Genomic DNA, 142,840 nt, shown 5'->3' on the forward strand with positions numbered 1-142,840 from the left:
ACTATCAAGCAACTTCAATTGGTCATTTATCATTCACTTGAATTCATAGCGTTTTCTTTCTTCAAAACCAAATATTTTGTATACCTTGCACTAACATTTAACGGTTTTACATTGGGAACTTGTTCTAACCCGTTTTCAATGTGATGTATGATTTACCCAATAAGGGATTTCTTTTATTTTGTGGAACCTTGCATGGATTTCTCTACTTTGCGTCGTTACTTCCAAATACCCAATTTACTGGAAATTCAATGAAACTTTATAATGGGCTAATTCGATTTCATCGCCGTTATAATGACGAGACTCATTACACAGACTAATTTTGTTTGAAAACATGATCTTGAACCAAATTGACTACTTTCATCTTAATTTGTAAAATCAGGCTATAGAATCACTATTTTCTTGTATTCACACAGTTTCTTCTAAACATGTGAATTGAGTCATAGTAAGACATGAAATGAAAATTCACAACCATGAAATGATTTGTTTCTTTTGAACGAAGAAGGAAGAGCTCTGTACCAGATTCACAAAATTGACGGGGTTTGAAAACATTGTTACATGTAATTTACTATGCATTCCGTCATTGGTAGTAATGACGCAATGATAAGAAACCATAATTACAAGCAATCAACGATCAAAGAGAGAAAGACATTTGATTCGTTCTATTACTTTCAAATTCTTTGGTACTTATGGCAAATTGCAAGTAATTAGACTATTAAGCATCTTAAATTGGTCATTTATCATTCACGAATTCATAGCGTTCTCTTTCTTGAAAACCAAATATTTTGTATACCTTGCACCTAAAATTTAATGCTTTTACATGGGGAACGGGTTCAAACCCGTTTTATATGTAACGTACGATTTACCCATAACGGATTTTTTTATTTTGTCGAACCTTGCACGGATTTCTAGAGTAAGAAAATCGACGAAATTGACCGAACAAATGCATCGAATATACTTGCCCGATGTTTCTTTGTGTCGTTACAGCAAAATACCCAATTACCAAGGAAATTCAGGGAAACTTTCAAAATTCTGCTAATTCGATTTCATCACCTTATATAAAACTCCCTTACGCAAGTATGGCAGCTACAAGTTAATCTGAGAGAAAACGTTTAGACCTGCAAGATAAAGAAGAAATTCACCAACGGCAGACTGTACGAGTTGATGTTATGATGGGCTTCGTCACCGCTGCGCCATGATCTTTACATTTTATTAATTTTGAGAGGAGTTTGGTGTTATTATGGTCTCAGTAGACTTCGTCACCGTTTTGCGATAAAACGTCAATCTTCACATTTTTAAAGATTTTCAGTGGATTAGTTTCCTTGATTGACCTGTATGTAAAAATAACTTTAGAAGTGAACACGTAAAAAATGGAAACTCTTTTGACAAGTTAATGAATTATTTATTTTTGAAGTAGGATAGTTCGATTTCTAATTGTTACGGCAATTTAAAGTAATTTGGAGAAAGTAGGCACAATTTTAAATATTAAGAATGTAAAGACTCATTACACGGACTAATTTCGTTTTGAAACATCGTGGCCCAAACTGTCTACTTTGATCTAAATCTGCAAAAGTTTCTTTTCAATTTGTGAATTCCGCCATGATAAGAAATCAAATCAAAATTCACATTTGAATGATTTGTTTCTTTTGAACAAAATAGCTTTGTAAACGAGCTTGACAAAATTGGCGGTTTGTTACAAATCATTTTCAATACATTGCGTCATTGTTAGTAATGACGCAAGCATAAGAAACCATAGGACACGCAATTAAAGATCAAGAAGAAAAAAGGCATTTCATTCGTTGTATTACTTTCAAATACTTTGGTACTCGTGGCAAATTACAAGTGATATAAGACTATCAAGCATCCTCAATTGATCATTTATCATTCACTTAAATTCATCGCGTTCTTTTTCTTGAAAACCAAATATTTTGTATATCGTGCACTAAAATTTAACGGTTTTACATTGGGAACAGGTTCAAACCCGTTTTCAATGTAATGTACGATTTACCCAATAACGGATTTCTTTTATTTTGTCGAAACTACCCCGGATTTCTAGCGAGTAACAACGTAGAAAAAATGACAGACCGAATCACAGGAATTTTCTCTCCCTTAAGGAACACATCGAAAAATGCTTGCTCGATGTTTCTGTCCGCGTTATTACTGTCAAATACAAAATTTGCAGGAAATTCAGGGAAACTTTCATGCTAATTCGATTTCTTCACCGTTATATCAAATTCCCTTACACAAGTATGGAACGTAGAAGTTTCTGAGGAAAAAGCGTTTAAACCTGTCACATTGAGAAGAAATTCATCGGAGACAGATTGTACGAGTTGGTGTTATTATGGTCTCAGTAGACTTCGTCACCGTTTTACGCTTATTGGCATCTTTTCCGATAAAACGTCAATCTTCACATTTTTGGAGAAGGTAGCACAATTTCGTATATTAAGAATATGTAGACACTCATTACATGGACTAATTCCGTTTTGAAACATCGTGGCCTAAACTCTCTACTTTGATCTAAATCTGTAAAAGTTTCTTTTAAATTTGTGAATTCCGCCAGAATAAGAAATAAAATCAATATTCACAATTGAATGATTTGTTTCTTTGGAACAAAATAGATTTGTAATCAGTTTGACAAAATTGGCGGGATTGTTAGAAACCATTCACAATACATTGCGTCATTGGCAGTAATGACGCAAACATAAGAAACCATAGGACACGGACTTAAAGATTCTATTACTTTGAAATACTATGGAACTTGTGGGAATCTGCAAGTAATAAGACTATCAAACAACTTCAATTGGTCATTTATCATTCACTTGAATTCATAGCGTTTTCTTTCTTCAAAACCAAATATTTTGTATACCTTGCACTAAAATTTAACGGTTTTACATTGGGAACTTGTTCTAACCCGTTTTCAATGTGATGTACGATTTACCCAATAACGGATTTCTTTTATTTTGTGGAACCTTGCATGGATTTCTAGTGAGTAACCAAATCGACGAAATTTAGAGAACAACTCAAAGGATTTTTTTGTCCTTGTAGAACACATCGGAAATACTTGCCGGATGTTTCTTTACTTTGCGTCGTTACTTCCAAATACCCAATTTACTGGAAATTCAATGAAACTTTATAATGGGCTAATTCGATTTCATCGCCGTTATAATGACGAGACTCATTACACAGACTAATTTTGTTTGAAAACATGATCTTGAACCAAATTGACTACTTTCATCTTAATTTGTGAAATCAGGCTATAGAATCACTATTTTCTTGTATTCACACAGTTTCTTTTAAACATGTGAATTGAGTCATAGTAAGACATGAAATGAAAATTCACAACCATTAAATGATTTGTTTCTTTTGAACGAAGAAGGAAGAGCTCTGTACCAGATTCACAAAATTGACGGGGTTTGAAAACATTGTTACATGTAATTTACTATGCATTCCGTCATTGGTAGTAATGACGCAATGATAAGAAACCATAATTACAAGCAATCAACGATCAAAGAGAGAAAGACATTTGATTCGTTCTATTACTTTCAAATTCTTTGGTACTTATGGCAAATTGCAAGTAATTAGACTATTAAGCATCTTAAATTGGTCATTTATCATTCACGAATTCATAGCGTTCTCTTTCTTGAAAACCACATATTTTGTATACCTTGCACCTAAAATTTAACGCTTTTACATTGGGAACGGGTTCAAACCCGTTTTATATGGAACGTACGATTTACTAATAACGGATTTCTTTATTTTGTCGAACCTTCCACGGATTTCTAGAGTAAGAAAATCGACGAAATTGACCGAACAAATGCATCGAATATACTTGCCCGATGTTTCTTTGTGTCGTTACAGCAAAATACCCAATTACCAAGGAAATTCAGGGAAACTTTCAAAATTCTGCTAATTCGATTTCATCACCTTATATAAAACTCCCTTACGCAAGTATGGCAGCTACAAGTTAATCTGAGAGAAAACGTTTAGACCTGCAAGATAAAGAAGAAATTCACCAACGGCAGACTGTACGAGTTGATGTTATGATGGGCTTCGTCACCGCTGCGCCATGATCTTTACATTTTATTAATTTTGAGAGGAGTTTGGTGTTATTATGGTCTCAGTAGACTTCGTCACCGTTTTGCGATAAAACGTCAATCTTCACATTTTTAAAGATTTTCAGTGGATTAGTTTCCTTGATTGACCTGTATGTAAAAATAACTTTAGAAGTGAACACGTAAAAAATGGAAACTCTTTTGACAAGTTAATGAATTATTTATTTTTGAAGTAGGATAGTTCGATTTCTAATTGTTACGGCAATTTAAAGTAATTTGGAGAAAGTAGGCACAATTTTAAATATTAAGAATGTAAAGACTCATTACACGGACTAATTTCGTTTTGAAACATCGTGGCCCAAACTGTCTACTTTGATCTAAATCTGCAAAAGTTTCTTTTCAATTTGTGAATTCCGCCATGATAAGAAATCAAATCAAAATTCACATTTGAATGATTTGTTTCTTTTGAACAAAATAGCTTTGTAAACGAGCTTGACAAAATTGGCGGTTTGTTACAAATCATTTTCAATACATTGCGTCATTGTTAGTAATGACGCAAGCATAAGAAACCATAGGACACGCAATTAAAGATCAAGAAGAAAAAAGGCATTTCATTCGTTGTATTACTTTCAAATACTTTGGTACTCGTGGCAAATTACAAGTGATATAAGACTATCAAGCATCCTCAATTGATCATTTATCATTCACTTAAATTCATCGCGTTCTTTTTCTTGAAAACCAAATATTTTGTATATCGTGCACTAAAATTTAACGGTTTTACATTGGGAACAGGTTCAAACCCGTTTTCAATGTAATGTACGATTTACCCAATAACGGATTTCTTTTATTTTGTCGAAACTACCCCGGATTTCTAGCGAGTAACAACGTAGAAAAAATGACAGACCGAATCACAGGAATTTTCTCTCCCTTAAGGAACACATCGAAAAATGCTTGCTCGATGTTTCTGTCCGCGTTATTACTGTCAAATACAAAATTTGCAGGAAATTCAGGGAAACTTTCATGCTAATTCGATTTCTTCACCGTTATATCAAATTCCCTTACACAAGTATGGAACGTAGAAGTTTCTGAGGAAAAAGCGTTTAAACCTGTCACATTGAGAAGAAATTCATCGGAGACAGATTGTACGAGTTGGTGTTATTATGGTCTCAGTAGACTTCGTCACCGTTTTACGCTTATTGGCATCTTTTCCGATAAAACGTCAATCTTCACATTTTTGGAGAAGGTAGCACAATTTCGTATATTAAGAATATGTAGACACTCATTACATGGACTAATTCCGTTTTGAAACATCGTGGCCTAAACTCTCTACTTTGATCTAAATCTGTAAAAGTTTCTTTTAAATTTGTGAATTCCGCCAGAATAAGAAATAAAATCAATATTCACAATTGAATGATTTGTTTCTTTGGAACAAAATAGATTTGTAATCAGTTTGACAAAATTGGCGGGATTGTTAGAAACCATTCACAATACATTGCGTCATTGGCAGTAATGACGCAAACATAAGAAACCATAGGACACGGACTTAAAGATTCTATTACTTTGAAATACTATGGAACTTGTGGGAATCTGCAAGTAATAAGACTATCAAACAACTTCAATTGGTCATTTATCATTCACTTGAATTCATAGCGTTTTCTTTCTTCAAAACCAAATATTTTGTATACCTTGCACTAAAATTTAACGGTTTTACATTGGGAACTTGTTCTAACCCGTTTTCAATGTGATGTACGATTTACCCAATAACGGATTTCTTTTATTTTGTGGAACCTTGCATGGATTTCTAGTGAGTAACCAAATCGACGAAATTTAGAGAACAACTCAAAGGATTTTTTTGTCCTTGTAGAACACATCGGAAATACTTGCCGGATGTTTCTTTACTTTGCGTCGTTACTTCCAAATACCCAATTTACTGGAAATTCAATGAAACTTTATAATGGGCTAATTCGATTTCATCGCCGTTATAATGACGAGACTCATTACACAGACTAATTTTGTTTGAAAACATGATCTTGAACCAAATTGACTACTTTCATCTTAATTTGTGAAATCAGGCTATAGAATCACTATTTTCTTGTATTCACACAGTTTCTTTTAAACATGTGAATTGAGTCATAGTAAGACATGAAATGAAAATTCACAACCATTAAATGATTTGTTTCTTTTGAACGAAGAAGGAAGAGCTCTGTACCAGATTCACAAAATTGACGGGGTTTGAAAACATTGTTACATGTAATTTACTATGCATTCCGTCATTGGTAGTAATGACGCAATGATAAGAAACCATAATTACAAGCAATCAACGATCAAAGAGAGAAAGACATTTGATTCGTTCTATTACTTTCAAATTCTTTGGTACTTATGGCAAATTGCAAGTAATTAGACTATTAAGCATCTTAAATTGGTCATTTATCATTCACGAATTCATAGCGTTCTCTTTCTTGAAAACCACATATTTTGTATACCTTGCACCTAAAATTTAACGCTTTTACATTGGGAACGGGTTCAAACCCGTTTTATATGGAACGTACGATTTACTAATAACGGATTTCTTTATTTTGTCGAACCTTCCACGGATTTCTAGAGTAAGAAAATCGACGAAATTGACCGAACAAATGCATCCAATATACTTGCCCGATGTTTCCTTGTGTCGTTGCAGCAAAATACCCTATTACCAAGGAAATTCAGGGAAACTTTCAAAATTCTGCTAATTCGATTTCATCACCGTTATATAAAACTCCCTTACGCAAGTATTGCAGCTACAAGTTAATCTGAGACAAAACGTTTAGACCTGCAAGATAAAGAAGAAATTCACCAACGGCAGACTGTACGAGTTGATGTTATGATGGGCCTCGTCACCGCTGCGCCATGATCTTTACATTTTATTAATTTTGAGAGGAGTTTGGTGTTATTATTTGAGAGGAGTTTGGTGTTATTATGGTCTCAGTAGACTTCGTCACCGTTTTGCGATAAAACGTCAATCTTCACATTTTTAAAGATTTTCAGTGGATTAGTTTCCTTGATTGACCTGTATGTAAAAATAACTTTAGAAGTGAACACGTAAAAAATGGAAACTGGTTTGACAAGTTGATGAATTATTTATTCTTGAAGTAGGATAGTTAGATTTCTAATTGTTACGGCAATTTAAAGTAATTTGGAGAAAGTAGCACAATTTTAAATATTATGAATGTAAAGACTCATTACACGGACTAATTTCGTTTTGAAACATCGTGGCCCAAACTGTCTACTTTGATCTAAATCTGCAAAAGTTTCTTTTCAATTTGTGAATTCCGCCATGATAAGAAATCAAATCAAAATTTACATTTGAACGATTTGTTTCTTTTGAATAAAATAGCTTTGTAAACGAGCTTGACAAAATTGGCGGTTTGTTACAAATCATTTTCAATACATTGCGTCATTGTTAGTAATGACGCAAGCATAAGAAACCATAGGACACGCAATTAAAGATCAAGAAGAAAAAAGGCATTTCATTCGTTGTATTACTTTCAAATACTTTGGTACTCGTGCCAAATTGCAAGTGATAAGCATCCTGAATTGATCAGTTATCATTCACTTAAATTCATCGCGTTCTCTTTCTTGAAGACCAAATATTTTGTATACCGTGCACTAAAATTGAACGGTTTTACATTGGGAACGAGTTAATGTAATGTACGATTTACCCAATAACGGATTTCTTTTATTTTGTCAAAACTACCTCGGATTTCTAGCGAGTAACAACGTAGAAGAAATTGACAGTCCGTTCAAAGGAATTTTCTCTCCCTTAAGGAACACATCGAAAAATGCTTGCTCGATGTTTCTGTCCGCGTTATTACTGTCAAATACAAAATTTGCAGGAAATTCAGGGAAACTTTCATAAAACGCTAATTCGATTTCTTCACCGTTATATCAAATTCCCTTACACAAGTATGGAACGTAGAAGTTTCTGAGGAAAAAGCGTTTAAACCTGTCAGATTGAGAAGCAATTCACCGGAGACAGATTGTACGAGTTGGTGTTATTATGGTCTCAGTAGACTTCGTCACCGTTTTAGGCTTATTGGCATCTTTTTCCGATAAAACGTCAATCTTCACATTTTTGGAGAAGGTAGCACAATTTCGTATATCAAGAATGTAGACACTCATTACATGGACTAATTTCGTTTTGAAACATCGTGGCCTAAACTCCCTACTTTGATCTAAATCTGTAAAAGTTTCTTTTAAGTTTGTGAATTCCGCCAGAATAAGAAATAAAATCAATATTCACAATTGAATGATTTGTTTCTTTGGAACAAAATAGATTTGTAATCAGTTTGACAAAATTGGCGGGATTGTTAGAAACCATTCACAATACATTGCGTCATTGGCAGTAATGACGCAAACATAAGAAACCTTAGGACACGGAATTAAAGATTCTATTACTTTGAAATACTATGGAACTTGTGGGAATCTGCAAGTAATAAGACTATCAAGCAACTTCAATTGGTCATTTATCATTCACTTGAATTCATAGCGTTTTCTTTCTTCAAAACCAAATATTTTGTATACCTTGCACTAAAATTTAACGGTTTTACATTGGGAACTTGTTCTAACCCGTTTTCAATGTGATGTATGATTTACCCAATAAGGGATTTCTTTTATTTTGTGGAACCTTGCATGGATTTCTTTACTTTGCGTTGTTACTTCCAAATACCCAATTTACTGGAAATTCAATGAAACTTTATAATGGGCTAATTCGATTTCATCGCCGTTATAATGACGAGACTCATTACACAGACTAATGTCGTTTGAAAACATGATCTTGAACCAAATTGACTACTTTCATCTTAATTTGTAAAATCAGGCTATAGAATCACTATTTTCTTGTATTCACACAGTTTCTTTTAAACATGTGAATTGAGTCATAGTAAGACATGAAATGAAAATTCACAACCATGAAATGATTTGTTTCTTTTGAACGAAGAAAGAAGAGCTCTGTACCAGATTCACAAAATTGACGGGGTTTGAAAACATTGTTACATGTAATTTACTATGCATTCCGTCATTGGTAGTAATGACGCAATGATAAGAAACCATAATTACAAGCAATCAACGATCAAAGAGAGAAAAACATTTGATTCGTTCTATTACTTTCAAATTCTTTGGTACTTATGGCAAATTGCAAGTAATTAGACTATTAAGCGTCTTAAATTGGTCATTTATCATTCACGAATTCATAGCGTTCTCTTTCTTGAAAACCAAATATTTTGTATACCTTGCACCTAAAATTTAACGCTTTTACATTGGGAACGGGTTCAAACCCGTTTTATATGGAACGTACGATTTACCCATAACGGATTTCTTTATTTTGTCGAACCTTGCACGGATTTCTAGAGTAAGAAAATCGACGAAATTGACCGAACAAATGCATCCAATATACTTGCCCGATGTTTCCTTGTGTCGTTACAGCAAAATACCCAATTACCAAGGAAATTCAGGGAAACTTTCAAAATTCTGCTAATTCGATTTCATCACCGTTATATAAAACTCCCTTACGCAAGTATGGCGGCTACAAGTTAATCTGAGAGAAAACGTTTAGACCTGCAAGATAAAGAAGAAATTCACCAACGGCAGACTGTACGAGTTGATGTTATGATGGGCTTCGTCACCGCTGCGCCATGATCTTTACATTTTATTAATTTTGAGAGGAGTTTGGTGTTATTATGGTCTCAGTAGACTTCGTCACCGTTTTGCGATAAAACGTCAATCTTCACATTTTTAAAGATTTTCAGTGGATTAGTTTCCTTGATTGACCTGTATGTAAAAATAACTTTAGAAGTGAACACGTAAAAAATGGAAAATGGTTTGACAAGTTAATGAATTATCTATTCTTGAAGTAGGATACTTAGATTTCTAATTGTTACGGCAATTTAAAGTAATTTGGAGAAAGTAGCACAATTTTCAATATTAAGAATGTAAAGACTCATTACACGGACTAATTTCGTGTTGAAACATCGTGGCCCAAACTGTCTACTTTGATCTAAATCTGCAAAAGTTTCTTTTCAATTTGTGAATTCCGCCATGATAAGAAATCAAATCAAAATTCACATTTGAATGATTTGTTTCTTTTGAACAAAATAGCTTTGTAAACGAGCTTGACAAAATTGGCGGTTTGTTACAAATCATTTTCAATACATTGCGTCATTGTTAGTAATGACGCAAGAAACCATAGGACACGCAATTAAAGATCAAGAAGAAAAAAGGCATTTCATTCGTTGTATTACTTTCAAATACTTTGGTACTCGTGGCAAATTGCAAGTGATAAGCATCCTGAATTGATCATTTATCATTCACTTAAATTCATCGCGTTCTCTTTTTTGAAAACCAAATATTTTGCACTAAAATTTAACGGTTTTACATTGGGAAAGGGTTAATGTAATGTACGATTTACCCAATAACGGATTTCTTTTATTTTGTCGAAACTACCTCGGATTTCTAGCGAGTAACAACGTAGAAGAAATTGACAGACCGAATCAAAGGAATTTTCTCTCCCTTAAGGAACACATCGAAAAATGCTTGCTCGAATGTTTTTGTCCGCGTTATTACTGTCAAATACAAGATTTGCAGGAAATTCAGGGAAACTTTCATAAAACGCTAATTCGATTTCTTCACCGTTATATCAAATTCCCTTACACAAGTATGGAACGTAGAAGTTTCTGAGGAAAAAGCGTTTAAACCTGTCAGATTGAGAAGAAATTCACCGGAGACAGATTGTACGAGTTGGTGTTATTATGGTCTCAGTAGACTTCGTCACCGTTTTACGCTGATAGGCATCTTTTTCTGATAAAACGTCAATCTTCACATTTTTGGAGAAGGTAGCACAATTTCGTATATCAAGAATGTAGACACTCATTACATGGACTAATTTCGTTTTGAAACATCGTGGCCTCAACTCTCTACTTTGATCTAAATCTGTAAAAGTTTCTTTTAAATTTGTGAATTCCGCCAGAATAAGAAATAAAATCAATATTCACAATTGAATGATTTGTTTCTTTGGAACAAAATAGCTTTGTAAACGAGCTTGACAAAATTGGCGGGATTGTTAGAAACCATTCACAATACATTGCGTCATTGGCAGTAATGACGCAAACACAAGAAACCATAGGACACGGAATTAAAGATTCTATTACTTTGAAATACTATGGAACTTGTGGGAATCTGCAAGTAATAAGACTATCAAGCAACTTCAATTGGTCATTTATCATTCACTTGAATTCATAGCGTTTTCTTTCTTCAAAACCAAATATTTTGTATACCTTGCACTAACATTTAACGGTTTTACATTGGGAACTTGTTCTAACCCGTTTTCAATGTGATGTATGATTTACCCAATAAGGGATTTCTTTTATTTTGTGGAACCTTGCATGGATTTCTCTACTTTGCGTCGTTACTTCCAAATACCCAATTTACTGGAAATTCAATGAAACTTTATAATGGGCTAATTCGATTTCATCGCCGTTATAATGACGAGACTCATTACACAGACTAATTTTGTTTGAAAACATGATCTTGAACCAAATTGACTACTTTCATCTTAATTTGTAAAATCAGGCTATAGAATCACTATTTTCTTGTATTCACACAGTTTCTTCTAAACATGTGAATTGAGTCATAGTAAGACATGAAATGAAAATTCACAACCATGAAATGATTTGTTTCTTTTGAACGAAGAAGGAAGAGCTCTGTACCAGATTCACAAAATTGACGGGGTTTGAAAACATTGTTACATGTAATTTACTATGCATTCCGTCATTGGTAGTAATGACGCAATGATAAGAAACCATAATTACAAGCAATCAACGATCAAAGAGAGAAAGACATTTGATTCGTTCTATTACTTTCAAATTCTTTGGTACTTATGGCAAATTGCAAGTAATTAGACTATTAAGCATCTTAAATTGGTCATTTATCATTCACGAATTCATAGCGTTCTCTTTCTTGAAAACCAAATATTTTGTATACCTTGCACCTAAAATTTAATGCTTTTACATGGGGAACGGGTTCAAACCCGTTTTATATGTAACGTACGATTTACCCATAACGGATTTTTTTATTTTGTCGAACCTTGCACGGATTTCTAGAGTAAGAAAATCGACGAAATTGACCGAACAAATGCATCGAATATACTTGCCCGATGTTTCTTTGTGTCGTTACAGCAAAATACCCAATTACCAAGGAAATTCAGGGAAACTTTCAAAATTCTGCTAATTCGATTTCATCACCTTATATAAAACTCCCTTACGCAAGTATGGCAGCTACAAGTTAATCTGAGAGAAAACGTTTAGACCTGCAAGATAAAGAAGAAATTCACCAACGGCAGACTGTACGAGTTGATGTTATGATGGGCTTCGTCACCGCTGCGCCATGATCTTTACATTTTATTAATTTTGAGAGGAGTTTGGTGTTATTATGGTCTCAGTAGACTTCGTCACCGTTTTGCGATAAAACGTCAATCTTCACATTTTTAAAGATTTTCAGTGGATTAGTTTCCTTGATTGACCTGTATGTAAAAATAACTTTAGAAGTGAACACGTAAAAAATGGAAACTCTTTTGACAAGTTAATGAATTATTTATTTTTGAAGTAGGATAGTTCGATTTCTAATTGTTACGGCAATTTAAAGTAATTTGGAGAAAGTAGGCACAATTTTAAATATTAAGAATGTAAAGACTCATTACACGGACTAATTTCGTTTTGAAACATCGTGGCCCAAACTGTCTACTTTGATCTAAATCTGCAAAAGTTTCTTTTCAATTTGTGAATTCCGCCATGATAAGAAATCAAATCAAAATTCACATTTGAATGATTTGTTTCTTTTGAACAAAATAGCTTTGTAAACGAGCTTGACAAAATTGGCGGTTTGTTACAAATCATTTTCAATACATTGCGTCATTGTTAGTAATGACGCAAGCATAAGAAACCATAGGACACGCAATTAAAGATCAAGAAGAAAAAAGGCATTTCATTCGTTGTATTACTTTCAAATACTTTGGTACTCGTGGCAAATTACAAGTGATATAAGACTATCAAGCATCCTCAATTGATCATTTATCATTCACTTAAATTCATCGCGTTCTTTTTCTTGAAAACCAAATATTTTGTATATCGTGCACTAAAATTTAACGGTTTTACATTGGGAACAGGTTCAAACCCGTTTTCAATGTAATGTACGATTTACCCAATAACGGATTTCTTTTATTTTGTCGAAACTACCCCGGATTTCTAGCGAGTAACAACGTAGAAAAAATGACAGACCGAATCACAGGAATTTTCTCTCCCTTAAGGAACACATCGAAAAATGCTTGCTCGATGTTTCTGTCCGCGTTATTACTGTCAAATACAAAATTTGCAGGAAATTCAGGGAAACTTTCATGCTAATTCGATTTCTTCACCGTTATATCAAATTCCCTTACACAAGTATGGAACGTAGAAGTTTCTGAGGAAAAAGCGTTTAAACCTGTCACATTGAGAAGAAATTCATCGGAGACAGATTGTACGAGTTGGTGTTATTATGGTCTCAGTAGACTTCGTCACCGTTTTACGCTTATTGGCATCTTTTCCGATAAAACGTCAATCTTCACATTTTTGGAGAAGGTAGCACAATTTCGTATATTAAGAATATGTAGACACTCATTACATGGACTAATTCCGTTTTGAAACATCGTGGCCTAAACTCTCTACTTTGATCTAAATCTGTAAAAGTTTCTTTTAAATTTGTGAATTCCGCCAGAATAAGAAATAAAATCAATATTCACAATTGAATGATTTGTTTCTTTGGAACAAAATAGATTTGTAATCAGTTTGACAAAATTGGCGGGATTGTTAGAAACCATTCACAATACATTGCGTCATTGGCAGTAATGACGCAAACATAAGAAACCATAGGACACGGACTTAAAGATTCTATTACTTTGAAATACTATGGAACTTGTGGGAATCTGCAAGTAATAAGACTATCAAGCAACTTCAATTGGTCATTTATCATTCACTTGAATTCATAGCGTTTTCTTTCTTCAAAACCAAATATTTTGTATACCTTGCACTAAAATTTAACGGTTTTACATTGGGAACTTGTTCTAACCCGTTTTCAATGTGATGTATGATTAACCCAATAACGGATTTCTTTTATTTTGTGGAACCTTGCATTGATTTCTAGTGAGTAACCAAATCGACGAAATTTAGAGAACAAATCAAAGGATTTTTTTGTCGTTGTAGAACACATCGGAAATACTTGCCCGATGTTTCTTTACTTTGCGTCGTTACTTCCAAATACCCAATTTACTGGAAATTCAATGAAACAATGGGCAAATGAAACAATGGGCTAATTCGATTTCATCGCCGTTATAATGACGAGACTCATTACACAGACTAATTTTGTTTGAAAACATGATCTTGAACCAAATTGTCTACTTTGATCTTAATTTGTAAAATCAGGTTATAGAATCAGTGTTTTCTTGTATTCACGCAATTTCTTTTAAACTTGTGAATTGAGTCATAATAAGAAATGAAGTGAAAATTCATAACCATTAACATGTTTGTTTCCTTTGAACAAAGAAGGAAGAGCTTTGTACCAGATTAACAAATTTGGCGGGGTGAGAAAACATTGTTACATATAGTTTACTATGCATTCCGTCATTGGTAGTAATGACGCAATGATAAGAAACCATAAAGACAAGCAATCAACGATCAAAGAGAGAGAGAGACATTTGATTCGTTCTATTACTTTCAAATTCTTTGGTACTTATGGCAAATTGCAAGTAATTAGACTATCAAGCATCTTAAATTGGTCATGTATCATTCATGAATTTGTAGCGTTCTCTTTCTTGAAAGATATACCTTGCACTAAGATTTAACGGTTTTACATTGAGAACGGGTTCAAACCCGTTTTATATGTACGATTTACCCAATAACGGATTTCTTTATTTTCTCGAACCTTGCACGGATTTCTAGAGTAAGAAATCGACGAAATTGAGAGAACAAATATATCTAATATATTTGCCCGATGTTTCTTTGCGTCGTTACTGCAAAATACCCAATTACCAAGACATTCAGGGAAACTTTCAAAATTAAGCTAATTCGATTTCATCACCGTTATATAAAACTCCCTCACACAAGTATGGCAGCTACAAGTTAATCTGAGATAAAACGTTTAGACCTGTAAGATAAAGAAGAAATTCACCAACGGCAGACTGTACGAGTTGATGTTATGATGGGCTTCGTCACCGTTGTGCCATGATCTTTACATTTTATCAATTTTGTTTAAGATTGTTGTGGGATAGTTCGATTTCTAATTGTTACGGCAATTTAAACTACTTTGGAGAAAATAGCACGATTTCGTCTATTAAGAATGTAGAGACTCATTACACGGACTAATTTCGCTTGGAAACATTACTGTGGACCAAATTGTCTACTTTGATCTTAAATTGTAAGTTTCTTTTAAATTTGTGAATTCCGCCATAATAAGAAATGAAATCAAAATTCACCATTAAATGATTTCTTTCTTTTGAACAAAATAGCTTTGTATCATATTGACAAAATCCGCTGGGTTGTTACAAATCATTTACAATACATTACGTCATTGGTAGTAATGACGCAAAGATAAGAAACCATAGGAGAAGCAACTACAGAGATCAAGAAGACAAAAGGCATTTCATTCGTTCTATTACTTTCAAATTCTTTGGTACGTGTGGCTAATTACGAGTAGACTATTAAGCGTCTCAAATTGGTCATTTATCATTCACTTGAATCCATATTGTTCTCTTTCTTTAAAACCAATTATTTCACTAAAACTTGACGGTTTTGCATTGGGAACGGGTTCAAACCCGTTCTCAATGTAATGTACGATTTACCCAATAACGGATTTCTTTTATTTTGTGGAACCTTGCATGGATTTCTAGCGAGTAACAAAATCGACGAAATTTACAGAACGAATCAAAGGAATTTTTTCTCTTTGTGGAACACATCGAAAATACTTGCCCGATGTTTCTTTACTTTACTACCAAATACCCAATTTACAGGAAATTCAGGGAATGTTTTATAACTGGCTAATTCCATTTCATCACTGTATAATGTAGAAGCTCATTACACAGACTAATTTCGTTTGGAAACATTATCATGAATCAAGTTGTCTTCTTTGATCTTAGTTTGTAAAATCAGGCAATAGAATCTCTTTTAAACTTGTGAATTGCGTCCTAATAAGAAATAAAGACAAAATTCATAACCATTAAATAATTTGCTTCCTTTCAACAAAGAAGAAAGAGCTTTGTTGGTCAGTACCACATTCACAAACTTCGCGGTATGTGGAAACATTATCTACATTCAATACAACTGGCCGCCTGTCTCTAAAAAGTATGCTATTCTTCCGGCTACGCCTAGAATCCCGAGACAGAGAAACCAAAACAAAAACAGTCACTTACCGGACGCACCCTCTGTGCGCCCGTGTAGAGCACACTAATGTCAAAATCGACCAATAATATCAAAACAACCACAAATGTCATAAAACGTCGACGACAAATGTAATAACAACAACTACTGTCATAACACGTCGGCAAATGTCAAAATCGAATAAACCACTAATGTCATAACACGTCGACGACAAATGTCAAAATTTCCAAATTTACTGCAAATGTCATAACGTGTCACAGGGGCGGATCCAGGAATTCCCCAAAGGGGAGTCGCCTTTACAAAATCAAAGGCTGGGGAGACCCTCTCCCTCCCCCATTTTTAAATTTTTATTTCTGTTGCGTTAACAAAATATAGAGAGAGAACAAGACCCTGAAGTAGCATTGAAAAAAAACAATCATATTGGATGTTATCAATGCGAAAATCTTATTGTAATTTTTGTGGGACATACTGCAGTATGTCCCTCAAAAATTACAATCAAATTTTCGAATTGATAACATCCAAAATGATCGACCTGTCTAAGTGCTACTTCGGGGCCTTAAAATGTAACATCTTAGCTCCATTTTGCAGAAAACCTCATTCAATTTGGTTAAGCGGTCACAGAGAAATGTAGATTGTTGTAAAGCATGTCATGAGTCTAATTTTTCCAATTTGAGCAATTCAATGCTCTAGTGCGTGAATAAAAGACAGAACTTGGACAAAAGATATTCCCGACATCCTCTACAAAATTCCTCATTTCTCTTTGACCACTGAAGCAAGTCGAATGGGGTTTTCTGTAAGATGTGGGCAATGAGTTATAGTTTCATACCCTGAATTTGTATTTAGATCGATTCACTATTTTTAAAGATATCATTGCGGGGGGTCCCGTTGTATTTTTTTTTGGGACGTACTGTAGTTGTCTTTAAGCGATGTGCATTTGGTAACTGGCTCAGTTGCAAGATACTATGGAAGTAAGTATGAATTGCTAGGTTGGGCGTTAGCGACTGTGGAAATGCTGTCATATTATTGACAAATTAATTTATTAGTATGCCGGTGGATATTTTATTAGATATGCCCTTCGCAGTATTCAATGTATATAGAGTGTTAAAATCTAAGTAGGCGTATATGTATGTGGGAACGTGCCCCATACTGCTGTATATAATGTATAGCTTTTCGTTTAATCCAGAAAATACGTTGCATGTGAAGGAACTCATGGCTTTTCTTAGTGTACTATATCATGTTATGTAGAGGGTGGCATTAGTTTGTGTGTGTGTGTGTGTGTGTGTGTGTGTGTGTGCGTATGCGTTACCTGTGCCCCGTGTTAGTCACTAGCTTATAGAAGAGGTAGTTGATTTCATGTAGGGTATGACGCTAGTTTCCTGCCTAGGCCCGCTTATATTGTTAAAGTAAGTTTTGTACACAAGGCAGTGGACAGGGTGTGCATTCGTATGTTATAGTACGATAGATAAATGGGGTCTGCACGAGTAGACTATGCCGGCTGACCACGGCTTTTTAAGACCGTACTACGGCGGAGGGCCATGTCAAGTTTCTTTACCTCCGTGGAGGCCGGAAGGATGTGCTGGTAGCTCTTTTGTTTCAATGTCTTATCGGAGAAGTCCCTCCCCATCTCCTTTTCTCTCTAGGCCTGGAAGAGGCGAAAAGAGGAGCTAACTTTTTGTAGTACATGCACAGTGTCCACGCTGGTTAAAGTTTCTTTTGTATACTTTGTTGGCTTTTTATACGCTGGGGAGTCCAGCGTCTTCTCGCCTTAGCTTTTATTTTAATTTGTGAGTTTACAAAGTGCTTAATCCATGGCAGGGCTCTGCATCGGGGCTTTTACCAATGTACAGAATTCTGTTGAGTGTAGTTGAGAGCGTGTGTGTCATGTATATATAGAGAGATAAGCTAAGTCAATGTGTACAGAAATGAAGTTTGAGTTAGTGAGAAATAGTAAATGTAATAGGACATCCGGTGATAGAGTAACATGTAGTTAATAGTACTAAGGGGTAGTTTGGATGTGTTGTATGTAATAATGTCAGTGTACATAGTGCATGTGAAACTTGTGATTGTTGCGTTTTTGTAAATTGAAAGTATCATGTACCATGTTGAATGTGAATAAAGACTTTGCAGAACTGTGTTGATCAAGCAAGATGTGTTCTCCCTCTGCTCTCTATACAGGTGTCATATCTCGCAAGGTTAGGGACCTGTTCTTGCATCGTCATCCCCCCCCCCCCCATTTTGTTGAGTGAACGCCCCCTGCATCCCCTTACCCACAAGCAGGCTACGACTGGAGGGCAAGTGCGCTGTTAGCTGTCGCGCTTGCAACGAAACACGGGCGTTACAGTCATAATGCGTCACAGGGGCGGATCCAGGAGTTTCGTAAAGGGGAGGCGCACTTACAAAATTAGAACTGCCGCACCGCCTATTTTTTTTCTTTTTATTCCTGTTGTTAAAAAAAAAAAAATGTCAGGAGGCACCAGAGCGGGATGCGTCCCCTTTCGATCCGCGATTGCGCCAACCGCAAATGTCGAAATTGAATTAATCACAAATGTCATAACACGTCGACCACAACTGTCGTAACGCGTCACAGGGGTGGAACGAGGAATTCCGTTAAAGGGAGACGCCTTTACAAAGTCAGAGGCTTCTGCCCCTATAATGCAAGCAATGAGTTTTGACATGGTTGACGCAATCACGGATCGAGAGGGGGCGCATCCCTCTCTGGTGAATCCTTTCATTTTTTTTTTTTGTGTGGAATCAACAGAAATGTAAAGAAAAAATAGGGGGTGCGGCAGGTTTTAATTTTGTAAAGGCGTCTCCCATTTACGGAATTCCTGGATCCGCCCCTGTAATGCAAGCAATGAGTTTTGACATTTGTTTTTGAGGCAATCATGGATGGAGAGGGGACTCATGCCTCTCTGGTCCCCCCTTCCTTTTTTTTTTTGGTTGTTGTTGTTAAAATAACTGAAATAAAAAGATAATGGGGGTGGAAGCCTTTACATTTGTAAAGGCACCTCCCCTTTTACGGAATTCCTGGCTCCACCCCTGTAATGCAAACGATGGGTTTCGACATTAACTTGTGGTTGACGCAATCTTAGATCGAGGGGGTCGCATCCCCCTCTATAGTGCAACCTATCTATTTTTTTCTAAACAGTATAAATAAAAAGAAAAAATGGGGTAGGGCAGCCTTAATTTTGTAAAGCCGCCCCTATAATGCAAGCAATGAGTTTTGAGGATCGAGAAGGGGGCACATCCCCGTCTGGTGCCATCCTCTCTTTTTTTCTTTACTTAAAACAATATAAAAAAAATGGGGGTGGGGGTGCAGCAGTTCTTATTTTGTAAAGGCGCCTCCCCTTTACGAAACTCCTGGATCCGCTCCTGTGACGCATTATGACATTTGCAGTACGTTTGAAAATTCTGACATTTGTTGTCGACGTCTTATGACATTTGTGGTTAATCCAATTTTGACATTTGCTGTTGACGCAATCGCGAATCGGGAGGGGGCACATCTCCCTCTGGTGCCCCCTATCTATATTTTATTAACGCAACAGAAATAAAAATAAGAAAATGGGGGGGGGGGGGTTCGCCAGCCTTTGATTTTGTAAAGGCGACTCCCCTTTACGGAATTCCTGGATCCGCTCCTGTGATGCGTTATGACACTTGCAGTAAATTCAGAAATTTTGACATTTGTCGTCGACGTGTTATGACATTAGTGGTCATTATGACATTTGTCGTCGACGTGTTATGATATTAGTGGTTGTTATGACATTTGTTGTCGACGTGTTATGAAATTAGTGGTTGATTGTGACATTGGTGGGCTCTACAGCCCCCCGTGCACGACTAGTAATTTACCTGCCTTAAGGGTAAAATTATCGGTGGTAAATTTCTTTTGGACAGAGAAACCACGGCCTAGGCCCTGGTTTCTCCTTTGGGCAGGACACCTTAGGATACGAGCGTTCTTCCAGTAATTAATTTATTAATCACGCTCAGTCCTCCTGGCGGTTACAATTCTTACGAAAATTGTTAAAGAATATACCGCCGTTTGTTGTTGGTACATGTGCCAAATGCCGTACCTCAGTACAGTGGGTCAGGCCTCAGTACATTTCCACTCAAGCCATTTTCAACCTTACTCCCGTTTGTTTCTACCTCGACGGGATTTAGTAAAAGTTCTTATTCTCCCCTCGGAGCCTTGTTTATACCTATCGGGCTTCCTGAATTACAACTCCAGTAACCGGGTCTTCAAAATTTTGTATTCCGCCCGCGCCCGGGGGGCCGTTTCTCCTTCCCCCTTACCGAGTCCCGCCCTGCCTGATTATCTTTGTTAAAGAAATTCTTAAACAATGTCACAATTCTTCGGGAACGCAACTTTTCTCATACCCTAGATTTCACATACCCGAGTACAATTGTATATATATATATGCATGTATTTCTTCATACATGTACGCATTTAAAGTTGCTTTGCTGTCTTGACTCACTTCCCCTACAGGGTTGCAAGTTTCATGCTCCTTCCCGTTGTTAATTCTCCCCTACAGTCACGCATGAACGATGCCCCGGTGCAACATTTGTTGCCACCCCCTACCCGAGGGCGATCTCCACACACGCTGTCCTCACCACCGATCCTGCTCCCGTACAGCACCGTGCAAAACGTACGCCAGGTGGCCTCAGTCCACATGGACGGCAAGGGAGGCCTGGCTCTCTGCCAGGTCAGCACCGCCGCCCCCCCCCCCCGCCTCCGTCGAGTCCGCGGGAACGCTGGCCCTGCTGCAACCCGACACGCTAACCCCGACTGCTCCACCCAAACAGCTCTCGACTTCAGATACTGAACCCAATGAGCCCTCCTGACCGTGGCTACTTTCCGCGCACTCCAGGAGAGTGCGCAGGAAGGTACCCCCTCGCACCGCGCCCTGCTTTGCCCGACTGCACGCCAGCAGTTCCTCCTCCTCGCTGGTGCCGTCAAATTTTCAAACGCCTGGGTGCACGCCACCGCCCGCGGCGGCAGGCTGCCCTATACCACAACTCTCAGCTGCGCTTGTACAGGCCTGCCCCTCCGCAGGGCAGATTTCCCTGGAGGGCTGGCCTCGACCCCCCACAGGCGAATCCACCTTACCGGAGTCCATGGAGGACTCCGAGCCGGCCCCCCCCCCCCCCGTGGGCCAGGAAGCGCAGACGCTGCGCTCCAGGCTCCCCTCCAACCGTTCCCCCAAGCATTCCTGTCTGTCGGTGACGCGCCATGTGGAGCCTCCCCTAACCTCGAATGCGCTCCTCTCACTAGTGCAGACCTTTGCCAGCCAACGTGGCTGGGCTGTCTCAGACGCCCGTGCCCCCACCCTTGCCCGGCAGCTGCTGGAGCCCCATCCACTCCCTACCGTGGCAGCGTTGCGTGCTAGCCAGGGCACCCAACTGCTCCCGCTCCAGACCAAAGGGATGCCCTGGATGCCATTCCGCTGTCATCGCCTGCCTTCTATCGGGCCCTCGACCCATCCGCATCGGTAGACTCTGACTGGTCACTACTCGACAATCACCCGCTATGAGCAGCCGATCCGCCTCGAGGTCCCCAACCCTCCCACCACCTCCTTGGAGAGGAAGCAGGGGCGCTCCTTCTCCACTACCTAGGAGAGTTCAATACACGGGACACTACCCTAGTGGAGCAAGACCAATCTGCCTCCCTACTGTTCCACTTGCCCCCCTCCCCGGCCTCTGCCATCCCCATTACCGCAGATTTCTGCCACAAGTACAATCACCTAACAGCAGTGAAGCAGTTCCAAGGAGGCCCAGCTGGCCTCCGCTGAGCCTTCCTCTTTTAATCTGACAACTACAAGTGCTACTTCACGCCAGAACACCTCTCAGCCAACGTCTTAGCGCCAGGGGACCACTTTTCAGGGGGCAATCCCCTAGCTGTTCCAAGGAGCAGTTCCAAAGAGACCCAGCTGGCCTCTGCTGTGCCTTCCTCTTTCAATCTGATGACTACAAGTGTGACTTCGCGCAAGAAAACCTCTCAGCCGACGTCTTAGCACTAGGGGACCGCTTTTCAGGGGGCAATCCCCTAGCTGCGCCGCCGCCCCTTTACACAGGACGACTGGCGCTGGGCCTAAATGGCGCTCCTCACATGATCTACCAGGAGCCTAGCGGCCTATACCGGCATGCTGGCCAACCTATCGGTGCAGGCCGATGCGCTAGCGGTCACTCAGGACGGGTCGCTACTGGCCTCCCCACTGATCACCCCCACCGAACTGCTGTGGTAGCACTCGACACAAGCGACTCTGTATATGATGTGCCGCCGTCGCAACCTGACCTTGTGGACACTCCGTTTCTGTGAATGCCACAGTGCCCAGTTGACCAGAAGGGTGCCCTTCAAGTGGCCTCAGCTCTTCTCCAGTCAATTCACCCCTCGGCTGCGTGAAGAGATCGCTGTTCGGCAACAAGCGTGAGAACTCAACTCACAGCTGCACCACCTCCCCTCCCGCGGTCACGACGCCTCTCACGCCCCTCCCCGGCAGGCAGCCCTCCCTGCGCTGGTGGCCCCCACCCCAACCCGATGTCGGATGCGTCCTCCAGACAGCGGCACCGCAACTGTCGTAGCAGAAACTGTGGGCATGGCTCCTCCCGCTCCAGTACCCGCCTCACCGCCAAGCAGTGCTGCGGTTTTTGAAACTCATGCCCGCACGCTGGGACAGGTGGGATCCTTGGGCGGCTGCTTGCTAGCCTTCCTACCTGCCTTGCGCAGCATCATCATACGGAATGGCTATTCCATAGACCTAATACACGACCTTTCCGAAGGGGCCCTCCATCTTCCCTCCCCTCCCCTCGCCAGGCTCTCAACAGGGAGATTTCATCCCTGCTCGTGAAGGGAGTGATCGAGGAGACCCCAGATCACCCGCGTCTGTCCCTCTCCCCCATCTTTCTCGTCCACGAATATCGCATGATTCTCAATCTCAAACGTATCAATCATTTCGTCTTCGCTCCTTCTTTCCGAATGGAAACCCTCACATCGATCCTTTCTGTTCTTCGCCCCAGAGACTGGACGGTATCGATCGACCTGAAAGATGCGTACCTCCATGTACCCATCGCCCCGTGGTCGCGAGACCTGCTAGGCTTCGCGTACGGAGGCAAGACCTACCAGTACAAAGCTCTCTCCTTCGGTCTCAAGTCTTTTCCGCAGCTGTTCACGCGACTAGTTTCCACCATGATAGGCTTTCTTCGGCAACACGGCTTGTGCGTTTGTGCCTACCTTGATGATTGGCTGCTAGTGGCTGTGTCATCACAGCTCCTCAATCACCAGCTGCGTTTCTTTCTTGAGACCATTCAGCACCTTGGCTGGCTCGTAAACTGGGAGAAATCCAAGCTCACCCCCACACAACACCCTACCTTCCTCTTCGCCGTAATCGACATCCCGTGGGGTCTGGCCCGTCCAACCCCGCAGCAGATTGATACCATCGTGACCACCGTTTGGTCGCTCAGTGCCAGGAGCTGCGCCCCAGCCAAACTATGGCTATGGCTGCTGGGCAGGCAGCCTCAGCTAGCCTCAGCTAGCCAGCCTCTTGGATATCCTACCTGACTGCATCCCCTGCAGTTCCACCTACTGCGGCATTAAACCCCGCACCGCGACGCCCTGTCCCAGCCCATCCCTGTCACCCCACACGCCCGTGCCCTACTTCGATTGTGGAGTGCTCCTGCCTCCCTCTCACAGGGCAAGCCCACCTGGACCGCTTCCCTGTCTGTCACTGTGACAACGGATTCCTCCCTACAAGTCTGGGGGCTCACTGCCATGGGCAGACTGCCCACAGCATGTGGCCCCTCCATTTTGCTTGTCAACATATCAACCTGTTGGAAATGAGAGCGGTGTTTGTCGCGCTCTGGTCTTTCCAGCGGCGTGAACAGCTGAATGCCCTAGCTGCTGAGCTCTGGACGTGGTGCCGTGCACGGGCAGTCTTGCCGATTGCCTTGCAAATCCCCGGCGACGAAAACCTCATTTCTGACTTCTTATTACGAGGGCAACATCGCCCCTCTGAGTGGACCCTCCACAGCGAGGTAGTCCACTTGCTCAACCAACTACAAGGGCCGTTCGACATCGATCTATTCGCGTCAGCCCTGAACGTCAGGCTCCCGCAGTACTGCTCGCAGGTACAGGACCTGGCAGCCACAACACATGACGCTTCTTGCTGAGTTGGAGGCATCTATACGCGTACGCCTTTTCCCCCATCCCTCTCCTTCCTGGCGTCCTCCAGAAGATCCGGGAGGATCAAGCAACATTGGTGCTCATCGCACCGATGTGGCCAAAGAGGGTTCGGTACCCAGCCCATCTCAGGAGCCCTACACCCCCGCCTCCAACATCTCCGCCTGACTGCATGGCCCTTATCAGGGGCGCCGGGACGGTGGCCGGCCTCACTGAGTGCACCCGCCTCCCTATTAGCAGCTTCATAGACAATCTACAGCTCAAACCTACAACTCCCGTTTTGCAGGTTTCTTCAATTGGTGCCAGGAGCACGGGATCCAGCCCAGTTCTGCTCCCTTGGAAAAGGTCGCGGACTTCCTTATTCATCTTTTCGATAAAGGCTTAGCGCTAGCCATGATCAGAGGTTATAGATCAGCCATACATGCCAGTTTTGACGACGGCTCGTCCGTCACTAACTCTAGCACTCTGACGCACCTCTCCAAGGCCTTTCTTCTCCAACGTCCTCCCTTGCGCAGACTCCTTCCCTCGTGGAGCCTGCCGAAGGTCCTCAAAGCGCTCTCCAAAAGACCCTTGGAGTCCCTCGGTGAGGCATCTCTCAGAGACCTCACCATTAAGACTGTCTTCCTGTTGGCCATAGCCTCAGGACAGAGAAGATCCATGATCCACGCCCTATCCACTGTGCCTGGCCACATCCGTTGGGAGAGGAGCGCTGTTCACCTTATCCCACGCGTCGACTTCATTGCCAAAAACCAGTTGGCTCCTTTGGGCCCAGTTGAGACCCTCCTTCGTCCTCTCGCCGACCTGTCTTCGGTCCCCGAGAACGAAGTATGGTGCCCAATTCGCATGCTAAAATGGTATCTAGCGCGTACGAAACCTAAGCAGCAAGGCGATCAGCTCTTTGTTAATTACTAAAGAGACTTTCATGCTTGCCTCGCGAGATACCATCTCCATGTGGATTGTGGCGGTAACCAAAGCAGCAGGCCCGGCAGCTCTCATCTCACATGCCACGCCATGCGCCCACAGCATTACTGCATACTGGGCGCTCTTCGACGGTGTCCCCCTTGAGGAGATCCAGTCTGCAGCATACTGGTCCTCCTCTAACACCTTCACATCTTTCTATCTGAAGGACATACCCACCTCCGAAGGCTCATTTCAACGCGGAGCCTTCACGGCGACCACAAAAACCTAAACACCCTCCCTCCCGGCCTCGACAGTCGGCCACCCACATCTGTGCCGGTCTAGCATACTTCTGAGAGACAGGCGGCCATTTGTATTGAATGTAGATCAGAAGAATCAGTGCGAGATACGTACAACTGGCCACCTGTCTCAGGCGGCTGCCCACCGTCCCCCCTTGCCTCACTTCGTACCGGGCTGTCGCTCCTGTCGGAGGGCCCTCTTCTGCGCTACTATAGAGGATGATTCAATGGTGGTCTCCCGCACGCTGGGGCGAGAAAGGAGGGTGCATGCGGTAAGTGACTGTTTTTGTTTTTGTTTCTCTGTACTTATATGGTCTTGGATTTCTCGGCGTAGCCGGAAGAATAGCATATTTTTGAGAGACAGGCGGCCAGTTATATCATGTAGATATGAAACTCAATACTGATTCTTCTGGTTCCATATAATATACTCTACATTGCGTCATTGGTATTAATGACGCAAAGATAAGAAAACATAGGACACGCTAATTCGATTTCATCACGTTATAATGTAGAGACTCATTACACAGACTAATTTCGTTTGAAAACATTATCGTGAACCAAATTGTCTCCTTTGATCTTCATTTGTAAAATCAGGGTATGGAATCACCATTTTCTTGTAGTCACGGAGTTTCTTTTAAACTTGTGAGATCAAGCATCTTCAATTGGTCATTTATCATTCACTTGAATTCATAACGTTCTCTTTCTTCAAAACCGATTATTTCGAATACCTTACACTAAAATTTAGCGGTTTTACATTGGGAACTTGTTCAGACCCGTTTTCAATGTAATGCACGATTTACCCAATAACGGATTTCTTTTATTTTGTCGAACCTTCCACAGATTTCTATGAGTAACCGAATCGACAAAATCTACAGAACAAATCAAAACAATTTTCTCTCCTTGTAGAACACATCGAAAATACTTGCCCGATGTTTCTTTACTTTGCGTTGTTACTGTTAAATACCCAATTTACTGGAAATTCAATGAAACTTTCATAATGGGCTAATTCGATTTCATCACCGTTATAATGTGGAGGCTCAATACACAGACTTTATCGTGAACCAAATTGTCTACTTTGATCTTAATTTGCAAAATCAGGATCTGGAATCACTATTCACGCAGTTTCTTTTAAAGGGACTGCAGTACTGGTTGAGGTAGGATTCATGTTTTGAACATTCCTAAGTGAGATAATGAAAAGCCTCTTGTGAAATATGAAAGAGCATGTAATTTTAAGAAGGATTCAACGTTTATTTGATGAAAATTGGTTTTCAAACGGCAGAGATATCCAAAAAAGTGCTAATAATAAAAGGTGACAAGCCACAACTTTATTAGGATCTCTTTGTTTCACCTTGTTTTTGGATATCTCAGCCACTTCAAAACCGATTTTCATTGAATAAACTTTTGATACCCCTTAGAACTGCATGCTCTTTGACATCTCATAGAGTGGTTTCTGAATACGTTCTCAAAACGTTAAACGCTAAATCCTCACCTCGACCAGAACTGTACACACCCTTTAAACTTGTGAATTGCGTCATAATAAGAAATGACTTCAAAATTCACAACCATGAAATGATTTGTTTCCTATGAACAAAGAAGGAAGACCTTTGCACCAGATTCACAAAATTTACTATGGGCCCTACATTGCGTCATACATCCATACATTGCTTACGGAAGTATGGAACGTGCAAGTTTCTGAGGAAAAAGCGTTTGAAACTGTCAGATTGAGAAGAAATTCACCGAAAACAGATTGTACGAGTTGGTGTTATTGACCTGTATGTAAAAATAACTAAAGAAGTAAACACGTAACAAATGGAAACTGGTTTAACAAGTTAATGAATTATTTCATCTTGAAGTAGGATAGTTCGATTTAATTGTTACGGCAATTTAAAGTAATTTGGAGAAAGTAGCACAATTTCGAATTATTAAGAATGTAGAGACTCACTACACGAACTAATTTCCTTTTGAAACATCGTGGCCCAAACTGTCTACTTTGATCTAAATCTGTAAAAGTTTCTTTTAAATTTGTGAATTCCGCCAAAATGAGAAATCAAATCAAAATTCACAATTGAATGATTTGTTTCTTTTGAGCAAAATAGCTTTGTAATGAGATTGACAAAATTGGCGGGATTGTTAGAAATCATTTACATTACAATTGCGTTATTGTCAGTAATGACGCAATGATAAGAAACCATAAGGATGAGCAATTAAAGACCAAGAAGAAAAAAGGCATTTGATTCGTTCTATTACTTTCAAATTCTTTGGTACTCGTGGCAAATTGCAAGTAATTAGACTATAAAGCAACTTAAAGTGGTCATTTATCATTAACGTGAATTCATAGCGTTCTCTTTCTTGAAAATCAAATATGTTGTGTACCTTGAACGAAAATTTAACGGTTTTACATTGGGAACGGGTTCAAACCCGTTTTCCATGTCATGTCCGATTCATCCAGTAACGGATTTCCTTTATTTTGTCGAACCTTGCACGTATTTCTTAGCGAGTAACAAAAGCCATGAAATTGACAGAACAAATACAAGGAATTTTATTTCCTTGTAGAATATATCGAAAATACTTGCCCGATGTTTCTTTACTCGTCATTACTCGTCGTTACTGCCAAATACTCAATTTACTGGAAATTCAATGAAACTTTCATAATGGGCTAATCCGATTTCATAGCCATTATAATGACAAGACTCATTACACAGACTAATTTCGTTTGAAAACATTATCGTGAACGGAATTGTCTACTTTGATCTTAATTTGTAAAAATCAGGCTATAGAATCACTATTTTCTTGTATTCATGCAGTTTCTTTTAAACTTGTGAATTGCGTCAGAATAAGAAATGAAAACAGAATTCGCAATTAGAATTATTTGTTTCCTTTCAACAATTCGATTTCATCACCGTTATATCAAACTCCCTTACGCAAGTATAGAACGTACAAGTTTCTGAGGAAAAAGCGTTTAAATCTGTCAGATTGAGAAGAAATTCACCAAAGGCAGATTGTACAAGTTTGTGTTATTATGGTCTGAGTAGACATCGTCACCGTTTCGCGCTTATTGGCATCTTTTTGCGAAAAAAGTCAATCTTCTCATTTTTTTTCGATTTTGAGTGGAGGAGTTAGCTTGATTGACCTGTATGTAAAAATAACTAAAGAAGTAAACACGTAACAAATGGAAACTGGTTTAATAAGTTAATGAATTATCTAATCTTGAAGTTCGATTTCTAATTGTTACGGCAATTTAAAGTAATCTTGAAGTTCGATTTCTAATTGTTACGGCAATTTAAAGTAATTTGGAGAAAGTAGCACAATTTCGTATATTAGATACTCACAAATCATTTACAATACATTACGTCATTGTTAGTAATGACGCAAACATGAGAAACCATAGAACACGCAATTAAAGGTCAAGGAGAAAAAAAGGCATTCCATTCATTCTATTACTTTGAAATACTTTGGTACTTGTGGCAGACTGCAAGTAATAAGACTATCAAGCATCTTCAATTCGTCATTTATCACTCACTTGAATTCATAGCGTTCTCTTTCTTGAAAACCAAATTTTTTGTATACCTTGCACTAAAATGTAAAGGTTTTACATTGGGAACGGGTTTAATCCCGTTTTCAATGTGATGTACGGATTTCTTTTATTTTGTCAAACCTCATTACGGATTTCTTTTATTTTGTCAAACCTTCCCCGGATTTCTGGCGAGTAACAAAGTAGAAGAAATTGACAGAACGAAACAAAGGAATTTTCTCTCCTTAAGGAACACATCGAAAATGCTTGCTCGATGTTTCTGTCGGCGTTATTACTGTCAAATACAAAATTTGCAGGAAGGTGAGGGAAACTTTCATAAAACGCTAATTCGATTTCATCACCATTATATCAAACTCCCTAACGCAAATATGGAACGTGGAAAATGGAATGAGGAAAAAGCGTTTAAACCTGTCAGATTGAGAAGAAATTCACCAAAGGCAGATGGTACGAGTTGGTGTTATGGCCGGAGTAGACTTCGTCACTCAGATTGAGAAGAAATTCACAAAAGGCAGATGGTACGAGTTGGTGTTATGGTCTGAGTAGACTTCGTCACCATTGCGCGCTTAAGGAGTTTGCCTGATTGACCTGTATGTAATAATAACCAAAGAAGCAAACACGAAAGAAATGGAAACTAGTTTAACAAAATATTTGACTATCTAATCTTGAAGTAGGATAGTTCGATTTCTAATTGTTAGGGGAATTGGAAGTAATTTGGAGAAAGTAGCACAATTTCGTATATTAAGAATGTAGATACTCATTACACGAACTAATTTCGTTTTGAAACCTCGTGGCCAAAACTGTCTACTTTGATCTAAATCTGTAAAAGTTTCTTTTAAATTTGTGAATCCCGCCATAATAAGAAATCAAATCAAAATTCACAGTTGAATGACCTGTTTCTTTTGAACAAAATAGCTTTGTAATGAGATTTACAAAATTGGCGGGATTGTTACAAATCATTTAGAATACATTGCGTCATTGGTAGTAATGACGCAAACATAAGAAACCATGGGACACGCAATTAAATTAAAGATCAAGAAGAAAAAGCCATTTCATTCGTTCTATTACTCTCAAATACTTTGGTACTCGTGGCAAATTGCAAATAATAAGACTATCAAGCATCTTCAATTCGTCATTTATCATTCACTTGAATTCATAGCGTTCTCTTTCTTGAAAACCAAATTTTTTGTATACCTTGCACTAAAATGTAAAGGTTTTACATTGGGAACGGGTTTAATCCCGTTTTCAATGTGAGGTACGATTTACTTAATAACGGATTTCTTTTATTTTGTCAAACCTTCCCCGGATTTCTGGCGAGTAACAAAGTAGAAGAAATTGACAGAACGAAACAAAGGAATTTTCTCTCCTTAAGGAACACATCAAAAATGCTTGCTCGATGTTTCTGTCGGCGTTATTACTGTCAAATACAAAATTTGCAGGAAGGTGAGGGAAACTTTCATAAAACGCTAATTCGATTTCATCACCATTATATCAAACTCCCTAACGCAAATATGGAACGTGGAAAATGGAATGAGGAAAAAGCGTGTAAACCTGTCAGATTGAGAAGAAATTCACAAAAGGCAGATGGTACGAGTTGGTGTTATGGTCTGAGTAGACTTCGTCACCATTGCGCGCTTAAGGAGTTTGCCTGATTGACCTGTATGTAATAATAACCAAAGAAGCAAACACGAAAGAAATGGAAACTAGTTTAACAAAATATTTGACTATCTAATCTTGAAGTAGGATAGTTCGATTTCTAATTGTTAGGGGAATTGGGAATTTAAAGTAATTTGGAGAAAGTAGCACAATTTCGCATATTAAGAATGTAGATACTCATTACACGTACTAATTTCGTTTTGAAACCTAGTGGCCAAAACTGTCTACTTTGATCTAAATCTGTAAAAGTTTCTTTTAAATTTGTGAATCCCGCCATAATAAGAAATCAAATAAAAATTCACAATTGAATGACTTGTTTCTTTTGAACAAAATAGCTTTGTAATGATATTGACAAAATTGGCGGGATTGTTACAAATCATTTAGAATACATTGCGTCATTGGTAGTAATGACGCAAACATAAGAAACCATGGGACACGCAATTAAATTACAGATCAAGAAGAAAAAAGCCATTTCATTCGTTCTATTACTCTCAAATACTTTGGTACGCTTGGCAAATTGCAAGTAATTAGACTATCAAGCATCTTCAATTGGTCATTTATCATTCACTTGAATTAATAGCGTTCTCTTTCTTGAAAACCAAATATTTTGTATACCTTGCACTAAACTTTAACGGTCTTACATTGGGAACGGGTTCAAACCCGTTTTCTATGTGATGTACGATTTACCCAATAACGGATTTCTTTTATTTTTTCGAACCTTGTATGGATTTCTAGTGAGTGACCAATTTGACGAAATTTACAGAACAAATCAAACGATCTTCTCTTCTTGTAGAACACATCGAAAATACTTGCCCGGTGCTTCTTTACTTTGCGTCGTTACTGCCAAATAACCAATTTACTATGAAACTTTCATAATGGGCTAATTCGATTTCATCGCTGTTATAATGACGAGACTCATTACACAGACTGTACGAGTTGATGTTATGATGGGCTTCGTCACCGTTGCGCCATGATCTTTTACATTTTATCAATTTTAAGAGGAGTTTGCTTGATTAACCAGTATGTAAAAATAATCAAAGAAGTAATCATGTAACAAATGGAAGCTGGTTTAAGAAGTTATTCATTTAAGATTGTTGTGGGATATTTCGATTTCTAATCGTTACGGCAATTTAAACTACTTTGGAGAAAATAGCACAATTTCGTCTATTAAGAATGTAGAGACTCATTACACGGACTAATTTCGCTTGGAAACATTACTGTGGACCAAATTGTCTACTTTGATCTTAAATTGTAAAAGTTTCTTTTAAACTTGTGAATTCCGCCATAATAAGAAATGAAATCAAAATTCACCATTTAATGATTTCTTTCTTTTGAACAAAATAGCTTTGAATCATATTGACAAAATTCGCGGGGTTGTTACGAATCATTTACAATACATTGCGTCATTGGTAGTAATGACGAAAATATAAGAAACCATAGGACAAGCAATTACAGAGATCAAGAAGACGAAAGGAATTTGATTTGTTCTATTACTTTGAAATACCTTGTTAATTGTGGGAAACTGCAAGTAATTAGACTATCAGGCATCTTCAATTGGTCATTTATCATTGACTTGAATTCATAACATTCTCTTTCTTGAAAACCAATTATTTCGTTTACTTTGAACAAAAATATGACGGTTTTACATTGGAAACGGGTTCAAACCCCTTTTCAATGTAGTGTACGATTTACCCAATAACGGATTTCTTTTATTTTGTCTAACCTTCCCCGGATTTCTAGCGTGTAACAAAAGTAGAAGAAATTAACAGAACGAGTCAAAGGAATTTTCTCTCCTTAAGGAACACATCGAAAATGCTTGCTCGATATTTCTGTCCGCGTTATTACTGTCAAATACAAAATTTGCAGGAAATTCAGCGAAACTTTCATAAAACGCCAGTTCGATTTCATCACCGTTATATCAAACTCCCTTGCCCAAGTATGGAACGTACAAGTTTCTGAGGAAAAAGCGTTTAAACCTGCCAGATTGACAAGAAATTCACCGAAGGCAAATTGTACGAGTTGGTGTTATTATGATCTGAGTAGACTTCGTCACCGTTTCGCGCTTATTGGCATCTTTTTGCGAAGAAACGTCAATCTTCACATTTTTTTTTTCCGATTTTGAGTGGAGGAGTTTGCTTGAGTGACTTGTATGTAAAAATAACTAAAGAAGTAAACACGTAACAAATGGAAACTTGTTTAACAAGTTAATGAATTATTTAATCTTGAAGTAGGATAGTTCGATTTCTAATTGTTACGGCAATTTAAAGTAATTTGGAGAAAGTAGCACAATTTCGTATATTAAGAATGTAGAGACTCATTACACGGACTAAATTCGTTTTGAAACATCGTGGCCCACCAAACTGTCTACTTTGATTTAAATCTGTAAAAGTTTCTTTTAATTTGTGAATTCCGCTATAATAAGAAAGCAAATCAAAATTCACAATTGAATGATTGTTTCTTTTGAACAAAATAGCTTTGTAATGATATTGACAAAATTGGCGGGATTGTTACAAATCATTTACACTACATTGCGTCATTGTTAGTAATGACGCAAAAATAAGAAACCATGGGACACGCAATTAAATTAAAGATCAAGAAGAAAAAAGCCATTTCATTCGTACTATTACTCTCAAATACTTTGGTACTCGTGGCAAATTGCAAGTAATAAGATTATCAAGTATCTTCAATTGGTCATTTATCATTCACTTGAATTCATAGCGTTTTCTTTCTTGAAAACCAAATATTTTGTATTACCTTGCACCAAAGTTTAACAGTCTTACATTGGGAACGGGTTCAAACCCGTTTTCTATGTGATGTACGATTTACCCAATAACGGATTTCTTTTATTTTGTCGAACCTTGCATGGATTTCTAGTGAGTAACCAAATCGACGAAATTTACAGAACAAATCAAAGGATTTTCTCTTCTTGTAGAACACATCGAAAATACTTGCCCGATGTTTCCTTACTTTGCGTCGTTACTGCCAAATACCCAATTTACTGGAAATTCAATGAAACTTTCATAATGGGCTAATTCGATTTCATCGCTGTTATAATGACGAGACTCATTACACAGACTAATGTCGTTTGAAAACATGATCTTGAACCGAATTATCTTCTTTAATCTTGATTTGTAAAATCAGGCTATAGAATCACTATTTCATGTATTCACGCAGTTTCTTTTAAACTTGTGAATTGAGTCATAATAAGAAATGGCATGAAAATTCGCAACCATGAAATAATTTGGTTCTTTTGAACGAAGAAGGAAGAGCTTTGTACCAGATTCACAAAATTCGGGGTGTGAAAACATTGTTACAAATAATTTACTATGCATTCCGTCATTGGTAGTAATGACGCAACGACAAACCATAAGGACAAGCAATCAACAATCAATGAGAGAAAGACATTTGATTCGTTCTATTACTTTCAAATTCTTTGGTACTTATGGCAAATTGCAAGTAATTAGACTATCAAGCATCTTAAATTGGTCATTTATCATTCACGAATAATTCATAGCGTTCTTTCTTGAAAACCAAATATTTTGCATACCTTGCACTAATTTAACGGTTTTCCATTGGGAACGGGTTCAAACTCGTTTTATATGTAATGTACGATTTACCCAATAACGGATTTCTTTAGTTTGTGGAACCTTGCACGGATTTCTAGAGTAAGAAAATCGACGATATTGACAGAACAAATACATCGAAAATACTTGCCCGATGTTTCTTTGCGTCGTTACTGCAAAATACCCAACTACCAAGAAATTCAGGGAAACTTTCAAATTCTGCTAATTCGATTTCATCACCGTTATCTAAAACTCGCTTACGCAAGTATGGCAGGTACAAGTTAATCTGAGAGAAAACGTTTAGACCTGTAAGATAAAGAAGAAATTCACCAACGGCACACTGTACGAGTTGGTGTTATGATGGGCTTCGTCACCCTTGCGCCATGATCTTTTACATTTTATCAATTTTAAAAGGAGGAGAAGTAATCACGTAACAAATGGAAACTGGTTTAACAAGTTATTTGATTATTCAAGATTGTTGTGGGATATTTCGATTTCTAATCGTTACGGCAATTTAAACTACTTTGGAGAAAATTTCACATTTCTTTTATTTTGTCAAACCTTCCACGGTTCATGTGGTTTGGAAAGCCCCCCATACTGCATTGCCCCTCACCCGACGAGTAACCAAATCGACGAAATTTACAGAACAAATCAAGGGAATTTTCTCTCCTTGTAGGACACATCGAAAATACTTGCCCGATGTTTCTTTACTTTGCGTCTTTACTGCCAAATACCCAATTTACTGAATATTCAATGAAACTTTCATAATAGGCTAATTCGATTTCATCACCGTTATAATGTAGAGACTCAATACACAGACTTTTTCGTAAACCAAATTGTCTACTTTGATCTTAATTTGTAAAATCAGGATATAGAATCACAACGCAGTTTCTGTTAAACTTGTGAATTGCGTCATAATAAGAAATGAAATAAAAATTCACAACCATTAAATGATTTGTTTCTTTTGAACAAAGAAGGAAGACCTTTATACCAGATTCACAAAATTCGCGCTGTGTGAAAACATTATTACATATAATTTACTATAGGCAATATATTGAGTCATTGGTAGTAATGACGCAAAGATAAGAAACCATAGGACACGCAATTAGAGATCAAGAAGACAAAAGGTATTTGATTCGTTCTATTACTTTCAAATACTTTAGTACTTGTGGCAAACTGGAAGCATCTTAAATTGGTAATTTATCATTCACTTGAATTCATAACATTCTCTTTCTTGAAAACCAATTATTTCGTTTACCTTGCACGAAAATTTGACGGTTTTACATTGGAAACGGGTTCAAACCCGTTTTCAATGTAATGTACGATTTACCCAATAACGGATTTCTTTTATTTTCTCGAACCTTCCCCGGATTTCTAGCGAGTAACAAAGTAGAAGAAATTGACAGAACGAATCAAAGGAATTTTCTCTCCTTAAGGAACACATCGAAAACGCTTGCTCCATATTTCTGTCAGCGTTCGCAGGAAATTCAGAGAAACTTTCATAAAACGCTAATTCGATTTCATCACCGTTATATCAAACTCCCTTACGCAAGTATGGAACGTACAAGTTTCTGAGGAAATAGCGTTTGAACCTGTCAGATTGAGAAGAAATTAAAATCGGCGAAATCGGCGAAATTTACAGAACAAATCAAAGGAATTTTCTCTCCTTGTAGAACACATCGAAAATACTTGCCCGATGTTTCTTTACTTTGCGTTGTTCCTGCTAAATACCCAATTTACTGGAAATTCAATAAAACTTTCATAATGTGCTAACTCGATTTCATCACCGTAATAATGTAGAGACTCATTACACAGACTTAACATTATCGTGAACTAAATTGTCTACTTTGATCTTAATTTGTAAAATGAGGATATGGAATCACTATTTTCTTTTATTCACGCAGTTTCTTTGAAACTTGTGAATTGCGTCATAATAAGAATTGAAATAAAAATTCACAACCATTAAATGATTTGTTTCCTTTGAACAAAGAAGGAAGAGCTTTGTACCAGATTACTATTCATTCCGTCACTGGTAGTAATGACGCAATGATAAGAAACCACAGGACACACAAATCAAGATCAAGGAGAGAAGCTATCACTGTTTTACTTGTGTCAAACTGCAAGTAAATAGACTAATCAAGATCTTAAATTGGTCATTTGACATTCACTTGAATTCATAGCGCTCTGTTTCTTGATAAACAATTATTTTGTATACCTTGCACGAAATTTAACGGTTTTACATTGGGAACGGGATCAAACCCGTTTTCAATGTAATGTCCGATTCACCCTGTAACGGATTTCTTTTATTTTGTCGAACCTTGCACGGAAATCGACAGAACAAATACAAGGAATTTCCTCTCCTTGTAGAACACATTGAATACACTTGTCCGATGTTTCTTTACTTTGCGATGTTACTGCCAAATACCCAATTTACTGGAAATTCAATGAAACTTTCATGATGGTCTAAATGACGAGACTCATTGCACAGACTAATATAGTTTGAAAACATTAATGTGAACCTAATTGTCTCCTTTGATCTTAATTTGTAAAATCAGGCTATAGAATCACTTTTTTCTTGTATTCATGCAGTTTCTTTTAAACTTGTTAATTGCGTCATGATAAGAAATGAAAACAGAATTCACAATTAAAATGTTTTGTTTCCTTTCAACAAAGAAGAGCTTTGTACCAGTTTCACACAATTCGCGGTATGTGATAACATTGTTACATATAATTTACTATACATTCTGTAATTGGTAGTAATGACGCAAAGATAAGAAACCATAGGACACGCAATTCACAATCAAGAAGAAAAAAAGGCATTTGATTCGGTCTGTTACTTTGAAATACTTTGGTACTCGTGGAAATTGCAAGTAATAAGACTATCAAGCATTTTCAATTGGTCATTGAACGCTATGAATTCTTTTGAATTCATAGCGCTCTCTTTCTTGAAATTCAAATATTTTACATTACCTTGCACTAAAATTTAACGGTTTTACACGGAGAACGGGTTCAAACCGGTTTTCAATGTGATGTACAATTTACCCAATAATGGATTTCTTTTATTTTGTCGAACCTTCCACGGATTTCTATTGAGTAACCAAATCGAAGAAATTTACAGAACAAATGAAAGGAATGTTCTCTCCTTCTAGGACACATCGAAAATACTTGCCCGATGTTTCTCTACTTTGCGTCGTTACTGCCAAATACCCAATTTACTGGATATTCAATTAAACTTTCATTAATGGGCTAATTCAATTTCATCACCGTTATAATGTACAGACTCATTACACAGATTGTACGAGTTGGTCTGAGTAGGTCTGAGTAGACTTCGTCACCGTTTCACACTTTTTGGCATCTTTTTGCGATAAAACGTCAAAACTCATATTTTTTTTTCGATTTTGAGTGGAGTTTGCTTGATTGACCTGTATGTAAAAATAACTAAAGAAGTGAAGAATGTAGAGACTCATTACACGGACTAAATTCGTTTTGAAACATCGTGGCCCATACTTTGATCTAAATCTGTAAAAGTTTCTTTTAATTTGTGAATTCCGTTATAATAATAAAGCAAATCAAAATTCACAATTGAATGATTTGTTTCTTTTGAACAAACTAGCTTTGTAATGAGATTGACAAAATTGGCGGGATTGTTACAAATCATTTAGAATACATTGCGTCATTTTTAGTAATGACGCAAACATAAGAAACCATAGGACAAGCAATCAAAGACAAAGAAGAAAAAAGGCATTTGATTCGTTCTATTACTTTCAAATACTTTGGTACTCGTGGCAAATTGCAAGTAATAAGCATCTTCAATTGGTCATTTTTCATTTACTTGAATTCATAGCGCTGTTTCTTGAAAACCAAATATTTTGTATACCTTGCACTAAAATTTAACGGTTTTACATTGGGAACGGGTTCAGACCCGTTTTCAGTGTGATGTACGATTTACCCAATAACGGATTTCTTTTATATGTTGTCGAACCTTGCATGGATTTTTAGTGAGTAACCAAATCGACGAAATTTACAGAACAAATCAAAGGATTTTCTCTTCTTGTTAGAACACATCGATAATACTTGCCCGATGTTTCTTTACTTTGCGTCGTTACTGCCAAAGGGCGGTGAGTTGGCTCAGTCGGTAGCGCGTCTGCCTCACGATCACGCGGCCTGGGTTCGAACCCGAGTCTGGACTGAGCAATGTTGTGTGTAAACATACCGTCCCCTCTAGCAAGAGGCAAAACACTCTGTCCCTCGGATAGGACATAAAATGGAGGTCCCGTGTATGAGAGAGTAAAAGATCACGTAAAAGATCCCGCTTCATTCATTCATCGCAAAGAGCAGGTGAAGTGGTCCCACCCCACATCCAACTGGACCCCATGGAAGACCAGCTTAGTGTAGCTGAATATGGGCTATCCAGCCATCTTCACAGATGGAAAATGAACAACAACAACAAATACCCAATATACTGGAAATTCAATGAAACTTCCATAATGGGCTTAATTCGATTTCATCGCTGTTATAATGACGAGACTCATTACACAGACTAATGTCGTTTGAAAACATGATCTTGAACCACTTTGTCTACTTTGATCTTGATTTGTAAAATTAGGCTATAGAATCACTATATTCTTGTATTCACGCAGTTTCTTTTAAACTTGTGAATTGAGTGATAATAAAAAATGACATGAAAATTCACAACCATGAAATGATTCGTTTCCTTTGAACAAAGAAGGGAGAGCTTTGTACCAGATTCACAAAATTCGCGGGGTGCGAAAACATTGTTACAAATAATTAACTATGCATTCCGTCATTGGTAGTAATGACGCAATGATAAGAAACCATAAGGACAAGCAATCAACGATCAAAGAGAGAAGACATTTGATTCGTTCTATTACTTTCAAATTCTTTGGTACTTATGGCAAATTGCAAGTAATTAGACTATCAAGCATCTTAAATTGGTCATTTATCATTCACGAATTCATAACATTCTCTTCCTTTAAAACCAAATATTTTGTATACCTTGCACGGATTTCTAGAGTAAGAAAATCGACGATATTGACAGAACAAATACATCGAAAATACTTGCCCGATGTTTCTTTGCGTCGTTACTGCAAAATACCCAATTACCAGGAAATTCAGGGAAACTTTCAAAATTCTGCTAATTCGATTTCATCACCGATATCTAAAACGCCCTTACGCAAGTATGGCAGGTACAAGTGAATCTGAGAGAAAACGTTTAGACCCTGTAAGATAAAGAAGAAATTCACCAACGGCAGACTATACGCACCTACAAATCCTACACAGCACATACCATGCAGCATGTGTGAGGACACACACACACACATACGCATAATTTACCAGTTATATCCACCAAATTGAAAAAACAAAACAAAACGTGGAGATCGACGTTTTGTAGCAAAGGTAACAAAGATGGCAACGGTGACGAAGTCTGTTCAACCCATATCATCAACTCGTACAATCTGCCTTAACCCTGTAAAGCCCAAGGGGGGGGGGCACATTGTGCCCCCCTACCAGATTTTCATTCGCCACTCCTTCACCCTTAATTCAATTTTAACCAAATTTGGTGACTTTTCCTAAAATGTTATTCCGAACATTTTGATATATAATTTAGCTATACTTGATATTGCTGGTTGCCATGGCAACGAAATGAATTATCTAAGAATAAATATACATCTTATAAAATACTTTAACAATGATTCTAAGATCTGAAAAGAAAATGTATTACTCTAAGTTATTACTGAGATATAAAGTTTGATATAAAAAGTATTTGGAAGGTTTTTAAACAGGCCATGAATGTTTCAAGTAAGAATTCAGATATGGATAACGTAAAGATGAATGATGAAATAATGAATGATTTTGTTCACATTGCAAATGCTTTTCATTCTTACTTTTCAAAAACAGGTGAAACGTATGCTCAAAATATTCCTGCTACTCAGAACCATTTCACTGAATTCTTAGGTCAGTCTAATCCCAACTTTTTTTTACTCCTACTGTTACGAATGTAAACTGCTGTGCTCTCTTCGCTTTCAGAACTGCTGCCTTAGCGAAATTGCTGCGCTCTCCTCTCTCTTGCAACTCGTCCTTGCCTTGCTTATGTTACGTAACTTTCCTCCTGTCCTTGCTTCTGTCCTCGCTTCATCCTTCACCGACTTACGGCCTTGCTCCGTCCTCGCTCTGTTTGCTTCGACCTTGCGTCTCTGTCCTTTCTTCCGGTGGCCTTGCTTTCGACCTTGCGTCTCTATCCTTTCTTCCGCCCTCGCTCCGCCCTTGCATATCTCCTTACATTGCAACGTCTGCACTTCTGTCTGTCCTTGCTGTCCAAGCGAGCTCTGAAATGAAACACGTGTTTTGCGGCCTTGAAGTGTTTATTGTGGCTTCACTCTCAGCCTTCTGGCATGGTCTGGCAGCGTGCCACTCAGGGTCGTTGCTGTAATGTGCGACCCTGAGTTACGTAAGACCAGGGACGAGTGGATTTAGCCGCCGACCTTATCAAGGTCAACCCACCGTTATAAATACCGCTGGTATCACTAAATCGGGATGATTAGAGGAGAGCAGAGCAGACAGACTACGTGTCCGCGAGTCTAGAGTATAAACTGCGATTTGGGATTCACTTCTGTTTTGAATTGTAACATTGCGAGATGAGATTCTGGTTTGTGACACTGCGAGATTGGACTTCGACAATAAACTTGCTATCATGTCATGCCCGGAAGATATCGTGTCCGTTTTACTTCATACTGCCTGTTTAGCTCTCGACTGGATGTCTACTAAACTGAATGCTGTGTGTGTGTGTACCAAACTTTGCGGTACATCTAGACATAGGCGCCGGAAGTGGGGGGGGGGGGGCAGGGGGGGGGGGGGCGGCCGCCCCCCCCCCCCAATCCAAAAAGTGGGGGGGGGGGGGGGGCAAAACGCATTTTTGCCCCCCCCCCAAAAGCCCCCTCAAAAAAATAATAAAAATAACAATGATAATAAAAGTAAATGAATAAACAAAGAAAATAAAATAAATATGTATAATATGAATAAAAGAAAAAATATGGCTTCAAACGGCAGCTTTTGGACTGTAAAATGTCAACATTTTCAAGCTCGCTCGCTTCGCTCGCTTGCATTCAGCAGTTGAGCCCGGTGCGCCTCCCCCTTAATTTCTAAAGCGAAAAACGTAATAGCTACGACGGCAGTTGTTGGACTCTAGAATGTCAAAATTTTCACGCTCGCTCGCATTGAATTGTTATGCCATTCTCCTAATGTTGCTGACAGTAATTGCCAGTAGTTGCGCCCGATGCCCCCACCCCTTAATTTCCAAAGCGAAAGATAAATATAGCTACAAATGGGAGTTTTGGGACTGTAAATTGTCAAAATTGTCAAGCTCGCTCGCTTCGCTCGCTCGCATTGAATTGTTATGCCACTCTCCTAATGTTGCTGCCAGTAATTGCCAGCAGTTGCGTCCGATGCCCCCCCCTTAATTTCCAAAGCGAAAGATATAGCTACAAACGGGAGTTTTTGCACTGTAAAATGTTAAAATTCTCAAGCTAGCTCGCTCGCTTTGCTCGCTCGCATTGAATCGTTATGCCAGTCTCCTAATGTTGCTGCCAGTAATTGCCAGCAGTTGCGCCCGATGCGCCGCCCCCTTAATTTCCAAAGCGAAAAATAAAGCTACAAACGGCAGTTTGGGGACTGTAGAATGTCAAAATCCCAAGCTCGCTCTCTTCACTCGCTCGCATTTAATCATTATTCCATTCTCCTGATGTTGCTGCCAGTAATTGCCAGCAGTTGCGCCCGATGCGCCGCCCCCTTAATTTCCAAAGCGAAAAATAAAGCTACAAACGGCAGTTTGGGGACTGTAGAATGTCAAAATCCCAAGCTCGCTCTCTTCACTCGCTCGCATTTAATCATTATTCCATTCTCCTGATGTTGCTGCCAGTAATTGCCAGCAGTTTTCGCCCGGTGCGCCCCCCTTAATTTCCAAAGCGAAAAATATAGCTACAAACGGCAGTTTTGGGACTGTAAAATGTTAAAATTCTCAAGCTCGCTCGCTTTGCTCGCTCGCATTGAATCGTTATGCCATTCTCCTAATGTTGCTGCTTCAGTAACTGCCAGCAGTTGCGCCCGATGGCGCCGCCCCATTAATTTCCAAAGTGAAAGATAAAGCTACAAACCCCAGTTTTGGGACTGTAGAATGTCAAAATTTTCAAGCTTGCTCGCTTCGCTCGCTCGCATTGAATCGTTATACCATTCTCCTAATGTTGCTGCCAATAATTGCCAGCAGTTGCGCCCGATGCGCCCCCATTTATTTCAAAGCGAAATATGTAGCTACAATTAAAACCAGTTTTGGAACTGTAGAATATCAAAATTTTCAAGCTCGCTCGCTTCGCTCGCTCGCATTTTATTGTTATGCCATTCACCTTATGATGCCAACAGTATATAATTTGTCGATCGTTTCACACCGTCATTCCATAATCCATGTAAGGAAAACTTACAATGTTCCTCAATGACTGCGTTGTTGAATGTATCACACATTCCGTAATGTATTGTAGTCCCATAGATTGCTCACGCACACACGCACAAGCATACAGACCGTCAAAATTACTTTATGGTTAACCCATGTTTCGACCCACCGTACGCCACTTTACATATATATATATATATATATATATATATATATATATATATATATATATATAATAGATGTGTGTGCGTGTGTGTGTGTGTGTGTGTGTGTGTGTATGTGTATATTGTGTAACATATGCATGGTCTAATCTTGAGCCCCCTCCAATGTTTGCCCCTCCAATCCAAAACTGCTTCCGGCGCGCCTGCCCTATACTACCAATACCAAAGTCATTCACAAAGAAAGGATTAAACTAGTTAATCATATAATTCTATTACTACTATTGCAGCTGCATCTTTTATCAATAGGCCTAAATCTTTCCTTCCATTGTCTTTTGTCATGTAGGGTTGTAATTACGATTGACAGCTTTTGTTTTCACGTTCGTATTTTGCTCATGATCTATACTATTTCACGCTATTTGCAAATATTCACAGAAAATGTTTAATACGATATGATCTTACTATTTCACGCTATTTGCAATCATCACAACCATATCCCATTTTTATGACATTGTCTGTCCGTGTATGATACGATACGAAATATATTCAATGTATAAACGCTGCCATAGGTCTACAATACAGCTTTATCAATACAGTCGCGGCAGAATTCAAACCATACGTTCAAGACTATCACATTACGCGCAAGTACAGACACGCCCGCAAGAGCTCTCGTTGCTGGGTGTGTCGAAGCTGTGTTCAGACACAATGCACAGGTATAAAAACGACAGAGAACAAGCAAGGAGCCTGTCCGTGTATGATACGATACGAAATATATTCAATGTATAAACGCTGTCATAGGTCTACAATACAGCTTTATCAATACAGTCGCGGCAGAATTCAAACCATACGTTCAAGACTACCACATTACGCGCAAGTACAGACACGCCCGCAAGAGCTCTCGTTGCTGGTTGTATCGAAGATGTGTTCAGATACAATGTACAGGTATATAAAAACGACAGAGAACAAACAAGGAGCTTCTCAACTATAAGTGAGTGCATTCGCATTGACGGATGACCAACATTGTCCATTCTCGTTCTTACGCGTAAAGGAATCGGGGGCATCGACAGTTCTCGGGAAATTGCGGAAGGAACGGGTTAAGGTATAGTGTAATATAGACCTATAGATATATATGTTATTGGTATATCTCGGGTTAATTTTTAGTACCTTTGTGATATAAACCTATATCAGGCGCGCCGGAAGCAGTTTTGGATTGGGGGGGGGGGGGGGCAAACATTGGAGGGGGCTCAAGATTAGACCATGCATATGTTACACAATATACACATACACACACACACACACACACACGCACACACATCTATTATATATATATATATATATATGTAAAGTGGCGTACGGTGGGTCGAAACATGGGGGTAACCATAAAGTAATTTTGACGGTCAGTATGCTTGTGCGTGTGTGCGTGAGCAATCTATGGGACTACAATACATTACGGAATGTGTGATACATTCAAAAACGCAGTCATTGAGGAACATTGTAAGTTTTCCTTACATGGATTATGGAATGACGGTGTGAAACGATCGACAAATTATATACTGTTAGCATCATAAGGTGAATGGCATAACAATAAAATGCGAGCGAGCGAAGCGAGCGAGCTTGAAAATTTTGATATTCTACAGTTCCAAAACTGGAGTTTTAATTGTAGCTACATATTTCGCTTTGAAATAAATGGGGGCGCATCGGGCGCGACTGCTGGCAATTATTGGCAGCAACATTAGGAGAATGGAATAACGATTCAATGCGAGCGAGCGAAGCGAGCAAGCTTGAAAATTTTGACATTCTACAGTCCCAAAACTGGGGTTTGTAGCTTTATCTTTCACTTTGGAAATTAATGGGGCGGCGCATCGGGCGCAACTGCTGGCAGTTACTGAAGCAGCAACATCAGGAGAATGGCATAACGATTCAATGCGAGCGAGCAAAGCGAGCGAGCTTGAGAATTTTAACATTTTACAGTCCCAAAACTGCCGTTTGTAGCTATATTTTTCGCTTTGGAAATTAAGGGGGGCGCACCGGGCGAAAACTGCCGGCAATTACTGGCAGCAACATCAGGAGAATGGAATAATGATTAAATGCGAGCTAGTGAAGAGAGCGAGCTTGGGATTTTGACATTCTACAGTCCCCAAACTGCCGTTTGTAGCTTTATTTTTCGCTTTGGAAATTAAGGGGGCGGCGCATCGGGCGCAACTGCTGGCAATTACTGGCAGCAACATTAGGAGACTGGCATAACGATTCAATGCGAGCGAGCTAGCTTGAGAATTTTAACATTTTACAGTGCAAAAACTCCCGTTTGTAGCTATATCTTTCGCTTTGGAAATTAAGGGGGGGGGGCATCGGACGCAACTGCTGGCAATTACTGGCAGCAACATTAGGAGAGTGGCATAACAATTCAATGCGAGCGAGCGAAGCGAGCGAGCTTGACAATTTTGACAATTTACAGTCCCAAAACTCCCATTTGAAGCTATATTTATCTTTCGCTTTGGAAATTAAGGGGTGGGGGCATCGGGCGCAACTACTGGCAATTACTGTCAGCAACATTAGGAGAATGGCATAACAATTCAATGCGAGCGAGCGTGAAAATTTTGACATTCTAGAGTCCAACAACTGCCGTCGTAGCTATTACGTTTTTCGCTTTAGAAATTAAGGGGGAGGCGCACCGGGCTCAACTGCTGAATGCGAGCGAGCGAAGCGAGCGAGCTTGAAAATGTTGACATTTTACAGTCCAAAAGCTGCCGTTTGAAGCCATATTTTTTCTTTTATTCATATTATACATATTTATTTTATTTTCTTTGTTTATTCATTTACTTTTATTATCATTGTTATTATTATTATTTTTTTTTGAGGGGGCTTTTTTTTTTGGGGGGGGGGGGCAAAAATGCGTTTTGCCCCCCCACTTTTTGGATTGGGGGGGGGGGGCGGCCGCCCCCCCTGCCTCCCACTTCCGGGGCCTATGACCTATATATATATGTTATTGCTATATCTCAGATAAATTTTAGTACATTTGTAATACTTATTCTCAAACCAAGTAAATACGTCTCTACCATCTTCCTCGTATATCACTTTTGTTACCAATAAAAGAAGATAAAGAACGGAAATCAACATAACTCGGTCGCTATTTGTTTTATGGACATAGCTCGCTTGTATAACCGATACAGAGGAAAGTGATAAAAAAAATGTCGAGTTCTCGCTGCCTTGTAGCTAAACTGTATATTATGTACTATCTAGTCATTACAAGCATAGAATCATTAAAACTTAATAATTCGATAGATTTATTATCGATGATAATTATATTCTCATTGTGTTTACAATGCTTTCAAACCACACGTTTTACCACACGTATTAACATATGAAGTAGAAAATAAAGAGGAAAATAAATGTAAAAGAACGCCATTCCAAACTGTATTCGCTGTATATATCATACTCCTCATTCATTCAGAAAAAAAAATAAAGAAATACCAACGAACTTCTTTACCTCGATGTTTGATGTATATTCCACGTATGTCCACCATTGAGAAGAAAAAAAAAAGAAGAAAATAAAGAAGAAAACAAAGAAATATGAAAGAGCCCCTTATATCCAACGACTCTTTTCTTCACAACCCTTGTCCTGTACGTGTAACTAATTAGTCTCGTAGTCTTAAAATCAATCGTTTTTTTACGATCAATCACACCACATTCCAATCACTCCCCATCGCACACAAAACAAAAAACACGCCCACATCAACCACACATTACACCACGCACACACGCACACAACGCACACAACGCAACACCAAAACCGGTACTAACACATTCATGTACAATCTTCACACGGTCCTCGCCATCCGAATCCAAACCACATCACACGTTATAACATACAACCGTCACCAAGACATTTTCACCCATTCACGCAACACATCACCAAAAATATTCTAAGTTCCAATATATCTCGGACTTAAAATATCAACATCACATCACACGTTATAACATAGGACCGTAACCGAAAATTTCGGCCAATTTCTTAACTACAGCGTCTATGGAGAAATTCTAAGTCCAACTTTAACACGGCCTATGGAAAATGAACACCCCCGATTAGCCTACAACACGCGATTTCCCATAGGGCGTCACCATTGAGACTGCTATAACTACTTAAAGTTTTGTACAGAGGGTTGAAAATAGAGCAAAATCTGAAACCCAACTGAAACCTAACCTAACCGTGGTCGAGCCCGCCTTCATTTCAGTGTAAACGCGCAACCGGCCAAATGCGGGGCCAAAATTGGCCGTGCATTTGGCCACGCTCTGGAGGTGGTCTCGGCCGTGGCCGAGCCCGGCCTTTTCTCAGTGCAAACTCAAACTGGGCCAAATGCGCGGCCAATTTTAGTCTGGCTTCCAAACCCTCTGCCCGTACTATTTCGTTATTCAGGATATTAACCCCCTCTACGTCGAAAACTAGTATTTTTTTCTTTATCCTCCTTCGAGGGACTTTATAATTGCTAAGTATATATATACAAACGAAAAATCGTATATTGGGCAAAAACTAATACCAAATTCAACAACATCAAAGATTTATCTCTTACATTAAATCCTGTTAATATCATTCGCTTATTAACAGTGATATCAATGTGAAAATAAGCGCATATAAAATTTGATATTTTTTCCCAATATAACTTTGTATCTGGGCAATATAACATAACATGCCAAATAGATTCAGCTTCGCTGCATTTCTTACAAATCATATCAGACGTAATTTGACATTTTACTAAATTTTCTTTAAATGGTAATATTCTATGTAATAACTTAAAACTGTATTGCTTTACTTTATTATAAAATAACTTTCCAAACTTGAAATCAAACAACACTTTCCAATCAAATTTTGGAGGTATATACAATGTTTTTGTCCAAAAATATGTCACACTTAACTCAGATTTCTTTTCATCCAGCAACAACAAATAAAACTGTTTTGTTTTTTAAAACTATCAATTCAATTAATATCCCCAGTATTTATCTGAAACAATTCTTTATTAAACGAAACATCTCGGGTACATTGCCTTTTAAACAAATAATAAAACCACACCTGTGACAGTTCTTTTTTAATTCTTTCATATTGAAACGATATTAATAAAGAATTCAAATTCATTATTTCATATATTTGTTCATGATTTTTCCATGATTCATTTTCTATCAACTTTTAAAGGGATGGTACAGTATTGGTGGAGATGAGAATTGGGCTAACTTTTTGCGAGATACCAAGAAAACACTTATGATGTAGTACAGAGCATACCATTTTAAGAGGAATTCGAAGCTTATTTGATGAAAATCGGGTTTGGAATGACTTAAACATGCAAAAACAAAGTAAAACAAAGTGATTGTAATAAAGTGCGGGTCCCACACTTTATTAGAATCGCTCTTTTTGGACATTTCGGCCATTTCAAAACCAATTTTCGTCAAATAAACGTTGAATTCCTCATAGAATTACATGCTCTTTCATATTTCCTGAGAGGTTTCTCGTTATCTCACCAAAAAGTGTTAGAGACCTGAAATTAGGTCTCAACAAAAACTGTACATCCCTTTAACATGAATAACACCTTTTTCAACCCAATCTTTATTAAATAAAACTTCATTCATATACTTGATGTTCGTATTATTCCAAATAACTTCATTTGATATATAATTTACCTGCAATATATTTGTATAATGCATTTTTGCCCATGTAGAAAGAAGATCAAAATAAATTATAATAACGGTAATTTGTATCTTTTACACAATAACATCATATCTACAGCTGAACAATTATAATGTAAACATAAATAAACCCCTCCAATTTTATATAACCAAAATTTACATATATATTTACAAGATTTATCACTAGCATCTAATAATTTCGGCAACCAAGAAAGCCTAAGTGACTTCATTTTGCATCTAAATCAATCATTCCTAAACCACCTTGTAAAACACAATTCATTACAACCGCTCTTTTAACTTTATCTTTTTTAGAATTACACAAAAATGAAAATAATATCTTATTCAACTCTTTTACATATTTCTGAGGAATTTTATAACAAGTTGAATGATAATCAACTGAGATACAAGTAAAGATTTAATAATAACTACTTTCCCATAATAAGTTAAATTTCTCATCCTCCACATTCTTATCATTCGCTTAATTTTCCCACCTTTAACTAACCAATTTAAGCGATTAAATTCATTTTCTGTATGACACAAAACAACACCAAGGTGTGTATCCGGCTCTTCTGTCCATTTTAAATTTTCTAAACAATTAACTTCATTAATATCAATATTCAATGGTAATATTTTTGTTTTTTTGAAAATTTAACTGTAACCCAGCATATTCATCAATTATACATTGTACCTCTTACATTGCAATATTACCTGACTCTACCGAGTCAACAATTAATGTAGCATCATCAGCTAACTGTGAAATACGTATAACATAAACATCACGGGATGGATCGTTATAAACCGGTATACTAATGCCGTGTATATTCATGTTAGAGCGTATACGTGTTGCCATTACTTCAACTACTACAACAGATAATAAGGCTGATAGGGGGCAACCCTGTCTTCAACCCTTTTAATCTTGAATACATTTGTAAACCATCCATTATTAATAACCTTTGCCACTACATCCGTATATAAAACATCTATCCATTTAATAAATGATTCCATAAAATTCAGTCTTTTTAAAACCTGCAAAAGAAACTTATGACTCACACAATCAAACGCTTTTTGAAAATCAAAAAAAAAAAAAATAAGTATACCTTCCTTTTTGAATACATGACAATAATCAATATCTTGAATCAATCTCAAATTATCTACAGCTGAACGCCCTTTTATATAACCAGTCTGATCTCATGAAACTATTATATGAATCACTCTTTGTAATCGCTGAGACATAACTCGAGCAATTATCTTATAGTCTGTGTTTAATAATGATATCGGTCTCCAATTATCTAGAATTCGTTTATCTCCCTTTTTATATATATATAAGTGTGAGAACCCCTTGCTTTTGACTTTCAGATAACTCACCTTTAACATAAGCTTCATTTAAACTCTCAACCAATAAATCTTTTATATCCATCCAAAATCATTTATAAAATTCAATACCTAACCCACCACACACCCAGGTGTGACATTATTTGACATAGACATAACAGCTTTGTAACATTCCTTTTCTGTAATCATTCCTTCACAACTATTCGCATCCAATTCATCTAACTCACATAACCTTGTTCCTTTCAAATAAATATCTAATTCATTATCATCAACAATATTTGTGTCAGAATATAATTTTTCATAATACTTCACCATACTTTTTAAAATTTCACTTTGACAAAATAACTTTTTACCATCTTCAATAACACAATCAATTTCTTTTTTTAACTCCATTCATTTTTTGTCGCTTTAAAAATATTTGGTTGACTTCTCGCCAAACTCCATCCACTTTTCTCTTGCTCTTACATATGCATCTCTACATTTGTGCGTATATATCTCATCCAGTTCTTTCTGAACATTTTTCATTTCTTGAATATCTTCACTTTTACCATTTTTATCTACCATTTCACTTAAATCTGAAAATTTCTTTTGCAACTGTTTCATTCTCTCATTCTGTAATTTTTGAATATTCAATTGTCAATTCTCTAACTTTGATTTTAAATATTTCCCATCTCAACTGTGCATTTTCATTACAATACTCCATATCAACTGTTTTAATCAAATTTTTAATATAATATATAACTAGTATAGTTTTAAGGTGGTTTTGTCCTGGAAAGGATTTTTCCTTCGGCAAAAGCCTTTGCCCGAACGGCCACTTTGTCGCCACGGAATCCAGTTGGCAAAGGGTCTGAAAACCAGACTATACCAAATTGCGTTTGTTTACAAGCAAAGTGCCACTACGACAAAATATTGAAAGGTTTGAATTAAAAGCGCGGCCGAGCCCGGCAGTGTAAACAGACAAATTTGTGGGGCTCGGCCCAGCCCCGCACTGTAAACGGGGTCTTAATGTTTAATTTCATGAAACTGAATTATGCTGTCATTTTAAAATTGCCTGCAACAAAATTGTACACTATTCAGCCATTGTTCATATTAATGTCAGTGGTATCTGATGTATAGTTTTTGAACTATTCAGGGTCAAAAGTGGGAAATGTTTTTTTGTAACACCTAGTGCTCATAAATTAGGGAGTTAGGTCATCCACATATTTCTGTATGATTGGTATAAAAAAAAAGCTGCTGTTGCAGATTTATTCACAAACAAAAAAGGTGTCTTCCACAACTAAACATTACATTGATTGTATATCTCTAATTTCAACTGAATTGATATAAAACTGAGAGTAGTTTGATCCAGAACATAAAATGTGCCCTTACCATGGCAACGAATCATGCAATACCAGCAAAACAGATATCTTACATGTCTTGCTTTGATAGTGGTCACACATGCCACATTTGGGGTGATTTGCTAAAAAATGAGAGTAGTTTGATTGACAAGTTTTCAGGAAAATTTGCCATTGCCAAGGCAACACATCATTCAATACTATCAAAAAAGGTGTCTTGCACATGCTACCTTTGATGGTGGCCACACATGTTGAATTTGGGGTCAATTGCTCAAAAAATAAAAAAAGAAGTTTGATCCAAAACATTTGGTGGGATTTTTTTTTTTTAAATTTGCCATTACATGTACCATGGCAATGCATTATGCAATACTAACAAAAGAGGTATCTTGCACATTTCACTTTGATAGCAGTCATACATGCCAAATTTTGGGTTAATTACTCAAAAAAAGAGAGTAATTCCATCCACAAGTTTTTGTGGAAATTTGCTGTTGCCATGGCAACGCATTGATACTGACGAAAAAAGGTGTCTTGCACATCTACCATTGATAGCAGTCACACATGCCAAATTTGGGGTCAATCGCTCAAAAAATAAGAGAGTAGTTCGATCCACAAGATTTTTTGTTATGAACTGACCACTTGACCGCCCAATGGACTGACCACCCACCACCAAGTGATTCCTACATACCCCCATATACACTATGTGTGGGTGGGGTATAATTAAAGATAGGCATAACAAAGAAAGGCAGGAAAACAAAACTAGAAATGTCGCTTTGGCGACTGGTATGCCTCCGCCATAATGCATGATTTTCCCAATAGGTCTAGACAGTACATGTGGACACTGTGTGATTACATTTCCACAAAATTGGCAAAATATTGGAACGACAAGTTTGTCACAAATGTGTTGAATGTTCACCTTCCTTGATGTAGGTTTAATTGGATGAATAAGAGAGCATGTATCTAGGGATTTAAGGACTTTAACTTGACTTTGACCCATTCATACATTTAGGCATTGAGTAATTTTCAAGGTACAGGTGTGGAGAAAAAGTGCAATTTCTGAATTGAATAGTAAATTGTTACCATTTTCATCTGGCCCTTGACCCTAAAATTCATAAGATAATTACTTTCAGGTAGAACATGCATAATATGTACTAAGTTTCAAGGTAACTTGAGCCACTTCCGAGATATGGAGGAAAAAGTTAGTTCAGCACTTTCACTTGATCTTTGACCTTTTGACCTTTGTGGCAAAAAGAGAAAAAAAAAAAACTTTCCAGAGAATTTCTATTACGTTACACACGCATACACCAAGTGTAAAAAAATAACCCTGCTGGCATTGCATAAATATGAGGGTAATAGTAAAATTTTGAAGTCTTGCACTTGACCTTTGACCCCTGACCTTTGACCCCATGAACCCTACATTCTCTAGATAATCACTTCCAGTCAGTACATGTATATACTATGTTCCATGAAGATACCTTGAACAATTTTCCAAGGTACGGAGAAAAAAAAGAAGTTTTAATATTTTTACTTGACCTTTTGACCTTTTGAACTTTTGACCTTTGACCTCATGACCCAAACTTTCACCAGAGAATCTTAATTGGGTAATACATGTATAAACTAAGTTTCAAGAAAATCTCTTCAGGCATTCAATAGATATGGTGGAAATAGTGAAATTTTATGTATTTGACCCTGACCTTTTGACCTTTGACCTCATGACCCAAACTTTCACCAGAGAATCTTAATTGGGTAATACATGTATAAACTAAGTTTCAAGAAAATATCTTCAGGCATTCAATAGATATGTTGGAAATAGTGAAATTTTATGTATTTGACCTTGACCTTTTGACCTTTGACCTTGAGCATGTGCACCCAAAAGTTGATAGGCACAACTTCACCCCCTAATACACATACATGCCAAGTTTCATTAGGATACCTCAACAGGTTTCGATAGTTACCTTGTCCACAAAATTCATTACGGACGGACGGAAGGACGGACGGACGGACGGACGGACAACCCGAAAACATAATGCCTCCGGCACCACTTCGTGGCGGAGGCATAAAAACTAGTGGTCTACAATTCATTTTTCAGGAAAAGTCACCAAGGCATAGTAAAAACTTGAAACTCAATGAAAATTTGCCAAACAGTGAAACATAAACTCTTAATATTTAAAAGATTTTTATCCTTTATTCATTTGTTTATCATCATCTACCATTGATAGCAGTCACACATGCCAAATTTGGGGTCAATCGCTCAAAAAATAAGAGAGTAGTTCGATCCACAAGATTTTTTTGTTATGAACTGACCACTTGACCGCCCAATGGACTGACCACCCACCACCAAGTGATTCCTACGTACCCCCATATACACTATGTGTGGGTGGGGTATAATTAAAGATAGGCATAACAAAGAAAGGCAGGAAAACAAAAAAACTAGTGGTCTACAATTCATTTTTCAGGAAAAGTCACCAAGGCATAGTAAAAACTTGAAACTCAATGAAAATTTGCCAAACAGTGAAACATAAACTCTTAATATTTAAAAGATTTTTATCCTTTATTCATTTGTTTATTTTTATAGGGATGACAAATTTTTTTTTGTTAGTTTTGATTTAAAAGGAGGAAAAGTCAAAGCATCTTTTAAAGTGTTGTCAAGGCTGTTCCAGAATCTCGGGCCAGAGAAACAAATGTGTTTCGAACAAATTGTTCGTAATAATGGTAAATGATATTCACTGGAACATTGAGTAGGAAAATTGTGTACACTGCATCATAATGACAAAAGATTTTATACACCATTATTTTGTGGTAGACTTTTTTAAATGTATTTAAACATAAATTGACCCAGCTGAAATATATACAATGTATTAATAATTCATTTTATCAATATCAATCAGTTTGAGCATGCGGTTACCCTTAATGACATTTTTTTTTGCAGTAATATAATTTTTTTCTAAAAAAAGTTGATGCATATTGCCCCACACTAAAATTCCAAAATTCATCTAGAATTATCACTGAAGGTGATTAATACCCCCTCCCCTAGTGTTGCTTTATAGTATGTGATGTCATGAGGGCAATGACATTAATACCAAGTTTGTGCACTTGTCGAATTGGAAACAGAATGATTTTAGTTTTCAATGTATACTGTACAATTACAGAGTTGACACCTAGTTCCACAACTTAGGTTTGGGTAAAAAGTGTGATTACCATGGCAATGTATTGTCTGATACAAACACAAGGGACATTTTGCATAACTACACTTAAAGACCATCATACACACCAAATTTGACCTTCATAGCTTTAATGGTTTATTTTGATACAAAAATAAGTGGTTACCATGGCAACACATTTTCCTTAAACTAACACATTGGTGTCTTGCAAAACTACACTTCTAGATCATGATACATACTAAATTTGACTTTAATTGCTTGAATGATGGAAAAGTTATTCGATCTGTAAGGTTTTGGTAAAATTGTGGTTACCATGGCAACAGTTTGTGTGACAAACACAAAAATTATGTGTTCCACATCTATACCTCAGGGCCATACTGCCTACCAAATTTGGTTTCAATTGCTTGAAAACTGTGAAAGAAGTTCACTCCACAGAATTAAAAACAAACATGCGGTTACCATGGCAATGCATTGTCCGATACAAATACAAAGGACATTTTGCAAAACTACACTTAAAGAGCATCATACACACCAAATTTCACCTTCATAAATTAAATGGTTCAATTTGATACAAAAATGAGTGGTTATCATGGCAACACATTTTTCTTATATTAACACATTGGTGTCTTGCATAACTACACCTCCCGATCATCATACATAATAAATTTGACCTTAAGTGCTTGAATGATGTGGAAGTTATTCAATCCACAAGGTTTTGGTAAAATTATGGTTACCATGGCAACACTTTATCCGACAAACACAAAAATTATGTGTTCTACATCTATGCCTCAAGGCCATAATGCCTACCAAATTTGATTTAAATTGCTTCAAAACTGTGGAAGTTGTTCACTCCACAAGATTTCGAGGAAAACATGCAGTTACCATGGCAATGCTTTGTCAAGTACAAACACAAAGAGTGTCTTGCATAACTACACCTATAGATCATCATAGATACCAATTTTGAAATTGATTGCTTAAATACTATGGAAGTTATTCAATCCACAAGGTTTTGGTAAAATTATGGTTACCATGGCAATGCATTGTCCGACAAACACAAAAAACATGTCTTGCACGTCTATACCTCAATATCATTTAAATTGCTTCAAAACTGTAGGAGGAGTTCGCGACGCAATATTTTGCAACAGAAAAACCGACTGACCGCCCGACCAACATCACAGTGATTCCTATATACCCCTTCACACTACGTGTGGCGGGGGTATAAATATGGTAATATAAAACTGGAGTAAAGCATAATAAATGTGGAAGATGACAAAAATATTTAAATCTATTAATTACACCTTTGTTAAATTTGTGAAGTTGTTTTACAGATAACATTAACATGACCTTTCCATGTGAGTTCGCATCAGGTGCAGACCCTCCTTTTTTTTTGGTTAAATACAAAAAGAAATAAAAAGAACTAGAAATATCGCTATGGCGACTGGTATGCCTCCGCCATAATACATTGTTCTTCTAATAGGTCTATAGTACAATGTCTTGACAATGTGTGACGACAGTTTCACATAACTGGCAAAATATTAAAATGACAAGTTTATCACAAATGTGCTGAGATGTTCACTTTCTTTGAACTAGGTTCAATTGGATGAATGACTAAATTGTCAGAGTGCAGGTATTTGGGGATTTGAGGATTTTTACTTGGCTTTTGATCCTTTTATAAGTTTATGCATTTAGTAATCGTCAAGGTATGGAGAAAAGTGTAATTTCAGTATTGAATGGTAAAATATTAGCATTTAAACCTGGCCTTTGATCCTTGACCTCAAATTTCAAAAGAGAATCACTGTTAGGTAGAACATGCATAAATATGTAATAAGTTTCATGATGATACCTTGAGTTACTTTCGAGATATGGAGGAAGAGGTGAAGTTTAGCACTTTCACTTGACCTTTGACCTTTTGGCAAGAAACTTCCCACAGAATATCTATTGGGTAATACATGCATATATCAAGTTTAAAGAAAAAATCCTGCAGGCATTGCATGAATATGAGCGAAGTAGTGACACTTTGACAGGTTGACCTTGACCTTTGACCTCTGACCTTTGACTCATGACCCCCAACTTCCCTAGATAATCACTGCCCATCAGTACATGCATATATACTAAGTTCCACAAAGATACCTTGAACCATTTGCAAGATATGGAGAAAAATGTGAAATTTCAACCTTTTGACTTGACCTTTGACCCTTGACCTTTGACCTTATGACCCAAGAATCTGTCTGGAGAATCTGCATTTGGTAGTTCATATATAACAAAGTTTCAAGAAAATACCTTCAGGCATTGCATGGATATGGGGGAAATAGTGAAATTTTGAGCATTTGACCCTGACCTTTTGACCTTTGACCTTGAGCATGTGCACCTAAAAGTTGATAGGCACAACTTCGCCCACTCATACATATACATGCAAAGTTTCATTAAGATTCCTCAAACAGTTTTTTTTAGTTATGCTGTCCACAAAATTGATTACGGACGGACAACCTGAAGACATAATGCCTCTGGCACCACTTCGTGGCAGAGGCATAAAAAAATAAAGGGGGAACCCCTTTAATATCTTTTGTTTTTAAAACAAAATTTTAAAATAAAAGTATGCATGAAATCACATAATGACCAAGATTAACATAAAAAGAAAAATATCCCCAAGGAGAGACACCTCTCTTGCAAGCCGATTGTAGTGGCACCAGAAAATTCTGCTTCAGCCTTGTTTGTTTTTTGCTTGTCAGCTGATTGATCAAACCCCGAAGTGGCACTAGAAAAATATACTGCTTTACGCTCCACCTTTACTGAATTCCTGGATCTGTCCCTGCAAAGTAGATTATAAGACTAAAGAAATATGAACAAGCTGATTACCTTGGCAATGCCATTGTTGGATCTAATGAGAAGTACATAGACAGTATCACACAATGCTGACTAAAATGCAAAGTGATCAGTAAAAGTTTATTCAGTTATTGAATGAATGCTCTGATTTCACAGGGTAGCCCTTTCAGTAAGGGCGTCGAGTTATAGAGGGACTGTACATACAAATTACAAACAATATGCAAAGGTTGGATGAAGAAGCCATATAGAGCTACATGTATTTCTGCTATTTTATGTTCATTGAATCTAAAAGCCTGAGTGTAATTTAAACTTTCAGAATCAATCCATTACAAACAATACAGTGCAACCTCGATTATCCAGCCTCCTTCTATCCGGAAATCTCTATTATCCGGACGCATTCACGCAGTGAAGGACTTTTCTTTTCATCCAAAATTGAGAAACAAACAATGACTTTAAACTCAATTAAAATTTCTACAAAGCTCACACGATTTACCTACAATATTCCCGACAGAACTAACAAATTCACACCACATCGTAAAGCAGGCTAGCATAGATTACACCACTGTTGCAGCGTACGCTACCTGCTTAGCTGCCAGTGCACTGGGACGGCAGCTTGGACGGCAGCTATATACATACATTAACATTGTGTCTCCCATATCCAGCCAATTCGTTTATCCGGATGAGTGCCGGTCCCGACATGACCGGATAATTGAGGTCGAACTGTATGTGATAAAATCGAAGATATTTCTTCTTCTTTTTTTAAAATCATTATTTTCTTCAATTTGACATATTCGGCAACAATGCTTGTTTCACTAAAATGTTACATTAGATAATCTTCCAATGGGCAAGAAATGTTATCAAATGCTAATTACACCTGGAATGTTCAAATTCCTACCAGTCTACTGAAAGACAAAAAGAAAATAACACAAAAGAGAACCAATGAGTCCTATTGTAGGGAATTTGGATGATAAAACTGACTGACATGAAGAAAGGCTGGAATTTTTTAACAACTTTTGCTGCAACATTCATCTGTCAAAATCAGAATGATTCCATACAGTAATCAGTGTTTCATGCATCTCAATGGGAGAAAAGAATTCACATGTCCGGGAGATTCCTGTATATATTTTGGGATGAATATTTGATTTTTTAGGAAGCCTACTGGCAGAATCACAAAGACCTAGCAGCTCTCTTCTACATTAAGTCATCTAAATTAATCAGTGCAAAGAAATTGCAAAGAAACATATCATCATTCTTCTTTTAGTACATGTCATGTATGTGTATTTCTACAGACTTCAGAACAATAATATTAGCAATACATTGTTATGGTCTCTGCAGATTAATCACCATGAAACAAATTCAACATTTTGTCTTACAATCCTGAGGCACCTAAAATCATGGGCTTAAGTTTTACAGTGCAGTGCGTATATACTGTACATCAATAGCTTACATCCATTATAGACATCTACGTCACAGTGTTTCACTCAAAACTCGACTCATGTATGACATGTTAAACAACATACGCCAGTTAATAAAATGGTTGAATTACGACATCATACATTACTTTGAGAAATGAAGGCACAGATCACAAGCTTAAAGTCTGAAAATATCAGCATAAAAGGCTCTCTAGAAAACTGAGACCAAACATGAATGGCATTTTAAAATCACTCATCACGATACATGTACACACTTCCTGAATCAATGCCATTCAAACAATGCAGATGAAATATAGGAATGTGGCTCTATGATTTTAATGGATCCACAAAATCTGCAATTATACAGGATTACATAATAAAAAAAAGAAACAAACAATGACTTTCATATCCTTTACACGGATAAAGTAATGATACATGAATATACTTCATGTACTTGTGTATTTACCACAAATTTAACATACAAGCGCAAGTTAGTTTGTAGTTGGCAGTGATAGCCACTTAGCTCACCTTAGTGTCTGTCAAACTTGTTACATCAAACAAGTCAAATGAGAATTTGCCAGGTGTAAAATTAATGCAAATTGTCTTTATTCATACATGTACTAGAGTAAAGGTCACTGGTTGAAACAAAATAAAATTTGGCCATTTAAGCTACATGTAAATGCACAGTCAAATTGTTCGAACTATCCAAAACTGATGTGTGAAGGGGGTGCGACACATCCACATAAAACTAGAGAGAACTGATTCCACTCATTAAAACAGGTTGCATTAAGTACATTCTCCACAATCAGCAGCTTTGTTGTTACTTCCTGAAATCTTCTAACTGACCCACCCAACAATGAGCAAACATCAAATGCACCAATATAAATCAGAAGCTACATACAGAGAAGCACCAAGAAAGCAAAATGAAGACACTTGCCCAGTGTGCCATTGCCACATTTTGTGTTGCTACAATCACATCAGTAATCTTTTACTGAATATTAATGTCTAAGGTAAAACATACATGTAGTTTCCATAAGACTGCAGAAACTTGTTGATTTTTGCTCCGAACTGGAGACCTGTATGAAATAAATGTGTGAAATAATACAGTGAAAACACGATTCCAGATAGGTAATGGCAAAAATGTGAAACACATGTACCATCCAAACAGGCATGCCAGAAGTAGTGCACTCTAAAAAGCATTCCTGATCATGGTTACTTTATGATCCCTTATCATTCACACTGATGACAATACATCGGGCTAAAGTAGTATCCATTGCATGAAAGTGAATCACAGCACTGCTAGGGCATGTTTTGATCATCACATACTTCACGTAGTAATTTCTTGTACCAAGGAGGTATGTTCTCTCATACCTCCTTGCTTGTACCAACACACTAATGAACGGGGCAGGTGCTTCAGGGACACCAGCTTTCTGACCTCACTTTTTAAATCTCAAAATACTCCAAATATCTCATTATCCTGGCATATCACATCAGCCAGTCAAGTTTATTGGTAGAGCCTTTTGACAAATGGCAAACAAATTCCAAATGGTGTTAGATGGATTTTGCGCCCTTGTGAGAACTACGTTTTACCTTAAAAAGAACCAGATTGTCAAACTATAAGCATTTTAGTAAAATTTCCTAAAATCTATACAGACAAGTTTCTTGGTAGAGTCTTTTGACATATGACAAACAAATTCTGAATGGTGGTAGATGGATTTTGAGGCCTTCTGATAACTATGTTTTATCTTAAAAAGAACTTGATTGTCAAAATATAAGCATTTTGGTAAAATTTCCTAAAATCTATACAGACAAGTTTCTTGGTAGAGCCTTTTGACATTTGGCAAACAGATTTTGAATGGTGGTACATGGATTTTGAGCCCTTCTGAGAACTATGTTTTATCTAAAAAAGAACCGGACTGTCAAAATATAAGCATTCTGGTAAAATTTCCTAAAATCTATACAAAAAGCAAATAAGCTCTTACTATGGTCTCTTGACTGAAACAGATAATCAAGGTCCAAATTCAGAATACCCTGACAAAGTGACATGTATAAGTCAAGAAGTGAGAAATACAACCACAACACTGCTTAATCCATTGCACTAGATCTTGGTTAAACAATCTAGTCTACAATATAAAACACACAAACCATGTTACCATTAATAACAGTGGATAGGTTTTAATGCAGACATCAAACACTGTACATTTCATGCTTCCATGCATGTATGTACATAGGGTGATCATAGGAAGATCACGGGCTTCATTTTTTCTCTACTTCCCTCCTGATTCTCCATTAAACACTCTATAGCATGTAATCTCATTAAATGAAATCTGTTAAAAAATTGTGTGACCAACATTATACAGTAAACCTCGCCTAAGTCGACATTGCAAAATTTGACAACTCGCTTAAGTCGACTCGATAAAAAAGTCCTCATTTTTGCCTTTATTATTCCTTGAAAATTTTCTTGTCTTAGTCGACATTCATAAGTCGACAACTCTCATAAGTTGACCTGATTTTCAGTTCCAACTGAGTTGAAATACGTGTTAATTCCCTCGTCTAAGTTGACATCATTTTTCACTCAAAATCTTATCGCCATTCTCTGAAAAGAATCCTTTTCCCGCTCTGATTCACAGCATTTCTACTCGGTAATTCGCTAGCGTACGGCGTGGTAGCGTTTGCGCCATGCGTCCATTGTCTTGTACGCCAGAATAGAAATGGCATACACTCATTTACACTGGAGTATAACATGTAGTACCCAAGGCAGTTCACTCTCCCCCTTTTCTCCCTCTTGTTATTCTCAAAACGCACAAATTTTGTACTAGTAGAGATTCATTATCCGAACATGAAATTGGTGTTTTCGTTACTCCAAATATTCTAACGTTAATTATTCCGAAGCGGTATTAGAAACCTGGGCCCGTTTCTAGAAAATTAATTAAAATGCACTACATTGTCATTAAATGCAAATAAAAAAAAGGGCAGGTGTATGAAATCACATGCAACTTTGCATTTAGACGCAAGTGCGTTGCAGAAAAGACTTGCGTTCGATAATCGTATAAAACTAGAAAATAATTGTACGAACCTGAAACTCAATTGCGATTAAACGCATCTCTAAAAATCAAATGCAAGTACATCAAATCACACGCAACGCTGTATTCAAACGCACGAGCATTGCAGAGAAGACTTGCGGCTTTCGTACAAAACTAGAAAATGAGTTTAAAAGCATCTCTAAACATCTACAGAAGTGCATTATTGTTGAAAAGACTTGCATTATTTTTTATTTCGTACGCAAAATCAAAAATTCAACGCAACTCTGAAAATCAAATGCATGTCCATCAAATTACACGGAACGCTGAAAAGACTTTCGTTTGATAATTATACGATACTAGAAAATTGTAGGGAACTTTTTTTTTTAACTCAATGGCGTTTAAACGCAACTCCAGAAATCAAATGCAAGTCCATCATATCACACGCAATGCTATATTTAAAAGCAAGAGCGTTGCAGAGAAGACTTGCAGTTTTTGTACGAAACCATAAGAAACTACATTTAAAAGCATCTCTAAACATCTACAGAAGTGCGTTATTGTTGAAAAGACTTGCATTATTTTGTTATTTCGTACGCAAAATTTGAAATTAAACACACTGGCTCTGAAAATCAAATGCAAGTCCATCAAATCACACGGAAAGCTGAAAAGACTTGCGTTTCATAATCATACGAAACTAGAAAATTGTAGGGAACTGTTTTTTTAAAAACTCAATTGTGTTTAAACGCAACTCTAGAAATCAAATGCAAGTCCATCAAATCACACGCAATGCTATATTTAAACGCAAGAGCGTTGCAGAGAAGACTTGCGGTTTTTGTACGAAACTATAAGAAACTGCGTTTAAAAGTATCTCTAAACATCTATGGAAATGCGTTATTGTTGAAAAGACTTGCATTATTTTGTTATTTTGTACGCGAAAATTAGAAATTAAATGCACTGGCTCTGAAAATCAAATGCAAGTCCATCAAATCACACGGAAAGCTGAAAAGACTTGCGTTTCATAATCATAAGAAATTAGAAAATTGTAGGAAACTTAAACTCAATTGCGTTTAAATGCAACTCTAAAAATCAAATGCAAGTCCATCAAATCACAAGCACCGCTGTATTAAAAAATGCAAGAGCGTTGCAGAAAAGACTTGCAGTTTTTGTATGAAACTAGAAACTGCGTTTAAACGCTTAAAAATCTTTACGGAAGTGCGTTATTGTTGAAAAGACTTGCATTATTTTGTATTTCATTAGGGAACTTTCACCGTGACCGAACTTAGTCTGCACTAGCAGGAGAAAGACATCGCAACATTTACACGTTTCAAACTACCGAAATGCATGCTGCTTCACGAAATGTCAATGAAAACATGGTAGAAAATTATTGTTATAGTTCGCTATGCCGAAGGTTTGAATCTCGGTCCAAAGTTAAATCAGTCCGACAATGGAGAGAGGTTTGTTTTTACGAAGGTTAGTAATCCCAAAGATGTCATTTTCGGATTAACAATCTTTTCTTCTTCTTTTTATTTCAGACGGGCCCGCGCCGTACAAAGCGGTAATGTTGCGAATCGGAGTGTGAGAACAATTCATTTTCAGAGTATGGCAATAGAAATTTAAGCAAAACGCTTTAGGCAACATAGGGAAGGAAAATCACACATATTTCAACTCAGACGGCACTGAAAAATTATCTCGACAGAATCATACGAATTCACACGCATATCTTCGCAGCAACGCACTTGAATTTAAATTGCAAAGTTGCATGCAATTTGGGGAATTTGCGTTTGATGTTTTAAATCAAGTTTAAAACGTAAAGTGTCTAGAAACGGGCCCAGGTTTCCGATCCCGCTTTCTCAAAATTTCTCTAGAGATTTGGGAATTTTGCTTTGTCGTTACTAATCTGCGCGAGATTTATGCATGAACTACAACATTATTGTTGCTAATGTCAGTAGGCATGTTTTAGTGGCAAAATTAGTAAGATTTGGGTAGCGATCCGCATTGTGATCCAAATCTTACTCTGTACAGGGGAAATTAGTTTGCATTTATAAGTCGACAAAATGTCGACTTACGCGTAAGTCGACGTGTTTTGCTCAGTCCCAATTATGTCGACTTACGCGAGGCTGACTGTACTACCCATCATACAACAGATAGCAATAGCAATCCATCTCTCAAGAACAGTACAGAAGCAAGACTACATCTAGCCACAAAAAAAAGTTCCCTTCATTGTGTGATGCCTGTTGTTATGCAGCTTTAAGTCATGTATGTTGAATGTAACATCACAGCAGTCACACAATACTTACAAATTGGGCATGATTTGCCTCTTTTAAGCTGAACATTGCATTGGTCAGCCAGGGCACAATGACCAACCTGCTGTTGCTTTGTAAAAAAGTTGCACAAGACTTGAAAGAAAAAAGTCAAGAAACGTCATGACGAGGTCTTCTGTGTTGCAGAAGTATTACACGAAACGTCGAAGAGGGCAGTTTTTGCAACCCCCTGCCCTTTTAGGGTTAAAATGTTTTGGATGAAATATATGTGACCCTGCACCACAAAACCAACAAAAAGTTGCCAGACAAGGATTTTTAGTTTAAGGTAGATTCTCAAAGAGCAGACTTTAAGCATTAAAATGATGTATAACTCAGGTCCTTACTTTTCTAAATATTGAAAAGAAAACACATAATCTGGAAAAGTGTTTAATTTAGAAAAGAGCCTCTAAAATATACATTGTAGGGTCTATTCAAGTGCTAAATTCCGTCCGCCAAGGGAGAAGGTTATGTTTTCGTTACCGTTTGTTTGTTAGTTTGTTAGTTAGTTAGTTAGTTAGTTTGTCCGTGTGCAAAATAACTCAAAAAGTAATCAACGGATTGGTATGAAACTTGCAGGAAAGGTTGAGAATGACACAAGTTACAAACAATTTTTGGAAGTAATCTGAGAATTTTGGGGGAATTTATGAAGGATTTTTGATATTTTGGCAGGTAGGGTCAATGAACTTGGGTGTTCAGGCTGCGCGTACTTGAGGTTTGCATACACGCACTAAAGTGCGTGCTCTAGTTTCTGCTGGGGCGAGGCGCGCCATGCAGCTGATGGGTTTATGACGTAACAAAGGCTTCTATACTGGGAAATCAGGCGACTTTCAGCACACAATGTTGTAAGTACGTATGGGTGGAGATCACTGATATCTCTATGGAAGAACAAGATCAGTGGTGGAAATGAGCTGCATGCTTGGCAGAGGTCTGCACTGTCAGAGTGCTTCTCTAGTCTTATTTAAGCTGTGCTACCTGTGTAATGAATGGGACAAAAAAAACGGGATGTGAAACTCCCCAGCATAAACAGTAAAGAGATAGTCAGAAAGCTGAAATTGATCGTGCTCTATCAACATATTCTATCCATGACTGATCAATGCAGTAGCATTATCCTTTCAAACGTTATTAAAGTTGAAAGTGAAGAGAGTATAAAGGGTTTTTAAGAAATGAAAAGGGGACTCTGAGACACACCTAATCACACTATTCTACAATAAAGTGTTCTAGAAAAACTGCTAAAAACAGAATTTCCAATTTGTTTTAAGATCCTAACACTGTACCATAATGTAGATGAAGTTTTGCTCTTTCAGAAAGTATGAAAAATCTCAGATTGCCTAGGTTGACTCATCTCACCTATTTTGAGTCCCGACACAAAATCAGCGTGTGCAACTTTTTGTTGGTTTCGTGACACACGGTCACATTCATGTAATGCAGTTTATTGCTTTATCAATGAGATCAAATTTTAATGTGGGGAAGCATTCCGGTGAATACATACAAGTTGTAATTAACATTCTTGTATTTGTGGCATCATTTTTCACACACACCGCCTCCCTTCCATTTGTATAGAGGTCAGTAATTGGCACAGTGACAACCAGCAGGTCAAAGGTCAGTGCAGTCTGACATCAACAGCAGCACATGGCTACCTGCACCACTACCCCACCAAGGTAGTCTAGGCAGTCTACACAAATTCCTTTGCACACTGATGATTTTCACGTACAGTTGAACCTCTCGTATCCGGACAAGTCAGGACCAGGGCTCATCCGGAGAAGGGATTTGGCCGGATACGGGAGACTCAATGCTTTATACATGTACATATACATACACATAATACTGATGTAGCCCATTGTAGTACCACATGTAGTAATGTGTATACTGCAACCTTTTCATTGTTACATTTGGGGATGTTTGGGGATGTTGAAATGTCTGGAGGTAAGCAATTTGGAAGGAAATTTGATGTAATGTATGTTAATCATGTTGGAAGTAATATGTAATTCATGTGTGTTTGGGTAGGAGTTGTCAAGGAGTTGGGAATCCCCCTTTCCTCCCGTAATTATTTAAAAAAAAAATCACGGCGAGATTGCGTCCGTATAATAGAGAGATCCGGATAAAGGGAGGCCGGATAAGAGAGGTTCAACTGTACTGTAGAAATTTAAAGAATAGCAGGAAATGTAAAAATGCTGCACAATTTTACTTCCTCCTGAATACCAGAGAATTTTGTAGCATAGTTCATACACAGTGCATTTTTATAGGCAGGCCATGATGATGGAATGCACGATATCTCTCATAACAGTACATAAGACACTTTTCAGCATGTGAGTTTACACACACAGATAGAGATAATAATATGCATAGAAATGCCTGAACATCTCAGTCTTTAGCACCACGCTAAGATTCACTGATTGTCAGTGCACATGGACACAATAAAACCTTGCACGACAGAGTGTACTTAACTGACATATTTCACAGACCACAGGGGAGGAACACATCAGTAGGTCAGGGCAGCCTAGACTGCTGATAACTAGTGTCCTAGCATTCTAGTGTGTATGTTTATAGGCTCTCGTAGCATCTTCTTGTGTCTACAAATGGGAGTCCACGATTGATCAAAGCAGACTTTTCTTTAAATAGTTGGAGCAGTGATGGCATTAAACTGGTGCTGTTCATATTCCTGCTGATGGTCATATGTAGCCTATAGGGTCCAGCATGCCTTCCCAGTTTGGTTTACAGTAACATCGCACTTGATCTGATGATCCTGAGTCATGGCTGTCACAAAGAAAATGAGAAACAATATGTGCAAATTGAATCCATTAATGATCTAGGCAATTAAATTAGCGTGCTAGACATTTTGTCTAAAGCCAAGGAGAAACACAGGCATTGCATCACTACAATTTGAGCAGGAAGGGACAAATAACACTTTGGACACAAAACAACTGGATTTCTAATGCTAGCAAGTCATATTCACTATTAAAATTAGCACTTCTTTGAACATGAACAAACAATACAGAATGCAGATTAGATTCACTTGGACTAATTGGATGTACTGTGAAATCCGTTTTTCACTGTACACCCTACTGTACGCCCCGGCTGATCCTTGGGACCATCTATATTACATCATTATAACCATAACCCCCCCCCCCCCCCAACCAAAAAAAAGAAGAAGAAGAAGAAGAAGAAGAAAAACATAATCACTAAGTCATTTACAAATTAATCAAACTTATGAGCAGCCTTAAAGGGATAGTACAGTATTGCTGGAGGCGGAGGATTAGGCTTTTAACTTTTTGTGAGATACCAAGAAACCACTTATGAAATAGTACAGCGCATACCATTCTAAGACGAATTCGAAGATTATATTATGAAAATCAGTTTTGGAATGGCTGAGACATCCAAAAACAAAGTAAAAGAAAGCGATCATAATAAAAGGTGGGTTCCACCTTTTATTGGGATTGCCCTATTTTGCGTATCTTGTCCGTTTCAAAACCAATTTTCAGCAAATATCATAAATACTGAATTCCTCTAGAAATACATGCTCTTTCATATTTCTCACCCAAAAATGTTAGAAACCTTTGTTAATTAATTTGTGAAATACAGTATAAAACAATAATGAACAAAATCACATCATATTAAATGCATAGTTGAAAATAACACACACACAAATCATTCAGTACAGCTGCAGAACAGTAGAAGACTGATGGATAGTGTGAATTCATTTCTTTTATGTTTTGTTTATCGTGTGTTTGAATTTGAAAGTGGAAGGTCAAGAAATGGAACCTAGTGGTATCTGATCAAATTGCATATGGTTTATGCTTTTTTATCATGATGAACAGAAAATGTTCTTGTTATAAACTGGAATCTTGTCGTAACCAAGTTGTACCATACTGTATAACATGATATTTTCGGGAATTGAGCCAACAGCCTTTTTTGCGAGTTGCCTCAAACATTCAATGCATATATAGTGTAGACAAGAACTTTCGTGTGCATTTTTATTTCACGAATCTTAGCTCTAGCGAAATTCGCAAAATTAAAATGTACGCGAACATTTTTTGTTTTACATTCCACTGTAGGTTCACACAAGTAGGAAAATCACCTTGCTATTACCCTAGGGAGATAAGACCATACAGGTGCCCGCCAGTCCATTTCTTTCTTTGTTGCTTGTTCTAATCTTTTGATATAGTGGTTTTGAGCAGGTACACATACAATGTATTCTTTCTCCACTTTCCTCTTACTGCAGGACATGAGATTGAGAAGCCTCACTTTAATTGACTAATCGAATGTGTACTATCAAAAGTCATTAACATACTTTGAGTTGTGCTTGAGTTATCTCATTGACAAGATCATTTTGTGACTCATGCATCCCTACATATTTGAAGCATAAAAATGAACTAAAAATGTCGCTATGCCATATGGCGACTGGTATGCCTCTGCCACAATGCATAGTTCTCCTAAGAGGTCTATAGTACAATGTCTCGACAGTTTGTGATAACAGTTTCACATAATTGGCAAAATATCAAAATGACAGGTTTGTCACAAATGTGCTGAATGTCCACTTTCCTTGAACTAGGTTTGCTACAATTTTTGTATTACTGTTTAAGAGTGCACGTACAATGTACATGTATTTGGGGATTTGAGGATTTTTACTTGACTTCTGACCCTTTTATAAGTTTAAGCATTGAGTAATTTTCAAGGTATGGAGAAAAAAAAAGTAATTTCAGTATTGAATAATGAAATATTTGCATTTTAGCCTGGCCTATGACCCTTGCCCTTTGACCCTAAAATTCCCAAGAGAATCACCATCAGGTAGAACATGCATAGATATGTACTAAGTTTCATGATGATACCTTGAGTCACTTTCGAGATATGGAGGAAGAAGTGAAATATAGCACCGTCACTTGAGCTTTGACCTTTGACCTTTTGCAAGAAACCTCCAAGAGAATCTCTATTGGGTAATACATTTATATCTTAAGTTTCAAGAAAAATCCTGCAGGCATTGCATGGATAAGGGAAATAGTGACATTTCGAGGAGTTGACCTTGACCTTTGACCATGACCCCCAAATTCCCTAGATAATCACTGCCAGTCAGTACATGCATATGATGTACGTTTCATGAAGACACCTCGAACCATTTGCGAGATATGAAAAAAAAAGTGAAATTTTAAGAATTTCAATTGACCTTTGAATTCATGACTGAAACTCTCTCTGAAGAATCTTTATTTGGTAGTACATGTATACACTAAGTTTCAAGAAAATATCTTCAGGCATTGCATAGATATGGGGAAGATAGTGAAATTTTGAGCCATCGACCTTGACCTTTTGACCTCAAGCATGCACATCAAAAATTTATGATACATGCCAAGTTTCATTAGGATATCTCAAATGGTTTGATAGTTACGCTTTCCACAAAATTGATAAGGATGGAAGGACGGACGGATGGACGGACAACCTGAAAACATAATGCCTCTGGTAACACTTCGTGGCAGAGGCACAAAAACATAATGCGTGGAATAGTCTCTTGGCAAGGTAATTAATACTAAGTATGATGTCATTTATTCTTAACTCTTTATGTGCCATGTTGGAAACCACGTGCCACATTATTCTGAGACATCAATGTAGTCATGCGTTGAGAAAACTTTTGATTTTCAAATCCATGTAACTTCTATAGTTTTCTGTTAAGCTGGGCAAGTAATGAGAAAAATGCCAAGCTTTGCTTTGATGAAATCTGCATGACAAATCCATTCCTGTTTTTCTTTGAAATAACCAGTAGGTACATTACTGTAAAGGCATGACTTTTGCGCACAAAACAGTAACAGAAATTTTGAATTTACAGGCAAATCTATTAGGGAACACCGTTTGATAGTCAATCACCACATAAAATGCAAGCTATGTGTGAGACGAACAGAAGGGTGAATAAAGCTTTCATTGTACTGTGGCATTTTGAAATTTATCGATCGGTTTGGGCGGGTTTGTGGGTTTGAACAGAATATGCCAAGTTGGCATGCCATCGACTGAGTAGGACATGCAAACGTGGCACATTAAGAGTAAAGAGAATGGCCCAAACTCAATTCATAGTACATGTACAGAAACCTTGAACTCACCCTGCTAAAGGTACTGGTATATCACTGCAATAATACTGATAGGGGTCTGGAACATAGTCTGTTTCCATGGCGATGCGTGCCTGCTCCAATTCATCTTCCATCCTGAGATGATTCTCCTGAGGAAGAGCCCAGTAGTCATTGCTCTCAACCTCCATGGACTGTGAATTACAATAGCATGCAGAGATGAAGTCCTTGTAATAACACTGCTGTTTGAAGTCTCACTTCAAGGCACATGTCATGATGACAACAGAGAAAGTGACAACTCTCTATTCTTAGGTGCTGATTGAGGTATACACCTCTCATTGGATGAATTAAGATACAATCCCCTATTAGTGTTTTGTGCAAGTGTGTGTGTGATTGAACTACAGTTAAACTCGCATAAGTCGATCTTCACGGGACTGAGCAAAACACACCGACTTAGGCGATTTTCGAGTTGTGCGTAAGTCGAAAAAAAATCGACTTAATACACCACACACATACATTATGTATAAATGTACACGATGTTGTCTACTCTGGAGCCGAGAGCTGGAGAGGTGTGCCACAGCACGGGTCGCCCGGCAGGGCCGCGGCTAACTTTGCATGGACATTGCATTAGTATTGGCACAGGTCCGATTACTTTACACCCTTGTTAAACCTTGGGGAAGTGAATATGAACGATATTTGAGCAGTGATTGATTCCAGTTTACCATACCGTGGCTTGAAATACGTGTATAGGTGTACTTCTGATTTACCCGTGCCCGTAACTTTCCCCATACTTTCCGCTTTGAAAACTCAGCAGCTTCATCCATCCACTGCACAGCGCAGACTGCAAACATACACAGACTATACACAGCCCAGTTGCTGTACGCACAAACTATACACAGCCCAGTCGCTGTACGTACGTAGTGCGACAGGGCTGTACCAGCGGACCTCCAAACACGAAGAGAGTTCAACAATCGCATGCGATCGCTTTGAATTTTGATACTTTAGATAATTTTTTGTCACCTGTCTGGTCGGGCTAGGTCTTATGTAAACAAAAACTGGCGTCTCGTGATTTTGACAGTGATTTATTGCACAATAAAATCTTATTCGACTTAGGCACAGTGAATTTAATGGTTTTTCCGTGAAAGTGTTCTTGGAATTTCATCGACTTAGGCGAGTATTCGACTTACAAAATTCGACTTGTGAGTGAATTAATACACGTAAGTCAATGGGGAAAAATCGGGACTTTTTAAAATCATCGACTTGCGCGATTATTCGACATATGCGATGTCGACTTAGGCGAGTTTAACTGTATGTCAAAACTACCACTAGAGGGCTCGTGAGCAATTACTTTTCATTTAAATACCTATAATGGGCATCTTCACACAATACATAATGTACATCTTACAACGTACCTGTAGTGGGCAATTCCGCAGTTAGGTGGACATGACATGGATAAAAGAAATGTGCCTCTTTATCTTACCCTTTAATTTAGGTATCAACTAATGCCATGGATGCCACCAATCATTAGGGTCTTTCAAATTCAGTAGATTTTATTTTTCGTATTCATTGATTTTGTGAGATCTAAAACCATCATTTAAAATGTACATGTGGGACTGGGGATGCTGAAATTCACTTAAATGCAAATTACAGTGGGTTCCTTTGAAATTTTTTCCTCAAAGTTTTGCTAAAGGGTAAAAGATGAATACATTTAAATACTCCAAAAGTCATGTGACATTTTGTCAATTACAAAAGGGTGAAATGACCTGCGGAATTACTCCGGACAAATGTAACGTTACTAACCGTAACATTACTAACCATGCTTTTGGGGGTCTAGCTAAAAAATTATTGGTCGAACTGCTAGAACATTTGTCATGATTCAATAATTGAAATTAATGCAATACTTTGTTTGAAGTAACTTGAATTTTTGCACACTTTTTATTACAAGACATTGATTTTTTTGTCATGTCCTTTTTTCGTAACATTACTAACCAGCCCTTTAAGTTGCTATAGCAATTCTAATATTTCTTGGATTGTGTTCATTCTTTTCTGTATCATAAACCTGGGAAGGATGAACATGTTTTTGACATAATTTTGACTTGAAGTGAATAAATGGTAATTTAGTGGTAAAAACAAATATCTAAATTTGTTCAAATGTAACGTTACTAACCGTGGAATTGCCCTAGTACTGATTAAAGAGACAATGTAAATGAATTAACGTTTTGGCCCTCACGAGCTTTGCCCAAGGACCCTACAGACACCAAAAATACTTTGTGAATAAGTCTTTATTTCCTTCCACCATGTAAGGATGGCTTTTAAACAAAGATGGGGCTTACTACATAAAAGTTTGATATCTAATCATGTGCGACTCAAATCAAGTGCAAATATCAAACAAAATTTTTAATTTGATTGCAAGGTCTGTTGGATTGAGAAGTTGTGAGTGAATGCTATTTGCAATTGCTTTTTTCTTTCTCTTTACCCGATTAAAGGAAAAAAAAGTGGATGAGGCTTAATCTACAAATAGATAAAATCAACTGGGATAGTGTGTCATCTGCATATTGTGCTCGTATACTATGCTTCGTAAATATACCAGGCCCGAGAGATTCTGGTTGAAACTACATGCATGAGGTGACTTTAACAGAACTGAATTATTTTTTGAGGGGCACAGCCCTAGAAAAATAGTGTTACTGAAGTCATTGAATGCACATAATTCAACTGGTGCCTCGAACAATGGCCTGGCATATTTGTTTTCTATCCCCCTTAATGAATTTAAGATAAATTGGCTGCCAGTATTCTGTAATTTACCCTTCAGGGCACCCTCCTTGATTCACTCTTTTTGACAGGATTCACAGTGAATCATGCTTGGGAAAGCAGGAGGGCAGTGTGTACGATCAAGGGACAACTGCCTGCTGAGCCGCTAAGTACTGTGCACCATACACTAGTAAACACGCACTACCACTGAGCATGTATGCAGTACATACACAATGCATGCAGTAAGCCTATAATAGTCTGATATGTGAGCAGCTATTGCGACAGTGCAACAGTGCAAAGCTGTAGCTAGCATCAGCAATCTAAAGATTGTTTTCTATAGTCTCACCTAAATTTCTACATTTTTTAGAGCTCTGTCTGTACATGAATATGTACCACGATTCCCTGCTAAAAATGTGAGTATACATCGTAAACTTGGGTAAACTGGTCTAAATTCCAACGCCAACGGCAAGTGTAGACCAACATTGTAAGGATCTAGATAGTTAGTTCCAGAATAAAATTAGTTTAGCAGGCCTGGATCTATCTTAAAATCTACATTATTGTCAACATCATCTTGGTATATATACTGTCGCTTCAGATGATGAACCCTTGCAGTTCCTCCTCTGTTACGAGATCAAATGTAGGCTGAACCTGATCTGTGTTTCCAACCATGCTCTCTCGGAGACTGGAGGCATCCATGTTTGTTTAGATTCTATACTTTGTGGTTGACTGAACACCGAAGCATCGAACTCCCAAAGATTACAGATAGCCTGTGTCTAGGCTTATCTCGAATCAAGCATAGCATGGGGGGGGGGGGGATTGTGCTTTCTCATACGTACATGGGCCCAAAACAGAAGAATCAGTAGTGATTCTCTTATCTACGAAATACAACTGGCCGCCTGTCTCTCAAAAGTAGGCCTATGCTATTCTTCCGGCTACGCCAAGTAACCCCAGAGCATATAAGCACAGAGAAACCAAAACAAAAACAGTCACTTAAAGTGCGCACCCTCCGTGCGCCCGTTGCGCATGCAGGCGGCATGCGGGAGACTGCCATTGTTCATCCTCTGTAGTAGCGCAGAAAGGGCCCTCCGACAGGAGCGAAAGCCCGGTGCGAAGCGAGGAGAGGGGACGGTGGGCGGGCGCCTGAGACAGGCGGCCAGCTGTATTTCGTAGATAAGAGAATCACTACTGATTCTTCTGATTTACATTCAATACAACTGGCCGCCTGTCTCTCAAAAGTATGCTAGACCGGCACAGATGTAGGTGGCCAGCTGTCGAGGCCTGGAGGAAGGGTGTTTAGGTTTTTGGAGTCGCCGTGAAGGCTCCGCGTTGAAAGGAGCCTTCGGAGGCGGGTATGTCCTTCAGATAGAAAGACATGAAGGTGTTAGAGGAGGACCAGTATGCTGCACACTGGATCTCCTCAAAGGAGACGCCGTCGAAGAACACCCAGGAGGCACTAATGCCGCGAGTGTCGTGGGCGCGCGGCGTGGCATTTGAGATGAGAGCCGTCGGGCCTGCGGCTTTGATTTCCGCCACGATCCACGTGGAGATGGTATCTCGAGAGGCGGGCATGAAAGGCTCTTTAGTAATTACGAAGGGTTGCTCGCCCCGGCCTCTTAGGTTTCGTATGTGCAAGATACCATTTTAGCGCGCAAACCGGGCACCATACTTTGTCCTCGGGGGGCCAAGGACAGGTTAGCGAGAGGACGAAGGAGGGTCTCAACTGGGCCCCAGGAAGCCGATTGGTTTTTGGCGATGAAGCCGGTGCGTGGGATGAGCATGGATACTGGATCTTCTCTGTCCTGAGGCTATGGCCAACAGGAAGACACTCTTGATGGTGATGTCTCTGAGAGATGCCTCAGCGAGGGGCTCGAGGGGTCTTCTTGAGAGCGCTTCGAGGACCTTTGGCAGGCTCCACGAGGGAAGGAGTCTGCACAAGGGGGGCTGTTGGAGAAAAAGGGCCTTGGAGAGACGCGTCAGAGTGGTAGAGTTAGTGAAGAACGAGCCGTTGTCAAAACCGGCATGTATGGCCGCTATAGCCGATCTGTAACCTCTGATTTTGGCTAGCGATAAACCTTTATCAAAAAGATGAGTAAGGAGGTCCGCGACCTTCTCCAAGGGGGCGGAGCAGGGCTGAATCCCGTGCTCCTGGCACCAGTTGAAGAAACCTGCAAGATGGGAGTTGTAGGTTTGGGCGGTAGATTGTTTACGTGATGCTGCTACCAGGGAGGCGGTGCGTACAGAGAGGCCGGCTGCCGTCCCGGCGTCCCTGATAAGGGCAATGCAGTAAGGCGCAGATGTTGGAGGCGGGGGTGTAGGGCTCCCGAAATGGAAAAGCGTACGCGCGCAGAATCCTCCAACTCAGCGAGAACGCATCGAGTGCCGTGGCTGCGGGGTTCTGTACCTGCGAGCAGTACTGCGGGAGCCTGGCATTCAGGGCTGACGCGAATAGGTCTATGTCGAATGGCCCTAGGCTCTGACTGAGCAAGTGGGCTACATCTCTGTGGAGAGTCCACTCGGAGGGTCGATGTTACCCTCATGATAAGAAATCGCCAATGAGATTTTCGAGGCAATCGGCGAGACTGCCTGGGCCCGGCACCACGTCCAGAGCTGAGCAGGTAGGGCATGCAGCTGCAAGAACGTGTGCCCCCCTGACTTTTGAGGTACGCGGCAACAGTGGTGTTGTCCGTACAGTGTAATACAGTATAGCCCCGCACATGCCGCTGAAAGCAGCGGAGCGCGAGTAGTACCGCCTGCATTTCCAGCAGGTTGATATGTTGATGAGAAACATGGGGGGGGGGGGGCACATGCCATGGGCAGTCCGCCTATGGTAGTGAGCACCCCAGCCCTGCAGGGAGGCGTCCGTCGTCGCTGTGCCAGACGAGGAAGCCGTGTGGAAGAGCTTACCCTGTGAGAGGGAGGCAGCAGCACTCCACAATCAAAGTAGGGCACGGGCATGTGGGGAGCCGGGGATGGGTTTGGGCAGGGGGTCGCAGTGTGTGGTGTAGTGCCGCAACAGGTGGAACTGCAGGGGACGCATGCACTGCCTGCAGTCAAGTAGTATGTCTACAAGCCTGGCTAGATGCCCCAAAAGGCGAAGCCAAAGCCTGGCGGGGGTGCTGTTCCAGGCACTGAGCGACTGTGCGGTGCTCACATGGTGTCGATACGCTGTGGGGTCGGCCAGGCCAGACCCTGCAGGATATTGATCACCACGCTGAGGAATGTGGGGTGTTGCGTGGGAGTAAGCTCAGATTTCTCCCAGTTCCAGAGCCATTCAAGGCGCTGTACGATCTCGAGAAGGAACCGCAGCTGTTGATTGAGAAGCTGTGGTGACGCCGCCACTAGCAACAATCACTGAGATAGCAATACACGCGGAGGCTGTGTTGACGAAGAAAGCCCACTACGGTGGTAGCTAGGCACGTGAAGAGCTGCGGGGAGGACCTGAGCCGGATTGGGAGGGCTTTGTATTGGTATGCATTGCCCTGTGGCGCGAGGTCGAGCAGGTCTCGCGACTGAGGGGCGATGGGTGCGTGGAGGTAAGCATCCTTCAGGTCATAGATACCGTCCAGTCTCCATGGCGGAGAAGGGGTAGGATTGACGCGAGGGTTTCTATTCGAAAGGATGGAGTGGACACGAAAAGATTGATGTGTTTGAGATTGAGAATCATGCGAAAATCGCCCAAGCGCTTGGGGACAAAAAAGATGGGGGAGAGGGAGAAGCACGGATGGTCTGGGATCTCCTTGACCGCCCCCTTCGCAAACAGGGATGCTAGATCTCCCTGGTGAGGGTGGCGTTCTGCCAGCTTCGGGGGGGGGGGGGGGGGGAGGGCCCCTTCGGGAAGATCGTGTTTGAGGTCTACGGAGTAACCACTCTGTACAACTGACAACACGAGGGCGCCTGGTGGGGGCGAAGGCTAGTAAGCGACTGCCCACATGACCCACCTGTCCCAGTGCTCTGGCTTGGCTTTTCAAGAGCTGCCATGCTGCTTGGCGGCGGGGCAGGTACCAGGGCAGGATGAGCCAAGTCTGCAGATCCTTCCTTGTGGTCGCGGCAACCCTCGGGGCCGGGGCAGGGGCCACCGGCGGGGGGAGGGGCGCCCGGACGGGGCTGGGCGCGAGAGGCGCCACGACCACATCGAGAGAAGCGGCGCAGCTATGAGTTGAGCTCTCTCGCCTTTTGCCAGATGGCGATTTCCTCATGAAGCCGAGGTGCGAATTGGCTGGAGAACAGGTGAGGCCCTCGAAGGGGGCTCCCCTTTTTAGCTGAGCACTGTGGCGCTTGGAGAAGCTGAGCCCACGCAGTGTTAAGTCATAGGGACGGCACGTGGTGTACAGTGCCGCTCGCATAGACTGCTGCCACACAGGCTCAGTGAGGGAGATTAGCAGGGAGGCCAAGAGGGAGCGGTCCTCCGTGGTGACCACTAGCGCGTCGGCTTGCACCGAATGGCTGGCCAAGTCTCGCGTTCAGGCTGCTAGGCGCATGGTGGATCTGGTGAGGAGAGCCGTAGGGTGCCGATCCTACCGTGTGTACAGTGGAAAATGGCAAAAGGTCTCCTCTGCCGGTGATCATTATAACCAGGCAGGGGAAGAGCGCTGCCACACGACTTGATCAGATGTGACAGCGGGAAGGGGGCATTAAGCCCTCCTGATGGATGCGGGAACTGATGGTACAGGAGCGAAGGCAACAGAGCTGGGGGGGGGGGGGGGAGCATGACTGTTGGCCGCAGCGGTACCACTCATGTGGTGAGCCCGGGCTCTGGGGAGTCCCAGAGGCCGCTGATCAACTCGTGTCTCACCGCGCAGAGTTGTGCATGTGCATTGTTGCAGCAGCGCTGCATTTTTTACTGTAAAGGTAAACATGTGTGTAAATCAGTGAATACTTACCGTGTAAGGGAGAAAGCAGGATCAACCATACTTGCCACCTGTAAGTAGGGAAAGATAGCAGTACAAATATAGCATAAGGCATCATGCAATTAGGGAGAAACATTTAGTATGAATCCCTATTCTCTTTAGTTTTATCTTTATCACTTTATGGTATAAGTGGCTTGACATAGCCGCCCAAGAGGTGGGGGCAGGGAGCGCAACGTCTGCGCTTCCTAGCCCGCTGGTTGCGCTCCCTGCCCCACTGGGTGGTGGGTTCCGGCTTAGAGCCCTCTGTAGGTTCTGGTAGGGCAGATTCACCTGTGGAAGGAATGTGGCCAACACAGTGGGGGACCCGAGCTTGAGCGGGAGTGCTTGGGGGCTGGTGGGGTGGGGCAAGGAGTGTGACATCTGCGCTTCCTAGCCCACTGAACGGGGGACTCCGGTTCGGAGCCCTCCATTGATTGTGGGAGGGTGGACTCACCTATGCGCGGACGCAGCCAGCCCAGCGGGGGACTGGAGCCAACGGAGCGGCAGGCCCGTGTGAGCGGTGGTGGGTGGCTTGCCACCGTGGGCAAGGGGCGTGCGCCCAAGTGCTTGAAGACTGCGAACGGGAGGCGCCGCAGGTGTGCAGTTGGACACCGCACGGCGCAGCACAGGCGTAAGGCGGGAAGGGGGTACCCTCCTGCGCACTGTCCTTAGACGAGCGTGCGGGGGTAACCAGGGTCGAGACGGCTCATCGGGGACAGTAACCGACGCCGAGAGCTGCTTGGTTGGGGCGGGAGGGAGGAGCGGGTCGGGTCCCGGTGGGGCCAGCAAGCCCCATGGCTCCGCAGGGCCGGGAATGGGCTGGGAGGTGACGGGGCTAATTTGGCGGATAGCAAGGCCTCCCACACAGTAGGTGTCTACCTCACGCATGTATCGCAAGGCGCTGCGTGGTTGGAGGATCGCGCGTGAGAGACGCCCTCAAGACGAGGGCGGCAACCGGAGTCGCTTAGCGAGGCATCATTGGTAGTGACAGTAGGGGAGAACTGGAAGGAATGTGATACTTACCACCCTGTAAGGGAAGGTGAGTCAAGAGACAACAGTATGCAAGGTAGATGCATATATAAATAGTGTACTCAGGTAATGTAAGACCTGTCGTACTGGTAAAATAGGTCTTCGTTCCCGTAAAATTACGACCTTTAATTTAACTTAAGTTAAACATGAGACATCGTAATCACTAGAGCAGTTTACTCCCCTTAAACAAGAAAATTTTTATTAGGCATAAGGAGGGACGGGGCTCTGTAGAGGGGGGTTCACCCCCTGGGTCGGAGGCAGGGCAGGGTTAGAAAAACCGGTTACGGGAGAGAAAATTCGAGAAGCCTGACAGCTAAGTTCAAGGCTCAAGAGGCAAGAAAATTTTTTTCCAAGTCCAAACTCGAAGTTAATCAAGTGTGGTAGAATATGCCCAAAGGGGCGCGCCATATAGACGCGGCGTGCCATACGGCCGAGTGGAAAAGTACCGAGGCCCGTCCACGCTGTACCGCAGTACAGTGTTGACATGCACAACAATTAGGGGGGCGGGAAACTCAAAACAGTTTTCCTAAGTAAATAGCCGCTGAGAGGACTGTGAGCGTAACTATAGCATTACTTATTAAGGGTAAATGCTCGTATCCTAAGGTGTCCTGCCCGGTGGAGAAACCAGGGTGGAGGCCGTGGTTTCTCTGTACCATAAAGGAATTTACGGCCGTTAATTTTATTTCCAGTGGCAGGTAAATAACGAGTCTGATAAATAACCATAGGTTATTTTCAGCTACCAAGAAAATAAAGGGCGGGTCTGACCTTAGTGTCTCCCTAGTCGAAACTATCAGTCGGGTGAGCTTGTCAGATCACACGAGGTAGTGGGTGAAGGAGAGCGATGTAGCAGACTGACATGTTCACTCTGCGGGTCGCGAGCGGTAAAAGAAGATGATTCAATGGTGGTCTCCCGCACGCCACCAGCGTGCGCACGGAGGGTGCGCGCGGTAAGTGACTGTTTTTGTTTTGGTTTCTCTGTGCCTATATGCTCTCGGGTTTCTCGGCGTAGCCAGAAGAATAGCATACTTTTGAGAGACAGGCGGCCAGTTGTATTGAATGTAGATCAGTGGAATCTTCTATCGATGCTTTCAAAAAGAACCTCAAGACTAAGAGTCAAAACCTGAAGTAGGACTAGATAGATCTACTTATATCTATATAGTATATTGTCTGTTTGCTTGTTCTTGTTCTATAATATATGATACTCTGTTGTAACGTTACATTCTGTTCCACAAAGCCATGGGTATCTTTTTTAGGTAGAATGAGCGCTTTATAAGAGTCTCTCTAATAGACATAGTATTCATTTTCTCCCACACACCTTTTTTTTACCATGCATTGAGTATAAGCGTATGCATCCTCTACAGTGTGTGATGCTCATTCATTTGTATGTGGAAATTGACCTTGTCTTGTTGTTAAGCGAAGATGGTGTGATACCCATTCATTTGTACATGAAATCTCTTGCGAAGCAAAAAAGCTGTGACAGAGATCACCACTGTGATGTAGTTTATTTTTATTATTTTCCTAGGGAAAATAGTAAGACTCTGATGGAACAAGGATTTTCATGGTAGAAATATGTTTTGTCATTTTCAATGCTCTCGACCAATCACTGGACAAGAAATAATTTGTGAGGGATGTAATTACAAATATGCGACATCTGTGACAAACTTGTGGGCGAGTGAGTTCTTATAGTGCTATATGATTAAGAGTTTAGAAGCCTATGCTACATCATAAATCTCCCAGTTTATTGTCATCAATAAATTGAACCACCATCCTGACTTTCAAGCACTAAAACCTTGGGTGCTAACATGACATAGAAATTGGAAAGTGAGACTACTGTGGTCAGCTAGAGCTGAAGTAATTTTTTTGTGTGGGGGGTACTGGTACTGTACAGTCATGCTTTTCACATTCATGCATTTCTATGAATATGTATAGAAGAGTTCACGCTTGTGCTCTTCTTATTGGACCAAGTTGATCTTTTATATATTCTACTGCAGCAATAAACAACTTTGACAGTTGTGATGACAAATATGACTAACATTAACATGTTGAGGACGGACTGGATTCGCTATAACATGCATTTCCCATAGACCCTTGGCCGAGTCTACTCGGGACTCATCCTCAAGAGGTTAAGCAGGGCTATCTTCACAAGAGCCATGTGGGTTGCCCGCCCAAAAGGCCTAACCTCTTAAATGGAAAGGACAATAATGGTGTAAAATGTGAATGTGACAAGACAATAATATTGTCTTCTTATCTTCTACAAGATACTGCACAGTGTTATGACCTATTCACTAACTACATGGCAATTTCATTGGTTCTTACGGACAATCTAACAGAAACTATAGGACTCATACTTGGCTGATACGGGTCCCAGTAAAATACTTCCAAGATTTTATGAGTATTAAAGATAAACTTACATTTCTAGCATACTCAGCCCTTTCAGGGTACATCTGACATCAGCCTTGGTATAATCTTGCTAGTAATGAGGTACAGCATATTGCTATTACCATTTCCCTTGATAATCAATGTTAGTGATATAGACCTGGTTATCTCAATCAGAAGATTAAAAAGAGTTAAACTCATCTTCTTTCTGTGATGGTGAGTACCTTTGAGAGAACAAAAATTATTCTAAATGAAAGAAAGATAATTATTCAGAGGGGGGTGAAGGTTCAGATTTGAGTTTCTTCACTTTGTCTCCCTCTACAAATTAAATTTACGATCGCAAATGCTGATCTGTAAATTAAAAGACATGTTGGAAAAAAGGAACCAGTGGGACTCGAAACTGTAATCTACTGCTTTCCGGGCAGCGACACTACCACCAGGCTGTCCCTGGCTGCTGGCAGTGACACGATGAACATGGAACAAATACCCAAGCTCCGAAATTCTGACATTGTTATGCTAAGTAGTCCATGGCGGACAAGGCATATCAAATGAAAGAAAGATAATTATTCAGAGGGGGGTGAAGGTTCAGATTCAAGTTTGTTGAGTTTTTTCCGACATGGTTTTTAATTTACAGATCAACAGTCACGATTTCAACAAATTTAATTTGTAGAGGGAGACAAAGTGAAGAAACTCGAATCTGAAAAAAATTATTTTATCATTCATCTACTTAATAGATAATGGTGGCAAATGATGACAGTAAATAATGACAACCATGTCAGTTAAAGCTATATGATAATGTTATCATTATCATAGTATCTGAGTGCAGTAAATACCTGCAGGGCAAGCAGTACAGTTGATTCCTGAAGTGGGGGGGGGGGGGGGTTCTATACCACTGTATGACTTGTCTCCTTTAAAATATATTTGATTATTTCTATTTTACTGCACTTGTAAGTGATTTGATTTGCAATAAGCCAGTTCACAGTTACCACTAGTCTGCAATGACCTCTACAACACACACTTTGCAATACATGGAGTAGTCTTCAAGAAGGCAGTTGAAAACAGCCATGCACAAGTGGTAATTTACATGCCAATGCTGCATGAATGGCTTTTGTTAATGTCGCTGAAAAGAATCACATTCACCTGCAAATACCAATCTGCACCTGGTTCATTTATAATGCACTTATGTGGAATTTGCTTTCGGTAGCGAGCGCATACCTCTTTCTTTTGCTGCGCATTTTTGTAGCGTAATCATTCGCATACTTCTCCTTAGCGTGCTTATATATTCTCCTAGTAAGGCTCTAGAAAAAGATTTGACGGCATTTTTTGTTAATGCTCAAAGTCTTGCAAAAATACTGAGGAGTAGCGTACGGCCGGATGTCAAGCGTATTTTTGCCGAAAAATGTTATTTTTAGCACAAAATTCAGAAGCATGTAAAAAATCCTGATTTTTATTTTTTGCTTGCATTCAATTGATATTTGAAAGATCATGAGTTTCAATTGTCCCTTTTCATGAAATTGCAATTTTAAATGTGTTTCATTAGCATTTTAAAAACTCATTTTGTCAGCCATATATGGGGCTCTCAAATGTTTTGGTGTTGTTTTCTCGAAATAATATTCACAGATTAATTCATGTCCTGCAAAGTTTGTTTTTCCAAGATGAGATTATCTTTCAAAAGTAATTTAACGTTTTATAAAACTAGACATGCTTCTTTAATTGAATGTGTCAATATCATTTCTAGTTTTCTTGAAGAAATTTTTACTGTTTTAAATCAAAATTCTGAACATGCAAAAACTCAGAAAATGCATTTTCAAACATTTTCCAGTAGCCCCGCGCTGCTTGTGTGCGCGTGAATAGAATAGGTGTGCTTACGTACAGGGAAAATCTCTCGATCTGTTTCGGTCGTTAAGTTGGAAATGTGGTCACTAAAATAAGGATGATTTCCATCATAATGTAAGTAAATTAGTAAATAAATACATAATTCTTTATTGCACTGCAGAAGGGAACTTTAAGATCTGTTTTGATCTAACAGTTAGATATCCAACTTTGATCTGAGACTTGGTAAATATCAAGGTTCAAGCGCTAGTAGAATCTAATGTTAGGCCGATGTCTAATGACTGTAGTGATTTTGTACCGATCCCGTGCCTACCAACCCCCGGGCTGCCATCCCGACCGTGCTGGCGTTGCTTGTTAGGGGAACACTGATTATTCCATAAGGCACGTCTTGACACAGTGCAAAAAGAGGCCTACATCAGGTCTAGATCTAGGTGTCTTCGGAATATTTACAATCGAGTGTGAAAAGATTTGTGACATGTCTTTGCTGTCCACGCGCACTTAATCGGAGATGCTGAGTGATGTTTGCAATTTCGATTCGAGCAACATGTGCTGGGAAAAACAATAAGTTAATTAAGATCGGGACATTACATTTCCCTCCGAGGTAACCGAACTTCGAGTTATTTTTTTCGAGCTATGCGAATCTTAATACATGGAAACTCCATAGGAACAATCGGGACTTTCATTTTGCCCCCGAGATAAGTGATATTCGGCTTATCCGACGTCGAGGTATCCGAAGTTGACTGTACTACAGTTCTTAAATCACAGGAAATTCATTGATATTTTGACCTTGTTGCAATTCAACATTTTGAACTTGACTGGCATCTTTAGGTGATGACCAGCATCTTTAGGTTATATACCTGTGGTGTGAGTTTGGTGGTCAGAGCTCAAAGCTGTGGAAAGCTAGAGAGAGTATACCAAATTGTTGAAGATGCCAATGCTGACAGAAAAATGATGACAATGTCTCGCTTCTGCTATATGGGTGAGAAAAAACAAAAACAAAACAACAACACTAAGAAGCAGTCTTTGCAGCTGGACCTTAATGAGGAAGTGTTTTTTTTATTGTTTGTTCTCAAACAAGCAAAATTACTGTTCTGCATCAAATCTCAGCATCGCACTTAGCAGAGCTAATGCTTTGACAGGTCATAATGCCACCATAGCCTTCCTGAAAGTACAGATGTACATTTAAATATACTAGAACATTTTGAGGTGGGTAGGGCAGTAAAGGATTGCATGTGCAGTGTAATTCTCTAGCACTTCAAATTTCTCAAGGCTAGATATTGTTCAGTCAACCCTAAGAGTGAATCATCTGTATTTGTTACGATAAATAATACAAATAATGTGACAAGTGCTACCCATATTATATCAGATAAAACTGTAGACAAACCAAAACCCAACTTCAAGCAGGGAGGTGCACATTTCAACCCTGACCTAAGTGAAGATAAGTCCTCTTCATCAAGTGCTAATAGAGCTAAGAATACATCGGTTGGTACTACAAAATTATATGCAGGTATCAACACCATCAATTTTACACTTCAGCACTGAATCAGTAAGAAACCAGGAATATCAGTCAATGTGATTAATACCCACACCTAACACTGAGGGAGTTAGCTCAACTAGCAATGATAACTTTGCGTGCTTCTTATTGAAAAAAAAAAAATACCATGACAATGTATTGTTCAACACTGAATAAATGTATATTTTGCTCTCTGATAGTCACATATGCCATATCTCAAGTTAAGTGCTCAAAATCTGAGTAAAGTAAATAAATCAGCCATATCTATGATTTTCATTAAAAAATGCTGTTACCATGGCAACACAATGTTTGACATGAAGTAAAAATATAGTTTGCACAACTATATATCATAGCTGTCACATGTGCCAAATTTCAAGGTAAATGCTGAAAAGCTGAGGGAGTTAGCTAAATGCACAGTATTTTTATATGATTTTTCATTCAAAATATGCAGTTACCATGGCAACACATTCTTCAACAATGACGAAAGTTGAAGTTTGCACATCTTTGTACTACAGCAGTCACATGTGCCAAATTTCAAGCAAAATGCTCAGACCGAGGGAGCTAACTGAATCAACAGTATTTTTATGATTTTCTTTCAAAATATGCTGTTATCATGGCAACCCATTATTCAACAATGTCAAAAGAATAAGTTTGCACACCTACATACCATTGTGGTCACATGTGCCAAATTTCAAGCTAAATGCTCAAAGACTGAGGGAGTAAGCTGAATTAACAATATTTTTGTACGGTTTTTAGTGAAGAAATGCTGCTTATCATGGCAATGCATTTTTCAACAGTGAAGAAGGAATAAGTTTGTATATATCTACATGTATGTCCAATAGTGGTCACATGTGCCGAAATTCAAGTTAAATGCTAAAAGACTGAGGGTGTAAGCTGAGTCCACATAATTTCTGTATGCTTTTTAGTGAAAAATGTTGTTACCATGGCCAACACATTGTTCAACAATGACAAAAGATTAAGTTTGCACATCTACGTACTATAGCAGTTACATGTGCCAAATGCTCAAAGACTGAGGGAGATATCTGATCCACAGTATTTTTGCATGATTTTCATTCAGAGTGTGCTGTTACCATGGCAACGCATTCTTCAACAATGACGAAAGATTAAGTTTGCACATCTATGTACCAATAGCGGTCACATGTGCTAAATTTCAAGCCATATGCTCAAAGACTGAGGGAGTTCGCTGAATCCACAATATTTTTGTATTCTTTTTAGTGAAAAAATGCTGTTACCATGGAAACGCACTGTTCAACATCAACAGAAGATGTGTTCTGCACATCTTCATACTGTAGTGGTCACATGTGCCAAAATTCAAGTCAAATACTAAAAAACTCAGGGAGTTAGGTTGATCCACACATTTTCGTAAGATTGGTATAAAAAACTGCTGTTGCATGGCAACTGAGTTAGTTCGATCCACAAAATTTTTAAAGATTTTTTAACAATTTGCTGTTGTCATGGCAATGCAGTATGCAATACTAATGAAAAAGGTGTCTTGCACATCTACCTAGAGCTGATAGCCGTCACATATGCCAAATTTGGGGTCAACTGCTAAAAAAATGAGAGAGTAGTTCCATCCACAACATTTTGTACGATTTTTTTTTTTTAAATTTGCTATTGCCAGGGCAATGCATTATGCAATACTAACGAAAAAGGCGTCTTGCACATCTTCCTTTGATAGCGGTCACACATGCCAAATTTGGGGTGATTTGCTCAAAAGATGAGAGTAATTCAATCCACAATTTTTAATGAAAATATGCTGTTCTGCCATGGCAACGCATTATGCGATACTAACAAAAAAGGTGCCTTGCATCTACCTTTGATAGCATGATGGCATGGTGCCCATTTTAAGAAATTGAGATCCTAACCCCCTAAGGATGCTACCTGCCAAGTTTGGTGAAAATCGGTCTTGGGGTTTTCAAGAAGATAAAAATGTAAAAAGTTAACACACGACGCACGACGGATGACGGACGCCGGACAAAGAACGATCGCAATAGCCCACTTGAGCATTTGGCTCAGGTGAAGTAAGGGGAAGGTGTTGTGGAAAATGTCCTAAACCAGCAGTACGGATGAAGGGTCATCTCAGCAGAGCACACACAAGGCTGGTAAAATGAAGGATAGGACTTGACTGTACCACCTTGTCATGTCAACTAATTCATCTCTATGTACATCTCTGTATTCAGAGCTTCCTATAGAGAAAGCTATTTATAAACAAAGTCCTTCGCCCATGGGAGTGGAGGAACATGAATAATTTTAGAGAATGATTTCTGCCAAGTTTGGTGAAAATGACATCATGCGAGAAGAGGAGATGAAAATGTCAACTTCATTCCTTTGGACCCTTGCCCCGAATAGCCATCCCCTTCAAATGGCTAGTCTGGCTACTCCTGTCACTGTTATAAGCAAGTAACATTGTTTACCTCTTCCTATATCTAAATTAAATATAACACAACTGTATTACATCTGGGTATGGAAAGATTAAAAAAAAGAAAAGACTTACTCTCTTTTAACCCTGTTGAGCCCCACTGTCACCTACGCATCAGCCCAACTACCATAACTGCTTTCTGCATGCAAGATTGAACCATGGGCATTTCATTTACAAAACATAAGAAAGATGAAAATGCAAAAAGGGTGTGGACCCTAACAAAAAATCAAAATGCGGTAAATGGTAGAAGTTTCATCAAAATCTGATGTCAAATGAATATGCTTGAAAAAAAAAGATTGATATCATAGTGGTATCTGGTTGCAACGACAATGTATTAGGGTTGTAAAAGTCCCTATAATCTAAATCAGGGAGAGTGCAAAGAGTAATCACGAAGACACATCTTATTAGGCCAAATTAATATCAGCATTACAGAGACTTTATATTTTGTTGCTATGGAAAAATTTACATATTCAGACAGACAATCAGTTGATGTGGTGCTGCCATTTACTTGCAACTCTCCAACTGATCCACACACAAATCCTTATTTATTCATTTATTATTTTGTTGTTGCTGACATGAATTGAAATTGGACACTAGTATCCCTTGCATCACATGTTGTTGTGTTGCAATAAACCAGCAACAGTCAGACCTCTGTTATCTGGCTATGTCTGAACCAGCGCCTGTTCAGATACGTGATTTGGCCAGATATGGGAGAAACAATGTACAAACATGTAGCTGTGGACCCAGTGGCAGTTAGATAGGAAGCGAATACTGCAACAGTGTTATAATCTGACTTAGCCTACTTGAAATTCTAGTTTATTTTCAAAGGAAATTGAAACATTTCAACATTAAATCTGTAACATGTTTCTGCTGGGAATGTCACGGGTGAATCGTATGAGTTTGGAAGGAGTTTTAACTGAGTTTGAAATCACCTTCTTTTAGTCCTACATATCCTGATGATAAAGAAGTTTGGTTAAGAGATGGTCGCATGATTGAGGCCTGACTGTATGACTATTAAGGGAAGGAGTCAAAGCTTCTGAATGAATTATCAATCAAAAATTATATTGTAGTGAGATCTTTGTGCACAAACCAATGGTAATGTTGAGAGTTCACATCATCACCTCAGTTAATTTGCATTCATGAGCAATATCAATATTCAGTGAAAGCACATGGCAATGTAACAATTCTTACTTTACGTCAGCTGTTGATGAATATTCTACCCTTCAGTTTTGCAGACTTTTCTTTATTTGTAAGTCAGTGTAAGGATAGTGTGGAATTTCATTTCAAGCCTGAGAGGAAGACATCCCTCTTATGATGCTTACTCTGGAATTCAAATAATTTTGCTGACACTTTTCCTGATTTCATAATCTGATGGGTCAAATTTTCCACAGAAATAAATGGGTGCTATTCCCTAATCACAGCAAAAGAAGTTACGTAGTTTGTACTTACCCTCATGTAGTGAAGCTGTGCCTGTAACTTCTCAGCCTTGGCTCTGAGTGTCTCCTGCCTCACCTGCTGCAGGTCTGGACTCTCCACCTGTTTCTGATCATTAGGTGAAACAGAGAAAACATGGAAGGGCATGATATGGAAGTATTTGCACATATTGAGATCCACACTCACAAATTTACAGTCAATCTTGTTTATCTTGTTAGACAATGGAATGCACCTTCCCCTCGACTCAGCATAACTTGCATGTTTCTGTGATATTGATGTGACTAACAAAAGACATGGCGAGGGAACATGCAAGTTATCCTGTGGAATTGTTCATCAGTAAAAGCACCACATGATGTTGGACCATGTCCTTGATAACCAGCAGTTGCATATAAGCAATTGATATGATGACAAGATTTGAAGGATGGCCAAGTGCTGGAGATGCAGGTAGGCCCCCATCACAATCACTAAGCATCCATTCACTGAGGGAGAGGGAGAGAGGTTCAAAGGAGCTTCCCTTGAAGCGGGAATTCTCATGATGCCCACATCAAACGCAGGGATCTGACCTGCAGGGATATGGGGATGAGTTTAGAGAGTGGTCCCCCTAGGGATGAAACTATATGAAAAACTGAGATAATGCAGCTGCAGTGACCACATAAAGCTACAACAATTTACCACCAGGTCTATGAAACTGGCCAGATGGTCCTAAAGTTGCTACCACAACTTTTGGGGTGAACCAGGGATTCTACTAGCTGCTGGGCCAGGAGGAATAGGATGCCCCCAAATTCATAAGAAACCAAGGTGAGGTGAAGGAGGATTTTCTCACATTGCCTAGTAATCCCATGTACTGACTGACATGCAGAGACTCCCATAGCTGGAAGAGCACCAGCTCCTCAGATGGTGCAGCCAATTGTCGATACAGTAAACCCTGTTATAACAAGTTCAGTCATAATGAGTAACTGCTTGTAATGAGATGATCGAGTCGGTCCCATTTTCCTTTGCATGTAAACCTATGGCAGAACGAATAGGTTACAATGAGCATGATATACCAAGAATCCAGTTATAATGAGGACACTTCAATTAAGCACATCATGAGAAAGAAGAACATTTACCTGATCGGATACAACAAGACTCCATTTCTTGACAGGCTGCTTTCAAAAACACACGACAAATAAAACATTGAAAACCAAATTCACACTATCCATGTTTCCTCTTTCCCGTTCTGCAGAGTCTGTGCTGAACACAAAGTATGTGCATACGTTTTGAAGTGACGACATCAACAATGACTATGTTCAAATTCATGAAATTCTTCCATCGAGATGCTTTCATTGCAACTGATTGACAAATTGCCCTGCATCGACGTAAATAAGCACTGAATTGATCAGTGTTTTAGTAGTAGCCATGATAAAAACACTGATCAATTCAGTGCTTATTTACGTTGATGCAGGGCAATTTGTCAATCAGTTGCAATGACTATGTTTTTTGTTTCTAGCGGTGATGGATGGATTCATGGTTTAAGAATTTCAAAAAATATTATCTTGGTATGAATCATTCACACAAAATGAGGTGAAAAGTTGAAATATTCTTCCAGAAACTCACTCGCGTCTTTGCCTCAGAGGTGTGTGAGCATCTTCAGTCTAATGCAACTGCATGTTTCCAAACAAACAAAGTTGGTTGGCTGTTGTGACATGACACTAGTGCCAAAAGTAGGTTATTATATTTAATCTATTCAAATTCATTACTTTTTTTGCAATTTGGATTGGGGCCATAAAACTGGATACTTGTACTCAATGCACGATATCCTTTGCCATGATGCTCATGGAAGACATACAAGTACTAAGAGTAATTGAATAGGGACTGAGGGGATAAAAGGTTACAAGTCATGCCCCATGTAACCACAAATGCTTGGTTTACACTATATTCCCACTGGCTATGGCGATGCCGTTTGTCAAAATTTGGTGCACCAAGGAATCTTGGCCATTTAAAAAAAAATGATTTTAAGTTTTGGCCTTCTTCCATCACAGCTTCAGTTGGTGTTCTTTCTTCATACAGTTGACGTGTTCATATGTGTCGTTTATCCCATTTCATTGAAGTTTATTAGGTTACATTAAAACAAGTGTTGCATCCTCAACAAGTGTGTCTACACCTTGTTCTTTGAGGTATCTTCTGTTTTCTATTTGTGTTATTATTTCAACCCGCGGCAGATAAAACAAAAAACATTACTTTTAGAGGGAATGGGCAGAAGAGAAGAAAGGGGAGATTCCTATTCCCAAGCTAATCAGAAAGCCTGACATGTGAAGAAAGGTTTGGTATTCAGAATACAAGTGTTTCATACCATGAGTTGTTTGTGGAGATTCTCTGATGTCTGCCAGTCTGGTGAACGCCTGTCTCCTCCAAACTCTACACAGGAACTTCCTACTACACCATCATCTTCTAGCCTTTGGATGTTTGTAGATTGCGTCTCCTCACATGATTCCTCCCTTCCTTGTACACTGTCACATGATTGCAGTGCCTCCTTCCACTCATTCAACTTTCCACCTTGCCATGACAACCAAGATGATGATGTTTTCTTGACTTGCTGGTCATGTTGACGGCATGGTGAAAGATTTCTAACAGTCTTTTCTTGTATGGCTGGCTGCTGTGTGATGGCCATGAATGGTATCTCCTCCATTGGCGAACTTTCTTGGGCTTTCAAATAGGCTCTTTTGGCTGGTGGACAGAACTAAAATCAATCAAATAAACAAAAACACCAAGCAGCAAAAGCTTTAAGTCATAATACAGTCAACCTCGCGTAAGTCGACATAATCGGGACTGAGCAAAACACGTCAACTTACGTGAATGTCGACTTACACGTAAGTCGACATTTTGTCGACTTATAAATGAAAACTAATTTCCCCTGTACAGAGTAAGATTTGGATCACGATGCGGATCGCTACCCAAATCTTACTCCTTTTGCCGCCAAAACATGCCTACTGACATCAGCAACACTAATGTTTTAGTTCATGCATAAATCTTGCGCGGGTTAGTAACGACAACGCGCAATTCCCAAATCTCTAGAGAGATTTTGAGTGAGCCTAGGCCCGTTTCTAGACACTTAACGTTTTAAACTTGATTTGAAATATCAAACGCAAATTCCCCAAAATTGCATTAAACTTTGCGATTTAAATTCAAGTGCGTTGCTGCAAAGATGTGCGTGTGATTTCGCATGATTCTGTTGAGATAATTTTTCAGTGCCGACTGAGTTGAAATATGTGTCGCCATATTTGTTCTGTTTAAATTTGTATTGCCATACTCTGAAAATGAATTGTTCTCGCGCTCCGATTCGCAACATTACCGCTCTGTACAGCGCGGGCCCGTCTGAAATAAAAAGAAGAAGAAAAGTTTGTTTGAAAACGACATCTTTCGGACTACTATAACCTTCGTAAAAACAAACCTCTTTCCATTGTCGGACTAATTTAACTTTGGACTGAGATTTAAACCTTCGGCATAGCGAACTTTAAGAATAATTTGTTGTCATTTTTTTCATTGACATTTTGTGAAGCAGCATGCGTTTCGGCAGTTTGAAACGTGTGAATGTTGCGATGTCTTTCCCGTGCAAGTGCAGACTAAGTTCGGTCACGGCGAAAGTTCCATTACGAAATAAAAAATAATGCGAGCCTTTTCTACCATAACGCACTTCCGTAAATTTGTATGCGTTTAAACGCAGTTTCTGGTTTCGGACAAACACTGCAAGTCTTTTCTGCAACGCTCTTGCTTTTTAAATACAGCGTTGCTTGTGATTTGATTTGCATTTGATTTTTAGAGTTGCGTTTAAACGCAATTGAGTTTAAATTTCATACAATTTTCTAGTTTCGTATGATTATCAAACGCAAGTCTTTTCAGCGTTCCGTGTGATTTGATGGACTTGCATTTGATTTTCAGAATTGCGTTTAATTTTTAATTTTGCTTACGAAATGAAAAATAATGCAAGTCTTTTAAACAATAACACACTTCCGCGGATGTTTAGAGATGCGTTTAAACGCAGTTTCTTATAGTTTCGTACAAAAACCGCAAGTCTTTTCTGCAACGCTCTTGCGTTTGAATACAGGGTTATGTGTGATTTGATGGACTTGAATTTGATTTTTAGAGTTGCGTTTAAACGCAATTGAGTTTAAATTTCATACAATTTTCTAGTTTCGTATGATTATCAAACGCAAGTCTTTTCAGCGTTCCGTGTGATTTGATGGACTTGCATTTGATTTTCAGAATTGCGTTTAATTTTTAATTTTGCTTACGAAATGAAAAATAATGCAAGTCTTTTAAACAATAACACACTTCCGCGGATGTTTAGAGATGCGTTTAAACGCAGTTTCTTATAGTTTCGTACAAAAACCGCAAGTCTTTTCTGCAACGCTCTTGCGTTTGAATACAGGGTTATGTGTGATTTGATGGACTTGAATTTGTTTTTTAGAGTTGCGTTTAAACGCAATTGAGTTTGAAAAAGTTCCCTACAATTTTCTAGTTTCGTATGATTATCAAACGCAAGTCTTTTCAGCGTTCTGTGTGATTTGATGGACTTGCATTTGATTTTTAGAGTTGCGTTTAAACGCAGTTGAGTTTAATTTTCCTACAATTTTCTAGTTTCGTATGATTATCAAACGCAAGTCTTTTCAGCTTTCCGTGTGATTTGATGGACTTGCATTTGATTTCTTATTTTGCTTACGAAATAAAAAAAATAATGCAAGTCTTTTAAACAATAACACAACTCCGTATAGATGTTTAGAGATACGTTTAAACGCAGTTTCTTATAGTTCTGTACAAAAACTGCAATCTTCTCTGCACCGCTCTTGCGTTTAAATACAGCGTTACGTGTGATTTGATGGACTTGCATTTGTTTTTTAGAGTTGCGTTTAAACGCAATTGAGTTAAAAAAAAGTTCCCTACAATTTTCTAGTTTCGTATGATTATCAAACGCACGTCTTTCAGCTTTCCGTGTGATTTGATGGACTTGCATTGGATTTTCAGAGTTGCGTTTAATTTCTAATTTTGCTTACGAAATAAAAAAGTAATGCCAGTCTTTTCAACAATAACGCACTTCCGTAGATGTATAGAGATGTTTTTAAACGCAGTTTCTAGTTTCGTACAAAACCGCAAGTCTTCTCTGCAACGCTCTTGCATTTACATACATCGTTGCGTGTGATTTGATGGACTTACATTTGATTTTTAAAATTGCGTTTAAACGCAATTGATTTTCAGGTTCGTACAATTATTTTCTAGTTTCATATGATTATCAGACGCAAGTCTTTTGAGCAGCGCACTTGCGTTTAAATGCAAAAGTTGCCTGTGATTAATTTGATACACCTGCATTTGATTTTTTTTTGTTGCATTATTAATTTTCTAAAAAGGGCCCAGGTTTTAATACCGCTTCGGAATAATTAACGTCAGAATATTCGGATTTACAAAAACATTTCATGTTCGGATAATGAATACCTACTGGGACATAGTTAAGTGTACAAAATTTTTGCGTTTTGAGAAAAACGAGAGGGAGAAAAGGGGCAAAGTGAACTGCCTTGGGTACTAATACTCGGTGTAAATGAGTGTATGCCCTTTCTATTCTGGCATACAAGACAATGGACGCATGGCGCGAACGCTACCGCGCCGTACACTATAGCGAATTACCGAGTAGAAATGCAGCGAATCGGAGCGGGAAAACAATTCTTTTTCAGAGAATGGCGATAAGACTTTGAGCGAAAAATTATGTCGACTTAGACGAGGGAATTAACACGTATTTCAGCTCAGTTGGTACTGAAAAATCAGGTCGACTTACGCGAGTTGTCGACTTATAAATGTCGACTAAGACGAGGAAATTTTCAAGGAATAACAAAGGCAAAAATCGGGACTTTTTATTGTGTCGACTTAAGCGAGTTGTCGACTTATGCGATGTCGACTTAGGTGAGGTCTACTGTATTCTCTTATTGTATTGACTCCCTGAAAGAAAGAGCCCTCTTGTACATGACCAGGTAAAACTGACATTTTACTCCATGCTACTATACAGTATGAATATTTTGAGAGGTTATTTTGGCTACTTTCACCAGTACAGTGCTATTCGCGAACATATGAAACATGCAAAAATATTGTAACTCTGATCCTGACATAAATGTGATGTGCACGCATACATTTTTCTGTTCAGTATGGCGCTCCACAATCGCGAATTTAACCACTCATAAAATTGTTGGGAAGTCCTGATTCGCGAAAAATTAGACTTGCTACATAACTACATAAACAATACTTAGTGTTGTTATAGGTACTAAAGAAGTTATAACTATGAATTGTCATTGAATGTGCAATATATTGTATAGCAGGGATGCACAAAAACCCATTTTTTTCTACTAATTTGACCCGTCATTGTTGGACCAGTATTGGACCAGTAAGTGTAACCAGCATTGTAAAGTAAGGTATTTGCACAGCACAACATTTTTGTAAATTGATGCTGATGGCCTTTTTGTGACATTAAATTTTCACTAGCATTCAAATTCTTGTATCTACATATATGTATTAAAAAAAAAAGATCATGCTGTTGAAAACATCACGTTTTCAAAAAAAAAAAAAAAACAAAGGCACCATAACTCAAGATCCCAAAGGGAGATCCTGAACTTTGTTCACTGGTTATGAATTGAATTACATGTAATTATATGACCTAACATACACACAAAAAGTTCTTTGGGTTTTCCAAAAGTCAGGATTCATGTTAGCACATGAATAGTTTCTCATAAAATGGACATGCATCACACAGTCACAAGCAAATTGATTTTATTACTTCTTACTTGTCGAAAACAAGAAAAATATTACTGGAATGTTACTTTTTAAATTTTACCCAGACAAGAATAAATGTGGCCAACACATACTTTCATGTATTTGATGCTCTTACCTGGCCTTCTAGTTCCTCTTGGTGATCGAGTGTTGTTTTTCTTTTAGTCCCATACACCTGAAGACATGTCTTGGACATGTTCCATGCAGGAAACCCCAGCTGAGATATGTCCATTGTCTTTCACCCCTCAGAAGTCTACAAGAAATAGTACAGTCATTGCACAACAGATAATATTACTAAGACTTACTGTTTTGTTCATACTGCAAAAACAGAAATATTTGTGACATGAAATTTTTGTGAATTGGAGCTGATGGCCTTTTCCACTGCATGAAATTTTGTTTAAATTACCACTGGCATTCATTATACATACATGTAGTGTAGACTTGTAAATATTTTTGTGTGTAAAGCTTGGCTCTTGCAAAATTTGCAAAATTCATATCACATGCATGTGAAGTTTTCTGGTTTTACAATATCTTGCACACTCATACATCAAATAAAATAAATTTTGGCAATATGTGTTAGGATGTCTGAAATGCATGTATGTGTAGATCAATGTTCAAAATGTTAGATTTCCGTAACGACCAACCTACATCTACCCAATATTTAAGCAGTGCATAGTGAGGCCGTGAAGGTATAAATGGGTCACAAGAGCAAGCTAGCCTGCAGTAGTGACCACGCACGCATGCTGTGCTGTCAGGAAGATGAGAGAGACACATGACCAATGCAGTGCAATGGCTCAGCCAATCAGTAATGAGGCAAGACCTGGCAAGCGCACAGCAGAGAGAGCTTGAGAGAGAAAGATATTATTAACTCTCTTAGTCAAAATGTCAATATTCTCTGAGAAATCAGGAGTGAGTGGTGGAGCGGCAGACATTCTCAGTGGGTTCTGTGCAATATGAATTATTCATGCTTGAGATCTCCACTTGCACTGCATTATACCTTGAGCGAGGTGCTGCATGCTGCTTAATTTAATCTGTGTACATGATATAAAACAGGCAAACTGCTGTGCAAAATGTAAGTCCGGGAAACCCGCTCATGAGGACTGCCTCCCGTACGAGCACTGCCCCGTCTCATGAGGCCTGCTGGGGGGGCCTCAAGAAGCCCCCCATTCACTTTTTATTCACCTCACATCTGATGTATAAATTGTCGCAACTTTGCACGGTGATTTTTTCTTACACAAACATATGTCCACTATCCATGATGAAAAGAAGAAAAAATTCTGTTTCTTTTTTTTCAAAAATCCAGTTGGAAAAAAAAAACAGACAGAATTTTTTCTTCTTTTCATCATGGAAAGTGGACATGTTTGTGTAACAAAAAATCACCGTGCAAAGTTGCGACAATTCATACGTCAGATGTGAGATGAATAAAAAGTGAATGGGGAGCTTCTTGAGGCCCCCCGTCAGGCCTCATGAGGCCTTCCAGGGGGCCTCATGAGGCGGGGCAGTGCTTGTACGGGGGCAGTCCTTGTGAGCGGGTTTCCCTGACTGATATATCACTTTGGTAATCGACCAGAATCTGTTGGGCCTGGACAGAATTCAGCCGTGTCAATGCACGTTCAGGGCTGCTGAAAAATGCACTGCAGCATACCTTGTTTGCGCAAGCTTGCATCAGGGACATTGCAGCACCCTTTGATGGCTGAGTAAACTTGGCACTGTTGCATTTAACCCCTGCAACATACTGTACATTTAGTCTCTGCATCAGCATATACAGAGATTTTGTTTTCTTTTGCATTTAAGCAGACACCATCACACTCTGAGTTTCCGACAAGCAAGAAATCTTGCAATGGCGTATTTTTCGATTTTAGTACTTTTCTTGGTGACCCTGGACCTGATTCTTAACACTGGACTTAACATTACATATTTTGTTATTAATGTTTGCTTTGAAAAAGTTAATCCCAATTTTGCTTTTTTTTTTCGGTGAAAACTGGGAATACTGATGGACTTTTGGAGATGACTAAGCATGCTAAAGTCAAAAGAACTTCCTGTAGACTAGTGGACGACAGCACCAGAATGTTCAATGATGTGATATGCGTGTGCTGTGACAACAGAATTTCTGGCTTGTGATAATTAGTGATAAGCTTAGGACAATGACGGAATTCTGGCAGGTGGCAAAATGCTGGTTACTAGCTGTGGTGGGCTTAGTCTACTAAACCCGGGGCGCTCTTGTATTTAGCGTTGGGGCTGGTCGCAGTCACAGACTTAGTCTAGCTTCCTGTGTGAGCTGCCAAAAAAGGGATTAGATTCTAAACACTATCAACAGCTAAGTCAAGATCATATTTCTACTAGCATGACTAGATATTAGAATTTGTCTACAGTTCTAGGCCTAGGACCCTACTAGTTTCTACTACCAAGTAGAAAACAGCTAGAAAAAACCCTATAATCAAGTATGGGATAAACACAGAATGCAAAACTATATCTACAGTAGATTCTAGTACTAACAACAGTACTTAAAGTAGCTTTATATAGTAAATAGGTACTAATCTACTGCTCTTTTTAGACCATTAGACTTAGAGTTAGAATAACTGCGACCAGCAGCCCCATACGCATAGTGTAATGCGGACTGTAGCATTCAGGATCATGAGTGTAGTATCGCGGACAAATAATTTTAAAATTTAAAATTGAAAAACTTCTTCAATTTGAAGACTTACCAGTGAAGTTAAAGTACGTTGTATTGACAACAGGGTTCGTGCAACATTTGGTTCTGCCAATAGTCCCTTTCTGTTCGAATTGATGACTTAATGTGACTCGGTCGAGAGGAACCTGGGAGAGTTACACTGAATTGATGGCCAGCGCATGCGCACACATCACATGCGCACAAATTTCAAATCCATTGGGCGATTTCAAGTTCGTTGCTAGTGCTGGTGCTAGTGCTATCTCAGCACCAGCACCGGCGATAAAACCAAACTTCAAATCACGTCGGTGTTGGGAGTTGACCTAAAAAATTATGACGTAAATCCGGTTGCTGGTGCTGGGCTCGGTGTTGAATGTCGTCTGCTGAACCGAGCTCTGCCATCTGTGTTAGCGATTTATGTGCTTTTTCCCTATTGACTACACTAGCCAGCAGGGGTTATCATTTTCTTCATTTCAAGTTCGGTTCTGGTGTAAGCGTTGCCATGCGAGACCAGTATTCACTTTCATAAGAGATGCACATTTTATGTGCAAAGCCTATGCTAATACAATGGTCACAGACATGGCCACAGAAATCTGAGCCTGGGAGCAAAATAAAGATAATTGTGTTTTGAAGAAGGGGTGAAATTTGTGGCATTTTAATCAGTCTTCCTTGTCTAAAACTAAGCAGTTTTGGCTACATCTTTTTATATTTGACTTTAACTACGCGCCATCACTTTTTTTGTCGCGTAATTCCCGCGGTGCTGCGATTCCAACACCTAGACCTAGTGCTGGTGATCGATAATTTTGATCAGTATCGCCTCGTTAATCTGACCGTCGGTGTTGGAGGTCGATTTAACGCTGTTATTTGGGGGCTAGCACTATCATACAGCACTAGCACCGAACTTGAAATCACCCATTATTGACTGGATAAGATGTCTGTGTGCGCATGCCCTGGCCGTCATTTCAGTGTAGCTCTCCCAGGTTCCTCTCGACCGAGTCACATTATGCATCAATTCGAACAGAACGAAAGGGACTTACAGAAAGAGTATTTGCCATTGGCAGTAACCAAACGTTGCACGAACCCTGTTGTTGTCAATACTTCAACTTCACTAGTAAGTCTTCAATTTGAAGAAATTTTTCCATTTTAAGTCGATATTTGTCCGCAATACTACCCCATCATGATCCTGAATGCCACAGTCCGCAGCCCCATATTAGGCATTACGCTATGCGTATGGCCCCATGGGGCTGCTGATCGCAGTTAGCCCAGCCCTAGCCCGACCAGACGCTGTTAATACGCTACGCGAATACAGCGTCTGACCAACGAGCGGGCACCTACAAAGTGGGGAACCACAACACAACTACAAAACTTATGAAAATTCATACGTTCTTTATAAACAATGTACACGTTACCAAACGTTACTCACCTTAAGTGCATGCTTGTATTACAGAAGGTTCGTAAGTCCATTGAGAGCCCTCGTGATAAGTCCGTGGAACCAAAAAATGATACTTTCTGGCGGATTCCCTAACACCGTCAGGGTTCATCGTTGCAGAATTCAAAATGGCGCCTTGATCTCTGCGGAAATCTTTTGCGTGCGTGCGATGCACTGCTTGAGTGTTGGTGTAGCAGCACGGTCGACAGCGCAACCTTTTGAAAGGGCATTCAGATCATGTGACCTCCCGGATATTGGAAATGGCCTGGCGTGAAAGACGATGTACCGTTCGTGAACCGTTCACACATGCTGCATATAACCATCATTTTAGGTAAGTTATTAAATCTTAATTTCAATATTCACAGCATAGATATGAAGTCTCATTATCATTTTGTTCGTCAGATGAGTTTGAAGTGACAAAAAAAATGATCTAAAGTATCAAAATTCAATCCGATCGCATGCGATCGTTAAACCCTCTTCGTGTTTGGAGCTTCGTTGGTACAGCCCTGTCGCGCTTCGTATGTACAGCGGCGACTGGGCTGTGTATAGTTAGCCCAGCCCTAACTGCGACCAGCCCCAACACGCAGTACAGTGTGTAACTGTGTACACAGAGCGTCCCGGGGTTAGCCCAGCCCCGGCCCAGCCTGCCAACAAGAGGCTGCCAGTACATTGCTATGCCATAGCATAGGCATATAGACCACTACATCGGTAGGCCTAGACTAAATAGACGTCTAGAAGTATATGCGATCTAGTAGTAGTAACAGTATATGGCAAAATCGTGAAATAGGCCCCACCGCAGTACGCGTGCACCCGTGCGTTAGCAAGCAAGGTTAGGTTAGGGTTAGGGTTTAGGGTTAGGTAGGGTTGTATTTATGGTTAAATTGGCCATTAAATTACTCAAGGGACATTACGGAGTCCTTCCGAGAATAAAAAGTAGAAGACCAAAGAAAAAAACGGGAGAAAGGGAGGACGAAAGATGCTATGCTGTGGAAATCGGCCCCACCGCCGTATGCATCTCGCGTAAACGCCGTTTGTTGGGGCCGCATTCACGATTATTATACTGTGGAAGAAAGCCCCACCGCCGTGCTTATACTACCGATGAACGCCACACGGTGGGGCTGAATTCACGAGTATAAACAGGCGAGCCGCCGTAGTATTTGTACGGACACGCAGTGGTGGGGCCTATTTCACGAGTATGCCCAGTATATTAATTTCGCGTCTCGTAGATCAATAAATTTCTTTCATCTAACGTTAGGCCTAACTGTTACACAGTGTTGTACGCGATTATATCTACGCCCGCGCCTTCGCCCACCGCGGCACCGCTTTCGGGGAAAATATTTTTAGCTTACGCAAATATCAAAGTATGGGACTACGCCTTATTCACTTGTACTGTAGGGCGGCAGCCCACCGCCAACCGCACGTATGAACTATTTCGTGGGATACTCGCTGTTTGTTACATTTGCCCCACATTTTTCTACGAACTAAGGTTAGACAATGTGAAATTCTATAATATTCACGAAATACTCCTAACTAGACAAGAAATTCTGACCTAACATTTGCAGAGTTACCTATTTCCAGGTCCTTTGTTTTGCACAAGTGTCCGTCGCGTCAAGTTACGACTTTGAAAAAAAATCGTCGTGAACGTAAAGCGCCCCCAGCGAAACTTACTTAGGTCTATAGCCAATCAGAACAGAGCTTTCGGCAAAAAAGGGTAATACCACCGTTGTTGTTGTTGTTCATGTTCATCTACACTCGCAGCGCACCCACAACATGAACAGTGCACCGTATTATGGAGTATCACAGGTATTGCCCGTAATACTCAAGTGTAACCACTTCCAAGGAATAACTAATGTCAATAACATTTTGTACGGTATATTCTCAGTACAGTGATGATACACATTAAAACAAATGTGGAAAAATAATGCTGATAACATTCTCTTTGCAATGTGGTATGAAGCACTATTTATATAGTGGTACCACCCGGTCCGGCAGCATAATTATGGATCCAGATCCAGACAGGTTATTGTTTATATATAGGCTGCTGAGTGCAGGTGATTTTAATGGGGGTTGGGGTGAGGATTATAATGGAGATAGAATTTTTACTTGAACAAAAGGAAATTAATTTCCGAAGTTAAACAGACAAAGATAAACTTACATTCTCGCAAGATTTGCAAAGGACAATCATCCTTTATTTTTCAAAGACGAAGCAGCCGATTATTCAACCTCTCTCCCTCTCTTTTCTTTTTAGCCCCCGAGAGGGAGCTCCTCTCTCTGGATTACCGTTGCGAGTTTGGGGAATTTTGTGTCATTTTTTTTTCTTTTTTTTTGTGGAATACCACCAATGAAAAAAAAAAGAAAGAGGAAAAATAGATATATGGTTCCTATTCTCCTCACTGTCGCTCTCACTATTGCCGATCTTGAAAACTAGAACTAAAAAATCCCGAGTCAGAACTGACCCGGAACTGGGTCTGTTGGGGTCATACACCGTTCCGGGTCAGAAATGACTTGGAATATGGTCATGAAGACCCCGAATGGGGTCACCCTGACCCAATTCATGACTCTGAATGGGTCATATCTGACCCCATTCCTTGTCATTTCTGACCCGGAACGGTGTATGACCCCAACGGACCCAGTTCCGGGTCAGTTCTGACTCGGATGTTTTAAGAGTGTACGTTTGTCAGAAAAGGAAATCCGGCGTGGTGCCATTACGAAATATCCGCAACAACTTTGATGGTTTCCTCTGGTTTACTGATCGACATCCGCCTTGCTTTCTCATACTCCCTAGTGTGGTCATCAGCATTTGCTTGTTTGATTGTTTGCTTTTCTCAGACCTAGCTGCCCTTGCAAACGGAGTTTTTGCGATAATTCTGTCTCTGTGACAAGTGCTCAAACCGAAATTTTGATAACGAGCTTCCAAAGAGAAAAAAAAAAACAAGAAAAAGAAAGTCACCAATAATATTGAATCATAGGACCAAAATAATGTCAAAACATTTAACAGAAATGCAATATAGGAAGAAAATATATGGACATTTATAGGGCGTGTATATTTTGTGTGTGTTTGTGTTTGTGTGTGTGCGTGTGCGTGTGTGTGTGTGTATTTTCGTCGATACTCGCCAGTATTTTTTTTCTTTTTATGAATGATTCCATTCTAGATTTAAATAATGTATTTGTTTTTTTTAATGTATTATATAATCATGTAAGTGAGAAGGTTTGGTATATGTAAAAACTTTCTCGTGAAGAAACTGTTAGTAGGGTTGACTTATAATCGAGTTATTTATGTTGAAGAGAGATTGTTTGCAGTACATGTATAAATTGACAAATGGATTTGTTTGTGTTTTGAATTGCATTTGTACTGATTTTTGTTCATGTTACACCCAGAATGTGTTGATTTACGAATGATTTGAATGAAATTAATAAATATCAAGGAAAAAAAAATACTGATTAGCAATTTGTTTTTGTTTCTGTGAACGTTTCTGTTTCTGTGATATGAAATTGAACGAAATTCGAATAAAGAATTATCAAAAAAAAATAACTGATTAGGTTAGCTATAAGGATAATTGTTTTTTGGATAGGCATTATTTTAGATATAATATACAGATGTACGTCCATTTTCTTCGGTAATTGCTGTACTATTGCCATTTTATTGTTATATAATAAAAATGTATACTTCAGTTGTTATGAAAACATGAAAATGTATACTTCAGTTGTTATCTTTAACGGAATTATTCTTTTAAGTTTGTACAGTAATACAAAAATGAATTGATGTTTCTTGATTCATTTTAATGAAAGTGAATAAATATCATTAAAAGACACTGATCCTTCACCTTGGTGTGCACCCACCTCCCTGATGTCATAATGTTACATTTATCAGTGAAGATCCCATTTAATGTGATTACCATGATTACATTCTATTTACGCTGGTATCATTCTATGTCACTAACTGACGGGCGTCTCTCATACCCCTTTCAGGTAATCGCGGTTCAATTATCCGCATCCAAATAATGCGGATGAAGTAGTGAAAATCGCGTTCATATATCCCATGAAGTGCGCACTACTTTTACGAGCACCCGTTCATATAATGGTGCGAGTTATTTGTGCGAGTTATTTGTCGTGGTTACTGCGCACGCCTCTATAATGACGTAATGTTTCCGGTGAATATCCTCACGTGTATGCACACCTCTCGCGCGCTCAAGCTCAGCAATCAGCGGTTGTGCGGGAAATCGAGTGACCTTTGACCGAACTGTGGAATGTTAGTGCGGATAAGTCGTAAAACGCGTTCATGTATTCTCGATCTACTCCTCATGCTGCAATTATGCGCATAATAGCAGCATAAAAATAATGCGCACTTTTCTACTCCTCTCCCGTTCATGTAATCGAAATTTTACGACTTGTGCTCCTATTATCCGCATCCACGATTACCTGAAAGGGGTATCAGTGTACGTGGAGTGAGGCTGTTCCACCACTCTTTAGAAGCTGACCTGTTCTATGCTGCTAACCTTGTTTCGTTTAATTTTGTAACCTTAAAGCTATCTATAAATCATCTCTGTACATGACCGATTTTAGTTACAAGCAATTTATATCGCTGCACGCCACACCTACATACGAACGTTATTTTCTCTTAAATTGCATGAATAAACAGATGGCATGAGGGGTAGAAAGAAGAGAAAAGAGGGCAAAATGTGTCATATCGCGCTGCCGTTTAAGAAAAAATTGGTATAGCCTGAGATTTTACTCACAATATAAGACAGAGCAGTAAATGTCTGTGCGTTCCCTGTGTGTGAATGAGTGTGTGTGTATGTTTGTTAAGATTTGTTTTTTATTAAACTTTGACACAGTACTATGATTCACTAATTATTTAGTCGATGCGAGCTTAATCATATGACTGAGTGCATGTAAAGATTAATTCATTGTACAACGTGGACGTTCAAATTTCATTGAAGCATAAATAATTCCAGAGAAGCGCGAGATTGTATTTGGTCGAAATATGAACAGAATGGAGAAAATTTATCGAAGCTCATCTAAACAGGAACTTGATCATTTCCATCACTGTGACTGTAATAACAGTTGACAGTCGGGAATGATTACTGCCGGTTTTGATTATATCTGATGCTATTACAGTACTTTGGTGAAGTGATGTCTATATTTTCAATCACTCTGGGAGGCTAACCAGCCCACGATTCCCGTCATCACGAGGAGATAGACGCACTTCAAACAATAATCGACTCCTGTGTTTCCGAACCTACGTCATGATCGCCTCACAACTCTATGTCATATCCTCACGTGCTAGAAGGGGTTCTGAAGCAGGAAATGGGGATATGCTTAACAACAAATGAATATTTCTTTCATTTAACAAATGAATACTTACACAATTTGGATAATCGAAAATGTATGGCCAAATGTGATGCTTAGAAAAGAAGTTTTCGGTTCATTTCACATAAAAATATGTTCAGGATGTAACAATTTGCACTAATTGGGAAGACAAGCCATGGTTTAACCATCTTATCTAAGTTGTTATTGATCTTCAGTAATATCACAAACAAATCCCTGACCCAAATCCAAATCGTCACATCAAACTAAACCTAAGCCCTTTCAAAACTCTAAGTCCTTTGAGAAAATAAGACCGGAGTAATTGTCGGAGGAGCAAATGTCGTGTCACCGGGAGTAGCACACACCAAGTATTCAAACTTTCACTGCCCTCAAAGACAAGAACTCATTCAACCTCAGCCCTTCTGCACTAAGTGCATGGCCAGCTAGTTATTAATCCCAAACTATGTACCAAAATATGACAGACTTCTATTTGATTTCTGCATGTCTGCCATGACGCAAAATGCACCCCACAAAATTATTGCAGGAACAAAAAGGAAGAGGAAAAAAAAAGATTAAATAGGAAAAACCCTTACCTACGGTTAGAAACCCGTGGTTAAAGAAAGGTTTCAACCAAGATTTTTCTCCCCATACTTTGCCCTCCTCTACCCTTGGACCCTACCAAGATCATTAGGACAGATCCATGGGTCACCCCTTTCTTACAGGCAGTGCTCCGTCACAGCCAGCACACGCTGTATCAAGTTTTGAATGTCAAGTGTTTGATATGATGACCATCTTATATTCATGAATTAATCCTTTGTGTGCTTTGAGTGCCAATTCGCAAAGAAGATCTCGTAGCGTTGAACACACTGTCCAAAGTCCCTGGCGCCAAAAGGGATAAGAATCACTAGATACAGTTTTCTGATACGAGAAATCCACGGTTTACTGTCGATGCTTTTAAAAAAAATCAACCTTTCATAAAGCGTGAACCTCCTCCACCCTTTCCAAGACAGTGATGTGCACGTTAACCTCGATCCAATCTTCACTTCGGTCATATGGTCTCACAGTGTAGACATATCTACTGCTCCATCGTAAACGGCACGATGCATCACAACTTTTTAAAACGAGTTTTTTTTTTTTTTTTTTTTTTGGGGGGGTTATATTACTTAGAAGTTGAAATTAAATATGATGAAAAATGATCATTGAAAGCGTGCACTACACTACTGTCTTTAGGGAAGTGATACGACATTTGCTCCTACTACAATTGCTCTGGTATTATTTCATTCAAGGAGTTATGGTTAGGATTAGGATTAAAGTGTGAATGGGGTTTTGTTTGATGTGAGGATTAGAATTAGGGTTGGGGTTATGTTTGTGGGTAGATTCTACATTTGGCTGAGCGTGAAGATATTTCATGGGAGCAATTATCGAAGAAGAAAATACCACTGAACCTTTTAGAGAAAACGTAAAACTTAACATAAGATCAAAGCCGATCCAAACGGCTGTCAACGATTTTTCTTTCTGTTCGACTTATCTTTTTTGTTTTTGTTTGTCTGTTTGTTTGTTTTTCTTTGCATGTTTGAAATGACTTCACCTGGACCTAAAAAGGTAAGATAGCTAGATATCATGATTGAGTACAATACAAATCACCAAAGTAACAATCGGTCTTGACAGCTCATAAGGGGCTGTGGAACATTTAAAATGAGTGCGTGTGTGTGTGTGTGTGTGTGTGAGGGGGGGGGGGGCTGCTACGGGCTAATGAGGTCAAGGGTCGATAGTAGTTATCCTCCCCTCCATCGTTAGAGATTCTTTGTCAATCACGTTACAACGAAAAAAATAGTTTTTGTTTGTTTGATTATTCTAACATATCCGTTTACTTTTGAGATGAAAAATTCCTAAATATTATATGCAATCGAAAATGTGCACCAGATCGTTGAATTTCAGTGCTTGAAATGCAAAAGTTCCCTCATAATATTATTGGAGGAGGACCAGCCCCTCCCAATGCTCTCCTCCGCTTGCCACCGAGCGATCTCAATGTTCAATCTCATCAACATTGAGCATATTCTTGCCCCTATACCCCTTCCGGAGAAAACAAAAAACAAAACAAAAAACGAAACAAAACAAAAACAAAATCAAAATCAAAAACACAAAACTCCTGCGTACTGCCATGCCCTTCCGAAGGCCTACGACCTAGCTCGGTCGTTTCACTCCTACAGCAAGGTCCACTATTTCCAATATTACAACTTCCCAATAAAATCATAGCTGCAGGCCCGACTTATTGCCATATCATGAATACGGGTAATGTGTTAATGCAATGAACAATAATTCATCTGATAGAGCAAGTGGCATTGCTCACAGGCTAGGATTCCTGTTAGAAAGACCAATCTTTGAGAAGCACTGTCATTCTCGTTCCCGAACCATGTAGCATCAGGGGCTGTGATTTCCTGCTGTGCTATAGACACTTTGCATTGACGTTCACATAGTGAGCATGGCTCATTTTCACTTTGCCCGCGGGGCAGACGACACAACAATCAGGAAGCCGTCGCGTTTCATTCGTTTGTTTTTCGTCATTTGTAATGCAAAAGTAGTCTCGAACCCGGTCATTCAGGCTTAGCCCTATGTAAAGAGGGTTATCACTGTGTTTGACAGCTTTACAGAGAAATTCCCGATAGTGTTTCGCTCATATACGAGTAAAACAAAACGGAGAATAACAATGAAAGTTTCAGCACAATCGAGCAGTAAGTAATAAAGGTCGACATGGATTTTCAAGTCTTCCATGTTTGCTCGAAATAACGGTATCAGTCACAATCTTTATGCACATCATAACATTATAACTAGTTTGAAATAGTTAACTATCATTAGGTTTCTACTATTCTCCCTTATTTTTGTTCTTTTAATATCATGTCTAATGTTAAAAACACTGAATAATCGTTGCTTATTTACGGCGATGTAGGGAAACTTGTCATTCATTTGCAATAGGGACGGCTCGAAGAAAGAATTTATTTACGTGAATAAATACGCAGTACCCGTTGCATGCTATTAAAGGACCAGATCTAACAGCGGGTGTCAGGCGGAAGCTCGGTGATCCAGTTAATACGACGCCAACGATCAGGAGATCGTAGGTTCGAATCCATTCCGAGCATTGTTATACGCCCATTATATATATTAGGTTGATATATATAAAATATATCATCGTGGCTACTGCTAAAAACACTATATAATCGGTGTTTATTTAAGTCGATGTAGGGCAATTCGCCCATGACTTGCAACAGATTAATCTCGTATTTGGGAATGATAACGGCAGACCTGATCTTGTAGAGACTATGCATGGTCACCCTAACCAGATCACTGCAATATACTGTTTATCGCCTCTTCAGTTTTATTATCAGTAATATCTTTTGCAATCATCATTATCATATATCAAAACTGTTACACTTGGTCCTGTGTCATTCACCAAGACTATACTTCAAGATAAAATACGACGTGTGACACTTAGAATCCATGATTTCACACGTCCTCCACGTCTCTAATCCAGCAGAACATAATCTTTACGAGATATTAGAGTCTGTGATGGCAATCTCATCTCCAACCTTGTACGTCATGAAAGCTGATATTCAGTTATTAGAATTCTAAATACTTCCAGAAACAGGGAAAACTACGGATCTAATTGTATTTTGAATAGTATATGTTATTCAAATGATACCGTGAACACGATCCGTATTAAAAACCGTGTGCCTCTTTGAACTTCTGTAAAAGTTATACCCGAGTTCATTTTTTGCCTGATTTGATGGTATGCAAAACGGAAGGATGAAAAGAAAAATCCTGTCTAGCACCGTCAGACTAATCCGTGACGTGTAGGAAAGAGCGTTGAGTAGACGAGACTATATAGGTCATGTCTGGGACCAATCAGATCTGTTTATTTATGACGTGAATGCCCATAACTTTCAGTCTCTGCTGGTAGGCAAAGTATAAAGAGAGTATGACATCTATGTTAAACTCAGTGACTGTGCATCGGTCGAAGTGTAGGAGTGAAAGTCTTTCCTGACACGTTTTGTCGTTGTCTGCCCTGTAATCTAACAGAACTTCGCCAAGACTTGAGTTCTGTGACAAGTGACGGCTATTCTTCCAAGAATACAGGTACGTTAAAACTAAATATATTCATATTTTTCTCCTGCGCTATGGGGAGTATTTCAATATAAATTTTCATGCTAAAATTCTTTAGAGTGCATATACACGATCAATTTCATCTGATTTTTTTTTCTGGCGGCTTTTTGGTTTTTACCACTCGTCTGTCTTAATGTGTGTTTTTGTGTTATCTAAGTACTTCAGTTCTGTTTATTAATTTTTGTGATCTTTACATTCACTTTAGAACATGTTAATTTCACATTGAATCTCTTGATATCATTGTTTATTTTCGCCACGTTTCATACAAAAGGAAACCTTACAGAATTGCGTTTCTATTTTCTTTTGATCAAGGATGTCTTCAAATGAAAAGGCTGTCTTCAATTAATTCATCCACATTTTTACCATTACTCACCGAAGTTAGAATTCCTCTTCCACAGATCATTTCCTTTCTGTTTTACTTTCATGTTTCCTCGTTCTTTCGGTCCTGTCATGAGCTTTCACGGTACTTGATTTACATAGCTGGTGCACCGAGATTCTTGAGCTTATTAATGACACCACTTATTTTTGTTTCTTTCATACAAAATTTAAGCAGAAGATTAACTTGAAAATTAAAATACTGCTCTTGGTAAGTACGACAATATTCATTCATTATTCTGAGGAAGGGCCTACTGCATTCATTATGCGGCTTCTCAGGCACGAGACCGTTTTGATTTCTTTTCAATTAAAGATTGTTACTATGTTGTGCAAAAATTATATTCCGATGATTGATTAGCTTTTATGGAAGGGTCATTGAGAAGACTGTCATTTTTTTTTTTCAAATCGTTATTCATGTCATAATACCACGATAATTGTAAGTGTTACAGTCATTTGAAAAAAGAGTAAATACCAAACAAAATCTCATGAATGAGACATACGTACATCATAGTGCATTCACCCCATTAGATCACTCAGATCACATCTGTCCTGGCTAGCCTGTAACATATTGTCCTTTATATTGAATATTAAGTCGTGTCAATCTATCGAATGGGGTTCCAGTCTTTTCAGGGAGCCTGAAAAAGATTACAATGCATAATACAATTATGTTCCTCTTCTACTTTACAGATTTTCATCACAATGCCGTCAGTAAGGGTCTGTCTTTTAGTCTTCCTTACAACCTTCGTCATCGACAGGTATGACTCGATTAAAAGCTATCGTTCTTTGAGACGGAAGTACAGAATAATTTCCTGTCCAATTCTTCCCGTCGTACTCATGTAAAGATAAACAGACTACGTGCTGACAAATATTTTTTCAAATAATATATACACTTTTGAGTATATAGCAGTAAAATATCAAATATTTCCCTACTAGACCATCATTAAAGTGAACGGGCAAATAAGTTGTACAGTCCCGTCAATATTTAAGGGTAACTTTCTACGCGAGTTGGTTACTATGAACAGACTTAGTCACACCTAACTCGGTCGAAGCAAAGAGGTTCAACATCCACTATTGGGTGTCAACGTTTTTCCACTTCTTCCCCTTCTCCCTGTATTTGCGCAATCTATGCATGTTGTTACCAGCGAGTGTATGCATTCACGATAAAAAACAACAACAACCCACCCTGTAATATCACCTGTATTGATCGCACTGGAAAACCAGATCAAGTCAGGCAAAATTAAGAATTTATTGCACATTGAAGTTTGACCTGTACCAGCGAAAACAAGTAGTATCCGTAGCAGCCACATTTGAAAACTGAACATCGTTCGTATGGCTGTATTGTAATAAAATAATTATGTTTCTTTGTTTGAGCTTTAAAGGAGTTCAAATGGGAATAATGAATCTGGTCCCGGCTGTGGTTTCTAATAGATTTGAGCACCATAGGGATTTTTGGATTGAGGAGATGAAAGCCCGGAGTGTCGCATGGGATATTAATGTATAATAGGCCTACATTTACTGTAAACTGAACGTGAAAAAAGTTTGGAAAAAAAATTAGTAGCAAGTGCGCGCAAAATTTGTACATGAATTCCTAGAGCTGTGTGAAAGTTATGGATGTCAATTATTTAAAGAACATTCAGCCTTTTGAATATGGAGTTGTATGCGTCAAGTAACGAAATTTTGAGCATACCTGCATTGCTTTCGTTTGAAAACCCTATTTTTTTTTTCTATCTGCCATTTCCCCAAACAGTGTTGCATTACTTCAGGAAAAGAAGAATAAGCATTGTATAGTAGCATCGGTCGAGATTTTGTCAATATCAAGTTTCGTAATTCATGTCTGTGTTGGTTTACTTCTGCAACCCTCGACAATAGTTTCTTGTACAATAACAAAGTGTATTCACGTTCACTGTGATACTGGTATTCATCATGTTCCAGGGTAACCTCCAAGTTTAACCTTTCGAACCACAACGCCGTTAACTATTCACTCTATGAAGTTTAATACAACTTCTCTCGGATTATTTTTCACACAAATTTTTGCTCATGGATTTGACGAGAAGGGGTTGTAGTGTGATTTTCCTCTGATGTGTTTGTGGATTCTATAGTGTTAGAGAGTGTGAGAGTGAGAGAGAGAGAGAGAGAGAGAGAGAGAGAGAGAGAGAGAGTGAGTTTAGGAGTGAGATAGGGGTGGGGTCGATGTGGAGGTTATTGGGTGTGGTAGGTTTGATGGTATATAATGTACATGGATCGCCCTGCATCCCTGTATCGTCTTTTCCAATCTGGCAATTATATCTTAGAAAAAATGTTGTACAAATCAAAATGAAATGTATTTTGTTTTGTTTTGTTTGTTACTATCTCTAAAAACATAGCTCGGAGTGTCGTTCCTGGAGTCCTGAAGGGATTATTGTTGTCTTTTTTCCTGCCTCTTCCCTTTTATTATTATCATTGTTTTTTATGTCTTTGTTTTTGTGATTCTGTATCTCAATTGTGCTCTAATTATTTGTATATATTGTGATTGTCCATGATTATTTCTCAATAAAAAAAAAGTAAAAAAAAATCGTAAATTATATAAAATATCAACATTTTTAGAAGAAAATTTTTTATATTATATATACGATTATTTCAAGTGAGATTAAAAATAAGAAACCTAGAGACGGTACACCATTTACCAAGCTATTGAGGCTGCGAACATCACGAGCTAGGTCAAATTCTACATTTTGGTGAATATCCAATTGCAAATCATTATTATCATTTTATGCTATTTGTCAGATACGAATCAAACAGTTAATGCTGAATCTATTTGAATTTTCTATACTAGCTGGGTTCAATTCGTTCCCACAGAATAGTCAACAAATCTGGAAAAGGCATCTGGATGAAAACCACGCCACAAAACTTTCGCGTTCTTTCTGTGATGATGCGTCAACAAGACATCATTTATATAACGAACAATCCTTTAACATCTCATAAGACTATTCTTCTTTTGATTTCATCAATGCATGTATTTAAAAGGACTTGTTTCCTGAAAATACATGCATAAGACATGTACCGGATACGATAATTCTGTTTACTAGCTACCATTATGAGTACTGCGTGTATCTTCACCCGAATAAGTTTTTGTTCTTTGCTGTTATCAGGTCTGCTGCCCTCAGTTGCCCGTGTTGGTGGCCAGAATATGACGAGGAAACATTCTGCGAGTATCAAGGAGATCCGGAATGCCCACAAGGCTCCCAGGTCACATATGACGTATGCGGCTGTTGTAAAGTTTGCACTCCGGTAAGGACCAGCACAGTTATTTGCAACGGTTCACACATACGATAGACGCGACGAATCACTTTCATGATAGAATGATGCATGCGTTTCATAATAACGTGTTTCATAATATGGTTTTCAAATGAAGCAATTTGACAGGTCGATTTTAAAACCTCTACCCCACCAACCCCTCTCCCCAAAAACACTATTTTGTCCGCTGTTGGAAAATTCAAAGATAATACCGTCTATTAACGAAAATATGTGATAGTAATTTGAAAATCGTTTTGAAAGTAATTTGACAAAACGAGCAGGCTGGTCGACGGGCCGCGCCTTTTTTTTTTTTTTTTTAATTTTCGTAGGCAAGCGAGAAGCTGAAACTCCTTGATCTGATTCTGACGTCCACCGGTACGCACTTACCTTACTCGATGGGGTACATGTCCCGTATTCTCTAATTCGTTTATAAAAAGCATCAAAATTCTGGCGCGGCGTAGAGATTGGTCTTGTCAACAACATGTTGACGAGGGTCTTTGGTGCGGACAGTTGGTTGCCGACTCGCTCGGTACAGCAGAGTTCGCTATCCAGCTGTTGGATCTTCCAGGGGTTAACTTTGAACTTTTTTGAACGTTTGAACTGAAAAGTTTGAAGTTTGAAGTTCGACTCACCTCCGTGAATGTTCCTAATGATCCTCGCCCCGCTTTATCGAAACTTATAATCAATTGTAAGTCCCGGAAATCAATGATTTAACTCTCCCAAATCATTCACAAGTCCATAAAATCAATGATGATAACTTACAATCAACTATATACCTCCGTTTTATCAAGAGACCTACAGAAGACCTATAGCGACGAATTCATGACGTAAAATTTACGTCAGTTTTGTGAAGTAGGCCCTATTTATCACGTCATATTAGCAACGTATTTATATCGTCAAATTTACGTCAGTTTCGTGACGTATTTATCACGTCATATGTTAGCGACGAATTTATGACGTTAAATTTAAGTCAGTTTTGTGACGTATTTATCACGTCATTTAGCGACATATGACGTAAATTTCACGTCAGCTTTGGGAAGTATTCATCACGTCATATTAGTGACGTATTAATGACGTAAAATTCACGTCAGTTTTATGACGCGTTCATCACGCCACATTAGCGACGTATCTGTGACGTAAATTTCACGTGTTTTGCGACGATTTATTACGTCATTTTAGCGATGTATTTATGACGTAAGTTCACGCCAGTTTTGTGACGTATTTATCACGTCATATTAGCGAGGTATCTATGACGTAATATTTTCGTCAGTTTTACGACGTATTACGTCATATATTAGTAACTATAATGAGGGATAACAAGGCTTGTCCGGAGACATCTATCGCTTGCCAGACATTGCAACACAATATGTAATGCAATACAGACCGGATTATCAGTATTACGTTGTTTGCATAATATGCTAGGACAACCAGAAACCATATCGTATACATTGCAACAACTAAAATGTGCAAAGTGGATTTGTTGAACTGAAATGTATTTAGCATGCATAGGGGTAACAAAAATTGCTCACGGGAAAGCATTTCTAATTTATCATTATCATGATAAATTACAAGGCCAGTTATGATTTCTCTGTGACATCACATTTTATTTTCCCTAAAGCTGGATTACCACATTATATGCAAGGCTTTAATACTTACACTTTAACACAATATGACAAGCATTTTTACCAATTCTCTCGATAAATTGCAACTGATTGACATATTGCCCTACATCGACGTAAATAGAAACTGAATTGCTCAGTGTTTTAGTAGTAGCCATAATAAGAAAATCATGGGCGTACATACTCGAGCAGGACTCGAACCTATAGACGACCTCCTGATCTCCGGACAGGCATCATCTCCACTAGACCACCGAGCTTCCGCCCGACAGCAAGTGTTGGTTCTAATCCTTATAGCATGCAGCGGGCACTGCGTAATTATTCAAATTCATGAAATTCCGTCGAGATGTTTTCATTGCAACTGATTGACAAATTGATTGATAAACCACTGATATAGTGACTTTGGAACAGTTCGAAACACGCCAAATGGAGGCAAATGATTTGCTTTTTAGTCTGTGCAAAATTTACGGAGGATGCATAGTTTTACCAACAGTCTCCAAGAAATATGCATCGTTTATTTCAAATTCCGAGCCAGCCATTTTGGCAAGATTCCCACCAGCTCCAGCTTCAGCTCCACGCTAGCTGAGCAGCACACTCAAACAACAATTAATTGCACTGCATTTATAATACGCAGTCAGTGCAGCTGAGCGCGGACAAGTGGTTATCAATACCCGTCATCAGGATGACTCTAACGCCTATTGACACGTGTATCTGGGCCTTCAGGCAAAATAAAAGTCTGGTTCAGCGATACTCAGTTCTCAGCCGATCATGAAATAGAGACCATATCGCCATTTTGTAGTAGACCTTTGTGTTATTTTCCGAAGAACGCGCCAAAACAATAATTAAAGATGCCCATTTCAAACTGAGAGAGTTTATATTGCAATCTCATCTGATCTTTTCTCCAGGTTGTTGGAGAGTCTTGTGCAGGTGCCTGGATGATATTTGGTGACTGCTCCGAGGGTCTCGTGTGCTATAGGATTTACGACGGAGAGCCCATTAATTTCGAGGCGGAAATGTACCCGAATTATCCAGAAGGCGTCTGCGACGAGCCCAGACCCATCCGTGTTGAAAATTCTAGCAAGCCGACCTCAACGGAGAACGCTACTTCTCCGCCCTCAAGTGTAAGCGAACATACAACCACAGCTAGTTCTCCAGTGATGACCACTGGAGTTGACTCCAGGGAGGAGCGAAGAGAAAGAAGAAGGCAAGAAAGACGGGAGAGGAAAGAAAGAAGGCAAGAAAGACGAGAAAGGAAAAACAAGGAGCAAGGGGACGTCGTAAATGACCTCCAAGTCTTCCTCAATGAATGAGAGTTACATGGTCTTTTCATATCAAATCATGTTCTTGAGCTCAGGAACACTGCAATCATTACACGGAATACAAGTACCATTACATACCGCGACTTGGTGGCAGATATTAAGTATTTATTTTTTCCTTCTATCATCATTTCATTTTTGCTGTTGCTATGCTTCTTACATAAAATAATGTAATGTCAGTGTGGTTCACATTGTTGTTCTCATTTCGAGATTGCATTGTTGGCTATATACTCGTTTGAAATAGGAGGTGTGTGGAAGTCTTTTCACTATTTATCGTAGAAACAATAAATGAAAGTATGGTATACAATGAAACATATATCAATCCATCTTCAGGTCTTATGAGGTGTTGATAAAGTTAAAAAAAGGAGAGAAACAAATAAACAAACAAAACCACGGCAATCATTCTGACGAATCAATGGAGGTACTGATTCATCATCTAGTTTTTACGAAAGCTCACAAGAATTAACTTGGAAGTAAAACGTGACTTTCTGACATTGCGCCGGTAGTCCCGGCAGCGATGATTGTAGACTTTGTGTATATGGTGGGAACTCACTAAACTCGTACAATATTATGTCTCCTTCTGCACTACCTGATCATAATTGTGTAGCCGTCAAGAGAAAAGTAATGATCTCTAAAGTTTATTTACGCACACACAGTGTGTATAGTTGACAGCAACAGATTTGTAATACTTTGCGAAAACTCGGGATATGAGAGCCCAGAATGTGATGAATACTGCACTGATTGCGGACTTCACTCTGTGTCTCATCATTGCCGTTAAATGTTACCTACTGGTAATATCACTTAGCAGATGAATTTCACGTATTTTCAAATGTTTGATTAGACTGAATCTATTAATCCGTGTAAACATTAAACCTTGTGTCCATGGAACCGCACCTTCAGCGATTTTGAATAAAAGTACCTTCCTGAAGGGGAAGACAATCAACACGTCAATTTTTTTTTCTTTTGTCATGCTGCAGTCGTGTCGTGAGGTCGTAGTAGCCTAATCGACAAGTTTAGCCCATTATATGCTCGCAGTTCACCCGTTTATATATTCTGTGCTTTGATTCAATAGACTGATGGTTGACTACGTCTTCTTGCACCGAAAAGGGAAAGAAACAATGGTAAAAGCATTCTGTGAAGTCCTGCGCAGCACATATTAAAATAACACTTAACTGCCTGGACGGACAAAGGGCTATGAGACTCATAACCCCTTGTCCGTCCAGGCAGTCGTGTCTATTATACGTGCTGCGCAGAGCTTGAATGCTTCTGAGGGCGTTGATGAAAAGCCCTATTGCACTAAGAAAGAGGAGAAAACTGTCAAATATCATCGCTGCACGAGAGTATTATCGACATTATAAAATTACTAAAAATGACGAGAAGTGACAAGTGTTCAACACTTTGTGTGCAAATATTTTGTTGACGGTTGTAACTTCATATTCACATATTCTACGTTTGTATTGAGGGTGCGCGTGTGCGTCTCAGTGTGTGGATCAGATCTTTGAAGGCACGAGTCAAATTCAATTCAATTCAATTCAATTCAAAGTTTATTTCATTTTTCAACAAAACATATGTTTCATTTCCTTTGAGAACAGAGAATAAGGTAAACAGAGCATTGTGATATGAAACGACTGTACAATATTTGAGGACCTTATAGTAATTATACATTGTAGTAAAAAAGAAATAGAAGTGGTCGAAGTGAAGTACATGTATAACCTTAATTGCTTAAAGTGCGAAAAATGGAGGGACCCACTAAAAAGACAGAGCCTGCTGAATGTGGGCCCCTCGGGAAAAGAAAATCGATGGAAAGATACATTTATTTATCTGTTAATCTAATTTTCAGTGGGCTTCCAGACTTCTTCCTCTACCTTTTTTTTTGGTATTTACGATAGACGCGAACAAACATGAAACCAGACTAGACAACAAAACAACTACTGAAGAAAAGGTTGTACGGGACAAAACTTGCAATGAACAAAATTAAACAAAAGACAAAATAGCAAACAAAAACGCACAACGGAGACAGCGAAGTTCGGCAGAAGCATGTCAAGAAAAATAGACAGTTGTGGAGAAAAGAAAAGTAATATTGTAACGTCTGAAAAAAAAAAGACAAGGATATTTTCCGACAAGGATTTGACAAGGATTTTTGACAAGGATTGATTATCGTTGCACAGTATGGGGATCCTTAACTAAGAAGAACATCCATAGACTCCAAACATGTCAAAAATGAATATTCTCGTTTGGTATTAAATGCAGATTATCGGACATCAACTGTTAACTTATTAGATACACTTAAATTGCAGTCCATTGAAAAGAGATTAGAATATCAGAATTGTATACTGGCCTAAAATGACGCAGCCCCATCTTACCTTTGTAGACTTCTATCCCGACGTAACGTCACGTATCCCACCAGACATGTCCTAACAAATTTGGGCACAGCATGTGTAAAGTTGAAAAATATTGTGTACCTTAGCTGTACTGTAGTCAATATCAAAGGTGTTGCCGGACAAGGACTTCGTGTTAGCTTTATAACTGATTTATCCCTCATAAACTATTTTCGTCTAAAAATTCCTACCGACAAAAGAAAAAGGTAAACATTTGTACAGTCTTTTCTGTGACACTATAACAATACATTACTCAACGCAATCAATATATATCGTATAATATATCCAGTGATCGATAGTCCCTACGTATACACAGTCATTCGCAAACATTGCGTGTTTGTGGGTGAACATAATAATTATGCTGGTCTGAACCGTGGTATACCTACTGGACATTCGTGCGTGATGCGGTCGGACCTGAGCTTGCAAGCTGGTGCGAGCTGGAGCGAGGTCATCCCACAAGAGGTGAGGTCATCCCACACTCAAGAGGAGACTGAAGTCCTTTCTATTGCAATCGTATGACTCTACAGTACTGAACTAGCCATTTGGCCTTCTTTCTCACATACTGACTTACTCACTTTTTCTCCTCTTTGATGAATTAATTGTAATCTTTTGGATGTTTGTTGTCATCTATGCTATTGCCCAAAGCGTCTAAGAGTTGAATTTCCGTCTGTTACTCCTGTTCATACGTCCCTCTATTTCCTTGTTTTTCTCTTTTCAGGCGTTACAATATCACTTTTTTTTTCTCCACAACTATCATCATGATCATCTGTTTCTCTTGGCATGCTTCTGCCGAAGATCGCTGTCTCCGTTGTGGGTTTTTGTTTGCTATTTTGTCTTCTGTTCGTTAGTCTTGTCCATTCCGTTTTGTCCCGTACAGCCTTTTCTTCAGTAGTTGTTTTGTTGTCTAGTCTTGTTTCATGTTTGTTCACGTTTGTTAGTCTTGTCCATTCCGTTTTGTCCTGTACAGCCTTTTCTTCAGTAGTTGTTTTGTTGTCTAGTCTTGTTTCATGTTTGTTCGCGTCTATGAAAGTAAGTGTATTTATCTGTGAATCTAATTCTCAGTGGGCTTCCAGATTTCTTCCTCTTTTTTTTTTGTATTTATGATGCTTCAATTAATCTTTCCAACGATTTTTTTTTCCAGAGGGCCCCCACATTCTACAAGCTCCGTCGTTTTAGTGGGTCTCTCCATTTTTCGCTTAAGCAAGGTTATACATGTACTTCATTTCGACCACTTCTGTTTCTTTTTTACTACAATGTATAATTACTATAAGGTCCTCAGTCATTGTACAGTCTTTTCATTACATAATGCTCTGTTTACCTTGTTCTCTGTTATCAAAGGAAGTGAAACATATATGTTTTGTCGAAAAATGAAATAAACTTTGAAATGAATTGAAGACCGACACCCTACACGAGTCCTACAGCCCAAGAGTTCGACACTAGGCAAATTAGACCTACACATATGCATCAAATGTGATATATTGAACATTTTTGAAATCACTGCTCCCAAAGGTATGACTCGTGGGTGTCGGTCTCGTGACGTGCACCCGCTGGAGAGAGCTTCTGCGTGCTGCAATGAGGTCGCACAGTGGGCAACCTAAGCTCGCACCAGCTCGCACCAGCTCGCACCAGCTCGCTTGAGCTCTCAAGGTTTTGAACATGTTCAAAAAATCTTGCTACCTGCGGTAAGCTCGCAGCAACTCACAAGCAGATCGCACAGTAAGCGACCCCAGCTCGCAGCAGCCGGGCAAGCTCGCAAGCCTTCAAGCCTACTTATACCTGCTCGTCCATCAAAAAAGGGTACAAAAGTTTACTTTTAAAGACAAATTCAAGTCCAGTTATCTAGTACACTTCTGGGATTGAAATTTTCCAAGATTACATCATAAATGTGCTTACGAGATATTTTCATCTAAATTCTGAAAATGCAAAAGCAACCTCGTATGCAGGGGCGTCGATCCTGGAGGACGGAAGGCGCGGACGGGGGGGGGGGGGGGGGGGAGGGGGGCTGGGAGGGGCAATGATATCATTTTGATCCGCAATGATTTCCGAAATGATTACAATATTCTTGCGTTTTTGATAGAAAACTGTCCAAATATCTTATCCAAAGTGTGCACCAGATTGCAGAATTTCAATTCTGAAAATGCAAAAAAAAAACAACAACAAACACAAAAAACACAAAAAACCCCCACTCTCTCGCATTGGAGGGGGATACCCCCTTCAACCCCCTTTCGGTCCTTTTCCTTTTTTCTTTTTAGATTGACAGATTTCCAAATGTTTCATCTAAAGTGTACACCAGGTCTGCCACTTCAGCTACAAAGAAAGAACACAAAAGATCCACCGCGGGTGGGAGAGGATATCCTCTTTTAATCAACCCTTTCCCCGCTTGGTTTCCTATCAAAAACTTTAGTACACTTTGGGGATTGACAGCTTTCCGAATTCCATCAAAACTTTGCATTTGTATTTGTATTCTATGAATGTAAAAGCCCACTCGTATGCAGGGACGTCGATCCTGGAGGACTGGGGGGGGGGGGGAAACATGTCATTTTGTCCCCAATAATTCCCGAAATGAGGAAAATTTTCTTGCGTTTTGTCCAAATATCTTATCCAAAGTGTGCACCAGATTGCTGGATTTCAATTCTGAAAATGCAAAATCTGTCTCGCGTGGGAGGGGATTACTTCCCACACCCTCCCCCATAACCTCCAAATTGAAAGTTATGGGGGCTGTCTCACACTGGCGTAGCCGGGGGAGGGGGGCGATGGGGGCGGTCGCCCCCCAGATTTGGACGAATATGGGAGGGGTATCTTGCCACCCTCCCATTGCTTGGTCCCCTCTATAGACTTAGTACACTTTGGGGAATGACAATTTCCGAATTTTCCACAAAAAGTGTGCTTCAGATCGCTTTATTTCAATTTTAATAACGCAAAAGCTCCCTCGAGTGGGAGGGGGAATTCCCCTCCCACACCCTAACCCTAAGCTCTACCTAACTAGACTGCTACATACACACAGATGATGCACACTCGGAAAAAGAGCTAAATTCCGTGTCTTCAACACTTCCCTGAGAAAGCCTTATTGTCCCCGCCGAACGAGTTCGAGCAGGGGACTATGAAACGGGCTCCGTATGTGTGTGTGTCCGTGTGTCCGTCCGTCTGTCCGTCTGTCCGTCCGTCTGTGCGTCCGTGTGTGATCAAAATGTTAAATTTGCTACTTCTCTGTCATTTATGAGCCGATTTTGATTCTGTTTGCTTTATATGATAGCACTACATGGGAGTTTTGAAACTTCTATACAGAATTTCAGTTGTGACCTTTGACCTTGACCTTTGACCTATATTGTACATTTTGCTTCAAAATGCTACTCCTTCGCCATTTCTAACCCGATTTCGATTCCGTTTGCTTTATGTGATGGCACTAGGTGAGAGCTTGAAAACTTCTACACAGAATTTTGACCTTTGACCTTGATTTTTGACCTATATTGTACATTGGCTACAAAATGCTACTCCTTCGCCATTTCTAACCCGATTTCGATTCCGTTTGCTTTAAGTGGTGGCACTAGGTGAGGGCTTCAAAACTTCTACACAGAATTTTGACCTTTGACCTTGATTTTTGACCTATATTGTACATTTTGCTACAAAATGCTACTCCTTCGCCATTTCTAACCCGATTTCAATTCCGTTTGATTTATGTGATGGCACTAGGTGAGGGCTTCAAAACTTCTACACAGAATTTTGACCTTTGACTTCTTTGACCCTTGACCTTGATTTTTGACCTGTATTGTACATTTTGCTACAAAATGCTACTCCTTCGCCATTTCTAACCCGATTTCAATTCCGTTTGATTTATGTGATGGCACTAGCTGAGGGCTTCAAAACTTCTACACAGAATTTTGACCTTTGACTTCTTTGACCCTTGACATTGATTTTTGACCTGTATTGTACATTTTGTTACAAAATGCTACTCCTTCGCCATTTCTAACCCGATTTCAATTCCGTTTGCTTTATGTGATGGCACTAGGTGAGGGCTTCAAAACTTCTACACAGAATTTTGACCTATGACTTCTTTAACCTTTGACCTTGATTTTTGACCTGTATTGTACATTTTGATACAAAATGCTACTCCTTCGCCATTTCTAACCCGATTTCGATTCCGTTTGCTTTATGTGATGGCATTAGGTGAGGGCTTTAAAACTTCTGCACAGAATTTTGACCTTTGACTTCTTTGACCTTTGACCTTGATTTTTGATCTGTATTGTACATTTTGCTACAAAATGCTACTCCTTCGCCATTTCTAACCCGATTTCAATTCCGTTTGCTTTATGTGATGGCACTAGGTGAGGGCTTCAGAACTTCTACACAGAATTTTGACCTTTGACTTCTTTGACCTTTGACCTTGATTTTTGACCTGTATTGTACATTTGCTACAAAATGCTACTTCCGGTGGGGACATATATTACGCACCGCGTAATTTCTACTTTTCCTTGTTTATTTCTGAAGTAATTCACACTTTGTGAGGAATATAGTGTTAGATTTTGCTGTTAGTTGGAATTTTTATTAAGTGTGAGCCAGTGCAGGAAGCTGGGGATTGCAGTTGAAGTGCAGGTATTGTTGTTAGTGTTAATGGAGCTGCACTTTGTTTGGGTTTTATTTTGGTGGTCAATTGAGTTGGGAGTATGGAAGGATTACCTGTGGTAGATAACAGGGAAGGAGGTATAGTTCTTTGTGCATTGTGCCTTGTCTGTATCCAGGTAAGGAACTTAATACCACTATAAAATGTTTTGTTAGGGAATTAAGTTGGCCACCTTGGATGAGTTTTTAATTGGGTCTGTGTTTAACTTGGGAAATTGTGTTCCTTTACAATACAATACAATATTGGTATTTATATAGCGCTCTTACAAAAATGCAAAAGTATCACAGCGCTTCACAAATCCATCTCACACTAGGGAGGTAAGAGAAAAGGGAAAAAAAGTACAACAGACAAAGGAAAAAAAAGGTACATAATGAATCAATCAGTTATTGAAAAGGAAAGTCTTCAACGATTTCTGGAACACTGGCAAAGATGGTGATTCCCTGATACTTTGAGGGAGTTGATTCCATAGGCGTGGGGCAGCTACTGAGAAGGATCTGTCTCCTGTCCGAGTGAGAGTCCTAGGGACAGATAGGCGGGTTGGGTCTTGGCCTGACCGCAAACCTTGTCTTTCAGATTGGTGACGTGAAAGTAGAGTCAGGAGGTAAGATGGAGCACAATTCTGAAGGCATTTGTACGTGATTGACAGGATTTTGTAGGCGATTCGCTTTTGCACAGGGAGCCAGTGTAATTGCTGAAGAAGAGGAGAGGCATGGTCACGCTTCTTGGCTAGAAAAACCAGCTTTGCAGCTCGGTTTTGAGCACGTTGAAGGCGCTGGACATTACTTGAAGATGTACCTGACAGCATGGAGTTTGCATAGTCTATTCTTGAGGTAAGGAGAGCTCTCACAGCATGCTCACAAGCTTTCTGATCGAGGAAAGGCCTGATACGTGCAATATTTGAGAGATGAAAATGAAGCGAACTGCTTAGAGAAGAAACGTGGTGATTCAGCTTCATGGAGGAGTCAATTTAGACACCCAGGCTTCTAACTGAACTTGATGGATGAATGACGACATTACCAACAGTCAGGGTGACACCAGATATCAAGGGATGGAACCGCGGATTAGTAACAGCAAGGAATTCAGTTTTGTCACAGTTCAGTTTCAACAGATTACCCTCCATCCACAGCTGTAGGTCCCTGATACATGCAGATAATGTGGTGAGAGCAAGCTCAATTGCCTGACTGTCCTTCGGGTCTACAGAGGTGTAGAGTTGCACGTCATCAGCATAGCTATGGTGCTGTATGCCCTCATGGTGTTTGACGATGTCAGCCATGGGTTGGGTGTATAGACTGAAAAGTTGCGGGCCTAGTACGGAACCTTGAGGAACTCCGAAAGCAAGAGACATCGGTTCCGAAAGCTCACTTGCAACCTTCAACCTGAAGCTGCGATCGGAGAGGTAAGAGGCGAACAAAGCTTTCACACTCCCGGAGATGCCAAAGTGGCTCGTTAAGCGAGCCAGCATAATATCATGGTCAACACAGTCAAATGCGGCAGACAGGTCTAAGAAGACGATGAAGGTAACGAGCTTGTTGTCCAGTGCTCTGAGGATGTCGTCTTGTACCTTCAAGAGAGCAGTCTCAGTACTATGCCAACGTCGGTAAGCTGACTGGTTCTCAACATAGAGATCATTCGTATCCAGGTAGTTCGAGACTTGAGACAAAGCAGCTTTCTCAATTATCTTCGAAAGAAATGAGAGATTGGAGACTGGTCTGTAGTTTTTCAAGTTATCACGATTGAGGTTTGGTTTCTTGATCAGAGGAGTCACCACAGCTTCCTTCAACGACGATGGGAAGACACCACTGCTGAGTGATGTGGAAACAATTGATGCAATGTAAGGGAGAAAAGTGTCCTTAGTTGTTGAGGTTGGCTTTTTGAGTGTGGGAGAGGAGTTGAAGTTTAGATCTCGCCAAGGACAGACCTGTACAGTATGTAGGGGAGAGAACTGTCTGAAAATGATGATGAGCTGCTGCTTATCATAAGTCAGTCCGAGTGTATCGTCTTTGAAGTTGGAAATACCTTGTGATCTGGTGAATATGTAACTGTGGTTACGTAAATAAAGCTGCTGATGTCAGCTGGAACTATACACCAAAAGTTGAAGTCTCCCTGTCTTTGAGTATAGTGCAATTGGGTGATGCCCTCCCCGCGCGTATCTCTACATCCATTATTGTTACCTTTTTTTGGGGGGGGGGGGCGCTGGAAAAATTCAAAGTATTGCACAAAAAGTTTGCACCAGATCGCTGAATTTCAGGTCTGAAAATGCAAAATCACCCTCATGTGGGAGGAGAAATGCCCCTTATCTACACCCTCATGTGCTTGCTTTTTCTGTTTGATTGCTTATCAGACAGCGTTCGAGATATTCATTGTAAGAATTAATACAATAAGTTTATCTTAATGATACCACTTTATAGGCAAATTGTTCAGTGTCATCTACATCAAAATATACTGCTACCTTAACCCTATAAAGCCCAAGCTATTTTGACCCCTGCCAGGCCCAAGGGGGGGGGGGGGGGGGCACATTGTGCCCCCCCTATATAACTTCGTTATTTTATGATGTATGACAGTCATATTTGGCACATGGGTAGAGCAACTCGTACTCTACACGTCCCAACATTTGAAATTTCTCAAGGTCATCCACTGAGGGCGCTATTTACTAAAATATAAAGACATACATAGGAAATACGGTAAAATCATGTTTTTTTTTCTGTTTATTTCTTTATCCCCAGTATATATCTTTGTTTTATATCAATCATTTTCATATTTACCACAAATGGAAAGCAAGTCAGCCTTCACTGTTTGTTATGGTTGAAATTTCTCAAGGTCAACACATGGGGGCGCTATTCATTACAATTTAAAGAAATATATAAAACCTATGATGTATTGCTTGGAATGAATACATATATTGGTATCGCATTTCATATTTCCAAAATATTGTAATTTTAAGTTTGCAGATTGATAATATGATAAACAAATGATATTACAGGCACAGCTTGTGTGAAAATAACACAAAATAAAAGGGTAGTCTTTGGGAAACGCTGTATTTTCAATTATTTTTATTATATCTATTGTTTGATGCCTATGTCATATAGAAAATAAAGGAAATAATAAGAAAACCATTTCACGGTAATTCACAACCATACTTCCTTTACCCTTTGGTCCTTCAGCAAATTACAGCCAAGAAAACCCCCATTTCATCCACATAGCTAAATTATACATCAAAATGTGCGCAATAAGATTTTAGGAAAAGTCAACAAATTTGTTTAAAATCGGGTAAAGGGTGTAGGAGCGGCAAATTAAAATATGGGCTTTATAGGGTTAAACAAGCGGGACTGTTTCAATTCGATAAAACACGCAAACATGCATCAAATTGCACCATTTACAACATCAAAATACAAAAAGTTCTCCGTTGGAGGGGGGAAACCCCCTTCCACACCCCTGCTCGCTCCTCTCGCTTGGGCTCGTTCGCGTTCATGACATTCAGTGTAAGAATTAATGCAAGAAGTTTATTTAAGTGACACCATTTTAGGCAAATTGTTCAATAATAATCTACATTATCTACACCCCCTCCCACACTCTTCCCCCCCCCCCGCTCGCTCCGCTCGCTCGGGTTTGGTCGCGATCATGATATTCAGTGTAAGAATTCATACAAGAAGTTGATTTAAATGATACCATTTTACAGCCAAATTGTTCAATGATGATCGACATCAAAATGTATTGCTACCTTCAACAAGTGGGACTGTTTCAAGTCGATTAAATGCGCAAAAACATGCATCAAATTGCACCATTTACAACATCGAAATGCAAAAAGTTCTCACCGTGGGAGGGGGGGGGGACATCCCCTTCCATCCACCCCCTCCCCGGCCCCACCCCCGCTCGCTCCGCTCGCTCGGGCTTGGTCGCGTTCATGATAGTCAGTGTAATAATTAATACTGGAAGTTTATTTAAATGATAAAATTCATAGGCAAATTGTTCTATAATAATCTACATCCAAATATATGGGGTCATTCCACGAGACCGACATCCACGAGTCATACGGTCCACGAGACCGAAATCAAAAATAGTTCCATGAGTCATACAGCCCATGAGTTCGATACCACACACAGAAGGCCCACGAGACCAACACTAAGCAAAGAAAGCCCACGAGACCGACAGTACACAATAAAGGCCCACGAGACCGACAGTACGCAAAAGAGACTCACGAGACCGACACTAGGCAAAGAAGGCTCACGAGACCGACACTAGGCAAAGAAAGCCCAAGAGACCGACACTATAGGCATAGGATGAACAGCGCCATCTACATATTGGTCAATTACCTGTAAAGGGTGTTCCATGAAGGGGAAAGTCTTCGTCACGCCATCGAGCGAGAGATTGTAACTAATTGAAAAGCACCATCTACATATCAACGACATCAAGTAAATATGTATTTCTACACGTGTGGCTTTTAGAGGGCAGTTCTGTCACGCTACGGGGAGCAACATTGTTACCAATTTATCTTTAAAAAAAAATATTGTCCTCTTCATTGGACACCCCCCCCCCCCGAAAAAAAAATGTATGAAAAATGATAAAGGACAAAAACGATGTATAGTTTGATTTTAGATGCCGTCGTGCGATTTTTGATAGATTTTCCCAATTTCTAGATAGACGGTGGAAGGGATGTATTTTTCCGCCTTTTTCTTTCTCGCTTAACTAGTTAGGTAGACCTTATTAGATATCCTATCCTCCTGCTTATACCCGCCTGCCCCTGCTTAGAGTTCATTTTGTAATTTTTCTGTAATTATAATGCATGACATTTCAAAGGATGAAAACGTTTTATATCGCAGCGATTCACCTCGATTATATATTTATGATTATATGTTTTGCGGAAAGGGAAACGAGGGTGTTTTGGCATTTTCGAAATTAATGTTGAAACATCTCATGCACTTTGACTGAATTTTGTTTATTTTGTCACAAACACTCAAACGCGCAAACACAATTAAAAATCTTGAACAGTTCAGAGGGCGAGGGAGGGCAATTGACGGGGTAATCCCTTACCAACTCTCCGTTTCCATCTCTCATATCTTCCTTGTGTCATTATCTAGACACCCTATACAATTATTTGGTCTATAGGTGGCGCTGTTCATCCTGTCGGTCTCCCAGGGCCTTCTTTGCGTAGTGTCGGTCTCGTGAGCCTCTTTTGCCTATTGTCGGTCTCGTGAGTTTTGTTTCACTAGTGTCCGTCTCGTGAGCCTTTTAAGCGTAGTGTCGGTCTCGTGGGCTTTGTTTGCATAGTGTCGGTCTCGTGAGCCTTTTGTGTGTAGTGTCGAACTCATGGGCCGTATAACTCGTGGGCTTATTTTACTCAGTGTCGAATTCGTGGGCTTTATTTACTCAGTGTCGAACTCGTGGGCTGTATAACTAGGAGGTTGTATGACTTGTGAACTGTATGACTTGTGAGTTGTATGACTTGTGAGCTGTATGACTTGTGGGCTGTATGACTCGTGGGTGTCTGTCTCGTGACATGCACCTCAAATATACTGCTACCTTTAACAAGTGGGACTGTGTCAAGTGGATAAAACACGCAAAAACATGCATCAAATTGCACCATGTACAACATCAAAATGCAAAAAGTTCTCACGGTAGGAGGGAGACACACACCGCCCCCCCCCCCCCCCCCGCTCGCTCCGCTCACTCGGGCTCGGTCGCGTTCATGATATTCAGTGTGGTAATTAATACAAGAAGTTGTTTAAATGATACAATTTTATAGGCAAAATATTGTTCAATAATAATTTAGATCAAAATGTACTGCTACCTTAAACATGTAGGACTGTTTCAAGTCGATGAAACACGCAAAAAATGCACCAAATTGCACCATTTACAACATCAAAATGCAAAAAGTTCTCACCGTGGGAGGGGGAAACCCCCCTCCCTCACCCTCCCCCTCGCTCGCTCCGCTCGCTTGCATCTAACCGCCCCCTTTGATCAAATCCTGGCTACGCCGGTTATAGGCCCCACTATTTAGTAGACCTATACGTAATGTCGCACAAGCGCGGAGCAAGAGCTGAGATACCACGATTTAGTCATTCATTTATCTATGAATATTTCTTTGTCTCACTTGTTCTTTGATGGAAAAAAAAATCTAAAATTTCACCAAAAAGTAAACACCAGATCGCTGAATTTCAGGTCTGAAAATGCAAAATCTTCCTCGTGTGGGAGTGGGGATACCCCCCTCCCACACCCTCTCGCACAGATATTCCAACTCCAAGTCCCTCCCCGACCCACCATCATTAAAACGGAACGATGCCCTTGGGGACGATTGCTTTATTGACTTGAATCAAGAAAATAGAAAAATACAATAGCTCCAGAAAAATATCTACTACATTATTACATACACAGAAATGGAGATCCATATTACCATTCTATTGATTCTATTTGGGCGTTATTCAGGGTGACGTTATACGTTTTTGAAAGGGGGGAGGGGTGTCAAAATCACCTGTCAGTCAATAAGAAAGAAAATCAAAAGACAAGAGAAACAGCAACAAAAAAGTCTTACACTTTTACGGTCTATTTTCCGCCGAAAGTCGGCTGACAAGCAAAAACAACAAACAAAAACAAGAACAAAAAAAAAAAATCTTCATATTTTTGCTGCCACTTCCCTCCCACTTTATATTTCATGCAAAAGAGTGGCGGATGCAAACATTCGTTCACTTTAAAGTGTGTGTGCATGTGTGTGTGTGGGGGGGGGTAGCCTCCCCCCACCAAGCTTCTCTCTCCCTCCCCCCCCCCCCCCCAAGGCTGCGCCGGTCCGGTTATGGGCTTGTAATCGTGGTGATGGTGACTATCATCCCCCCCAACTCCTCAGTACGGATTTACGCCGTTGGTACAAAACATGTAATGCCAAACATTCATTGTTTCTGTTATCAAAGTGTAAAATATCATGTTATTCCTGGTTGAATAACTTGAATAATGATCAGTTAGACATACTATCAGGATTTGAGACTCAGGCAAAATTGAGCTTGAATAAGGAACTGGAACCAAAGTGGCAAATATGTAAAAAAAAATGCAGTCAAGATTTCACTATTTGCCTATTTGTATTGACTGTACAAGAACTGTTTCCAGACAAATTAGCGAAACTTCAAAATGCCATGACTTCTTTATTTTCATCCAACTTTGATTAAATTTCCATTGTTTTTGCCAGAAAATTATCCCTTCCTTTCAGACTAACACTCAAAAGAAAAACAAGGTGTTCACTCATGCGTAAAGTTTCCCTTTTTATTGACCTACTGGGTTGATAGCCAATAGAATTACCTTTCATAATGGTGTATAATACATTATATTCTATCCAAATATTGTATAAGAAATATAAACTTGAAAAAGTGTTTACTTTCTTTCTTTCTTTCTTTTTTTTTACTGAGTGTATTATACAATATTCAGAAAGTGTGAGAAGCAAGTGCGCTCCGAATGATGGGAATCTTTAGCGAGCATCCATCGGGTGAGTAGGCCCCCGTCAAAGAGCAGGACCACGCCTATTCATTAAAGGGGCATTCCAGACAATTTTCATAATTTTCCATCATGTGTAGTACATAAATCGACAGCTCCATATATAGCTTTGCGGAATTTATTGTGGTCCTTGAGCAGAGAAACCAATACTTTGAAGAACTTACTCTGAACAATGATGATGACATAGGAGCCTCACGTATTTCAGCAATGTAGCAGTGTAATCCACTATAATACACTTGCTTGCACGTTCACCTGTGTGAAATTTATGCATGCTTCCTTGTTTTGTTCTGCTTGCTTGAGCCCCCACTCATAAATCCTTATAGTGAGGCTGCCATGTCATCATCCTTGTTCATTGCAATTTGTTATAAATGTTGAAAACATTCTTATTCTTCATCCCAATCACTATAAATTCTGAAACTCTGTACTCAGTGTTACTGATTTATGCTTGTTCAAATGTAAAAGTTTGAAAATTATCAGGAGGTTTCCTTTAACCCCCATTATGTTAAGTGGAGGTCCAAAGGACAAACAGCGAAGAGCAGTGCGGAGACCAACACCCCAATGCCGACCAAGACACGCACAAACGAAATTCTATACAAAACAGAAAGTTTATAATATAAGCAAGGAATAAAGCATGACCGTAGGTTTTAAGTACTCTACGTATACAAGCAAGGAATAAAGCATGACTGTAGGTTTTAAATACTCTACGTACACAAAGGATTGGCTGACGAATTCATGCTCCTATAATGTCATTCCAACGTGCTCAGTATCATTCTGGGTGTTGGATAATGGCAGGAAATGAAGTCATATGCCATTTAATTTCAGTGTAGAAAGTACGATTGAGTTTAGGACCAGCAAGACGAGTTAAAATTGGCATGATGTTCATTGTTTATAGTCATATGGAACAATTATGATTTATATGTTTCAAATTACAATTATCTAGTAGCAGATATATATTGATGTACCTTTATTTAACAATGAACAGTAAAGAGCATAGATATACACGGTATAGACAATATCCACATTTACGCACAAAAGGATGACATTCAAAATGCATTTCCACCAAGGTCAACTTCTCCTAAAGGCCCGGTCCCACTGCACTTACGGATGCAAAGAGGATGTAAAGCGTACAAAAAATCTTGCCATCCGTTGGAAAACGCTACGAATCCGCTGTGTACCCATCGCATACGTGTTTCATCCGCTCTATCCATCGAGCATCCGTCCACTGTGATTTCATCCGCGCAAAAAGTTTTAAGCTGCTTAAAACTTTTAGAACGGATGAACTTTCCGCTGTGTACGATGTAAATCCGCGACATACGAGCAACAAACGTTGTGTGTCCGTGCGGCATCCCTTAAACGTCCGCTGCATCCTCTCTGCATCCTCTGGGCATCCTCGCAACTCACATCCGCTGCAGCTAAAAACGGAAAGAGGGAGGAAAGATATGGTACGTGGAACGTCTTTACATCGTTAATAGCACGTTAATAGAATGGATGTAAGCGTATGCATCTCGTATTTAAAGCATTTCGAAAGCATCCCCTCTGCATCCGCTCTGCATCCGCTCTGCATCCACTCTGCATCCGCTTTTTCTGCTATGCGTCCGTTTCGCAATTATCTCCGGTAACCCCTTCGGAGCTGTCATCCCCTTCCATCCGCTTTCATCCGCTAGGCTTCCGATGAACATCCGTTTAACATCCCCGCTACATACTACCCACGTCCGTTCTATTTCCGTTCTGTTACCGGCAATTTTCGCCAATTTTGTCAATTTCTGGAGCGGATGAAAGCGGATGAAGCCATCCCCGAAATTTTGCTCGTCCGCTGTGTCCTTTCTGCATACGTTTTGTGTCCGTCGGCCAGTGGGACCGGGCCTTAACATGGGTGGACCAGACTATACTGCTCTTCTTTCCGCCGTGTCTGGTGACCACTTGCCACGCCGTTGTGTGGCTGTAAATTCTCCTGAGGAAATATACGAAAGCGCACAGTAACTCATGAAATGTAAAATGATTCAATCTGTTTATCTACTTGTCATATGCGTCAAATGTTGAAACTTTGATGCTGTTGTTGATTTTCAATGTTTAGCTCCCTTTTTAGGCGGAAGTAAGAGCCACTGAGAATCCTGCGTTCATACGTCCATCACCTAAGCTAAATCCTGCAAAATATCTATCAGACTTTAATTTGCCATGATTTCCTTTTGTACTTTAATTTATGAACCCCTTTTGTGCATCTTCTAATAAACAATTTCCTTGAAATCGAAAGGAAAGGTCTATTGCTGAAATCATCACATTACAAGTGTTCATATTGCTACACTTCTTAATCGTCTCTTATTTACTCACAAACCTCTTATAAATCCGTTTAAAATTGGCGCTGTAAATCATAACAACACAGGTCCTAAGTAGGCTTATCACATGAAAATACATCATCTCCAGCTGCGTCTCGTATATTACGTCCTTTTCACATCTTCAGTCTAATTTATGAGTCTCTGCGAAAATTCCTGCGATTTCCTTAGTGCAGGGAAGTTCATTATTTTCAACTCACCTTGCTTATAATCTAGCACATTGCATTTATGTCAAAGTTATCCCTCTTTCTTTTCGATACAAAATCAGAGCCTAACGCATTTAATATTTATCATAAACCCATCTTGGACAGGAGTGCGTAACGCTCAATATATGATAAATATTTTCAGGGAAAAAATGTACACACAGAGTACATGGAACTTCCCCATATAAGTTACACTTTTTTTTTACTTCCAAAAACATTTGATTATTCCATTTTTTTTTTTTTTTTTTACTTTGGATCCGGAAGGAAAAGAGCACCCCTAATATCTTCATAAAGTCAAATGTTTCACTCAAAGAAAATTTCATTTCAAGTTCCGGCATAATCCTTGTCACAATGTTTTAATCTTACTCTTATTCACCTTAAGTCTCATTTTTTCCAACGTCTTGAAATAACTTATTTGGCTTATTCATTGCATCTGCATTATGTACAATATACACAGTGGCGTAACTACGGGGGGGGGGGGGGGGGGGGCACGTATCCCCCCCCCCAATCTGCTGGCAAAAAAACAAAAACAAAAAACAAAACAAAACAAAACAAAACAAAACAAAACAAAAACTTACCAAACTGGTAATTCAAGTGTTAGTAAACTGCTTTTGAAATCGACATGAAAGGGTGATCAAGAAATAAGATATTTTTCTAAGACTTCTTTTAACCATAATAAAAGAGGTATATAGTGTGAAACATTGTTCAAAAAGCCCGGAGCCGGCAACGGATTGTGATTCAGCGTGATTCCTGGTAGGCATTTTGAATATAAGCAGGATGTGCGCAGTGTACTCAGAACATCCGAACGGGAAAAAGAGTCGCTGCAATGTTGCGCAATGTGATGTAGAATGTACACCTTATACCTTACGCTTCGTTATATCAAAGCTAGATCACTGATTTTGCAGTGTTGCTTTACATACTAGTCTATATCAAAATGCCTTGAATTGCCAATAATAAGACTTGACATGGGCTATTTCCTAACTTTTCCATGTATATAAAACACACACACACAAACAATTAGGGAATGCTCTAAAAGTGCAGATTTTGGATATCCTTTCCTCGCTTTGTCACTTCGACGCCCCTCGCTGGTCATACCTCCCCCAATCATGAACATAAACCGACACCCTTGACTACCAGTGTATAGCGAATCCGGGAGGGGGGGGGGGGCGCCCCCCCCCTCTTCATTTAAAAAGCGAAAAAATATAGCTACAAAACGGCAGTTTTTGGACTGTAAAATGTCAAAATTTTAAGCTCACTCGCATTTAATCATTAAACAAGAAGAATGGTAAGAAGAGGAAGGAGAGCTGCGGCATCTATATCTACAAGGTTCTGAAGCAAGTCTACCCAACCGCTCGCTCGCATTTAATCGCTATGCCATCTCCTGATGTTGCTGCCAGTAACTGCCAGCAGTTGCACCCGGTGCCCCCCCCCCTTAATTTTCAAAGCAAAAAAGTACAGCTACAAACGGCAGTTTTGGGACTGTAAAATGTCAAAATTTTAAGCTCACTCGCATTTAATCATTATGCTATTCTCCTAAAGTTACTGCCAGTAATCGCCAGCAGTTGCGCCCGGTGCGCGCCCCCCCCCCCTAATTTCCAAAGCGAAAAGATATAGCTACAAACTGCAGTTCTGGGACTGTAAATTGTCAAAAATTTTAATCTCGCTCTCTCGTACTTAATCGTTTTGCCATTCTCCTGATGTTGCTTCGAGTAATTGCCAGCAGTTGCGCCCGGTGCGCCCCCCTTAAAGGGTGTGTACAGTTCTGGTCGAGGTGAAAATTTAGCTTTTAACGTTTTGTGAGATATTCAGAAACCACTCTATGAGATGTCAAAGAGCATGCGGTTCTAAGGGGTATCAAAAGTTTATTTGATGAAAATCGGTTTTGAAATGACTGAGATATCTAAAAACAAGGTAAAACAAAGAGATACTAATAAAGTTGGGGCATGTCGCCTTTTATTATTAGCACTTTTTTGGATATCTCAGCCATTCGAAAACCAATTTTCATCAAATAAACGTTGAATCCTTCTTAAAATTACATGCTCTTTCATATTTCATAAGAGGCTTTTCATTATCTCACTTAGGAATGTTCAAAACATGAATCCCTACCTCAACCAGTACTGTACAGTCCCTTTAATTTCCAAAGCGAAAAAATATAGCTACAAACGGCAGTTTTTGGACCGTAAAATGTCAAAATTTTCAAGCTCGCTCGCTCCGCTCGCTCGCATTTAATCGTTTTGCCATTCTCCTGATGTTGCTTCGAGTAATTGCCAGCCTTTGCGCCCTGGTGCACATTATACACGTACGCACGCACAAGCATACACACCCTCAAAATTAGTTTTCCACGAGGTGCCCCCCCAATGTCTTGACCCACGGTACGCCACTGAATATACATGTAGTTATGCATCGTCTGCATAGAGAACTAATTTCATTTCCTTATATCTGAAGTTAATTGTTCCTCAGAATTGTCGGTTCTTAGTCTGTGTGTCAATATATTCAATGCATAAGACAAATAGGTATAAGGAGTGCAAATATGCCAATTCAGCTACCGATGGAGATGTACTCGCCTGACTGGCCGACGTTAACTTGTAGTGTTTATTCTGAGGACAAGTCACAAAAGAATAGATAGAGCAAATAGATAGAATAGATTGGTAGATAAATCGAATAAATAGAGATAGTAGATCACCCTGCCGAACACCCCTCTTCACTTTGAAATAACAAGTGGAAATCCTCTCCGTCAAAAACACAACTTAACTATTTTTTCATACAAATGAAAAAAAGTATAAAGTTAGCATTACAATTTTCGGAATTCTCGATGTCTGCTCTGCTGAAAGATCTACGATAGAAAAAACGTCATTATTTCTGCAGATATTATTATTTTTTTTCCATCACTACATATCAGATATCGTCCACGGTTTTTGTTTTCTCGGAAGTATTTTTCTCATTGTTATTTTGCATTTTACTAATTTAAGTATTGAGAATTTCTCTCCACTTTCATATCCCTATAGACTTATTCTTATAAGATCTTTTCCTTCCTCTTTTCGTACCCATGGCATTCTCTTAAACTATTATTAAAAAAAAAAAATATTTCGTGTAAACTTATGTATCGTCTTCTTCATAAAATCCCACAACTTTTTCATCTTTATATCACACTTAAATTCTTTTTCGATTTAGTGATTTCCTTTTTGTTTTTCTTTCACACTCTTCCATTTCGTTCAGATTAATATTGAATTGTCGATGTTAGTGATCCTCCTTTTCCTCCCCCAGTCTTTAAATACGTTGAATGACGATTGTGCTTAATCACATTTTTGATGACGATTTCCTCCAGAAATTATATTATTCCACAGTCTTGTCTACTTTCATACACGTTGGGTATAAATTGCCTTTATAAATGTATCTATAACTTTCGAAACACACACACTCACAATAATAATTTGCACGTAACCCCCTTCGCTCGCTGGTTTGTTCGTGTGCAATCGATGGCTCAGATATGACACTATCAATATCAAGCATTCAAAATAGTCCATAAAGCAGCCTCTTAATTTATAAACTGAAACAAAGTTATTACCAGAAAATCAACTCCTGCACAATATAGTTAATTCCGTTTCCTTGGTTTTAGTATAAGGTTATTCTATCTTGAGAAAATAGATTTTCTTATGACTCCCGAAAGCTAGTGTATTGTTTGAAAGGCTAACGAGTCGACACCATGGTGATCGTATCTCAGTCAGCTTCAGTGGAGTGCAGCGACCTGTTTCAACGAGATTAGCGCCCTCTACAGTGTAAAGGGCATGTTCCACTGTTTCTGAAAAGAATTTTACGCGAGCTACAAGTACAACTTGTAGCTTACTGCCACTGCAGACGGCAGGGTACAGAAATTCGTCCTCCTGTGAAGCCGTAATGGTTCCGATAATCTGTCCGTCTATCCCAAACACTGTCATTTTGCTTGGGGATAGGAAGCACGAGCTGACCACCATTGTGCCCTTGAAGTTTGCACAAATTTGCCGTGGCTCGATGTCGCCTGTTGTGATTACTGTTTGAGGTGTGTCGGAGCCTTCATGGAATAAATAAACTTTATTGTTTCCATTTACTACGTAGATGACATCATTTTGACCAGTAGCAACTTGGCACAAAGACTCTCCTTTCGGACATCTGAACTGGCTGCATGTCGGAGTGCCATCAATGTTGAAAATTCGTATTATGTTCATATTCTTTCCATGTGAACCCACAGGCCGGCCGTCCTGAAGAAAGGCGATACACTGAGTTTTATCAATGCCTAACCTTAAGTTGCCTGATCGGATGCCCAATGTAGAATACACGTCAGCCATGGGCTTGTGAGCATAACCAACGACGAGTGTATCAGGTGACATTGCTACCATGCTTTCCATATCTTCTTGTAAGTTTATTTCTTTGATAACTCTGAGTCGTAGAGTTTGTACCGATGACGACAGGCTCTCCCCAACACTTTGGTAACACTTGACGTCTCTAAGGGTTGACAAAGTTCCACTTCTTGCTCGACCAGGACTCAGAATTTCTCGCATATCCCACATTGACACGACATGGTGATTCTTGAACAGCGCCTTCATTTGCTCATGTCCCACCAGACAAGCTTGGCATAAAAGAGCATCACAATTTCCACAGAAGGCAACAGCAGGCATATCCCCTGCACAAGCCGTGCACGTTGACTTCGCGTCAGTCGAAGCGCACACAGCTTTGGCGGTTGCGATAATCCTGTCCATCGTGGTGTCTGCAGCAAGTCCATCAACTCTGCGCTTGTCGAACTGTGTAGGATGTCTGCACAGCGGACAGACCATATTATCCGATCCTGAGTGAGTTCTGTCATATTCCCTCAGACACCTTTTGCAAAAAGTATGTTCGCAGTTCAAGACAGTCGCTTTTTCAAAAAGCTCCAGACAGAGAGGGCATATGAGCTTTTGATGAGTTGGAGTTGGTCTTTCGGCCATTGCAACCAGCCTCCTCTGCAGACAGAAATCAAAACCAATCTTCATAAACTCTCCTTCTATCTTGGGTGTTCTAAGTCTACAAGGTCTTGTGTAGCTTGGAAACTCGTTAGAATGAAAAAGAGGACATTTCGCCACCTTTCACAAACACTGATGAATAGCAATACTGAAATCACTCTTCTTGTAACAAAAGGGGTTGACAACATCTATATCGGTGATTATCCAAAAATTATATCATCCAACCATGTGTCTTCTCGTATCATAAAGATTTTCTTGAGCACGATCTTGTCGTTCGAAATACATGTAGTATTTTTTAACGTTTCATTTTTAAACGTCATATGGTCAGTAATCGGCAACTTCCATGTTTGCCAAATTTTGATACATGAAAAAACATTTGCTTTGCATAACACATAGTATACAGTGTTTAATTAGTTTCGATAAGACCTCTTACATTGAGGCCGTCTACTTCTACTCGTTTGATTTTTTTTTTTAATACGCGCAACTCGAACATGGTATGTATTGCAGTTTTAATATGATGAGCTGAGGGCAAGGTTTATGAAGGCAGAAATCAAAAATAAATCTCTGAAACTCAATTCTGATTGGCTAATGTCTGACTTATGTTTAATTGCACCTTTTTCCATGCAACAGATCAAAGGAGTGTTTTGTTCTTTCCCTCGCTGTACAAAATTATTTATAGTCCTATTTCAAAAAAGACGTTACGAGGACACACACAAAATATACAATATTTAATTACTTAGCAGTTTTGCCTATAGCAAAAGTTATTAATTGGTTCCTAGAAACAATCTGCTATATGAATTTATGTTATCATTCTATGAAAAGATATACTAGTAATGCGAACCACGCATTCGGGACTCACTAAGAATTATTCACCCCATTTTACTCTGATATCGCTCTCAAAGTCACCAAACGTTATTACTGCTAAAGGTTAGGCCTATATTCATGTTGAGATGATTTGTACTTCCTACCATCTGCCACCACCGGTAGTAAGATTTAGTGTTCATGATCAGTCGGTTCTTACTGCCTATTTGCAATGGTTTGAAAAGCGATATGCCACTCCACTGTTTTTTTTTTATACTGTTGTGATACAACATAGGTGCCTACTTCTGCTACAGTTTCGGCTATTTCACATGCTTCTGAAATACTGCCAATTATGCGTCCATCTTATACTATCACTATATATGTATATTCATGAGGGAAACCTTTTAAACTGATTTCCATAATGTTGCTTATTATTTTTGTAAACTTTAACACTGAACAAAAAAGTGTGTTTACTCAATATAATTACTATTTTATTAATTTACGCAACTTGTCAACTGTATACGGCCTCACCATTTGTCAGGGTACTGTCTGTTCGCTTACTTAAGGGCCCATTTATAGCCACACTCGACTTCAGTACATAAGTCCTACATCGATATCGCTGTGCTTTACAACACGTGACTGATTTAAGCACTCTACCTCGTGGCAGGAGTTATTTTGCGCGGATTGACTGCACACTGAGTTCATGTGCGCAACATGAAGAATTTTTTATTGTCTTACTTGAGCTACCAAATAATATCGGTTGACTTCATGGTATACAGGAGAGAAAACAATTTCAATGATTTTGATTTCTCTCCGGTACCCACACGCCATCCGTACTACAAGTACTTGCATCGTACAGGATTAAAAAGCGAAATATCTTCTTCACATCAGAGTTGACAAATATGCTGAGCCAAAAAGCGCGGATTATGTTTGAAAGCATGATAAACTAAGCGTATCGTGCTTACAGAAAACTTACCTGAAAACTCGGGAAAATCTGGTTTGAAAATTTGTCACCACACGTCCACAAGAGAGTTCATTTCTTTCAACGGGAGAGATACTTAAGCACATAGCTACAGTGTGCAATGTACACAGTATCGATTATATTTTCTGCACAGCGCATTGCGGGTAGAGTTAGTTTCAATGACGAAAGGTCGCTCACCCACTTCCCACTTTATGTGTTATGAAAGGTATTTCCTGCTTGTCCTAATACGGATACGGATACGTTCCTTTCGGAAAGCTATCATACTCATTTTCTAGAGCTGAAAGGAAGCGCTGGCTCAATTGCAAACATTGTTATGATTTAATGTACATACACAAACGACCATAAATACGCTACTCAGTATACTGATAATTATACACAGTTGCCTTCTGCCTTCAGAGAAAAGGTGCTTGATTACAGGTCGCAACACGTAAAGACTATAAACGGTTGCTGAAACTGTTTCACATGTTGCATGTATGCGTACATTCATCGTTCCACTCTGATTACCCATTACCCCATTTTTTATATTTCCCTCTCGAGGACTTTATGCTGTATTACATCATAGATGCAATATTCAAAGGAACTACTCAGTAATGTTTTAATGCCTTCAGATATGATTGTTATGACTATCTACAACCCGATCGGCTTGTGGCTGATCACTGGGTATTAGTAAAAAAAAAATGAGGCAAGTTAAAACAGACGTTAGTTCTATCGATGTTATTGCCCATATCTCATTGAATCTAGTTAGTTGTTATCTAAAGCTGGTCAAATTAAAAGTGCAGTAGAAATCCTATACGGTTGTATCACATCCCGAACAGTGTAAGTGGGTTAACATCCACTGCATCGGATAGCGGTTGTGCTGCAGTTAACTCTATCACAAACACACACAAAAAAATACATTTTTCTACTTCTTTTATTCCACATCAAATGTAGTACATTGTGTTGACAAGATACAGACATAGTTTCCGCAGTGACGAGTAATGATGGTAAAACGATGTGAGAGTACTCAGGGAATATCCGGTACAAAGGTCAGTCTGCTGCCCTCAAGTGTGTGATATTTCTCTCAACACTTCCTCTCTTCTTGGCCCTTCTGGCTTTCGTTTGTACACACGCAATAACATACACACACCAACACAACTACTTTTCAGTATTCATTTTTCATTCAGTAATTTAAAAATCACACATACATTAAAACAATATCACACTCAATGATAGAAGTAGTTGCACGGTGTATTCTACTACCACTACCGCTTGAACAAGAATTATAACAGGGTAAAGTGCATGCATGTGTACGTGTGTTCTGCGATAACCTAAGGAACTGTCCATTTCCCCTCATCATTTTCCCCTTTACACAGTCTTTCCCATTCCATAAGAGTAACAAACTATATGGACAGTATATATGCACACGGGATCAACTGAAACCAGGTAATATATTCCTTCCCTTGTGTCGGGACTTGTAATATCCCGATGAGGATTATAATTATCAGATATCAAATGAAGAACATGACGTCATGAAGGGATATTATTGTCCCAGAGTATCAGAATTTCTCAGTGAAATTTGTTGTCAGGAGTGCGGAGCATCACCAGGGAATCAAAGTCGAAGAGGAGTTTATCCACCAGTGGTTGGAAGGTCTGGCATTCGATCGTCACTTTTCTGATGTGCCCGCTGGGGATTGCCCAGAGGATTCATGACAACGTTGGGCTTTGCTTGGTGAATAGGGAGCTTTAGATTTGCGACGAGGATGTTAAGAAAACGCTTTTGTTGACCGTTCTCCCCTCTCACTGCGTCGTGCTGCAAAGTAGCTTTAGATTTCGCGAAGACGCAGCCTATACGAAGTAAAATGGCGCCTTCATACGATAACTTCATCAAGTAGCTCTTGCTCTTTACGTCGTGAATTTGAGCGGATCGACATTCTCAATGGTCCACAGCTCATCGTGAAAACTCGGACGACGCGAGGTCGATTTAAGCGGTCTTGCCCTGTGCAAAACAGTTTTCGACAATCTTGTCTGAATATGCGGCATTTGAACGTCCTAGTCTGATATTTGACACGACGTAGTGCCGTTAGGCCCGATGGACATTCATACCACACAAGAACATTTTAATTTCTTTTTCAATCCCCTCAAATTTCCCCCCTCTTTTGGCCAAAATCTTTGAAATTACTATAATGCATCATCTTTAAGCAAACTGTTATCAAATCTTTAAAATGTTTTATGACGCATTAGCATATTAGGTTTATCAAATGAGTATCAGATAGATAGGCGAATGATCTGGTGCCATAGAAGTTAATCCAATACATGTATTGCATTTTTTACAACATCACACAACTCACTCGAAATAAGCCAATAATTAACTCTTCTTTGCCTAAGTGGAAACACTTTTCGAAAAGAAAATTGTCTATCAAAAGATTATTAGGTAATTCTCCAAACATCTATCAGATTACATTCCTCAAAAAGTGTCAAAATACTGATAAAAAAATCGAATACTCGTTTGTTTGTTTGATTTTCCATCGGAGAAGATGACTGGACAGCCCATATTCAGCTGCATTACCTGGTCTTCCATTTGATCCAGTTTGATGATGTAGGACGGGACCACTTAAATTCTTTACGATGAATGAACGAAGCGGGATCTTTTACGTGCATGAGATGTGACTCTCCATTTTATGTCCTATCTAGGGACAGAGTGTTTTGCCTCTTACTAGAGGAGACGATATGATTACACACAACATTGCTGAGTGAGACTCGGGTATTGAACCCGGGTCGCTTGGGTCGAAGGCAGACGCGTTACCGACTGAGCCAAATCATCGTCCTTCATCATTGCTCTTTAATCTAACTCAAAGTATCCCTACCACAATGAACCTCAAATTTAGTTCATTAACTAAAGGGTGCAAAACCTTTTCAACTTCCGACAGAAAATCTCTCCTCTCTGTCTCCTCCCCACGCACTGGAAATATTAATTTGCTATGACAATTTTCATGCCTTTGATCGAAATATATCTACCTCTCTGGTCTATAATCCACTGCAATAACTTCAATTTTAGGTTTGTATTAACCGATTACACACCTTTACTGCGTGGTGTACCATGACTGATCTTAATGGTACTTATTTCAATGATACTCGTTTTCACTTTCAGAAAGCTACACGTTTCTTGTAGTTTGATAACACAGTATCTTTTTTTTTTCAAGCACACATTAATTAATGTTCTTTCTTCTGCCTGCATCCCTGATACCTTTCACATTCAGAAAATGACAATTGCAACAAATGTCTAAATCATCATACAAATGAATTTTCTTTCATAATCATCTTACAAATGAATGGACTACTGCCCAAACTAACACAACGGTTCATACACTTGACTTCGAAATGTATTTAAAGCTTCCATTTGCACACACACCACTCACACTCCCATTCCACACTAGCCTTTTGTCAAGGCCCTCTCGCTGTATGGTGAAGAGAGCCCAGCTGAGTGGGGTTGCGCGCTGGCGCGCTCGGCTGGGCTCGCTTCGCTCGCCCATTACAGCGAGAGGGCCTTGACAAAAGGCTAATTCCACACGTGATCATGTAGTCTATTAGGTCTAGATCCCTAAGGCCC

General features: G+C 39.3%; 2 protein-coding genes across 3 annotated transcripts; one reads left to right on the forward strand and one right to left on the reverse strand.

Annotated features, from left to right (window-relative positions):
* Positions 1 to 44,227: 44,227 nt before the first annotated feature.
* LOC140226267 (uncharacterized) lies at positions 44,228 to 116,435 on the forward strand. 2 transcript variants are annotated; one of them, XM_072306758.1, is made up of 5 exons: positions 44,228 to 44,312; positions 108,833 to 108,889; positions 109,979 to 110,046; positions 112,420 to 112,558; positions 115,086 to 116,435. In XM_072306758.1, exons 3-5 carry the CDS (start codon positions 109,991 to 109,993, stop codon positions 115,488 to 115,490), a joined length of 600 nt encoding a protein of 199 aa, XP_072162859.1. In that variant the 5' UTR covers positions 44,228 to 44,312; positions 108,833 to 108,889; positions 109,979 to 109,990; the 3' UTR covers positions 115,491 to 116,435. The 2 variants fall into 2 exon arrangements, with proteins under 2 accessions (XP_072162859.1, XP_072162860.1); XM_072306759.1 differs by lacking the exons at positions 44,228 to 44,312; positions 108,833 to 108,889 and adding an exon at positions 89,012 to 89,366.
* Positions 66,900 to 95,586, reverse strand: LOC140226266 (uncharacterized). The gene is made up of 5 exons (XM_072306757.1): positions 95,473 to 95,586; positions 90,901 to 91,287; positions 88,584 to 88,676; positions 70,346 to 70,503; positions 66,900 to 67,019 (listed from the first exon to the last, which is right to left on the reverse strand). The coding sequence occupies exons 1-5, from the start codon at positions 95,584 to 95,586 to the stop codon at positions 66,935 to 66,937; spliced, it is 837 nt and encodes a 278-aa protein (XP_072162858.1). The 3' UTR covers positions 66,900 to 66,934.
* Positions 116,436 to 142,840: the final 26,405 nt, after the last annotated feature.

Source organism: Diadema setosum, chromosome 3 (genome assembly GCF_964275005.1).
Source record: "Diadema setosum chromosome 3, eeDiaSeto1, whole genome shotgun sequence".
NCBI lineage: Eukaryota > Metazoa > Echinodermata > Echinoidea > Diadematoida > Diadematidae > Diadema > Diadema setosum.

Coding starts and splice junctions, on each gene's coding strand:
- LOC140226266 (XM_072306757.1), bottom strand. CDS start 95,586: ATGGACATATCTCAGCTGGGGTTTCCTGCATGGAACATGTCCAAGACA. Junction 91,288..95,472: donor AAGAGGAACTAGAAGGCCAG/GTAAGAGCATCA, acceptor GATTGATTTTAG/TTCTGTCCACCAGCCAAAAG. Junction 67,020..70,345: donor ATACCAGTACCTTTAGCAGG/GTGAGTTCAAGG, acceptor TCTTTGTGACAG/CCATGACTCAGGATCATCAG.
- LOC140226267 (XM_072306758.1), top strand. CDS start 109,991: ATGCCGTCAGTAAGGGTCTGTCTTTTAGTCTTCCTTACAACCTTCGTC. Junction 110,047..112,419: donor ACAACCTTCGTCATCGACAG/GTATGACTCGAT, acceptor TGCTGTTATCAG/GTCTGCTGCCCTCAGTTGCC. Junction 112,559..115,085: donor GTTGTAAAGTTTGCACTCCG/GTAAGGACCAGC, acceptor TCTTTTCTCCAG/GTTGTTGGAGAGTCTTGTGC.